Source organism: Phascolarctos cinereus, unplaced genomic scaffold (genome assembly GCF_003287225.1).
Source record: "Phascolarctos cinereus isolate Bilbo 61053 unplaced genomic scaffold, phaCin_HiC Scaffold_1;HRSCAF=81, whole genome shotgun sequence".
In the NCBI taxonomy this organism is placed as follows: Eukaryota; Metazoa; Chordata; class Mammalia; order Diprotodontia; family Phascolarctidae; genus Phascolarctos; species Phascolarctos cinereus.
This window is the reverse complement of record NW_027555514.1, coordinates 76,731,004-76,875,182: the sequence shown is the minus strand read 5'-3', so window position 1 is coordinate 76,875,182 and position 144,179 is coordinate 76,731,004.

Sequence of the window (144,179 nt, the reverse complement as noted above, 5' to 3'; positions counted from 1 at the left end):
TCGATTAGCTTTAATTTGTTGGAGGTTGAACTTTTGTGTTAGCTGGACCTGGAAGTCTATTAGTTCATTATGAGAACTGTATTACTCAAGGCACTTCAAAGGCACATATTCAGATGTCCAGAATGTATGCATGCACACATATATGTGTGTGTGTGTGTGTGTGTATATATATATATATATATATATATATATATATATAAACACATATATATATATACAAATGTATGTATTCCTATAAGTATATGTATGTTTATATGTGTGTATGTGTGTGTGTATTTGTTGTTGCTCAGTCATTTCAGTCATATCTGACTCTTCATGACGCCATTTCAGGTTTTCTTGGCAAAGATACTGGAGTGGTTTGCCATTTCCTTCATTTTATAGATGAGGAAACTGAGGCAAAGAGGGTTAAGTGACTTGCCCAGGGTCACACAAAGGCCAGATTTAAACTCAGGAAATGAGACTCCCTGACTTCAAGCCTGGCCCTCTATATCCTCTGTGCCACCTAGCTGTATGTATATGTCTGTACAGACAGACAGACAGACACACACACACACACATACATATATGTATGTATGTATATACTCACATGTATATAGGTAGATATGTATTTATATGGGAACTTGGCTTCATATTCTCATACTTCAATACAGGAATGCTCATTTTTAAATTTCTCAACTTCTTTTCCTAAATGTTACAATCTTTTGCTTTTTATTTATAAGAAGAACCAAGAGAAAGACAATTTTTAGGGTTTTGTTTAAGTAATTACATGAGTAATGTTAACCTCTTCCTCCAGAAGCCAGAACATTATAGGTTCATTTCCCCTGGGTGTTGGTCAATTGATTGGTGTGATATCAGATAATCTCCTCTATAAATGAGGGTGAATTTTCACTTAGAAAAAACTTCCTCCCAAAATATTATAATGTTTGATGTAGCTGGAAGATTAGATTCTCTCTTCAGTGTCAAAACTAGAATGCCATTAGATTACCTTATTCTTAAAAACTTGGGGGTAGAATACAGAAAAGAGATTCTATGATACTCTTTAATAATAATAGTTCAATATTACTATAAAAAGTTAGGGTCTAGATCATTTGTAAAAGTTTCATTATCTTAGTAGATAAGAGAACAGCTGGTCTGCATGTCTTATATATTGTTTTTGAAGGTAATAATTAAATTGATCCTTCATCTTAACTTCTCCAGATTAAATAATCCCAACATCTTCAACCTTTTATTAGAGGATTTAGCCTTCAAGCCCTGCATTCCTTTGCTGTACTTTTGCATTTTCTCCATGTACCTTTTCAAGTGCCCTCCCCTTCCTTTCCCCTCCCAAAAAATAAATCCCTAAAAGATAGAACTGTCAATTTTAGATTGTTTGAAAACATCTCCATGTTCTCACCAGTAAGGATGCAGTAGAAGGAGGTGAAGATGGAGAATGGAGAGAGGAAATTTTAAGTGCATAATTATTTAGATCCATTTACATGACTCTGAATAAATTATCTATTTCAAAGTCAAATTTAGCTACATATTAACTTTTTAAGTTGTTATCCATGCCTTTTGATCTCTCCATTACATAGGTAATTAAAAAGAATTGCTTTTATAAAAGATTTACTACTAGTAAGCAGGAAGACTATCCCCTATTTTGTCTCATAATTCTGTAATTGTTCTAGTAGACTTTTCTTCAAGGCCTCATACAACTCACCATGAGTATAGCAATGCCCTGTCCTCAACAACATGTAATTAAAGAAGAGTCTAGCCTTAAAAGGAAAATATTGGAAATTAGTGGGAATAAGGTACAAGTAAAATTTGTCTCATTTTAACATATAGCAAACTACACCATACTGGGCTGAGAAGGGGACTCAAAGACCATTGCATTCACTAACAAGACATGAAGCTTTATAGGTTCCCAAATATTGTAGTTGGTGTTCCACTACCTAATAATTGTCTAAACTGTCTATTTAGGGAATAGGGTTGTTCTTAATAACACTGTAGTAGAGTGTAAAAAGAACCCTAGCACCAATAGTATTAGTGAGGTGATATCAACCATAATCTTCCATCATCTCTGTCCATAAGATTTTACAAATGACTTTACATTATATTCTAAAATAATGCCTTTTGCGTCCAACTCACTCTACTTGCCAAATACGTCAAATTTTGAAATGAGATAATTTTTAGGTCCTTTTGCTTTCTTCATTGTGGCAACAGATTTACATGGGTTAAATTTCTTACAAAATTGTTATAATCAGTGTCAATGTTGATTCCTGCATCTGTATCTCATTTTTAAGGTGAGTAACTTGTTTAAATAGTTCAGGATAGAGTTGTTTTTAATTGAATGATATGTTTTCTCATTTTTATTCAATCTTATTTTGCATAGCTAATTCAAAAATGAATATAAAATCAGTAATGAGATAATTCCTCCCTATGAAAGTATCATCAACTTCATACTATTTACATACCTAATTTGTGACATAAGATTATGTCTAATGCCTTCTAAATCTTTTCTTTTTTTAAGAAAATATTCATGATTTACAGTGTTGAGGGCTTTTAGTTAGTCTACAAGTCTTTGGCTTTTCTGACTTTTTACTACTGAATCATGATTTCCAATATTAAGGGGGAGACATCCTCACCTGTGCCCATCTTTGTATTGAAATAAATTATCATTAAAGTATATTTTATTTCAAATAACAGAGTATCAGACTATGTTAACAGATTACCCTTATTGTCCTCAAGCAGGGGTACTGGCTTTATTATTATTTGGACACCAAACCGAAGCTATGTAACTCACCATTTTTTTTTTACTATCTAATAATTTGTGTTTCTACCCTGTAAGATACTAGCATATAATTGAAGAAAGTTAAAATGAAATACCAGTTTAGAACTCATCAAGGAATAGGAATAATTGTTTTGTTGTGCCTGAAAATTGTCAGTTGAACATGACTTGCCCACAAGACAGTTAATTAAGAGGTGGAGCCAAGATGTCAGAGTAGAGAAAGTGTTCAGCCAAGTCCTCCGAGCATTCCCCTCCAAATAACTTTAAAATTATGCCCCAAATCAAATTTTGGTGTGGCAGAGCCAGCAAAAGTTCAGAATGAGAGATTCTTCCATCCCAAGACAACTCAGGAATTTGGAAAGAGAGATCTGTGACACAAGGGTGCATGTTGTTCCAGAGCCCACATGGATGAAATACCAGTGGTGGAACTACATAGTGACAACAGAAGCAGCAGCACCTTCAGAAGTTCCAAAGCTAGAGATGACAAGGGGATCTAATAACTGGTGAGAAAGATACTACAGTGAACCCCTATCCTAAAACTGGATGCAGGATCAGATGCTGTTAGGCAACTCCACTACCAATACTCACTTCTGGGTCATACGGCAAAGACAGAGAAGGGTACTTTCAGTCAAGAGGGAGTAGAAACCCTGAAGGGAAGTAAGTTTTACCTTGGGTCCTGAAGAATTAGGGACCCTGAAGAACAGTACTGATTGCAATCCAAAGGTACCCTTTCTGGGTAAGGACCAGAGTACAAACTAGGATAGCAGTGACTATACCTCTCCCTAGATCGCACCACCTTGGAAGCACTAAAAATTTTTAAATCCCAAGAACTAGTTCTGAAAACAGTGATTAAAAAAAAAGTCTGATGCTTGAGACAGTGCCCTTCCATGCCCCACAACAGAAATAGAGCAAACATTAACATAAAGTTCCAAATCAAGAAAAAAAAAAGGTAGAAAAGTGAGTCAACAACAACAGCAACAACAAAAGAACCTATCTCCAAAAAGCTATTATCGTCATTGGGAAGGTCAAGACATAAACTCAGAAGATAATGAAATCAAAACATCTACAAAATAAAGCCTCAAAGAAAAACTGAAGAAAAACTGAAAAAGCCCAAGAGTTCCTGGAAGCATTAAGAGACATTTTTAAAATTAAATCAGAGTGATAGAGAAAAAGTTAGACAAAGAAATACAAGCAAAGGGAGAAAATTATGAAGAGGCAATCAACAGCTTGGTAAAACAGGCACAAAAATGCTGAAGAAAATAATACCTTAAAAAACAGAATTGACCAAATGGGAAAAGAGGTACAAATATTTGCTAGTGAAAATAATTCCTTAAAAAATTGGCCAAAATGGGGGAAGAGAGGTACAAAAAAAGAGGTACAAAAGCTCACTGAAGTAAATAATCCCTTAAAAATTAGAATTGGACAAGTGTAATCTAATGACTCCACAAGACATCAAGAAACAATAAAACAAAGTCAAAGAATGGAAAAATAGAAGAAAATATGAAATATCTCACAGAAAAACAACTGACCTGGAAAACAGATCAAGAAAAGAAAGTTTAAAATTTATTAGATTACCCAAAAATCATGAACAAAGAAAGAGTCTAGACAACATATATCAAGAAATTGTCACAGAAAAAAATCCTGATATCCTTGAATCAGAGGGTAAAATAGAATTGAAAGAATCCACTGATCACCACCTGACAGAAATACAAAAATGAAAACTACCCGAACTATTACAGCCAAATTCCAAAACTCCTAGATCAAAGAGAAAATATTTCAGTAAGCCATAAAGAAACAATTCAAATTGTATAGCCACAGTCAATATCACACAAGATTTAGCAGCTACCACATACCATATTAGAATGTGATATAAAGGAAGGCAAAAGACTTGAGATTACAACCAAGAATAACTTACCCAGCAAAAATGAGTGTAATTCTTCAAGGGAAAAAAATGGACACATTGAAACAGAGGACTTTCAAGCACTCCTAATGAAAAGACCAGAGTTTAATAGAAAATCTGAATTTTAAGTACAAGGCTCAAGAGAAGCATAAAAAAGTAAATATGAAAGAGAAATCATAAGCACTCAATAAGTTTAAACTGTTTACCTTTTCTATATGAGAAAACGATACATGTATCTTCTAAGAACTTTATCATTACTAGTAAAGTTAGAAGGATTCTACATAGAAAGAGGGTATGGAATTCAGTTGATTATGTTGGGATGATATAAAAAATGAATAGGAAAGAAAAGGGAATCCTCTATGAGAAGGGGAAAGGGAGGGGAAGAATAGGGGAAATTATCTTCCACAAAAGAGGTGTTCAAGGAAGAACTTTTACAATAAAGGGAGAATTGGAGGGGGGCAGGCAGTGGGCAATGCCTGAACCTCACTCACGTCTAAATTGGTTCAAAGAGGGAAAATATATATAGATACATAGAAATCTATCTTACCTAACAGGGAAGTAGGAAGGGAAGAGAATAAGAGAAGGGGGGATGATAAAAGAGAAGGCAGATAAAAGAAGACAGTGGCAAGAAGCAAAACAGACCTTAGAGGAGGGACAAAATAAAAAGAGAAAGAGAAGGATAAACAGAAGAAAACAAGATAGAGGGAAATGGACAGTTAGTAATCATAATTATGAATGGGAATGGGATGAACTCACTAAAAGTGTCTGAGCCCTTGTAGTTTTTTTCTTCCTGAATAATTCTTTTATTTCAGTGACATGATATTCTTACATCTTGGAAGATCTCATGGTTTACATACCTGTCTGTAGGCATATGCACATATACATTATACCTATATATGATTATAGGTCACATTTCTATGTTTACATTTACATATATATAATAATAGGCCATATTTAATGTTTACATGTCAATTCATTAATAATAACCTTGTTAAGTTAGATAACACAAAATTTTAATACCTATTTTACAAAGAAGGAAACACGATCAGGCAGATAAAGCAATTTCCTCAGAGTCACACAGCTAATTAGTGTCAAAGCTGAAACTTAAAACTAGATATCCTGACTATAACATCAATGCTTAACAATATACCATATATAGTTTCCAAATTCTTGATTTGTTATTTATTTCACTAGAAGGGTATAAAATAGCAATAAAGCATGGATTCTTAATTTTTCTTGTGTCATGAATCTCTTTGGCAGTTTGTTGAAGCTTATGGCCCTCTTCTCAGAACAATATTTTTAAATGTATGAAGTTAAATACATAGGATTACAAAGGGAATCACTTATGTTCAGTGATCATTTTTAAGAACAAGTTTGTGGATGCCAGCAATAAAGGAAAAAACAAAAGCTTTTGCAAGATTTTGTTAATGGAATAACCAAAACATGCAAAGCATTCCATTCATATTTTGAAGAAATTTTATTAATACCTGGTTATGATCTCAGTGACTAGCACCCAATCAGTATTTAAGATCCATCAAGACTTTGATGTTTTATCATATTTTGACATGTACTCTCATTTGTTCCTCTTGAAACACTATGGAATCTTCATATTAAAAAATGCGTAGCCTGGATAATTCAAGAATCGCAAATAATGTTTTCCTTAAATTTATTAACTGCTCAAATAACTAAATGAGGTAGCTAAGCTAAGAGAATTCCTTACTATGCTGACAGATTATATTTTTTTATTATATAAATTTATTTATTTTTAGTTTTCAACATTCACTTCCACAAGTTTTTGAGTTCCAAATTTTCACCCCATCTCACCCCTCTCCCCATCCCAAGATGGCATGCATTCCAAATATCCCTTCCCCTAGTCTGTCCTCTCTTCTATTTCTCCCCCACTTCTCTTAACCCCTTCCCCTTCTATTTTCCTGTAGGGCAGGATAGACTTCTGTACCCCATTTCCTGTATTTCTCACTTCCCAGCAGCATGTGAAAACATTTTTTTTAAACATATGTTTTTAAAACTTTAGGTTTCAGATTTTCTTTCTTCCTCCCTCCCCAGCCACCCTCATTGAAAAGGCAAGCAACTCAATATAGGTTGTACGTGTGCAGTTATGCAAAACACGTCCATAGTAGACATGTTGTGAAAAACTAACTCTATTTCCCTTAATCCTATCCTGCCCTCCCATTTATTCTATTCTTTCTTTTGACTCTGGCTGACAGATTATCTTAATTTATCTCTGCGGCCAAACTCAAACTATGTCACTTTCTGTTTTCCTTGCTATCTAGAGCTGTGCTTCAGTCCTAGAAACCAGACTAGCTCATCACATTAAGGTAATGCCAAGAATTATGTTTGGAATCTACCAAACAGTAGGATATTCTTTTGTAAGTGAAAATGAACAGTTCAGTATCACTCCCCTGGAAGATAAAATTTGTGTGACCTGTGGCAAGATACTGTGATGGAGGATAGCCAAATATAAAGGATTTTTTAACCTGATGCAACCAGATATTTTAGGTCCTCATATATCCATACTCTGATCTGCAGTGTTTCTTATCTTTGTAACCTAATTCCATTTTCCTGCTCCATTTTCTTTACATCTTCTAGAATTTGCCCAATTAAGAAATTCAAATAGCTTCTAATTTTGGCATCCCTTCTAGGTTACTACCACCAATTTGCTGTGTATACTTCTCACTACATGCTGATGAACATGTTTCCAATTTCAACCTGGCTAGCACACTTGTGTTTAGCCACAGAAATATACTGTTAACATGAAGATTACCCTTCTATTCCTCTTCCTTTTCCCCAAGCCTTTCAGACTTTTTTGTAAACGTGGATCATAGAGATGTATGAAGAAGGGAGGCTATGGCACATGTTTCTGTGACAGATCATGAGTTTATATGCAAAATAATTCCCCCTAAAATGTGTGTCCTTAATAAGAACTAGATTTTTAGAATATGAGCAAGAATTGCTCATTATTTGTGCCCCTTGGTAGATGACTTTTTCATACTTCAAAGCATACCCCTGATGGCTATAAATGCCTTCTTTTTTGGCTACTATACTCTAGTCTCATTAATGCAAATGGGAGTTTCATGGCTCAAATCCTTTATACACCATGCAGAAAATTTTCCCTATTCTCCAAATCCCTGGTTAGTAGTTAGACAATTCCCCTTTGGTGTTCTCTTCAGCTTTGAATGTGCACACTTAACTTCCATTAATGTTAATGGAAGTTGCAGATGTAAACCAAAAGCAAATCTACTCTCTTCCCCCATGAGTTGGATTCTCAATCTAGTATCTTCATTCTAAATGGTTATTGGCTACTTGCCTATCACAGCCATTTTGTTTTCCAAGTTCCAAGAGATGTAACTCCTGCTCCCTGTAAGTCAAAGAAAGTGAGTGAAGGATGCTACCATAAAAGGGTTTTTATATAAGCAGCAATAACCACAGTACATGAAAGTGCTCAGAGTTTGTTCCTCACCACTGTTTCTTGTCATGGTGCACACATGGTCATAAAAGAAGAAAACGAGCAAGGCCTTCAGGATAATTTCTCAAGTTGTCACAGGAACTCTAAAGATTCATACAGTGCTACTGTTTATAAGCGGATGGTTCTATGATATTCAGACAGTGCCTTTTTTTTTCTTTTAAAAGACAAAAACATGTTTTAGATCACAAGTTTTAGAGCAAGGAAAGGCTTTAGAAACCATGTAGTCCAACTCCCCTTTGTACAGGTGACAAAACTGGAGGCTAGAAAATTGAAATGACTTGTTCAACATCACACAAGAAGAAATTAAGTGACTTGTCCCATACCACAATAGAACTAAGACTCTAGGATTTGAAAACAAGTTTTCTAACTTCACATCTAACATATTTATGACAAGTCTACACTGTGGAGCAAATCTTCAATTGTTCCAACCTTCTTCCATTCTTCTTCCAGGATTATGTCTCTTAATTTCTATTTAATTCCTTTCATGATCAAAACAGTTACATTCATGTTTTGTTGTTAGCATCAATGTTCTCTCCAAGACCAAAAATGATTAAAATCTAATATGTGTCTTGAAAATAATTTTAAATGTTAAACATTTGGATGACTCTATTAATTATATATGTATATATACATATATTCAAAGACACTCTCAATATACAAAGACACTCTCAAGGTCTCTCTGAAGAACTTTGGAATTGATTGTGATACATGGGAGACACTGGCAGAGAACTGCCCACCATGGCATGCCCCCACATCAAAGAAAGTGCTGTGCTCTGTGAGCAAAGAAAAATCAAAGTAGCTCAAAAGAAATACGAGATGCACAAATTTAGAGACATCTCCATTCCAAATGTCCATTTGTGGACAATTTGTGCCAAACCTGTGGTAGAGACTTCTGTGCTCATAATGGTCTGATCAGCCACAGTCGAACACACTGTACCTTGTCCCCAGCATAGTGTTGTCATTCTGGTCCTCTTCAAGCACAAAGAACCAACAACATATGTTCAAATCTGAAATGTACATATATTAGGGACAGAAGAGTTGTACCAGTCATGTAATTTCATTGTTGTAAGGAATTCTCTCAGAGAAAACTCCCTTTACAATAACAGATAAGCTTTTGTTTTTCAGTTGTGTCCAACATGTCCGATGACCCCATTTAGGGTTTCTTGGCAAAGATACTGAAGGGATTTGCCATTTTCTTCTCCAGCTCATTTTATGGGTGAGAAAACTGAGGCAAACAGGTTTAAGTGACTTTCCCAGGGTCACATAACTGTGAAGTGTTTGATAACAGATTTGAATTCAGGGAGATGAATCTTCCTGACTCTGCATCTGACACTCTATCCACTGTGCCACCTAGCTGCCTAACATATGAACTATTTCTCTGAAACTTACATGCCTAGAACACTGAAAGATAAAATACTTTGCCTAGGGTCACACAGACGGTAATCCCATGCTCCTTCTATAAACATCTTATGTCTAAAATAAGACGATTGTTGAACAACAAGCTAATGTCAACCATTAACTTAAGATATGGACAAATGTTCAACTTTGCCTTAAAACATTCCTTACCTATAGTGGTTTACCTTCCTCCAATACCCTCCCTGGCTATAAATAGGCCAGAATATGGTATAGGTGGCTAGGCTGAGCTGATTCCATTAGAGTGGCTAAGACTAGCAAGTTGGTTTTTTTCCTTTTTTTGAATGTACTTTCTTCTTAACTCTTTGTAGTCTAGATTCTAACCTCATCATTCAACTGAAATGGCTTTCTCCAAAAACACTAACGATTTTTTAATTTTCAAACCTAATTGCCTTTTATCACTCCTCATTTTTCTACATCCTCTCTGTGACCTTTGACACTGCCAGTAACCCTCTTCATCTTGATATTCTTTTCTCTCTAGGTTTTCAGGGCATCATTCTCTCTTGCTTCTTCTCCTATTTATCTGACCATTCCTCCTCTGACTCCTTTAGTAGATCTCTATCCACTTCAAGCCTAAAACAGTATGGGTTCCCCAAGGTTCTGTTCTGGTTTCATTTTTTTTTCACTTGGATATTTCATCAGTTCCTATGGTTTCAACTATAATCTCTATGCAGATGACTTTCAGATCTACTTGTCCATTCTTACATCTCCAACTGCCTTTTAGACATCTCAAATTGGATTCCAATAGATATTTCAAATTATATATGTCCAAAACTGAGGTCATTATCTTTCCCCTAAAAACCCTTCCCTCTTCCTAATTTCTCTATTACTGGTAAGGGTACCACCATCCTCCCAGTCACCCAGATTTATGACCTAGGTGTCATCCTTGACTCCTCACTTTTTCTTATCCCTCATATCCAATCACTGGTTATGTCCTGCTGTTTCAACCATCATAACAACTTTTAATATACTGACTTCTCTCTTCTGACACTGATACTACCCTGGTACAGGCCCTCATTACCTTACACCTGTGCTATTACAATAGCCTTCTGGTAGGTCCCTCTGCCTCAAGTCTTTTCCCATTCCATTTCAGCCTCCAACCAACTGTCGAACTAATTGTCCTAAAACATACACCATACCACTACTCCATTGAACAGTCTCCAATGGCTCCCATTTAGGAAGTTCTCATTCATTTACTGCATTCCCTCTGAGACTACCCCTAATTTATCTCATTTATACACACACACACACACACACACACACACACACATATATATATATATAGCTTACACATATACATAGTTTTGTATGTTGTCTTCCCACTCCACCCCCATCAGACTTTTAGCCCCTTAAAAGCAGAGAGTATGTTCTTTGTTTTTGGTGTTTCATTTTGTTTTATTGCCTTTTTCTGTAACCTCAGCACTTAGCACAATGCCTGGCACATAGTAAGTGCTCAATAAATTCTAATTGACTGACTGAAGTACAAAGAAGATTCAAAATAGTCAGAATATAAGGCAGGCTGACACACTAAGACCAAGATCAAAGGCTGGGTAATCGACAGAGGCCTCAAGCAGAGGCCAGGAAATGAGATAGCCCAGGATGGAAGTTTTCAAAGTGTTACACTTAAAGGGCCCTGAGACCCTTTCAGGGGATATCTGAAGTTATACCCGTATTTACAATAATACTAAGATGTTTAAATTTCTAGTATATAAAATATTGATAGGTATAACCTATATAAACAAAACTTTTGGGGGGGCCTTCAATATTTTTTAAAGTCATAAAGGGATCCTGAGACCAGAAGTTTAAGAACCCATGACTTAGTGAAAGGACTGTAGGTATTGGAGCAGGCACTACTGAGCACAACTTTTTATCCCAGATTAGAAATCTGAGAATAAAAAATCCTGGTATTATTATTAAAAAGTTCTTTCCCTCTGGGAAAACATGTTTGTTTAAATTTGTTTAAAACTATAATATCAATCAATAAGCATACATATTCAAGTCTCATTAAGTGAGTTTCATGGATAGTATGCTCCCTTGGACTTCGATTATATGAGGCCTCTGTTTAGCTGCAGTTCTATTTCATATTATGGTTTAAGAATTTAAGATTTTCTATTTTACTTCACTTTTTCATGATATGCTATTATAGTTGGCAGTAAAGACATTTTCATATTCTTGATTCTGTTATCACAAATGACCAACTCACAAATCATCCTCAAATTTTGCCATTTTATTATCTTTATTGTGCTATCCTATTGGTTTTTTTTTATATGCTATATCCAAGAGCCCCCAAAACCTGGTATATTTCATGTAAGATGACATCATTTAAGCATCACTTTTAAGTGACTAAGATTATTTGCCTCTGGCATTAGAATGCTACATAAATCTCTCTAGTTAAATCTAATGTATGAACAACCAGTTCAAATTCTATAAAACTGCAAAATGTCGTTTTGAAAGACAATACTTTGCCATAGACTACAGCTTCTCCCACTTCAGTGTTAACGTTCCAGTAAGAAGAGCCTGAATAAATCCCACAATTTTTTTATTGAGATGAGAAATTAGCGATTTCTAGTGTACATATGTGGAAATGTCAACTGAAGAGTTACTTTATGTGTCTTATATGCAGTTAACAAGTCAAGATACCATTTTAGGCTGAAATGTCATATGCTGGGGAAGTGAGATTTCGTAGCCCATTGCTATCCAGATAACATAAAGACTCAGAGGGACCACTTAGGTAAATCTAAATTGCAAGGGCCATAAATATAGAATCATGAAATACTCTGAATTGAAAGCCTGGAGGAAGAGATCATGTAATCTGGAATTAGGCTAGGGCAATGGAAGAGAACTAGTGAAAACAGGAAAATCTCAGTCAGAAAAATATTACCAAGTTTGAAAATATTGAACAGATTCCTATGAGTTATAAGATGCCCCCAATCCACGCCCAGTACTGCCACATCATGAGACTAGCCACCATCTTCAGCCATCTCATGACAAAAAATGGGAACAGTCTATTGGATTTTTGTTTTGTTTTGTTTCGTTTTGTTTTAATGTAGGAGTACATTGTGATTGCATAATAGAAGAAAGGGAGAAGAGGATATTTCCCAAAAGATTTGTGTGTGAGTTTATTTTTATAGAATGCATGTGCTCAGTAAAACTGATCCCTAACATCAGGACTTTCATCAGAACTACAGTCTCCGAGGTGTGGCTCTTCCCATTACCAGTGTACATGTCTTTTAGAGTTAGTGTGGTAGTGTGGTAGAGGTGGTGTGCTGTAGTAGATGAAGCACTAGTCTTTCTTTAAGAAGACCTGGGTTCACATCCTATATTGACAATTCCTAGCCACGTGCCTGGGGGCTATTTGCTTAACTTCTCCAGGCCTTGGTTCCCTCATCTGTAAAACCAGGATAACACAGTTGGTTGTGAAGTACAAATTAAATAAAATTCATAAAATATTTTGCAAATCTCAGAGCAATTATGATTTTTATCTTGTGAAATTCCTCATTGAAGTGTACTTGTCCTCATCTTGGTACTTTTTCTTACTATATTTCATCTTTGAATGGTGACCACAACTACCCACAACCTTTTATAATTTGTACAGGGGTAGGATAGCATTTCCATTTTGTTCCCAATTGTCTTCTGGATGCAACAAAGGAGGTGTTTTTTTTTTTTTTTTAGAAAATACTACTTGTTATTCATCTGAAGTACCAGTCCAATTCAACAGAATTTAGCAGCAGCCAGACCGACTTGGATGCAGATGGACTGGCTGTGATCCAAGATCTCGATGATCCTGTCTCGGCATCAGATAGCTCATATAGCATAAAGGTGATGCCAAAATGACTTCTTGAGAAACAAAATATATTGTCTGTGGTGGGACTAAATTTTATTGTCAAAAAATATATTGTTGAACTTAACAAAACATTTCAAATTTTGAATCCTTCTGTAGTAGGAGTATGTCTTCTTTAGGAGGTTTTAGAACACAGATTATATTGTCTTTTTTTTTATAAAAGTCTTAGATCTAGGTAGAAATGTGCTTATAATTTTCTCTTTTTTTTTCAGCCAAAGACAAGGTTTATTAGAACATCCGTCATATTGGGAAGACTCTAAAGGAGTCTGAACATTAGTGAGCTATTGGCTAATTTTAAGAATCTAAGCCATAATTTTCCAATAAAATATTATTTTATCATTTCATTTTCTCTCATCTTATAAGCACTAGCCCTTACTATGACCTCTACTCACTCCATACCATGACCTCTACTCACTTCATCCTTACCATGACCTCTACTTACTCCATCCCTCAATTCTTTCCCACACCGTCATCCCTGTACTAGCTACTGTCTCCTCCCTTCTCCATCTTGATCCCTTGGAGAACCAGTGCAATTCAACACTATACTTTCAAGTCTCTTCCCTTCTTTTCCAATCACCAATTATGTTCTACCAAGCCCCAACCTTGGATTGGCTCCTACTATCCACCATCTTTTTCCTATTCTCAAGTTTTCTGAATAGAACTTGAGAAAATCATGAAACTGTGATGACTAGGTCAACTACAAAGTTATGTTACTTGACTTTAACTGGGCATTCACTACTGAAAGGAAATCCTTCTATACTTCCTTAATCAACTAACTATCCCATTTATTACAGTGACTTTTTTAAACCTTCCTATGTCTCCTCAAGTCTCCTATGGTTCCCCCTGCTCCTCACCATCTCAGCTGAAACCACTGGAAACAAAGGAAGCCATTTCCCAAGAGCTCCCTCTTATATCATTCTCCTTATCCATATCACTCAGATGCCTTTCACCATTTTCTCCTCCTTCTCCCCTACCTCTCTGTGCTAATTTGTTAATCTCTCCCTTCTCTGAATCCATCTCTGTCACTCATTGTCAATTAATCATACTCTCCCTTCTCCTATTTTCACATACTGCTCCCTTCTACTGTTACTTAATGATTTCATATATATATTCCTTGTCCCAATCAAACTTTAGGCTTCTGGAAAGCAAGAATTATGTTTGTCTTTTTCCCCCAGAGTGTCTACCATAGAATGATGAAGATAGACTATACTTCATATAGAAAAAATTAATTCTATCTTCATTCAAAAGCTAATAATATACCTATTACTATATCCTTTTCCTAACCACTTATGCAACATATATGAAAATAGATATGCATACATAAACATTTACATATGTCACAATATGTTATTTGGCAATGGCATTTGCTACATCAACCACCACTTCTTGCTACTACCACACACCCATAGTTTTGGAGAATGTAAGAGAAAATGAAAAAGCTAATGGGCAGATGGCAACACACTTAGTGTCTGAACCCTCTGGTGGTGTCAATTCAACAATATTTTGACACAGAGCAGCTACTATATAAGTGTCAATTGTATTCAACTGAACTGAACTTCAAGTGACTATATGCGCATGTGACAGCTACATTATCTACACAAGCATGCATCTGGGGTTTCTCCAGATATACCCACGTGTTCCATAAGCCCTGTGGAGTGACCTGGGATCTGGGGTAGTCTCTGCAGAGCAGCCACTCTTTAACTTGCTTTCTTCCTCTTCTTCCCACCTGCTTTTCTATGTACTGCTAGAAGAAGGGGTGGTGTGAAAGGCTCATCTGGTGAATTCCCCTATGACTTCCCAGACTACCCACACAAGGCTTCTTCTCCTCTCCTAGTGGTGCTTCTTCTTGGCAGAATGCAACTCCTGTGGGGGTTAGGTGGAATGGCCACCCTCCTTCCTATTCTCAGGACACCTCACCCTCATCCTTACCCCAGCCAACCCCTTTCTGAGGTCTCTAGGCTACATCTGAATCAGAGAAAAATCAACTAGATGTTCTTTCTCCATGGATTCTTTTGATTGGTTGGTTTTCTCTCATTCAGCCTATGCTAAGTGGACCTTAGACTCCAGTTGGTGCAAGCAGGAAAGCTAAAAGAGTTATAGCTTTTACATTTTAGAAGGGTGGGCCTCAAGTAACCAGTCCTCAAACTCCATGACCCCCAGGCACTTGATGACAAATTGTGAGATTAAGGGTACAAGGTGTAGTTAAGAAGTGATTTATTCTAGCCAAGAAAATACTGCCAAAAAATGTTGTTCTGCAAGTAAGGGTAAGGTTTGAATTTGCAATGCCTGTATTTTTTAAGTAAAGTTCAATTGTACTTTTTTAATGTTCAGTTAAGTTTTAGTTTATTTTCTTTGATGAATAAAATATCTTTTATGACTGACTATTTAAAATATTTTACCTTTAAAAATTAAAAATAAAATTCCATTGGTGCATACCCTAATGAAATGTGCTGAGCACACCTACAAGTATCTTTAGCACAGGTTCTTAAATTGGGGTCTATATGAATTTTTTTCAATGTTTTGATAACTATATTCCTATGTAGTTTTTTTTCCTTTTGCAACCCTATGTATTTTATTTTAAAAATTAAAAACATCATTCTGAAAACAGATCCATAGACTTCACCAGATTGCCAAAAGGATCTATACAGACACAAAGAACCCCTGATTTATAGAGTTTAGGCAGTAAGGTTGACCTAAATGTCTCATCACTTAAAGGGCTATTTAGGATGCAGCTGCAGAATTCCTCCTCAAATTTTTGAGGCAATTGGAAAAAAAAAAAACTAGAAAGGAAAATTTCATGTTCTAAAGAAAAATATAAAAACCCAGACCCTGAAATTGTTGCCCAGAATAGAGCTGATTATTTCAAAGGAAGCTGAGAACAAAATGTAAAACAATGGTTCTGTTTAACTTTGGGAATTGGCTGCTATTCTACACTCATAATTGCTCTATGTAAGAACTTTCCTTGTATATCCTGTCTAAATACAGCACACATTGGAGTGGTACATAACTGCACCAGCTATGAATGGATACTTATGGTCCATCAGTTAAAGAATAAGCATTTCAAAATGTTTCTAAATACATAATTTTCTAGCTGGTAAATAATCCATGTTTTTGTATGTCCCTAAAATGATTTGCATAATCCATATTTTTAAAATACTGTAAATATGCATTTACATGATAAACTGTCATTAGACTATAATGTCAACTCATACATTTCTGTGAAGGATGTTTTCTTCTTTTCAAAAGAAAAAAAGCCTAACTTAAGAGAAACAAAGGAAATTTACATATTTTATTCCCTATTTATGCATTTTTAACTTAATCAACACATTTATTCTGTAATATAACTAGCTGATGACACCAGCAAGAGAGTGATCTTTCTTACCAATCAAAAATATATTCCATTTCACTCTTTTGAGATCCTCAATTAGAAGCCAATTTAATAACATTAAGCTTATTGCACAATCCAATAAACCACCTAGAGCCTTAATATTGAATGAGAGTCCAATCAGAAGGTAATGGTGCTAGTTTGACAGTAATACTGTATGTATTTATTCCTTTACCACAACTTTTCTGAGATTGTAGTTAATAGCATCTGCCTCACAGGGCTTTTGTAAGCATCAGATGAGATAACATGTGTGCAGTGCTTTGCAAACTTTACAGCATTATATAAGGACTATAGTAGGATCATGAACAACATACTATTGCTGCCCCTTATATGTACACTTATTTGTCTTCTCTAGAAAATAATAATAACATACCTAACATTTGTATAGTGCTTACTATGTGCTAGGTACAATGCTAAGTGTGTTATAATTATTATCTCAATTGATATTTAAACAACCTTGGGGAGTAGGTGTTATTATTATCATCCCTATTTTACACATGAGGAAACTGAGATAAACAGGGTTTCAGTGACTTGACCAGGGTTACACAGCTAGAAAGTGTCTGAGGCTGAATTTGAACTCAGGTCTTCCCTGACTCCAAGACCTTCACTCTATCTACAATGCCACCTAGCTGCCCCTGAAAATTAACTAAAATAGCATCAATAAGTAAATGTAGGCTCTTCAGTATATTCTGTTTAATATCTTTCCTTTTTTAAATAAATTAATCAGTAAAACATTTATTATATTATGGTTAATAATAATGGTAATAATAAAATACATAGTATTCATATAGTGCTTTGAGGTTTACAAAGCACTTTTCAAATACCTCATTTTATTCTCATAATAACTCTAGGATTTAGGGGCTAAAATATCCCCATTTTACACAGTAAGAAAAGAGATTAAGTGACTTATCCAGAGTCATACAGCCAGTAAGACTCTGAAGCCAGATTTCTCAAGTATTCTCAGGTTTTCTCAGGAACTCAGGTATTCCTGACTTTAGGTCCAGAGTTCTATCCACTGCACCATTTAGCTGCCTCAGGAACTATGTACCAGGCACTGTGCTAAGCACTGAGGGTCCAAAGAAAAAAAGAAACAGTCTCCATCCATGAGGGACATGGTAAAAAAAAATGATGAGACCAGAAGATGAGAGTTTTATAAATAAGTAGCTTTTTTTTTGAATCCTAATCATTTCTTATCAGATTGAGAATTTTGCATTGAGATTACTAAATTAAAGACATCCACATTGATTATGCAAATAAAACTTTTGAAAAAGAAACATGACATCTATTTTCTGAATTAAAAAAATAAATGATCCCAAAAGTGTGGCTCTAGAAGGTGAACAGATTCTTTCTTTGAAATATTTGGGTCTCCCAAGTGAGTAAGTTGGATTTCATTCCAACTATTTCAAGCCAATGAACTCAATCTCCCATTGTATCCTCATATCTAATAAATTTGGGATCTGTCAGATAGAGAAATTAAAGAATGATGCTGTGAAAATGACAAACAGGAAATTTTAAATGGATATTAGGGAACCAGTGCAACTTATTGAGAAGAAGCAGGGTGACACGGTCATATTAGTGTTTTAGGAGCATCACTTTGGAGCCTGTGCGGAAGATAAGATTAGAGATGACAGCTCTCTATTCTTTCTAGAATAGCTATCATGTTTTAAATTAATAGAACTTCCCATTAGGGGCCATTGTGGCGCTCATGGTTAGAACAGGGCCCAAGCATTAGGGCAAATTTTCCAAATAAATGGGTAGCTCTTCTTTAATGGTACTATATCTATTTCTGAAGTTCTCAGGTCCAGTTCCATGGTTCTTAGTCAGAATTCAATCATTTATTAGGGTGTGAGCCTAATACCTTTGCTGATGTTGTTGATGTTGTTTTTCCAAAAGAAAAAATGAAAGAAGGAAGGAAGGAAAGAAGAAAGGAAAGAAAGAAGGAAGGAAGGAAGGAGGGAGGGAGGAGGGAGGGAGGGGAGAAGGGAGAGAGAGAGGAAGGGAGGAAGGGAGGAAGGAAGGAAGGAAGGAAGGAAGGAAGGAAGGAAGGAAGGAAGGAAGGAAGGAAGGAAGGAAGGAAGGAAGGAAGGAAGGAAGGAAGGAAACTTCCTGCAAGAAATCTAGCCTAACATAGGGATTTTAGTTCATGATAAGAATAAGGCAGTTAGTGGCAAAGTGGATAGAACACTGGGCCTGGAGTCATGAAGACTTTTCATGAGTTCGAATCTGGCCTTCAAACACTAGCTGTGCAACCTTGAGCAAGTCACTTAACTCTCTTTGCCTTAGTTTTCTCATCTGTATAATGATCTGGAGAAGGAAATGGCAAACCACTCCACCAAACAATTTTGCCAAGAAAACCCCAAATAGGGTTGCAAAGAGTCAGGTAAGACTGAAAAATGACTGAACAATAATAAAAATTAGTGAGGTAAGCAGACCACAAGATGAGCAGTTTATAAATAAGCTTCCTTTTTTTCTGAGTACTCATCATTTTTCATTGGAATGAGTAGTTTTCAGTGAGGTCATCTAAATTAATAGCACATCCATATTGATTATGCAAATGAAAACATTTCAAGAACCTTTTGGAGAAGAAATATAGCATTTATTTACTGAATTTTTAAAAAGTAAATGATCACAGAAGTGTGTCTTTGGGTGAATAAATTGTTTCTTTAGAATATTCAGTCTCCCAAATGAGCAAATAAGCTAGATTCCATTCCAGCCATCTGGATATTGAAGACCAATGAGCTAAATCTCCCATTTAGTCCTAATATTTAATAAACTTCAGTTTTATCAGGTAGAGAAAGAAAAGGATGATGTGGTCTTTCATCACAATCCTTTTGCAATAGACTAGTACTAAATAATATTTAGACATAGAACACATAGACATAGAATTTAGACATAGGAACACAAAAAAGAATATGCCTAATTCCCAGGGATAGCCCCAATGGTACACCCAAAAGGCCTGGTATTTGTAGTTCTACATGATGGGCAGGTTAGTATAGGGGAGCCCTAGCATACTGAAAATACTGGCTCGTTCAGTTCTATCTAATTCCCATTGTGTAAACCAAGTCAAATTAACCAAAGAGGTTTGAATCTAATGATTCTCAGTCAGTGCTTGAAGTGAGGTTGAATGAAGTGAGGTGGCAAAAATATTGCATAAGCTTTTGTTCAGATAATTCAAAGCCATCCTGCTATGCTTGGAGATAAAGCATAACCACTTCCTTGCACGGTCTGATTTCAAGCACTGGCAATAGGGGCAAGTGCTTTATGTCATTTCAGCTACCAAGAAAACAACTTTGAGAAACACTCCTGTATCAACAGAGGGTTGCTGTTCTTAGGTTTTATTTGCTGTAGGGGCCTCTTTCGTCTGGGCAAACACCCAATAAATTTAAGAGTAAGAGGGAAAAACAAAGAAGGCATCTATGCGGTACAAGCTCTTCAAGCTTGTGTTCACTGAATTTTAGAGCATAATATGTATAATATAATAACATAATAATTATTATTATTATAGTATTTATATAGTATTTTATGGTTTGCAGAAAACTTTGCATACATTATCTCATTGGACCCTCATGGCTCTTAAGAAGTAAGTGGTAATATTATCCTCATTTTACAGTTGAAGAAACAGAGCAAGATTAAATGACTTGCCCAGAGTCCACATCTAGTGTCTGAAACAAGATCATATTTTGTAACTGACTCAGTAGTTCACTGCGCTCTGCCACCTCTCACCCTAATTTGGTAAATAAGGCCATATATAACCTATTCTATTCAGCATTTCTCTCATTTATGAAGGAATAGAAGGCATGCCAGTCAAATTTGCACATAACATGGAGTGGTACCGTCTACATGAAGCGTTTCTTAATCTGGTCCTGCCATCACTCTAACAGTTAGTGCTCGCCCTCTCAAAATTACCCTGCCTTTGTTTTTATGCATCTTCCAAGGAAGCCTGATTGATCTTGATTTATGAGTGGCAGATATTTTGTTGCAAAAGATTATGTAAGGAAACATATGTTCTCTTAAATCAACTGCTTTTTTATAATCCATAAACAATAAGGCAAACGAGGCCTTATATTTTCTAGATATTTCAGTGAATTGCAAAATGGTAAAACTGTGATCTACTGTTGAATATTCCTTGTGAAAGTCTTCTGGTTTCCTACTAATACTCTCCATTAAGGATGGCTAAATGCATAAAAAAGTTTTTTAAAACTTTATCTGTGTGTGTACATATAGAGAGATAGAAATACATACACATATGTACATATACATGGCCAAGGACTTAAGTCTTAATGTAATTTTAAGCTTTATAATCCTAGAACTAAGACTTCTGTGGTGATACACACACACGTGTGTATGTTTGTGTATGTATGCACGTAATGTCTAAATTCCAGAATTTCAATCCTAAACAACAATTTTTCAAGCTTTAAGAGAAAGTTATAAGCAAAAGGACAGTATCATTAGTTGTAGGAGCATCATGAATTAGCTACCATTCAATTCTCAGTAGAGACATGAAATTTCTTCTCACTGAATCTTTGAAAAATGACTTCTTGAAATGTTTTAAAATAGCTGAGTTCTACTTGTTTGCAACACAATGTGGTATAGAAGTAGAAATACATTGCCTCTCTGCAGTAAACAACTAGAGTTCAGATTTTGTGTCACTGCCCTTCAATTTCCACATCTATAAAATGGGAATAATCACTAAACTCTCTGCCTCCAGAGGTTATTGTGATATGATCCAATGAAATAATGTTTCTTGAACATAGTAAGTAATTTGCTGAATTGAATGTAAGGTGTTTTATGAAACATAATTGCTTTACAAACATAAGCTATTATTCTCCACAAGTCAAATACTTGATAATAGCATTATTTTCAAATATAATTCTTAGGGTTAAAAGTCCTCAATGAAGTTCTATACTTAAGTTTCAACAATGAATAAAAATCATTAATTTTATATGTAAAATGTTTTTGACTTGCGTGTCTGTATTCTTTCTACATTTCTTTTGAAGGGGCACATGATTTGTAACCTGAGCTGGGAAGATTGAAGAGGGATACCCAAAAGATTGTATATCCCAGAGTTAGGCAAGTTGATAATTAAAAGAAATAAAACTCAGTTCACTGAAAACTGTGAAAATCACATTTTAAAATTTTCCATTTCTTTACATTCACTTTTTGCAGTTTTATATTCATGACTGGCAAAATTTTAAAAGATCTTAATTGCATTTAACCCATAATCCCTACTACTGACACAATGGAAAGAGTGCTGTATTTCATTCAGCCTCACTTTGAACCATAGCTCTACTATTTACTACCTGTTGGGACCTCAGTTTCTTTATCTGAAAAATGAGGACACTGGACTAAATTATTTCTAATTTTCACTCGACCTCTATTATCCTCTCTCTCTCTCTCTCTCTCTCTCTCTCTCTCTCTCTCTCTCTCTCTCTCTCTCTCTCTCTCTCTTTCTCTCTGACTCTCACTCTCTATTGCTCTCTCCCCTTCTCCTCTTCCTCCTCCTTTTCTTCATTCTCTTCCTTTTCCTCTTCCCCTTTTTTCTCTTCCTCTTCTTCCTCTTCCTCTTGGGAGGAGGGGAGTTAGTCTCCCCCAATTTGCCATGTCGAAGAAGAGAGTGGACCAATAGATTACAATTCCACTAGAAGGCAACTAAAGGCAAATACAGACAAACACATAAGCAGATGGATACAGAAAGATGGCCACACCAACCAAAGAGGAAACATCTTGAGAAAGCATAGCCCTTGAATCAGAGCAGAGTTCTAGAAAGGACTTCCAGTAAACACAACCTGTGAGTCTCTGGTGTTGCCATAAATATTTCCTATATAGTTGGGTCACTATTATTGTGCACTACGTTTAAGCCCATTCTTCCTATGGAATCAGTGCATATGTTGGGGAGAGTTGGTGTTAGCCCTTTGGGAAGATGTTTTGTACCATTTCTTCTGTCTATGCTGTCTTAGTAAGTTACCCTTTCTAGAATCTAAAGGAAGCCTGTCTGACTGACATTACTAGCAAACACAAGGTAATCCTGAAAGACAATATTAAAAACCCCAGAGTGACCTCTAAAACTCTGAGACTCATAATAGTCCCACCCTCGGGAAATCTAGACAGCAATTTGAGTGGGAGTTGAGGTAGTAGCTCCAGAGAGGCTCATTAACACTGATCTCAGTAGTCTAAAGGTAGAAGAGCTCTAATTCAGAGGTTTTCTAGCCAAATCATTACATTTCTTGGGTTGGAAGGCAATTTTTTCTCCTCTTCCTCTTCTTTCTTTCTTTCTTTCTTTCATTCTTTCGTTTTCCCTTTCCATCATCCCCTCTTTCTTTCCTCTCTCCCTCTCACCTCGCCATAGTGAAAAACCACTTGGCCATGCTATTAGACACTCTAGACCAGAATCAGACAAGGCATTCAGAAGATACAGTTGAAGATAAACACATATAAACATGGACATGGATGGGTACAGAAAGTTAGCCACTTGAGGGAGGAAATAGCTCCCAGGAGTGTGACCTTGAGCCAGAAAAGAATGCCAGCTATGGACCCACAAAAAAACTTCCAGTAACCAAAGCCTGTGAGTTTACCTTTTGGGCACATGTACTCTCTGCATGGATAGCCTAATCTCTCATGGACTTGTATAGAATTGTTGAACAGTGTGCTTCAGACTTTTTGAGAGATGTTTTATACTAACTCCTCTTAATACATTAGTTTAGCAAATATCCTTTATATACATGTGCACAGAATTGAGAAATTTCAAGATGAGTTAGTAACCAACTAAAACCTTCTCAGTGCCTTCATAATGCTAATATTTCTCCGACAGTATATGTATCCTCCTCTATTTTTCTCCTTTTCCTTTTGTCCAGATTTCAATCAATTAAAAACCTGATTCTCAACCAAATAAAAATTCTGAAAATTGAAAAACTCATGCTGATATAGCTAACTCTATGGTATCAACTTTATCTTCATTCTAGGGGTTACATGTATTTACTTTTAAATGTTCTACTCAGACTTTGCTAAAATGCAGTCATATCGGAAGGAAGCTCCTCTGAACTCAATACTACAGGGAAAAAAAGCCCAATAACTTCTCTGCGGGTTATTTTATAACTTCAGTGGGATCCTTTATCAGAAAAAAAAACCTCAAATGATATGTCTCAGTATGTTAATACTTTTTCTACTGACACTTTTAAAAGGGAAGGATAACTATAGTATTTTGTCTGAATAAAAAATCCTAGGAAAAGATGAAATCTTTCAAATAAAGATTGTGGTCTCCCTAAACCTTTTCAGCTCTTCGTCAATACTAGTGATGGCTCTCTGTTCTATAGGAAAAGAACATTGCAGTGAAGGTATTTTTGAGGTCTTAGAATAATTTTTGTCAGTGTAAGAGATTTCATACCTAGTAACTACATAAAACTTCTGTAAAGAAATTCTTATAAATTTGCTAGCTATCTTAATAACATTTTTCTAGTCATAAATGCAAATAAAGTTAAGATGTTCATGTGTAACCATTGCTATTGCCTCCACTTGTGTCTAATTCTCATACCTCAAGAGACTGGCACCACTCACAGGTTCTAGCCAGCCAAACTACTTTTATTATGGGACCACAGAAAAAATTGTGTATCTCTTGTCCAAAGTTCCAAGGCACTCATCACCGGAACCAAATGATGGATTTTATTTTGCTAAAAAACTCATAAAGCTAGCCTACCAAGATATTGAGGAGTTGATTAGAGGAGCATTCACACAAATCTTTTAAAGTTTCTGCACACCCCCCTACATATTTCCAAATATTTCTCCAAAATATACCTAGTATATATGTGTGTAGTCACATCTTAACAGCTGCTTTTTTTTAGAAATTCACTGATTTTATAGTAGTAATAGCTTATATAAATATAGCACTTTGCCATAAAGATGGCTTGCAAAACAATCCTCTCCGTTATCTCCTTTTACTTTACAAGAATCCTGTGACCTCCGTTTTGTCTCTAAATCTTATTATCTTAGGTCAAATCTCATCATATATCCTTCTCCTAATTTTTTAATACAAGAGTTACATGACTAGCAGGGATAGAATAGTTTACATGGGGGGGGGGGGAAATAGCACATGCAGGTGGCTTCTATTGTCCTCAGCTACCCCTTCTTAGAACAAGTAACATGCAATATGGATCTGAGTCTGGAGTTAGAGTAGGGGAAGCCAATAGTTACAGTAGCTTTCTCATAGAAATCATCTTCACATTACACAAAATAAGAGGCTATCATAGAATACGATTTAGGAAGCTCTGTCCTCAGCATGTTTTGTCTGTTAGTATAGTTAACTTGTCACAAGGTAGGGTTTGATGTTTGTTGGAGGAGGTGGGGTAGGAGTGAGTAGTATACTGGCAAATAACTGGGGTTTTTTTAAAGATATTTTCCTAAAAGGTGAAGTAAATCCCAATATACTAATTAAGTCTAAAGAAAGGGCTAGAAAAGTATGGTTAGGGGCAGCTAAATGACACAGTGGATAGAACACTGGGTTTGGAATCAGGAAGACTCATATTCATGAGTCCAAATCTTGCCTCAGACACTAGCTGTGTGACCCTAGGGAAGTCATTTAGTCCTGTTTGCTTCAGTTTCCTCATCTGTAAAATGAGCTGGAGAAGGAAATGGCAAACCACTCCAATATCTTTGCCAAGCAAACACCAAATGGAGGCATGAAGAGTTGGACATGACTGAAAAATGGCTGAACCACAACAAAGTATTTTTACTTTTGAGAAAGATCTTCTGAATCATAAGGGTGCTAGATGTCTGTTGTTTCTCTACCTACATGCCAAAACACAAAGATGTTATAACATGACACTGCATATAAGCTTAGCACCTGTCAGGAAACATGCATTCATTCAGTAATTATTAAATATCTATTGTAAGCGAAACACTACTACATGGCCAATCTTTGTCCCAAAGAGTGATGATAAATCATACTTTCCTTCTCCTGACAAAGAGGTAAGGGACTATGGCTAAGGAATGTCACATGTGCCATCACACATAAGTGCTGTATTGGTACATTGTGCTTAACTTTTTCTTTATTACAAGAGGGATTTTGGATGGAATACATTAGGAAATAGTTATCCAGTAAGCCATCAAAAAATTTATGTAAGTGATAAGGCAGGTATAGATATACCAAACCTAATAGCCTCAAACTGCTTACATTTTAATGAAAAGATAAGTACACAAAATAACATGATTATTACCATAAATGGTAAAAACTAAATAAAAACAAAAAATTTTAATATTCATAGAAGGGAGAGCTCACATTCAGATGAAGGGACAGTGAAAGAGACAGAATTTGAACTGGCCTAGAAAGAGTTTTAAGTGGCAAACTGAGACATTTGTATTTTATTCTAGAGGCAGTAGGGAACTACTGATTTTTTTTTTTTAGTATAGGGATAACATGATCAAACCTGTACTTTAGAAGCATAATTTTGGCAGAGGTATGGAGGATAGATAGAAAAAGGGAGAGAGTGGAAGTAGGGAGATAAATTAGGAAGTTACTACAGAAGTCCAAATGAGAGATGAAGAGGGCATAAACTGTGGTGACAATCTTGAGACTACAAAGGAGATAAGTAAAAAATATTGGGTAGATGTAATTGACAAGACATTGCAACTAATTAGATTAGTGGGTTGGGGTAAGAGAAAGAGAAGAGCCAGGGATGATTCTAAAATTTTGAAACTGGGAGAGAAAAGTTCCATATTGAAGGAGCAAAGACAGACAGAGTCCATGGCATAGAAGTAATAAGCCTGATAAATAAAGGATAGCAATGGATCTTCATCAGTAAGAATATTCCCAGAGCTCACACAAAAATCAGTGACTACAGATGTTTCCAAGAATTGGTACTTCAGGATTCTTTTTAACCAAGTTGACACATGAAGGCTTGGTAGCATAACTGGCTTTATGGATGTAGAACATTTGAAAAAATATCAGAGTCTGAAGACCTAGAGTCTAGAACTGATATTCACTAGCAGTGTATTCAAGTGATAAATAACCTATACAATCTACACAGTCATAAAAATAAATACCTTTTTTATTTTTTGAATTTTCCTTCTGACCATTTTTGGTCACAAGATTTATTTAGTTGTGTGCATATTTTTTAACATCAAGATTTCTTTTTTCTTTCTTTTTTTAATGTACGTTCTTGCAGAGCAAATAGGGAGGCTATCACAGCCCATTAAGCAAGCAGTTCAAGTTCAAGCCATAAAGTGAAGCATTTGAAGCACTCTCACTACAAAGTGGCAGTTGTTTTAATTTGCCTCTGATGTGCTTACACAACTGCATGTTTGGCACAGCTCTCTCATTGAGTTCCTCGTGAAATTGCCAAAAAACAATTAGTCAAGAATTGAGAGTAATTGTAACCAGTGGCATTTAAAGGGAAAGAAAAAAACAAACCACAAAAACAAAGCTATGCTACCCCACCAAGAGGAGGAAAAACAATGTAACTGACCAACATTGACGCATTAATACCTTACCTCAAGAAAAAAAATGGTGGCTGAAATATACTGGCTGTCACCCATGTATGGAAAGGAACTGATGCATCTTCATGTTATCTGTAGTTTGAGACTGTTTCTATATTGGAAGAGTTAACTTACAGACTATCCATTTCACCATTTTACTAATAGCACCATCAGAGAAGACAACTTCATCAGAACTTTTCAACCATTAAATTAACAAGCAACTCTTGGCTAAAGGTTGTTATTGAGCTTGATCAAAAGAAGTCTTCAGCAGAGGTATAATTTGGTGATTTTATTCCGTGGAATCTCCTGGGCCTTTGAGGCTATTTGATAATTCACAAAGGAGATCTGCAAAGGGAGTGGGAGGGGGCTAACAAAAGAATATTTGGTCCATTTTGGGTCACATTTTTAAATTAAAAAAATTTATATCAGAAAATAATTTATATTGCTGATGTTATATTTTTAAAGATCAAATGTCTACAAAACTGAAACGTCTACATGTGTGATCTTTTTATTCTTCCCTCTTTGATGAATTAAAAATGCACCCGAGGCAACAATGGCAAGCCTTTTTGTGAAAACAAAAATCTTTTAAAGAATTTTTCTTCTTATGGATGAAATTCAACCAGTTAGTTCTTCTACTGTGAGGTGTTAGATGTAGCTCTAGAAAGGACTTTAGAGGCTACATTTTCCTACTGTCTCCATTTTAAAGATGAGAAAAATGAGGCCCAGAAAAATTAAGTGATCTCTCCAAGGTAACCCATGTAATAAGTGACAGAACTGAGATTTAAACCCACATCCAGTGACACCAAGTTAAGGATTTTTCCCACTGCACCACATAGTACATAGACATGAAGGGTGTTCTTGGTACATGACTTAGCATATTAGAATATAAAATGTTAAACTTAATATGAGTTAATATAACTAAAGAATAGCCAAAATGATATAGAATACAATAAAATCAATTTATTAAATTATATTTTCAAGGGATATGCTGTATTTGTTTTGATGATCTGTTTTCTCATCAGGTATTAGAGGATGTTTGGCCTATTCCTATTTTGTAAGCTGGGGTTGAGCTGACTCAAAACACTGTGAATTAATGCTGAGTACATAGTAGGTGCCCAATAAAAATTTAATTAATTGATGGTTTATTTTTTTATCTAAATTGTACTCTGTACTTCCCATTATATACCCATCAATACAAAGTTGCTTCCTGAATTGACAAACCCAGAGGGAATGGAGGCAGCAGTTATAATGAGGATTGGATAATCAACCCTTTTAGCTCTCAGCAGATAGACACAGAACATTTTGAAAAATGGTTATAGATTGTTTCCAAGATCTCAAAATGGAATGACAAAATTTATGAATGAGAACATTAGAATTCCTGAAGATATTTAATTCCTGCTATAGCAAGAAAATATACAAACTGTTGCAATGTGATCTATATTGCTGGTAATTTCAACTTGGCCACATGACAACATGGATAGACAATATGTTCCTGTTTTGCACAAATGACTGTATTATGTCTCATTAAGGACTATAAATACCCATCAGTCTAATCACAAAAGTGCTGTTTCAATGTTCATATGGCTATTTAATCTAGACTATGATGACAAAGATGAATAACTTTATTATGTTAACCATTGCCTTCACTACACTGGAAAAGATAAATGGTCTGTAGTCTCCCTTCTGCTGCCTTAACTGAGGCATATCAGAGAGTTTCCTTATGTACTGTCTGAGGTTTCCTAAGATAACTGATACTAAACAATAATAGCTTTCCTTTTCTCATGCCATCCCTGTCACTCGTATCTAGCATTCCAGGCTAACAACCCCTCTATCCCACTGCCTTCCCCCAACTCATTTCAATCAAATTCAAGCCCACCTCTCTTTTTAGGTAGCAACTTAAGAATAACAACATAAAAATGAATGTTTGTAATTTGTCTATGTACAATATGACTCTTAATGACTTCTGCCTCATTTTCCCCCTACTTGAGCACCCACCCAGCAGAAGAGAGATGGGATCACAAAGAACCAAAGAATATTGTGCTGTTTTTCCCATGATTCCAATATAAACATATGCCATGTAATTTTAATTTGGCCTCATGACAGTTTGTATAAACATACATGAAGAGACAGAGAAAGAAAAAGAGAGGCATCAACAGAAATGGCAAGTCTAGGTGAGTCTCCTACTGGTAATTAACCTTTACATGCCACCTCTGATTTTTAATTTACCACCTTTAAGAAAAATGAATTTTGGGTCATCTGAATTGGAATAAATTGAGGGAAGGTGGTGGGATAAAGGGAATGTTGACTTGGAATTCCAGATATTAGTGACAGGAAGGAATAGCAGAAGCAACAGACTGGGAGAAAAGGATGAAGGGTTCTGATTAGATTAAAACCAGACTCAAACTTAAGATATGAATGGAATGTTTTTGAGCCAGGCTGTTGGTCCAGTACATAAATGGAGGATTTAGTTTGTGAAGACTGAGAAGTATCAGTTTAGTGGTAGAATAGATATTTCAACTTCTAATGACTTCTAATAAGGAGCAATATAAGCTCTGAAAATTAGAATGAGAACATAATAAGTTCTTCCTGAAATGTTTGCAGAGGTTATCTTACAAGGATGAGGCTGCCACCATCCACTTATTTTCTTAGGATCTGATATGACCCCTCACGTTGAATCTAAATACATAGAGGGGAAATGCAGCTTGATTTCCAAATTTCTCTACTTACTTCAATAATGACTGTGCTTATTTACATTTTTTTTTGAAATGCAAGTTTCTCAGTTTAATTAGGAAGACAACCTAAAGTACCAAGTAGAAGTTGGAAAGTTTTACATTTAGTTACTTCACTTCTAATATGAGTTCACCTGATTATGCTATTTGAGGATATGCACTACATCTACACTGATATGCTTCCAATTAATGAAATCAAAAGGTAGAGAAATTACAACTAAATGGAAGACGGATCACAGCTTCTCCTTGAAGAAAAACGTTTTGCCAGTGGAGTTGGGAAAATCAGTACCATACCTAGGTCTCCTCAGTCTCCTGACTATGCTTCATTATAACCATTTCCTGAAATAGCACCTTGTCACCACTGTTGTTTCATCTGAAACTGGGCATGTCCTGTTCTGATCATTGGGAGTCCACCGTACTGAGCTGACCTCAGACCTTTAGAAACAATTTACCCTAGCCAAATGCACCCTTTCCCAGCCACCACTTCTGTTTATGAGTTGTCTTCCCTGAGAGCAGGGACTGCCTGCTCTTTATGTTTGTATGCTGTGTTTGGTATAATGTCAGGAATCTATTAGTTATTAGTTAATACTTTTTAATTCATTATTTCATTGTTTTCCAAAGAAAATAAGAAACTCTATTGAGTAAAATGTTTGCTACTTCATATTGTAATACTCAAAATTAGCATAACCAGTCAACTAGAAAGAAAGTAGGTAAAACAAATTATTGACTCCAAAAACATGAGAAACAGACACAATGAAAGGCATTGATTCTGATCCCCCCTCCCATTTCTTTGAGGTATTTAACCAATACAAAAAAATCATGACATCATAGAAGGTAAAAAGAATTTTAAAAAATCTTCTCCTCCAGAAAATAATAGATTCCTTATCAATTAGAAGTCAAGGCATGGGACCAACTAGGTGGTGTGACAGATAGAGCACCGGCCCTGGATTCAGGAGGACCTGAGTTCAAATCCAGTCTCAGACATATAACACTTACTAGCTGTGTGGCCCTGGGCAAGTCATTTAACCCCATTGCCTAGCCCCCCAAAAAAAATTCAAGGCAGTCAAAAGCAATACCAGTTTAGAATACAAAGCAATACTGACTCACAATGCAGAAAAAAAGCAGTTAAAAGGGAAAAACAAAGAATTTAATGTAAGACATGCTAAATTCATAATCATGTTGAGAAAATTTATACATGGAACTAGAAAGGAGGACGACAAATAGATATGAAATGAAACAGATTTGTTAGTGTTTCAATAAAATTTTATTCTCACTAGTAATGATAGTAGAATGACCACCCTTGGACTCTATCACCTTGGCACCTATTGCAGGATGGCTATTCAGAGCACCTTAATAGTAGACAAGCACTATGTCAAACACTTCTAAGCTAAGTGGGATAATCAATTATTGCTACCTTTAAGCTTCACATGACAGTAAGATAATATATTTGGGCACTTAACACAGAAATAAAAGACTTCACATATTTAGGTATTCTTGGTTCCAGTTTTATTTGGTGATACCAGTGCACATATTCCAAAGATAGTTGATTCAAGTATTGTAAAAGTGAAACAGTGATTCCTTTGACTACCTAATGTGCCACAGGGCACATCAATGACACCACAAACACTTGACTGTGCAGAGCACTACAATTATGTTTTAATTGACTATTTGTGATCCTTTTAGCCTCCTTCTGTAAATTCCATCTCTGTTCCCTGCATTTCTATTTCTTCTTTGGATTTCCAAGCAGCGTAACTGGTAAGAAGATGATATTTTCTTCCATTTTATAAGCTAAAAGTTAACATCCTTTTACTGGCTTTTGTCTCTTTGCCCTGGAAACTTTTGTTTTTTTAACTGGTTATGGAGTTGCTTATGGGATCATCTCTAGGCCAATAGGATTTTGACAAAACTTTGCTTTTATGGATATATATTCTTTCTATATATCTATATTTATAGATATATTTTCTTTCAGGAAATGTCAGGAAAAATGCCAAGGAAGCAAAAGTTTTATAGATATTTCCACCTATATATGTCTTTTGCCTCAACTGGAGGATTCTCCTAAAAGATGATTTTTTCCCTTTATATCCACATTAGACATAGCAAAACTTTATTAACTTGTTCGCTTGAATAGGGTATGAAAGTAAATGTGTATATAAAATTCCCTTATGGGAGTCTTAGAATAGAAATGCTCAACTAAAGTTTCAGGTAAAATATTAAAACTTTCCATGACTTAGGGATGTTCTGACAGTCATCTCTAGACCTTAATCAGTCTCCTTTATATGATGAGAAGTATTATTCGAGAATGTGGCAATGAAACTAAGTTAGGAAACATCCCTAAGCTTTGATAAATACCTTCAGAAGAATCACAGCATGAAGTTTTAAAATGAACTCAGGAATAGTTTTCAGTGACAGAAGTATTAGTGGCTTTGAGAACTCTCAGCCCAGAGACAGTAAGGGGACTGGGCAACTTGTCAAAAAGAGATTACAGGGGGAGTGAGAGATGCAGAATTAGTAACAATAACTCCGAATGTTAATGGAATAAGCACACTCATAAAATGGAAGTAGATAGCATAATGCACTAAAAACTAATAACCAACATTTTATTGTTTATAAGAAATACACTTTAAAGACCCAAACATAGTTGAAATGAGGGGCTGGAGCAGAATCTATTATGTTTCAGTCGAAGTAAAAAAAAAAGGCAGGAGTAGCAATCATGATCTCAGAAAGCAAAATCAAAAATAGACAATTAAATAAGAAAAGCATGGAATTAAATCTTGCTTTAAAAAACCACTATAGGCAATGAAAAAATTAACATATGTACCAAATGGCATACCGTCCAAGTTCTTAAGGGAAAAGTTAAACAAGAAAAGAAAATAGATAATAAAATTATACGAGTGGGAGACCTCAACTTTCCCCTCTCCAAACTAGACAAATCTAACCACAAAATAAATAAGAAAAAAGTTAAAGAAGTGACTAGAATTTCAGAAAAGTTGATTATGATATAACTCTGGAGAAAAAGGAATAGGAGTTTGCCCAACAGTCAGTCCACCAATGCATGTTATCTTGGTTTGTTAATAAACTCTTTTTAAAATTTTTCCTTCCTGAGTTTTGCTTCTTTAATCAGGGAGAAGGCCTGAACATAGAATTTTCCTTCTAACAGTAAGTAAGCCAAGCCAGAAGACTTTTTTGAGTGTCCTTTACCCTTGTCTATCACTGAGAGTGAATCTGCTCCACCCTTACAGCTGGCACTCAGGCCTTTGCCTAATAGCAGATTGGTGCTCTCTGGCAGTTAGTCAATCATGAAATGGTCAGAAAATTTAACTCCCCAAAACTAAGGAAGGATAAAGGGAAAAAGGTCCCAAACCCAAACTGGTTCTTTCTCATTTGTGCATGAAAAAAGGAGAAATGCATGGAGAAAAGGGCAGTTGGTTTGTACAAATAACTACCCAACTCTAGGTTGCCCAGAAACAATAAGGATAAGGGGGTACTGAAACCAATATGGGATAAGCACAGAGTAAGCCTCCTGATGATTCCTCTTTAGTCAAGCTCTTAAAAACTTAGGATAAAGGGAAACTGCTAGAAAATACAAAAATATTAATTCCCCAGATTAACAACAGAGGAAATAGAATACTTAAATAACCCTATCTTAGAAAAATAAATTGAACAAGTCATCAATGAGCTACTTAAGAAAAATCTCAGGATCAGACAGATCTAAAAGTGAATTCTATCAAACAGGTAAGCAAAAATTAACCCAGTACTATATACTAATTTGAAAAAATAGGTAAAGAAAGACTCCTACCAAATCTCTTTTTTTGAACTAAACAGTATTTGGATACCTAAACCAAGGAGAGAAAAAGCAAAGAAAGAAAGCTAGGGGCCAATTTCCCTAATGAATATTGATGCAAAAATATAAAATAAAATACTAGAGAGGAGATTATAGCAATATAGCGCAAAGATCATGCATTATGACCAGGTGGTATTTATACCAGAAATGCAGTCCTGGTTCAGTATTAGGAAAACTATCAGCATAATTGACCATATCACTTGCAAAGCCAACAGAAATCATGTAATTATTTCAATAGATGCAAAAAGAGCCTCTAACAAAATACAGCACACATAAAAGGATAGGGATAAATGGAGCATTTCTTAAAATGAAAAGTAATGTTTATCTAAAACCAAAAGCAAGCATTATCTGCAACAGGAATAAACTAGAAGCTTTCCCAATCACATCAATTATAAAGCAAGAAGGTCCATTTTAACCAGCATTATTCAATATTCTATTAGAAATGCTAGCTATAGCAACAAGACAAGAAAAAGAAATTGAAGGAAAACAAATAGGCAATGAGAAAATTAAACTATCATTCTTTTCTGATGATATGATACTATGCTTAGAAAACATTAGAGAATCAACTAAAAAAACTAGTTGAAATAATTAACAACTTCAGCAAAGTTGTAGGATACAAAAATAAACCCATGTAAATCATCAGTATTTCTATACATTACCAACAAAATCCAGTATGAAGAGATATAAAGATTAATTCCATTTAAAATAACTGCAAACAATGTAAAATACTTGGGAGTTTGTATGCTAAGAAAAACCCAGGGACTATATGAACACAATTACAAAACATTTTTCACACAAATAAAGATGGATCTAAAAAACCGGTGAAATGTTAATTGCTAATAGGAAGGCTAAGCCAGTATAATAAAAATGACAATTCTACCTTAGTTAATTTACTTATTCAGTGTCATGCCATTCAAACTCCCAAAGAATTATTGTTTAGAGTTAGAAAAAATAACAACAAAATTTCAGATCTGGAATCACATTTCAGACTATGTTACAAAGTGGTAATCATGAAAAAATCTGGTACTGGCCAAGAAATAGAGGAGTAGATTAGTGGAATAAATTAGGTACACAATATACAGTAGTAAGAATCAAGTGTATTTGGGTAGCTAAGTGGTGCAGTAGATACAACCAAGAATCACCTACCCAGCAAAACTGAATATAATCCTTCAGGGGAAAATATGGATATTTAGTGAAATAGAGGACTTTCAAGCATTCTTGGTGAAAAGACTAGAGCTGAAGAGAAAATTTGACTTTCAAATACAAGACTCAAAAGAAGCATGAAGAGGTAAACAGGAAAAAGAAATCTTAAGGGACCATTTACAGTTCCCTGTGTACATTCCTACATGGAAAGATAATATTTGTAACTCATGAGACCTTTGTCAGTATTAGGGTAGTTGGAGAGGAAATAAATATGGATGGATGGATAGATAGATAGATAGATAGATAGATAGATAGATAGATAGATAGATAGATGGCACAGGATGAGTTGAAGATGAAGGGGTGATATCTAAAGAATAAAATTGAGGAATGAGAGAGGAATATACTGAGAGAAGGAGAAAGGGAGAGGTAGAATGGGGTAAATTATCTCACATGAAACACACAAGAAAAAGTTTTTATAGGGGGCAGCTAGGTGAAGCAGTGTATAGAGCACTGGTCCTGGAGTCAAGAGGACCTGAGTTCAAATCAGGTCTCATACCAGACACTTGCCACTTACTAGCTATGTGACCCTGTGCAGGTCATTTAACCCCCGCCTAGCCAAAAAAAAAAAAGCTTTTACAGTGGAAGGGAAGTGGGGGAAGGTGAGAGGGAATGAGGGAATCTTATTCTCATAGGATTTGGCTTAAGGAGGGAATAACATACACCTCAATTGGGTATAGAAATCCATCTTACCCTACAGGAAAATAGAGGGGAAGAGGAAAAGACAGGAGGGGGATGATAGAAGGGAGGGCAGATTGTGGGAGGGGGTAATCAGAAGCAAACACTTCTGAGGAGGGACAGGGTCAAAAGAGAGAATAGAATAAGTGGGGAGGGGGATAGGATGAAGGAAAATATAGTTAGTTTTTCACACATGACTACTATGGAGGTGTTTTGCATGACTAGACATGTATAATCTGTATCAAGTTGCTTGCCATCTCAATGAGGGTAGGTGGGGAGAGAGGAAGGGAGAGAATTTGGAACCCAAAGCTTTAAATGTTAAAAATTATTTTTACACGCAACTGGGAAATAAGATATACAGCCAATGGGGTATAGAAATCTATCCTCCCTACAGAAAACTAGAAGGGGAAGGGGATATGAGGGTGGGGTGACAGAAGGGAGGGCAGATTAGGGGAAGGGGTATTCAGAATTCATACCATCTAAGGGTGGAGGAGGAGCAAGATGGGGAGAAAACTTGGAACTCAAAATCTTGTGGAAATGAATGTTGAAAACTAAAAATTAATTAATTACAAAAAGAAAAATCAAAACTATCAACAGTCACATAAAAAATGTTCTTAATAACTATTGAATAGAGAAATACAAGTTAAAACAACACTGAGGTATCACCTCACACCTGTCAAATTGGCTAAAATAATAGACAAGAAAAATTATAAACGCTGGCTGAAGGGAATGTGGAAAAATAGGAACACTAATGCATTGTTAGTGAAGTTGTGAACTGGTAGAATCATTCTGTAGAACAATTTGTAGCTATGCTCACAAGGCTATAAAACTTTGCCTATCCTTTAACACTGCAATGCCATTAACTAGGTCTAAAGAGATCAATGAAAAGGGAAAAGGAAATATGTGTACAAAAAAATTAATAGCAACTCTTTTTGTTTTGGCAAAGAATTAGAAATTGAGGGGCTGCCCATCAAGTGGGGGATGGCTGAACAAGTTGTGGTATATGATTGTGATGAAATACTATTGTGCTATAAGAAATGAAGAGCAGAATGGTTTCAGAAAAGTCCAATTTTTATATGCAGATTTTTTAAAAATTATCTTCACAGTCAAAAAATTTAATGGAATAGAGAACATAAGATTTTATCTGTACCCATTTTTGTTAGTTATAATAAAGCATTTGATTTAATAAATAAAATACAATTTTGTGTAATAGTACACGATCCAAAGGGTTACAATTCAATCCCTCATATAATGCTTAGAACATAATAAACTCTTAATAGATGCTTCACAGATTCATTTATTTGTATCTTTGGAAACAACCACTTACCTTTATCATTTGAGAAGAATGCTCCCTGACAGAGTTGATGGAATAATATGCAAAATAAAATTCACGTTTGAACATGGTCAATATGGATTTTTGTTTTAATTGATTTTACTTTATTGCAATTTTTTTCATTCAATTGGGGTTTTCCCCTTTTTTTGAGGGAGGGGGTTGAAGGAAGACGACAGAGATAGGAAAATAAATACTTGACAATTGAAAGAACAAAATTTAATTTGGAAAATATGACTTGGGGCAGAGCCAAGATGATGGAATAAAAGCAGTGACTTGCTTGAGCTCTTCACCAAACCCCTCCAAATACCTGTAAAAAATGGCTCTAAACAAATTCTAAAGCAGAAGAACCCACAAAAAGACAGAGTGAAACAAATTGATTGGAAAGGTCTATTGCACCAGGCTGAGAGAGGAGTGCAGTTCAGCATGGGCTGCACAAAGAAAGACAGGGCCTCAGTGAACCTGGAGCAGGCCTCAGAGGGCTGAATCACAGGCAGCTATGGTGGTTTCCAGACCTCTAAACCCATAAATGCCAAAAACAGCTTAGAAGGTTAATGGGAAAAGTCTGTGAATGTAGTGAGAGAAAGAAGTTCAGTCCCAGCCCCAGTCCCAGAACACAGACCCAGGGCAGCGGCTGACTCTGGAACTTCTGGCCCACAGACTGAAGAGGAATCAGGTGTCTGATCGGAGGGGGATTGCAGGGATCTCTTTGCCAGTGCTGAGGCAGGAATCTCTTGCTTTGCCATGCATGGATCTGGGTCACAGCTCTGGGTGGTGGTCCTGGGGCAAGGAGGAGTGCTGGCATGGTGGAGCTTATAGTGGTGGTAGAGAGGAAATCCTCCTCACAGTTCCACAGCAGAAAAGAGTGCTTGTAATCATAGACCAGAGCACAGACCAAGAAAGGAGTAAACACCTCTCCCCTTATCATACCACCTTGGAAGAACTGAAAATTTACAGGTCCCTAGAAATATCTCTGAAAACAGCTGCACAAAACCCCTGAAGCTTGGGACAGTACATTCTCCACACTGGAAGCAGACCCCTACCTTAACAAAGAGTTTATAACTAAAATGATTAGCTGGGATCAACAGCAAACATCACGAAAAAAAGTCAGACCATAGAATCTTTCTATGGCGACAAAGAAGAACAAACCATACAACCAGAAGAAGATAATAAAGTCAAAACTCCTATCCAAAGTCTCCAAGAAGAATATGAATTGGTCCTAGGCCATGGAAGAGCTGAAAAAGGATTTTGGGAAGCAATAAAACTAGAGGAAAAACTGGGAAGAGAAATGAGAGTGATGCAAGAAAATCATGAAAAAGAAGTCAACAGCTTGCTAAAGAAGACCCCACAAAAAAAACTGAAGAAAATAACAACTTAAAAAATAGCCTAACACAAATGGCAAAAGAGGTCCAATAAGCCAATGAGGAAAAGAATGCCTTAAAAAGCAAAATTGGCCAAATAGAAAAGGAAATCCAAAAGCTTACTGAAGAAAACACTTCCTTAAAAATTAGAATAGAGCAATTGGAAGTTACTGACTTTATGAGAAATCAAGACATTGTAAAACAAATCCAAAAGAATGAAAAATTAGAAAACAATGTGAAATATCTCATTGGAAAAACAACTGACCTGGAAAATAGATCCAGGAGAGAGAATTTAAAAATTATTGGACTATCTGAAAGCCATGATCAAAAAAAGCTAGACACATCTTTCAAGAAATTATCAAGGAAAACTGCCCTGATATTTAGAACCAGAGGGCAAAATAGAAATTGAAAGAATCCACCAATCACCTCCTGAAAGAGATCCTCAAAAGAAAACTCCTAGGAATATTGTAAGCAAATCCCAGAGTTCCCAGGTCAAGGAGAAAATATTGCAAGCAGCCAGAAAGAAACAATTCAAGTACTGTGGAAACATAATCAGGATAGCACAAGAATTAGCAGCTTCTACATTAAGGGGACTGCAGGGCATGGAATATAACATTCCAGAGGGCAAAGGAGATAGGGTTACAACCAAGAATCACCTACCCAGCAAAACTGAGTATAATCCTTCAGGGGGAAAAGTGGATATTCAGTGAAATAGAGGACTTTCAAGCATTCTTGATGAAAAGACCAGGGCTGAATAGAAAATTTGACTTTCATATACAAGACTCAAGTGAAACATGAAGAGGTAAAAAGGAAATAGAAATCATAAGAGACTTATTAAGGATGAACTATTTACATTCCTGAATGGAAAGTTATATTTGTAATGCATAAGACCTTTGTCAGTATTAGGGTAGTTGGAGGGAAAAAATTATATGTATGTTTATAAATAGATAGATAAAGGCACAGGGTGAGTTGAAGATGAAGGGGTGATATCTGCAGAATAAAATTAAGGGATAAGAGAGGATTATACTGGAAGAAGGAAAAGGGGATAAGTAGAATGGAGTAAATTATCTCACATAAAACAGACAGTAAAAGCCTTTTACAGTGGAGGGGAAGTGGGGGGGAAAGTAAGAGGAAATGAGGGAATCTTATTCTCATAGGATTCGGCTTAAGTAGGAAATAACATACACACTCAATTGGGTATGGAAATCTATCTTACCCTACAGGAAAATGGGGGGGGAAGGGGACAAGAGAGCAGGGGAATAATAGAGTGGAGGGCAGCAAACACTTCTGAGGAGGGACAGGGTCAAAAGAGAGAATAGAGTAAATGGGGGGCAGTATAGGGTTAATGGAAATAGAGTTAGTTTTTCACAGCATGACTACTATGGAAGTGTTTTGCATAACTGTACATGTATAAACTGTATTGAGTTGTTTGCCTTTTCAATGAGGGTAGGTGGGGTGGGAGGAAGGGAGAAAATTTGGAATCCTACCTTTTAAAAATACATGCTAAGAAAAATTGTTTTCACATGCAACTGGGAAATAAGAAATACAGAAAATGTGGCATAGAAATATATCCTGCCCTACAGGAAAATACAAGGCAAAGGGATGAGAAGGGGGAGGGGAGATAGAAGGGAGGGCAGATTAGGGGAAGACAGATTAGGAATGCATGCCATTTTGGAGTGGGGGGAGGGTGAGATGCGAAGAAGATTGGGACCTCAAAATCTTGTGGAAGTGAATGTTGAAAACTAAAAATTAAAAAAAAATTAAACGTGACTTAATTATTCTGATTGCACACAAACACTTTCCTCGGTTCAAATTGCCTTAGTGAAAAAAATCTCTTATGAGAATAAATAGATTTCCACATCTATTAACTATTTCTTCAGATGTGTCTGGCTCTATTTTCCCAGAGAAATGGCTTTTTGGTATCTTGTTGACACTTCTTATCTCAACTGAAAAGTTTGTTTATTTATCTCATAGCTTCTATATTCATTAGGTACAGTTAGCACATTTAAGGTGTGTTTATGGAACCTGGCAAAGAGATAAACTGAGCCTATATTTGTTGTTTTGTCTCTGAGGCAAATTGTTGGATTTTACTAAATACCCTTTTAAAAATTATCAGATCTCTTAATAAGGATAATTAAATAACTTAATTACTGGTATAGTCAAAACAATGGCCATGTGGCAAACTCAGAACACAGGCAATTCTGAACAAGTGAACATTCTGGATACCTGAGAATTTAGCACTTTTAAATCCAAGATCATTTTGTTTTTGTTTTTGATTTTTACCAATGTTACCTTAACATGCTTTGGCACAGAAATCCTTTTAAAATATTTAACCACTCTTTGAACAGTTCAATTGACACAAACTTGGGACCTCCAATCTCTTACATGTGGGAATTTTGCCACTCCTCACAGAAACCTTTCTATGACATACAATTTTAGATCGCTGATACAGCTCAAACAGCTATACACTGTTACACTGACTCTCAACATAACTTACTCTTCTCTTAATGACACAGAGTTATCATGATGGGATTACTATCATGATGGATACTATCATGTAGGTATAACTACATGAATAGTGTAGGATAGGTGATATAGCTCAAGCGATGAACACAACTGACACTGACTTTTGACACACTTCATTTCTTCTATACATTCAACTTTTCTTTCAACAATTCAATCACAATACTCAGAGTCAACTTCAAATAAAAAATTTTTTTAAAAAACTAGAAAAAAGAATAAGTTAAAAATCCCCAGTTAAACACCAAATTGGAAATCCTGAAAATTAAAGGTGAGATTAACAAAACTGAATGTGAGAAATCATTGAATTAATAAACAAAACTAAGAGTTTTAATAAATAATCTAATGAAATAAATAAACCATTGGGTAAAATGATTTTTTTAGATAAAGAGAGGAGAAAATGAAATAACTAGCATCAAAAATTGAAAGGGTGAAGATGAAATTAAAACAATTTTAGGACTTATTTTGTCCAATTATATGCCAATATAATTAATAATTATTAATTTTAGCAAAGTAAGATGATATAAAGTAAACCCACATAAATCATTAGCATTCCTATAAATCATAAACAAAATCCTACAAGAAGAGATAGTAAGACATACTCCATGCAAAACCCAGGAACTATATGAACAAAATAATTTAAAAAAAAAACTTTTTATATCAATAAAAATCAGATTTAAATAATTGGAGAAATATTAATTGTGAGCAGGCAGGATCAACACAATAAAAACAATTTTACCCAAGTTGATTTACATATTTAATGCCATCCCAATTAAATTACAAAAAAATTATTTTATTGAGCTAGAAGAATAGAGGGTAAAGAATATCAAAAAAAACTAATAGGAAAAGGTAAGGGAAGGAGGTTTAGCATTAGCAGATCTTAAACTATATTATTAAGCAGTAATTATTGAAACTATCAGGTACTGGCTAAGAAATAGAAAGGCAGACCTGTGGGACAGAATAGACATACAATTCAAAGCAGAAAATGACTATTGTAACCTTGTGTTTGACAAGTATAAAGACTTAAGTTTGGGGAATAAAAATTCATTATTTGGTAAAAATAAATGGGGGGGGAAAGATAGAAAGCAGTCTGGCAAAAATTATGTATATACCAATATTTTATACTATTTATCAACATAGGGTCAAAATGAATACATGTCCTAGATATAAGGAGAAATATTACCAAAAAATCTGAAAAACATGGAACATGTTACATATCAGATTTATGGACAGGTGAACAATTTATGAATAAATAAGATATAGAGAGTAGTATGAGGTACAAAATGGATGATTTTTCATTACATTAAAATAAAAAGGATTTGTATAAACATAACAAATTTAGCCAATATCAGAAGGAATGAATAAAATTAGGGGGGCATTTATAAACAGTTTCTTGAATAAAGGCTTCATATCCCAAATATATAAAAAAACCCCATAAGAATATGAGTCATTCCCTAATTAATAAATGGTCAAAAGATATGAACAGGTAGTTTTTTAGAGGAAGAAATCAAAGGTACCCATAGTCACAAAATTCTCTAAACCATTATTGATTAGATAAATGCAAACCAAAACAACTCTAACATATCTGTATGATTAGCTAAAATGATAGAAGGGGAAAAAATGACAAGTGTTTTAGGGGATGTGGAAAAATTGGGAAACCAATGTACTATTGGTGGAACTGAACCGATCCAACAATTTTGGAGACCAATCTAAGATTATGCTTAGAGTTATAGAACTATGTATACTCTTTCACCCAGGTCTGTTTCCCAAGGTGATTGGGGAAAAGGAAAAGAGGCTATATGTTCTAAAATATTTACAGCAGCCCTTTGTGGTGGCTAAGAACAGGAAATAGAGGATGCCTGTTAATTGGAGAATGGTTGAATAAGTTATGGCATATGATTGTGATGTAATACTACTGTGCTATAAGAAATGATAAGCTGGTTGATTTTAGAAAAACATGGAAAGACTTGCATGAAATAATGAAGAGTAAAATGAGCAGAACCAAGACAACATTGTATATAATAATAGCAATACGGTTCAAAGAGTAAATGTGAATGACTAAGCTATTCTGAGTTATATGAATATTCAAATCAACTGCAAAGGACCTATGAAGGAAGGTGCTATCCAACTCCAGAGAAAGAACTTTATGTGGAACTATGTATTGTATAGTTTCACATATATGTCTGTGTCAAATGTTGGCCTTCTCTGATGCAGTGTTTGGGTGGGAGGGAGAAAAACAGCTTGGAACTCAAATGTAACAAAAAAAAATTTTTTTTAAATAAACATATGACAAAAACTACTGGGAAAATTGGAAAACAATATGGCAGAAACTAGGCATAGACCAAAATTTTATACCATATGCCAAAATAAAATCAGATTTGGGGATTTAGATATAAATGCTATTACTATAAGCAAACTAGGAAAGCAAGGAATAGTTTCCTTACCTGTCAGATTTATGGAGAACAGAAGAATTTACGACCAAACAAGAGATAGAGAACATTATGAAATGCAAAATGGATAATTTTGATTACATTCAATTGTGAAGTTTTTGCACAAACAAAGCCAATGCAACCAAGATTAGGATGCAAGCAAGCAGAAAACTGGGGAAAGAATTTTTGTAACCAGTGTCTCTGATAAAGGCCTCATTTCTAAAATATATAGAGAACTGAGTCAAATTTATAAGAACACAAATCATTCCTCAATTGATAAATGGTCAAAGGACATGAATAGGCAGTTTTCATATGAAGAAATTAAAACTATCTATAGTCATATGAAAAAATGCTCTAAATCACTATAGATTAGAGAAATGTAAATCAGAACGACTCCGAGGTACCCATATTACACCTATCAAATTGACTAACATGACAAAACAAGTAAATGATTAATGTTGGAGAAGATGTGGGAAAATTGGAACATTAATGCACTGTTGGTGAAGTTGTGAACTGATCCAACCATTTTGGAGAGCAATTTGGAACTATACCCAAAGGGCCACAAAAATGTGCATACCCTTTGACCCAGCAATATTACTTCCATGGCTGTATCCCAAAGAGATCATACAAATGGGAAAAGTACCTACATGTACAAAAATATTTGTAGCAGCTCTTTCTGTGGTGTCAAAAAACTGGAAATTGAGGGGATGCCCATCAAGTGGGGAATGGCTGAACAAGTTGTGGTATATGAATGTAACTGCAAGACTTACATGGACTGATGCTGGGTGCCAGGAGAATGTTGTACACAGAAACAGCCACACTGTGCAATGACTAACCTTTGATAGACGTAGCTTTTCTCAGCAATGCAAGGATCTAAGACATCTCCAAAAGTCTCATGATGGAAAATGATATCCACATCCAGAGAAAGAACTATGGAATTTGAAGGCAGATCAAAGCATACTATTTGCTCTTTTTTTTTTTCTTCTGTTTTGCTTTGTTTCTTCTTTCTTGTGGTTCCTCCTATCGGTTCTAATTCTTCTTTACATGATGATTAATGTGAAAATATGTTTAATAGGGAAGTATATGTACAGCCTACATCAGATTGTACATTGTCTTGGGGAAGGAAGCAAAGAGAAAGGGGGAGAGGATTTGGAACTCAAAAGCTTATGGAAGTGAATGTTGAAAACTAAAAACAAATTAATAAAATAAAAAAATAAAGATAAATTGGCTCCAGTATCCTTCTCAAGACTGAAGTGTGATTATTCCGCTCGTATTCTATATTCCAGTGAAACTGGTCTACCTAATATTCTTCATATTCAACATCCCATTTCCCATCTATCTCCATGACTTTTGTATAAGTTGCACCTAACACCTGAAATGCATTCCCTCTTCATCTCTACCTCTAAGAATTTCTAACGTCCTTTAGAGATCAGCTCATGCACCACCTTTTACATGAGGCCTTTGCTAATTCTCTATCTCCCACTCCCTGAAATCACCTTATATTTTCTTTGTGAATATTTTCTACTAACTTACATGTGTCCATTCCATTTTCTAGATAGAATGTATGTTCCTTTAGATCAGGAAATCTTTCATTTTTTTCTGTATGTTCCCAAGGACCAACTCAGTGACACAGTAAGGGCTTAATAAATGCCTAGTGACCAATTTAATTGATTGATTCATAACCAGTATAGTCCAGAATTCAGGAATCCAAGAACAAAGAAAAGGCTGCCAACTACATCTGTGATTTCACGTTTTGTTATGTTCTGCCTGAAAATTCCTTCATGACCCAGTAGAAATATAGATGATGACACTGGATGGAAATTTTTCACCTCCAGGTTATTATGAGTATAGTAACTTACATACATAATCCTCCTTTTTTCCTTTTCTGCTCATTTACTTTTCTTTCTAGCTTATTTAACTTTTGCCTTCCATGATCAGACTTGAAATATGCATAAATAATTGTTTTCTCTCCATCCCTCAAACTATCATACTCAACTAGCCCTATCAGTGTTGTGATATACACTCATATTCACAATGGATTTCAGCTCATCTCCCTCACTAGCTTCAAGCTCATGTCCATCATATCCCTTCCCACATAACCATTTAATGTGCCATAAGCAATATCAGATCATGTCTAGGATTGCAGCAGTTTTCACATATCACTGTCAAGGCATTACTTACAATAGGATATGTCTCTCGTCCTCTGGCAGGAGCAGGGAGAAAACTCTATCACTTGATTCTTCATGACAGTGTCTACTACCATTACAAAGAACCTAGAATACCTGCTGTTAAATCCCTCACCAAAATCCTACCCCTGTGCCTTGCTGGTCACATAACTTAAACCCAATCTATTTCCAGGTTGTTATTTCCTCCCCCCTCCACCTCCAAATTACATCTTTTTATTTAATCAAATCACTGAAAATGTATTGCACATTTTCCTGTGCTATGTTCATTTCCCAGAGTTTGTTCATCTTTTTTTTCCATTGTTTGCAAATGTAAATCTTCTTATATCTATTTTACTTTTCTACCTCCTATACTGAAAGCATTTTGGTCCAACTGAATCAAGGGACCTGGATTCTAATGTTAGTTTTGCCACAGATTAGTTACATGATATGTGACCATGAGCTACTTACTAAACCTCCTTACATCTAGGTTTCCTCATGAGTAAAACGAAAGGCCATAGACTAGATGACCTTTAAGGTCATCCAATTCTAATATCAGAAGCAGAATGATAAGGTGCTTATATAATAAGTCAGAAGATCACACACACACACACACACACACACACACACACACACACACACATACACACACATACCCAAACCTATATATGTAAATAAATATCTGTGTATATACATATAATAGGAGAACTAGTTCAAATATCTGTTCTGTCACTTACAATCTGTATAACTGCAGGCAATACATATAACTTGCCAGAGCCACAGTTTTCTTAACTGGGGAAAATAAGACAAACATTATGGGAAAGTAAATCACCATTGCAAAGCACCATATACATGTAACTGTTAATGCTTTTTAAAAAATCACAAGTCATTTGTAGAAATAACACCCCCTCCCCACTCAAGATTGAATCATTCCTTTTAACAAGGAAAACGTATTAAACAACAACACCTAATAAAGTGAACAATCTAACAATGTGCAAAGGATTCTACCCTACCACACCCCTACTTCTTTACTGTGAGGATGGAAATACGCTTCTTTATTTTCTGGGCCCATTTGTGGACTGTCATTTGTTCAGCATTTGGATTTTTAGCAAGCTTTTTATTTATATTATTGCAGTCATTGTCAGTGGCATGCAAAGAGTATGTACCAGGTGCAACAGCAAGCCGACCCATTATCTGTGCACACCTGCAGTCAATGTTATATTCTTCTTTAGCTTTCCCGGATTGCAATCTGCATCAGTTCACACAAATCTCCCTGTTTCTCTGGTAGTCTTCATTTCTTTTTTTTTTCTTTTTTTTCTTTTCATTTTTAGGCAATTGGGGTTAAGTGACTTGCCTAGAGTCACACAGCTAGTAAGTCAAGTGTTTGGTCTGAGGCCTGATTTGAACTCAGGTCCTCCTGTCTTCAGGGCCAGGCATATTGCCTCCAGAAGGACTGGGTTTCGTTTATGAGATCACCTAGATAGTATGAACTAAAATGTGGGAGCAAAAATTACTTTTATCAAAGCTAAGAGATTCATATTTCCAGCAACCGGAGGAAGCCCCTGAAAAGACCCTGCAAATCTTCTGGCATCACTAGTTTGATCTAGTTAAAGTCTTCAATGAGCTAGTTAGAATAATCTCTTTTATTCAAAGATCCCTTAGGTATGCAACCCAGAGAGTCCCTAAACAGGTCTGTTGACAAGGGTTAAACTTGGATAACCAATATTGTATATAAAGAGTTCTGCTGACCAGGTTCAGGCAGAAGTCCTTACGTTAGTGAAAGCAAGTTAACCCTTGCCTTTTAATAAAAAGTCACCTGAAAATTCCCTCTCCTACGGGGTATAAGCCCAGTAACAGGATCATTTTTGGTCCAAAGGATGGTTGAGTTCCTTTTCTTCTATAATTCCAATCAATATCAAGAATGAATAGACAAATTCATAACTAAACCAAAGAAATATCCAGACTCCCCTGGCCTTCCCAACACTGACAATTCCCATTTTTGCTATTGTTGCTAATTCCTAGGTATAAGGAGAAATAGTGTCATTTTTAATTTGCATTTCTTTTCCTATCAGTGATTTGAAATGTGTTTTTAAAGGTCCAATTTAGTTTACAATTTTTGTTGTGAAAAATCTTCCGTCCTTTGATCATTTAACTATTGTAAAATGGTGCTTGGTCATATATTTGTGTTATGCATCTAGGATATCAGACTATTATTTTTGATGTTTGATTCAGACATCTTCCCCACCAAAGACTTATTCTTCTTATTTCATCTATATTAATTTTATTTATATAAAAGCTTTTTAAATTTTTAAGTAAAATAAAATCCTATTTTTGTATCCTTTTATTATCATCTCTATCCATTGCTTGGTTAAGAATTCTCCTCCTAGCCACAATTGTGAAAAGTACCACCTTCTTTTTTTCCTTTAATTGATTTATGATGTGATTTTATAAGCTATTATTATTAATAAAGTTCTATAATTGTTTCCTTCTAAGAGAAGGTGGGAGGGCAGACTATGGATATGAGGAATGTGACCTTGACTAAATCACTTAATTTAGTTGACCTTCAATTTCCTCATTCCTAAAGTGGAAACAGTAATACCTGTATTATCTACTTTATAGGTTATTATGAGGATCAAGTGAAATAATGTATGTAATGCACTTTGTAACCTTAAAATGCTAAATAAATATAAGCTTTAGTTATTATTATATTCATTATGATGATGAATATAATTATTATAATAATCAGCTGCCATCAGTGTTCCTACCTATCATGACAAGGTCAAGAAAAAGACCATAGCATAAAAATTCCCATTTGCTTATTAGTGAGGTCAGCCATACACACTGCCTCTGCAAACCAGTGCTTTGGAAATTATGAAGCACCATATGAATGCTTCTAGGTCTAGGTTGAAAACATCCTAGTAGGAAGATAGTACTAGGTACCAGTGTACCAAATGGTGAAGCCAACTCAAAGGAATTGGGCTTACCTTGCAGCTTTCATACAATCCTATGATATCATATCTGAAAGGAACCTTAGGGGCCATCTAATCCAACCCCACCCTCCAATCATCAACACTGAGAAGCTGTCATAAGCAAATTTCAGGATCTATAAAGGAAGACCCACTATCTCCCAAAGCAGTCTAATTCCACTTAAGAACAAATCTACTTGTAAGAAAGATTTTCCTTCTTTCAAGACTAACTCTGCCTCTCTGCAGCTAACTCCTACTCCTTGCACTTATGCTCAACTCACCATGGTCAAAGCAGAACAAGTTCAATCATTTCCCCAGGATAAAATTTCAAATATTTTGAGACTGTTGTCATGTCTCATTTGGAGCTTCTCTTTTCCAAGCTAATCATTCAAAGTTCTTTCTGTAAGCATGGGGCTTAATTATCTCAATCAAAGGCCCCTCCCCTTATACTTAGTGTGGTTGTGGTTTGTCCATGACCTCAGGGAGATGATGCCATAGTTTGCAATTGAATTTGATTTGAGTGAGGGAGGGCTGTCCAAAGTCACCAGCCTCACTTTCTCCTCCAGAGCCATCTGGGTCCAGTGGCCAGATACAGATCAGGATGACTAGAGATGGCCCAGGATGCAGTGGGAGACCTTGGCCTTCTTAAGCTAAGGTCTTTTCAAGTTCTCACTTTGAGTGAGGCAATGCCCATTCAGTCAATTTAAGAGTGAATCAAGGGATGGCCCCTTTAATGAAAGAAGGAAAGAAAGAAAGAAAGAAAGAAAGAAAGAAAGAAAGAAAGAAAGAAAGAAAGAAAGAAAGAAAGAAAGAAAGAAAGAAAGAAAGAAAGAAAGAAAGAAAGAAAGAAAGAAAGAAAGAAAAGAAAGAAGAAGAAAGAAAGGAAGGAAGAAAGGAAGGAAGGAAGGAAGGAAGGAAGAAGGAAGGAAGGAAGGAAGGAAGGAAGGAAGGAAGGAAGGAAGGAAGAAAGGAAGAAAGGAAGAAAGGAAGAAAGGAAGAAGGAAGAAAGGAAGAAAGGAAGAAAGAAAGAAAGAAAGAAAGAAAGAAAGAAAGAAAGAAAGAAAGAAAGAAAGAAAGAAAGAAAGAAAGAAAGAAAGAAAGAAAGAAAGAAAGAAAGAAAGAAAGAAAGAAAGAAAGAAAGAAAGAAAGAAATCAAACTGGGAGGGGAAGACCCTCAGGGTTGCTGGCCAAAAAAGAAACAGTTGGTTGGATAACTCAACTGTTGATTCATATCAAGTTTGCTGTCCATTAAAATACCAAGGTTGTCTTCACATGAACCATTTTCTAACTATTATTCCGTATCCTGTACTTGTGTATTTGAATTTTTTGACTTAAAATATACACTTACATTTATCCCCATTATATGTCACTCATCAAAATGGATTCAGGTCACTGGTTTAGAATGTCAAGACCTTTTTGATTCTTGATTCTTCTGTCTAGTGTGTTTGTTATTCTTTCCAGATTTGTGTCACCTATAAGTCTGATAAGTGGGACATACAGGCCTCTATCCAAATCATTGACAAAAATTTTGAAAAGAACAAGATCCAAGTAGAGCTTCTTTGGGAATGCTATGAGAGAACTTCTTCTAGGTTAAATATTAACCCTTTAATCGCCACTCTTTGCATCCTGGCCTTCAAAAAGCTTCAAATCTACATAATTTTCACGTAGCTTGCATCTTACCATCTTGTCCAAAGGAGGGTATCTAGAATGATGAATGTCATTTAGTCAAAGATATTCAAGGATAAGTTGAAAAAATTGGGCATTTTAACCATGAGAAAAGTAGGTTCATGAGAGAGCTCAGAGTGGTCTTCAATCATATGAAGGACTGTCATGTGAAGGATTAGACTTATTCAACTCCACAGTACCAAACTAGAACCAATTAGTAAAATTTGCAAACAGGGCAATTTAAGGGTTGATGTCAGGAAAAACTTCCTGACAATTAGAACTGTCCAAAAGTGGAATGGGTTGTCTACATAGGCAGTGGAGTTCTTTAAGCAGTACCAGATGATCATTTGTTGGATATGCTATGATGGGGATGATGGGAGTATAAGCATTGGACCAGAATTGAGTTTCTCTCCAGCTCTCAAATTGTGTGACTCCCTGAGAGATTACTTTTGTCAATATTTCTTTCACAACTGCCCTTGTTTCTGTTCTCCTTCCACAGGTCATGTCTGGAAGTGGTACCCTCTTACAATGAGGAGAAATGTGTCATAGTGGATTGAAGTTCTGGACCTGGGTTCAAATCCTCTCTATGACCACTGGCAAGTCACTTAAATCTATTTGAGTTTAGGCAGCTCTCTAACACTACAATTCATATGCCAATCATAATTTTTAGCTGTGCCAGTAAAGAGTTCCCAAAGCTGTTGAGATTAGTAGTCTTTGATGTACTGACACAGGTGTGTGACATGATTCATAGCAGTTTTTAGACCCATCCTTTCAGACACCCTCTTGGTAGACCATATCATTTGGCTGATGCCACCATAAATATAATTCATTCATGACTATTTTTATGTGATATTTTACTTCCTGGAATGACTTCTCTGTCTCTTGCTGTTCATTTTTTGGGGGGATGATTCATCCGTTATTTAGGTCTATCATGCAGAGGGATATCATCATCTGTTTCTCTATCAGTAGAATGTTCTTCATCTTGTGAATCCCAACTATCCAGGAACCCCATGTCTCATGGCATTAAATTTGGCTTCAAAAGGCAGGTTTCTCTTTTAACTTCCAGTATGATAATCTGATTACTTCAGTGTGATCATCGGTGTTATAAAATGCCAAGATGTGAACACCCTAAGGATCTGTGATTTTGGAGTATTCTGAGGATCTGGAGACTCCCAATGTAGGAACTCCCTCTATCAGCACAGATCACAATTTGCCCACAGATTAATAAACCAGAGAATCGTAAGTTGAGGGTTGGAATGGACCTCAGAGATCAGTCAGTTCAACCTCCTCATTTTACACATTAGAAAACTGAGATCCTATGAGGTTAAAAGCAAGAGTGGGAAATGAACCGAAGCCATTTAACACCAAATTCAATGTCCCTTCCACTATATCCCACTTCCCTTAAGTAAATCTGTGGAAGTTGCATAATGAATACAGAGATTAAGTGGCTTGCTCAGGGTAGCACTACCAGTAGTTGTCCAAAGGAAGATTTTATTTGAAGTCTCCATCAGTTTAAGGTTTAAATTTAGCAAAGCTCTTTACAAGCACTGTCTCATTTAATCCTCCTGATAACCCTGTAAAGTAAGTGTTATAATTGCTATTATTCCTTTTTACAGATGAGGAAACTCAAGCTCAGAGAGGTTGAATGCAAAGATTAGGACAGTGCCTGGAACAGAGTAGGCAATTAATAAATGTTTGATGACTGAGTAAAAGTCAGACAGCCAATAAGTGTCAGCATTTGAACTTAATCCTTCTTGAATAAGCTCTGTACTCTTTCCAACATACCACACTGGTTATAATCTATAGACTGTATTTTTAACTTAACTTGTGTTTAAAGCAATGACCTTGACTTTTACCTGCTTCATGAACTACAACATATAATGTTGGTACAGCAGAGTACCTTCTTAGAGAATACTTAGAGCTATGCCATTCTAAATGTAACCAAAAAACTTGAAGACATTAAAAATTGATGTGGATGTCAAGAACTTCCCAAACCCAATGACAATTTCACTAATGTCTTCTCAATGCCTTGATCAAAACCTTGAGACAACACCAATTCCACTTGAACCAAAAATTCTTATTTTACTCTCTAGGTTTGGATGATTTTCCTCACCCTGAGAATAACTGAGCTGCCTTTGAGTTAAACACAGTTGCGATATCAAAACCATATGTTTTTCGCTACCCTTTTCTGTTACCCTGGATTCAAGTGAAAAATTCTGAGACATGAATCATGGCGCTTGTTTAGGAAGCACTAGTTTTGACTAGTGATCTAATCACAGCTTCCTCTAATCCACAAGAGAAAGAAGAGGTTAATTGCTCAATGAGTATTCAATTTTAAAGAAATCAAAATGAATCCATCAAATTAGTTTAGTAACCTTAGAAGCTAGAGGATACCATAGTTTGGGCTATTTATTTCCTTTTGTTTTCCTTTCTTTCTGTTATTTATTCTTCTGGCAATAACTAAGAGTCCTGACCAAAGCAAGGACTAATGACTGTTGAAAACTTTGGCCAAGGTCTGTAGTTTACTCTTGTAAATGAAAAGAAGCAACATCATTCAAAGAATAAAAGTGATCAGGGCAGCCTATGATAAACCAAATAGTTAACTTGTTATTGTTTTTTCTCCACTCCACACAGAGATCAGTTTAATCTATTTAATATGCTTTGCTGTTTCTATAATCTATTCATCTAGTGTCAACATGAGACAATGACAGATGACATCCATTATTGACCTATAAACAAATACTTATTTGTAGCTGTCTATTTGAATGGCACTGGGCACTGAAACAATGAAGGATGATACAAAGGAGAACACACAGTACCAGAGGACCTCAAGCAGCTTACAATCTAATTGGGACAACAAGATAAAACACATGCAAAGTTGAAAACAATAGAAGAGATAAACAGTAGTTCAATAGGAAAGATAACACAAGGCTGTACATGATTAATTGCCAGATAAATGATAGAGACAATAAGTGCTTTAGGAGTTTAGAAAGGGGGTTATGATGTTTGACTCATCCATAGTAATGTTTGCTAAATATCGCAATCAATCATCCAGATGTCCATGTGCTAAGCAAAGCTGTGTTTTACTCTGAAACATACTGCTATATAATGTGACATTGTTTTAGTCAAGGATTTTCACCTTGAATTAAGTACCTCAAATCCATTGTTGTGGGGTTTCTAATCCTAATAATTCATTCTCCAAAGAAAAGAAACTACTGGCTTTACCAGTTTTGCTATGAATTTTGATATGCATAAATAAAGGTTTTGGGGTTTATCCCAGTAATTAGTATAGTAATTAAGAAGGAGGACAAGTATAGTTTTTTTTAATTAAAATTTTACTGGAAAAATTATTTCAGTTATTTCTTTAAACATTGTAAGCAGAATTATGGGAGAAATGATCACAGAAGAAATTTTTTAAAATTATTAACTTGTTCAAGCTATCCCTTCATTACGGGCTCTTTAAATGTTGCTGCATTTGTGCATTTCAAATCAATATTTACTTCTGCTTACATTTCAGAAGGGCCACTAAGCTGGATCTTTTTCCCCCTTGCCTGTGGATCACTGCTGCAAGACGAATTCAGCAACTGATATAAAGGATGTGATGAATCAGGGCTAGAGCTAGGAATTTTTGCACACGGGACAGGAGATGATGGCAGGATTCGTTTGAAGTACATCCTGGGGAGAAGATGCCCACCTCTAAAACACCATGAACATGTTGTACTGCCACAATTGATAGGGAAAGGTGGACAGAGAACAAGACTACAGGAAAAGAAAGTGAACACAGAAATTTCTGTGGTCCTATAGGAAAACAGAGAATGCCCCAAGACAAGTCTGCCACTGTGAGTAGGACTAAGTTGGGAGGAAACATACTCCAGGAAGAGACAGGGCTGCCAATTCTGCTACCAGGGATGAAACCAGTCAAGAGAAAATGTCTGTACTTGGAGCAAAGCCAAGGTTGCTCTAATCTGGTTATGCTTTCATAATGAATTTTAGCCCAGTGATGCTTTTAAAATCATATCTCATTGCTATAAAGCAAGGTTAATTCAAGGTTAACTTTGATTTTTCCTTACTATCTGTATTTTTTCCAAATTTCATTATTATTAGCAGCAGCAACAAATATTTGTTGAGTGACTATTATGAATAAGGCACTGTGTTAGGTGCCATGAATACACAGAGATATAATATACTGTGGTCCCTGACCCCCAGATGAATATAATATAGGGGAGAAGGAAAGGAAAGAAGAATTAATTAGATGCCAAATATATGTCAGCCACTATGCTAAGCACTTTACAAATAAAATCTTAGCTGTTCCCTATGAGGTAGCTGTTATTGTGATCCTCATTTTACAGTTGAGAAACTAAGGCAGGCCAAGGTTAATAACTTGCCCAGGGTCACACAGCTAATAATTGTCAAAGGCTGGATTTAAATTCAGCTCTTCTAGATTCAAGGCTGAGTGCTCTATTCACTGAGCCAACTAGCTGTCTAATGTAATGAGAAAGACAGAAGATAGACATAAGAAAATAAATAATAATGCGAGGCAATATATACTTATTAATCAATAAGTATTTAATAACTTCTACTATTTACCAGAGGCAACTGGTGGTACAGGGGATAGGGTTCAGGCAGATCTGAGTTCAAATTCAACTTCAGATGCTTAATAGTGTGACCTTGGACAAATCACTTCCCCTTTGTTTGCCTCAATTTTTTCACCTGTGCGTGGGGGTAACAATAGTACCGACGTCCCAGTATTGCTGTGAGTATCAAAAGAGATAATATTTTTTAAAGCACTTGGCATGGGGCCTGGTACATAGTAGGCACTGTAGAAATGCTTATCCTTTTCCCCTAGGCATTATGCTAGGTGAAAATAAAACAATCCCTTCTCTCAGTTAGTTGATATTCTAGCAAGCGAGAAAACAATAAGTATATATAAAATAAATACAAAGTTTGCTTTCAGGAGTTTTGGGGTTTTTTTGGGGGGGATTGGTTCTAAGCTCCAAGTGAGTGATAGAGACAACAAGTTCTATGGACAGTCAGAAGATGAAGTCATTGTGGCTGGGGTGATCTGAAAAGATTTTGTAGAAGAGAATGGGGCCTGAGCTGCACTTTGGAGGAAGGACGCCTTAATGGGAGAGGAGGAAGGAAAGCATTCCAAGGAAGGAGGATTATTTCATTTCATTTACTGACTCCTACTGAGTTTATCAAACAGATTTAATGTTTTTTTAAAGCAGTTCTTTCGAGTCTTGATCAGTTGGGAGTCAACATTCACAAGCCATCAATGGAAGAGATATCCAAGGATTCGTTTTTCTCCCAGCTTTTTAAAGCATGCTTCTGGTTTTTGTTTTTTGTTTTATTTTCTCAGAAAGACCTCCTGTTGTGAAGGATATCTAATGTCAATCTTTTCACTCTAGTGGCAGTTTCATTTTCATTGGGATGCTAGACCAGTCCAACTCCAATATACAGTAAGTTTTCTGTATAATAAAAACCCAGCAGGAGAACTAAAAGAAAATCAATGAGGTACTTGCAGTTCTTTCCACATTGAGTAAAAATCCTTTGGCTAATGGCCATAATCACAGCCTGTGAAACCTGTTGGTGTTTATAGTTTGTGATACCAGGGCTAGGAGAGGGCATCCTTACTCTTTTTCCTTCTCTTGATGGCTGACAATTCTATTTTTTCTACTGCAAAGTCCACAATTTGACTGATGGTGTCCTCTACTTTGCTTTTTCTCTATACTACCAACTCTTTTCCATTTAGTACATATCCTGCTACCCCCACCAGCTTAGGTTTTGGTAAAGGATACAGATTTTTTTCCTCTTGCCCCAATATCTGAAAATCTAGAAAGAAGAAATATGCCTATTCTTGCTCCTTCTCACTGCTACTTTCACAACATCCCATTGATATCATCACATCCACCCTTGAATCTTTCCCTAGCCTATCACCTCTGCTTTGACCTCACATTCTTCCCTCAGTCTTCACCCTGTGGTTGACCAGTTCTACTATGCACTATCCTCTACCCCGTCTGATCTTTACTAATACTTCACCATACCCTAACCCTAATCACCATCATCATCATCATCAACAGTAGAGGCCTTCTCTGCCTCTACTTGCATACCATGGGACACTTCTAGAGAAAGTCACAAAACTCTGTCAAGTCAAATACAAGTTTATACTATTTAATCTCAGTTGAGTTCTCATTGCTAAAAAAAAAAAATAAATCAATATTTTTTTCTTTCCCAGACTATCATATTCCTTGAGGAAGATTTTTCAAGCCTTCTATTTTTTTCATCCAGCTCCCTATACCACATCTTCTTCCTCCTATCAGCATATAACCTTGCCTCGTACTTTATTAAAAATTAGAGGCTCCCCACCCTAAGTGCTTTGCCTTGTTCCTTATTCCATACTTCAGAAACCTTCCACGTGATTATATATTCTCCCCATTCCTTCTCCACACTAGAAACAAACCTTCCACTTGTGTCTTATATCCCATCACCTCTCACCTCTTCCAGGAATCTGCCCTTTCAATCATCCCTTTTCACTTGATAATCTTCAATTTCTCCTTATCTACTCTGTTGCCTACAAATATTCCTACACTTGTTCCCACCTTGAACCTTCTATCACTTTTCAAGCTATCTCATCTTTCTTATTCCTTTCACAACCAAACTCCTAAAAACAATCTATACACTTTGTCACTTTCCACTCATTTTTCAACCCCTGGACATTCACTACTTTCTTCAAGATTACAAATTATTTTATAACAGCAAAATCAAGTGGTCTCTTCTCAAACCTAATATAACCTCACCTCTTCTTATGCTTCTTATGCTGTTGTCCATTATTCCTTCCTGGATCTTCCTGGATTCTCCATCTCTTTGCTTCCATAGGATAGCTTTTTTCTGTTTTTCCTCCTACATGTCTGTTGCTTCTCAATTTCCTTTTGCTGATTAATTATCTCCCTCCCACTAAGCATTGGTGTACCCCAAGGCTCTGCCCTGGGTCTTATTCTCTTCTCTCTATATGCTGTCTCCCTTAGTGTTCTTAAATTATTGAGATTAAATTATAATATGAATTAAATTACCATCGGTATACACACACACACACACACACACACATATATATATATATATTATATATATATATGCATATATATATAGATAAAATTCCAAAATCAATATATCTAGCCCTAATCTTTCTCAAATTCTCTTTAATATCATCAGCAGCAGCAGCCTGCTAAACACCTTCACTTGAATGTTCCTTTGGCATCTCAAGCTCAAGTTCCTTTGGCATGTCCAAAATTAAAATCATTATCTTCTTTCATTTAATCTCCTCCTAATTTCCTTATTTCTGTCAAGGGTATGACCATCCATCCTGTCAACCAAGTTCAAAACTTTGGAATTACTCTTAAATCTTCACTCCCCTTAAAATCCTCCCCCATATCCACTCATTTGAGAAGTATAGTTGATCACATTTCAACATTACCTGTACCATTCATTCTCTTTTTATCCCCCTAGCGCATGCCTTCATCACCTCTCATTTTTCTAATTGGTGTCTCTGCTACGACTCTCTCTCCTTTTGAATCCAGCCTCTATACAGATGTCCAATTAATATTCAAGATATAAATCTGATCCTGTCCCCTCCTCTCAATAACTTTTAGGGACTAATTTTTACAATAGGATAAGATAGAAACTCACTGGCCTGCCTGGCATGCAGTCCTCTAGTCTTTCTACTTGCCTTTCCAGACATTTCATATTTTCCGTATTTGTACAGTTTAAGTTCTAACCAAAATCACCTGTTGATTTGACCCTGAACTCAGTATTGCATCTCCTGCCTCTGTGGCTTTGCATGGACTGTCCTCCAGGCCTACAATGTACTCTTGCTTCACCTTCTCCCTTTAGAACTCCCAGCTTCCTTCAAGGATCAACCCACATGCTACTTATGAAAAGAAAGCTTTCCTTATCCCTATTCTGCCCCCTCATTAAATTATGTAATATTAACGTATCTGAGATATTATTTGTAAAGCTCTTTGCAAACCTTAAAAGTGCATCATCATCATCATCTTCATCATCACCTTCATCATTTTCATATTATTATCTCCCCAGGAGATAATAAACTCCATTAAGGGAGTACCTATGTCCTTTTAGCTTCATACCTCTAGTGCTTAGAATAGTATTTTGCATATAAAAAGCATTTGACATATGCTTGTTGAGTTGAATTTAGAACAGTCTCCACTCATTTCCAATGGAGTATAATATCTGTTACATCCTAACAAGCTGGAAAAACATCAAGCATGGGCGATGTGACAAACTGCAGACCTATCATCTGAGAAATACCCTGGCTAAGTTCAAGGGATACATCACCTGCTCATTCACAGGTAGATGATTCTTTTTTGACTCGTCACCTCTGAAGCTCTGTCTTTTAAGTCATGTGATCCAAGATTGAGATTTAGAGATGGAAGGAATTGAAGGGGCCATTTAGTCAAACCCGGCCATTTTCAGATGAGAACACTAAGCCTCAGAAAGGTGAAGGTCATAGAGGTATTAAATGCCAGTGCTGGGATTCAAGTCCATATCATCTGATTCTATATCCATTGCCTCTTGACTTCTACAGGAATATCCGTACCAACAAAAACATGACTCTTTAAAGTAGTAAGTATGTTGAAACAAAACAACTGAATTATTAAAAACAGAGGAATGTATTTCAGATATAAGAATCCAGGTTTGCACAAAATTTTTTGTCTGCTGAGCGTTAAGAGCATCCTAAGGGAAATGTGTGCTGTATGAGCAATGGTCGATGGGTCAAAAAGAGTTGGATGTGACCGAACCACTAAGCAGTAACAGCAATGACAATAACAATGGAAATGTAACATCCTCCTTTCTGAGCAGACTCCAGTTACTCTCAATCCACAGTGTGCCCTTATTCTCACAATGTTGCTGCACCTAAGCATAGAACCCGGCATGCTAATCTGAAATTTCCATTAATTTCCTCATTTGAGCCATTAAATGACAACCTCTTCACTTTTGTTTACAAGATCTTCTCTGTTGTGGTTCAGTCATTTTTTCAGTTGTGACTGACTCGTCATGACCCCATTTGGAGTTTTCTTAGCAAAGAAACTGAAGTGGTTTGCCATTTCCTTCTCCAACTCATTTTTTGCAGGTGAGGAACTGAGGCAAACAGGGTTAGGTGACTTGCCCAGGGTCACACAGCTAGTAAATATTTGAGGCCAGATTTGAACTCAGTTCTTCACTAATCCAGGCCCAGTGTTCTATCCACTGTGCCACCTAGATGCCCCACAAGATCTTCTAAGAGGTCACAAAAATGGTTGAGTTTTGTCTTCTGTCTCTTGGATATCTGCCTTCTGTTGAAATACAGAAATGGCCAGAAGTTAGAGGTATGGATACCCTTCCCATGGGATCATTAAGAGACAAAAATCCCACAAGATATCCCATCTACCTTAAGAAAATTATTTTGTCACCTTTTCAAACAGTAGACTGAATTCCCTAAACACTAATCTATATTATCATATTTAGTGAAAAAGGCAACAATATATTTGTTTGATAACTAAATTTTTTAAGTCCTATTAAATTCACATTTGCATTTTTAGCAATTCCTCTTTGTAATTCAATGTATTGATGAAAAAGTAGTTTCTGTCTGTTGAGAGAAATGGAACTACAAGTCTGGCTTGTGTTTGTTTCTGTTTCTTAATGCTTTGTACTTTTACATTATTCATGTACCTAGAGGCTCTGTGTGATGGCCACATTTTTATAAATCCCCCAAATAAATACATAATAGCCTGCTCAGAAAAGCTACTTTGGTTTACCCAAGAATTTGGCTGCTGGTGTCTGATAAGTCCCATTCACCTGTGCAAGCTAAAATACATTCAATTTCAATGTCACTGAGTATGCTGTAAATGATAAAAATAAAAATAAGAGCTCCAATAGTCATGAAATCTTAGAATTGCTGTTAGAAGGGCCCTCAGAGGTCATCTAGTCCAAAACCACACAGAGCATAAATTACATCTATAACATCCCTGGCATGTTTATCCAACACCACTTGAAGACCTCCAGTGATGAAGACCTCAGGACACCCAGAGGCAACACATGTCATTTAGGGGCAGCTATAGTGTTTAAGAAGTTTTCCTTTATAAGGAGTCAAAATATTTTATCCTGCAATATTCAATCATTGACCCTAGTTGTTTCCTCAGGACAAAATTCATTTAATCCCTCTTGTGAGATACTTGAAGATAGTAATAACACCTTCTCCAGGCTAAATATTACTAATACCTACAAACTGTCCTTACAAGACAACCACAGAATTTTATCAATGTACCTCTTAAAATGTGTCATGAAGAAGTAGATAGTACATGAGACATAATCTTACCAGGGTAGAATACTATAAGCCTATTCCCTCCCTCTATACACAAAATTACTGGCTTGTTGAGTGCCATGCTATCAGAGGTATGCTGAAAAATGTTTAAGAACCAGCTGTGGGGGCATGGTGGAGGGAGTGTATGTAGGACATATGTTTATGTTTAATCTTCATTATTAACATATTCTTCATCACTTTCAAGTGTAACCAATCAACAAACAAAGCAATTTCCAAGGTATAAATGCTCACACAGAAAATTTAACAACCAGCCCTGATGAGCTTGTTCAAGTCGGCATAAGTATACCCCTACACATAATTCATACTGAGTTTGTTCTCCAAGAAATCATCCAGTTCTTGATTTGTTTTCATTTTAACTGCTTTCTAACCATGTCTCCTCTGTTCCATACTTGTATTGTTGAAGTTGGGGGGATGGGGGGTATTATTTCTTACTATTAAACTTCATCTTATTCAATTCAGTCCATCTTTACAAGCTATTGACTCCTTTTTGGTTAATTATTTTACCTAATGTATTAACTATCCCTCTCAGCTTCATCATCCACAAATTTGTACACCACCCATCAACAATCAAATTTGTATCCACCAAAAATGACCAACACTTATCTGCTTATAAACACCAAAAGAACAAATATGTTTCTGTGGAATATGTATTTATGTGTATGTGTATATACATACTCAGACACACACATGTATACATAGTACACACACACATACTCGCTCACTCTCAGTCACTCTGGATTAAGTTTAATTTTCCCAAATGGACAATTAAGAGGTTAGAGTCTCTCAAAAAAAAAAAAGAAGTTAGACTCTCCAGCCCTAAAATCTTATGACTGCTCTATGAAATAATTATACTATGAGAAAGAATGTAGTGTCACAAGTGACATATAAGGCAAACCCCCATGGCTGTTGATTGTGAAGATATCTTTGATCTCTGACAACACAGAAATACCTCTGGAAGAGAGAGTGACTAACCCGAAATCTTAGCAGTCCTTAATACATTAGTATGAATGAGTTCACCTGTTCTTTTGGAGGGACAAATGAAAATATAGGGAAGAAAGAGCAAGAATGAAGGTTCCAAGAGGATGCCCATAAATTGCTGTAGATGGATGTAAGGGAATATTATTGCACCATAAGTAATAATAAAAGGGCCTGTTGAAGAGAAACATGGGAATATTTCCATGAACTGATGCAGAGTGAAGTAAGAACAATTTATTCAACAGCAACAACATTGTAAAGAAAAATGATTTTGTAAAACTTAGGTACTCTGATCAATGCAATGGCCAATCACATTTCAACAGTACTTATGATGAAACAAATTACCTACCTCCTAAAAAAGAGGTGATATGCTGAAATACACAAAAGACATTTTCAAACATGGTTAATGGGTGCATTGTTTTTGCATGTATACATGTAATTGTCACAAGAGTTATGCTCCTCTTTTTTTTAAACTGGGGGGTTAGTAGGAGAGAGGCACTAATGTTGCCAAAGGAGAAAAAAAGAGTAAATACACCAAAGAGAGCAGAAGAAAGTTGAAAAGGAATCACAAACAAGCAAGATGGCCTTGAAAAAAAACATGGCTAATTTATTATATAATTCTAAGAAAAAGAGAGACTGCATGTGAGAGATTTGAAGATACATATGCAATTACCTTTTTCCTGTTCTACTCTGTATATAGAAATGCTTTTTTGATTTTGTTAAATGCAGAATTATTTAAAATACATATTTTTTCAAAGAAATGGGGAAAAAGAAGGGAAAAGAAGAATAAAGAGAGGTAGGAAAGAAGACAAGGAGGAAGAAAGGAAGGAAAAGAGCAATAAAATGCAGGACTTGAAAAAGCACTGATAGGTACAAGGTTGGTGTAACCATGATATATAATATATAACTTTATTCGGTCAAAATTATCTCTTCTGAAGTTGTAGTCTATATATAGATTTCTGACTAGGCCATAATTGACAAGGTGAAGCTACTTGTTGTAAAATCTCTATTATCAGTTGAGTAGTATCTTCATTATCAGTTAGCCCTAATGTCAGCCTTTGAATCAATGAAGTGGTGATACTAACTATGACTTGGGCTATATTTATAATAAAGATGCATTGGTATATGAAGGCACAATGAATGGCAAGGAACATGATGTATTGATCACATTTTGAAAGATTTTTATATTTCTGGGACATGTAAATTCAAAGATCTCAAATCTTCATTAGAATGGCTGAGACAACCCCACAAGGTAGTCAAAACAAACATGAACTATTGACAGCAAAGCACCCTTCTATTCCCCAAAGCTCTACTATTGAAGGAAAGAAGACTTTTCCCTGAATTATTCATGGAGGTTTAAAATATATTAGATGATGGTATTATATCATCAGATTATCATATGAATATATTAAATTAGCTCCTCTTTTCACTTTGTGTAGATATGTTCTAAGAATGTCCTTCAACACTCCACGAAATTGTTTCACTAGAGCAGCAATATCTGTCAACTGACGGTGACTGGAGTTCTAATTCTACTGAATTGTTGTGCTAACAGTGTAATGAATTTCTCGTTTGCAATGATTCACAGAACATTAAGAGATGTCTCTCCTTCACAGTATATGTATATACACAATCTAAGTCATACCTAATATCACAAATCTCAGAATAGGGTACTCATTGCAGAATATCATTCTCTCTAAGCCCACTTAGTTTTCACAGTTGACTTTGTGTCCTTTAATAGCAAGGACACATCTTCATTACAGTTGAGGAGCTTCATGAGGGTCTCAGCTTGACTCCATTGTTCTCTCAGTCCCAATACATCAAGGAGAAGACTTTAGGGTTCTGGATTTCTCAGTTCTTTCCCACCCAGCTTTCTTCAATTCATGTGGTACATTCATTTTATGTGAACTTCCTTTCCTTTATCATGGAATGTATTAAACTTTCCCTTAGTTTCACTTTGGCTCAAGATCAATATTTCGACTAAATTCATATCTTTGATATATAGCATTTCACTGGCAGAGAGTATAAGAAGCTATATATTATTTTGCTCTTAAGAAAAATGGGAATCTGATCTGGAGATTACCCGCTAAGCAGTTGTGAGGATTTATTTGAATTCCCCTAAGAACCTGTTAGTGTATAATTTGTTGCATAGGATTTATGACCCTCCCAAGAGATTTCATTCACTGCATAGGAACATTTACCTGACATGTCAAAGATGTGCTACTGTGCCTGGTATTGCTGTCTATTCACTGAGGAGTTGCCTTGGCCTTCCAATGGAGATTTGAGATCTTTGAATTTACCTGTTCCAGGTAGATCTTTCCAAGTAAGATCACTATATCACATTCCCTAATGTTGATTGTGCTGTCATATAACAATGCATCTTTATTAAATATACACACACACACACACACACACACACACACCACGCAATCTAAGTCATACCTAATATCACAAATCTCAGAATAGGGTACTCATTGGAGAATATCATTCTCTCTAAGCCCACTTAGTTTTCATAAACCACCTTTTAGATTCTCACACAGATTATTTAACACCACCAAGAATACAATGCTCAAAATATTCCATTTGAAGCAAATTCAATACTTCTTATAATGTTTTCAGATAAAAGAAAATTTGGGGATCTCTATAAATGTTTCTCAATAAAAAATTGATAGTATATATATCTTTAAGTAGGCTGAAGTATGATAAAACCTCATTAATCCAGACTCCAGTAATCTGGAATTCATAAACTTTATGACAAGAGATGCATCAAAGTTGACCTTTTTGGGGGAAAAAATTGAATAAGAGGCTTGCTAAATCAATTAAAAATAATCTCTAAGAGAGAAAAAAAATACTTAAGAGAAAGCAACTAAGTAACAAGCCCTACTCCAATAACAAATGATTCTTTTCTGTTCATAGAAGTGTAAAATAAAGTTGCTAGAACGGACCCAAAACATCACCTTGTCCAATGCTGTTTTCTTAAACCATGTGTTCACATGTTCATAGATTGGCTACGTTTTTCTCCCTGGTTAGGCTAACTCACACTAATTTTCACTGTGTTGATTGGTTCATTCATCAGTGATTGTAGTTTTGTTTTTACATTTATATTTTTCCAATTCAACAATATTTCTTAGGTACTTTCCATGTGCAACTCAGCATGTTTGACCATACACATAAAAACAGAAAACAGGGGCAGCGAGGTGGCGCAGTGGATAGAGCACTGGCCCTGAAGTCAGGAGGACCCGAGTTCAAATCTGGCCTCAGACCAAACATTTACTAGCTGTGTGACCATGGGCAAGTCACTTAACCCCAATTGCCTACAAAAAAAAAAAAGCAGAAAACAACAATCCAGTCCTGGACCTCAATACATCACATATGGAATTCAATATTATACAAGGCAGGAGGTGGTAAGACCACAGGCAATATCCAAGGTATAATTTTAACAAAAATTTAAGGAGGGAAAGATGACTTTCTGTTGGCACCTTTTCCCTAATTAATAACACACATATATGTGTGTGTGTATACACATATATATGTGTATACATATATATGTATACATACACACACACACGCACATGTATATTTAATTAAAACTAAAATGAGAGAGCAAGTCTGTCATAGAAAATACAGGACCAGTTTTAATGTCAGGAAGACTTGGATTTGTCTTGCCTCTGACACATACTAGTCGTGTGACTATGGTTAAGTTACTTCAGTGCTCCAAGAAGCTCTCTAAGACTGTAAGTTAGAAAGGAGTTGCCACTCCCTGATGGTAGATAGAGCTCCTGATATGGAAGGCAGGCTAGAAATGTAGGTGGGGCTAAAAATATAGTTTTTAATTTTTTAAAGGTTATAATACCCATTTGAGTGTTATGATATTTTCTTCTCCCAGTCTTGTCCCTAACTTGCTGGATTTCAGAACCCTTGGCAAGACCTGCTCTTCTTTCACTGAAAACTCCCTAATGGAGCTTCCATTTGGTGAAAAGGCCCAGGAGAGCCTGCCTTCACTGACCTAATGTAAACTGCTTGAGGGCAGAGACTGTACTTTTTGCTTATGTTTGTATCCTCATTGCTTAGTATAGTGCTCAGCACATAGTACATACTTAACAAATGCTGGTGTCCTTCCCTCCTTTTCTACCCACTGTGATTATTGCAGATATCTTGGAGTACTGCAAATTCAAGATTGAGAATCAGTGGGCTCCAAAATTTTGGATGGGGGGGGCAGAGCCAAGATGGCGGAGTGAAAGTAGTGACTTGCTTGAGCTCTCCCCCAAATCCCTCTAAATACTCATTAAAAATGGCTCTAAACAAATTCTGAAGCAACAGAGCCCACAGAAAGACAGAGTGAAACAAATTTCCAGCCCAAGACGACCTGGATGATTGATCAGAAAGGTGTATCGCGCTAGGCAGGGAGTACAGCGCAGTGTGGGCGCGCAGGCCGCAGCAAACCTGGAGCAGGCCTCAGAGGACTGAATCGCGGGCAGCTGTGGAGGTTTCCAGACTCCTCAATCCACCAATGCCAAAGACAACTTAGAAGGTCAGTGGGAAAAGTCTGTTTCTGTCGGTGGTCAGAGAGGAAGGCGGGTTTCAGCTCCATTCCCAAGAGCCGGCTGGGGGGGCAGCTGCTTCCGAGCTTGGCCCACAGACTGAGGGGAATCCAGTGGCTGATCAGAGAGGGACTGCAGGGATCTCTTTGCCAGTGCTGAGGCAGGAATCTCTTGCTTTGCCCTGTGTGGATCTGGGTCACAGTTCTGGGCGGCAGTGCTGGGGTGAGGAGGAGCGCTGGCATGGTGGAGCTTGTAGTGGCTGTGGAGAGGAACCCCTCCTCACAGTTACAGGACAGAAAGGAATACTTGTGGTCACAGGCCAGGAAAGGAGTAAACACCTCACCCCTTATCATACCACCTTGGAAGAACTGAAAATTTACAGGTCCCTACAAGTATCTCTGAAAACAGCTACACAAACCCCTGAAGCTTGGGACAGTACACTCTCCACATTGGAAGCAGACTCTTACCTTAACAAAGAGTTTAAAACTCAAGTAATTGGCTGGGATCATGAGCAAGCAGCGCAAAAAGAGTCAGACTATATTATCTTACTTTGGTGAAAAAGAAGATCAAAATATACAACCAGAAGAAGACAACAAATCAAAGCTCCTACATCCAAAGCCTCCAAGAAAAATATGAATCAGTCCCAGGCCTTGGAAGAGCTCAAAAGGGATTTTGAGAAGCAAGTAAGGGAAGTAGAGGAAAAACTGGGAAGAGAAATGAGAGTGATGCAAGAAAATCATGAAAAACAAGTCAACAGCTTGCTAAAGGAGACCCAAAAAAATACTGAAGAAAATAACACCTTAAAAAACAGCCTAACCCAAATGGCAAAAGAGGTCCAAAAAGCCAATGAGGAGAAAAATGCCCTAAAAAAAAAATTGGCCAAATGGAAAAGGAAGTCCAAAAGATTACTGAAGAAAATACTTCCTTAAAAATTAGAATAGAGCAATTGGAAGAGTGACTTTATGAGAAATCAAGACACTGTAAAACAAATCCAAAAGAATGAAAAATTAGAAAACAATGTGAAATATCTCATTGGAAAAACAACTGACCTGGAAAATAGATCCAGGAGAGAGAATTTAAAAATTATTGGACTATCTGAAAGCCATGATCAAAAAAAGAGCCTAGACATCATCTTTCAAGAAATTATCAAGGAAAACTGCCCTGATTTTAGAACCAGAGGGCAAAATAGAAATTGAAAGAATCCACAGATCTCCTCCTGAAAGAGATCCCCAAAGGAAAACTCCTAGGAATATTGTAGCCAAATTCCAGAGTTCCCAGGTCAAGGAGAAAATATTACAAGCTGCCAGAAGGAAACAATTCAAGTACTATGGAAACACAATCAGGATAATACAAGATTTAGCAGCTTCTACATTAAAGGACTGCAGGGCATGGAATATAATATTCCGGATCACCTACCCAGCAAAACTGAGTATAATCCTTCAGGGGAAAAAATGGTCATTCAGTGAAATAGAGGACTTTCAAGCATTCCTGATGAAAAGACCAGAGCTAAACAGAAAATTTGACTTTCAAATATAGGACTCCAGTGGAACATGAAGAGGTAAACAGGAAAGAGAAATCATAAGAGACTTATTAAGATTGAACTGTTTACATTCCTGCATGGAAAGATATTTGTAACTCATGAGAACTTTGTCAGTATTAGGGTAGTTGAAGGAAAAAAATTGTATGTATGTATATATAGATAGATGGATAGAGGGCACAGGGTGAGTTGAAGATTAAGGGGTCATATCTGGAGAATAAAATTAAGGGATGAGAGAGGATGATACTGAGAAGAAAGGGAGAGGTAGAATGGGGTAAATTATCTCACAAAAAAAAAACAGAAAAAAAGTCTCTCACAGTGGAGGGGAAACAGGGGAAGGTGAGAGGGAATGAGGGAATCTTATTCTCATAGGATTTGGCTTAAGGAGGGAATAACATACACATTCAATTGGGTATGGAAATCTGTCTTACCCTACAGGAAAATAGAGGGAGAAGGGGACAAGAGAGCAGGGTGATAGAGAGAGGCAGATTGGAAAGGGTAATCAGAAGAAATACTTCTGAGGAGGGACAGGGTCAAAAGAAAGAATAAATAAATGGGAGGGCAGGATAGGATTAAGGGAAATAGAGTTAGTTTTTCACAACATGTCTACTAAGGAAGTGTTTTGCATAACTGCACATGTACAACCTACATTGAGTTGCTTGCCTTTTCAGTGAGGGTGGATGGGGAGGGAGGAAGGGAGAAAATTTGGAACTCAAAGTTTTAAAAACACATGTTTTAAAAACAAATGTTTTCACATGCAACTGGGAAATAAGAAATACAGGAAATGGGGGTACAGAAGTCTATCCTGCTCTACAGGAAAATAGAAGGGGAAGGGGAGAAGAGAAGGGAGGGGGGAGAGATGGAAGAGAAGGCAGACCAGGGGAAGGAGTATTCAGAATGCATGCCATCTTGGGGTGGGGGGAGAGGTGAGAATTTGGAACTCAAAAATTTGTGGAAGTGAATATTGAAAACTAAAAATAAATAAATTTATATTAGAAAGTAAAAAAAAAATAAAGAAAAAAATTTTGGATGCTCTCAGAAGTAGCAAAATTGTAGGGTTTTTTTTTTTAACAAATACAATTGAAAAATTTCCACTTATTCCAACTGAACTGACCTTTCATAGAAGCCTTTCAAATCAATGAAGTTTTGCTGTAGCTTTCTCCACCACCACTACCCCCCATCCCCTACCCCTTCTATGTGCTCCTTTCATATTCCCTCCCTGGTGAAATCCTTCCTTAAAGGACCAGTTCAGAAACGACTTTCTCTAGGAACCACATTCCTCCCTTCATTCACTTCAGTTAAAAGTGTCAAAGGGGATGATCAGGGGAGTTCCTGATCAATTTGAAGAGTTCCCCAATCTGAGGAGATTACACTGGGGCTACCTTCTAGTGTAGGAACAGCCATCACTCTTTGTGGTATATAAAAGTGAGAAAGTAGCCCTTTGCCTATTCTTCCACAATGCACTGGGTTGGAAGTGGGTAAGAGAAGAGCATTTGATTGTGACTTATGGAAGAAGAACATGACAGTGGGAAATATGCTTTTTTTTAATGTAGCCTCAGAGAACAAACCTGAAGGGCAATTCTCCCATATTAACAGATGGTAACACCTGGGGCAATGAGAGGTTTCCTGGTTTCCAGCAAAAGCAAGTATGTGTATGTACTTAGCCCAAGTTAAGAGTCCCAGCATTGCAAGGAGTTTCATGGGTCTGATTTCAAAGGTTTAGAAACTAGATCTTCTAGAGAGATGCATCACTGCTCCTTGGAAAAGGCAAGGGAACAAGCATTTATTAAACACCTAAGACTTGTCCGTCATTAAGCTAAGTGCTTTACAATGTTATTTCATTTGATCCTCATAACAGTACTGTGAGATAGGTGCTATTATTATCCCCATTTTATAGTTGTTAAAACTGAGACAGAGATTTTTCAGCCTTGCCTAAGGTCACACAACCGTGAAGTGTCTGAGGCTAGATTTGAACTCCTGACTTCAGGCCCAGGGCTCTATTCACTGTGTCACTTAACTGACTATTTGCAACCATGGATGAAGCACTTTAGGGTTTACAAATGGGTTTACAAATTGCTTTACAAATATTATCTCATTTGATCCCCACAACAACTCTAGGAGGTAGATGTTATTAATATCCCCATTTTGCAGCTAAGGAAACTGAGTCAGGCAGAGGTTAAATGACCTGCCCAAGGTCATATTTTAGTAAGAGTAGATTTGAAGAGAGAGTGAAGAAGGAGATTTGAAGAAGGAGAACTGGATTTGAACTCAGGTCTTCCTGACTCAAGTCCTGTACTCTGTAGTATAAGGAAAAAACAGTCCACATTGTCTAACAACCTACTTGAAGAGACAAAAGCCAAAGAGTTAGCAGGTCTGATAGAAGGGAGAATAGCCACTTAGGGTATTTATCTTCTGAGGGGAGTGTTGCTAGAAGTCGGGAATGGATGACCCTTTGTAGGAGAGGGATTTCATCAGAATGTAATTATATCAAATTATAAATTTGATAAATTATTTCAAATTAAAAATTTGATATACAAATTATATCAACCCCAAGTCTGGCTCCTTTCCTGAGCTACATGAGTGCTCTATATTTTTCTGTATTTGTTCATAGGCTCCTTTAAGAGTTGGTCTTTTTTGAATTTTCTCTGGGGTGAAACAAAGGCTGTTCCATACCCAATATGATTTAGTACCTTCAGCTCCTATCCTGGAGTTAGGAACTCTGTCCCCAGATAAGGAAACAGATACCATGAGTCTATGTAGTGACTTCCTGGAGTGTTCTAGGTGACAGCAAAAACCAGAAAAAGACACTGTCCATCTTGTATTAAAGCCCCTAAGATTAAGCCCAATTCCTGTGAGCTCGGAGTCTTATGGCACAGGCAGGTGACAGCGCATCAGTTACAAAATTATTCTTTTCCTTCTTAAATTTTGTTATGATGCTTTGTCTAAAAAGTAGAGTTTAAGAATATGTTTTTAAGAGGAAAAAATAGGACTTGACTTCAGCACCTTCCCTCATTTCAGAGTAAGGAGAGAATTTTCCACGTGTCTGGAGGATAGGAGGAGACTTTACGTCTATGAGATTTCAAAAGAAGAATGAGAACATAAATCTAATTTCATGTCCAAATTCTGTTGCTGACGTATTTTCTAAGAATGCTTTGAGACAATTTATGTTTCATTGGGAGGCTTTGGCCAAGATAAAATAGCTTTTTTAGCTAACCCTAAATATTCACTTTTATTTTACCAGTTAACTTCAAGAAACATTGCCTGAGCACAGTACAAGGTGTTGTTCTAGATTCTGGGTATTTAAAGTGAAAAACTAAAACAATCCTTTCCCTTCAGGAGCTTGTAATATAGCTGAGGCAAGGGGAGAAGAGATGGCAATTAATCATATTAAAAAATTACAAAACAAATTAGAAATAACTAAACATACAAGAAGTCAACAGAGTAGCGTGAGGAATCTGGGGAGGCAGAGAAGGGTCCTTCCTTTCTGGTGGTGTGGGGATGAGATGCAGAAGGGGTTAGGTTTCATGGAGGTTACATACTTGAGCTGACCTTTGAGGAAACAAAGTATGTCAGTAGATGGATGTGATGGTGTATACCAAGCCACGGTGGCTGAAGAGGGTAGGACATAATTAGAGGATAGTTTAATTAGCAGACAAAATATGGGAAGGGAGAAAATTACTTTAAAATCTTGGAGCTTTTTTAAGATTACTTCTGATGCTTCCACCTGCCTCTATTGTCATTTATTTCTCCCTACCCTCTATTCCTTGCATGCAAAAATCTCACAAGTTTCTAACCCTTATAATTTAAAGCATGCCTTGTTTCAAAGAGAGATGGCAAGATGGAAAATGTATGAGTTAGCCCAGAGGTAACTTACTCTGAATTCTGTTTCTGCTCAGTCCTTGTGCTAATGTAAATGGTGAGAGATGACTCATTTTAAATATTCTTTCCCCCACGTGCTGCCCCGTTACCCTAATGCCTGGAAGTAACATTTCTGTTGTAATATTTCAGCCTCTGTGTCTCAGGAGTGAAACACTACAAATTATATTTTGTGATAGAATTTAGGATTATGGCCAGTGAGGATAATGGAGAGGAGGAAATGGAAAGTGGGAACCAGATCTAAAATTCTCATCATGCATATGCTTATACTCAGGAACATTAATTTGGAAAAATATCATTTTTCCCATGGGGATCTTATAAAGAAGCCAGCTGCAATCCAAAGAGCTCTTAAGTAGAAATACAAAATAATTATGACCAGGCTTCAATGGGAGGAAAACATGGTATGGTATGTGGAAGCCTAATCCCTGTTGGATCTCTGAAGAATGAGAAGCTGCTATGGATGTTGAGGCCAGGGGTTTCAGAAAAGGGAAATCAGAATGTGAACTGTGCCTTTGAAATGATGCTAAAACTTAATACAATATTGAATTAACAATGTAATTGCTATCCAAGGCTTCTAGCTACAGATTTTTCCTAGCATGGATCAAATTATTAGTTAAAATTGAAACGAGGTTAGGTAACTCATAATTTCTGTGATTTGTAAGAAAAGAGCAATATGGATTATTTAGCTTTATACATGGAGTAGGCATTCATTCAGTCAGTCAGTCAATATGTTCAACAAACATTTATAATGCAAAGTAACATGCTAGCTTCTGAGAATATAAAAATTAAGGAAATGAAACAATCCCTGCACTCAAGGAGATTATCCTATTTGAGGCCAAGCATGAGCAGTGATATAACACATACAAAGCTAAAAATAATAATGAGATAGGTTGTGATGAGTGCAAAATAGGATTTAGAAAAAGTGTTCTAGAAATATTTAAGGGAAAGAAAAGTCTAGCTAAAAGGGCTGAGAAACTACTCAACACAAGTATGCTAAACTATGAAATGAGAGGATTCTGAAAGGCTGAGATGAAAAAGGATCTCAACAATCAATGTTTGTTGAAAGATCCTTTGTTTCAATTGTACCTGAGCTTGTAATAATTTGCCATTTACCTACCTGTTTATATTTCAGAGGTCATTGCAGAGAACAGAGAGATCCTAAAGGCAACAGAACTGCCTCTATACCAACTACCACGGATCACACTAGTAGTACTAGTAGTAACAACAAGAAAAGTCCAGGTGTAACCATTGTACCTTCTAATTTCATTTGAAGTTGTGAAAGGATGAGTATGCCAATCAAACTATAAAGAGTATACATATGTGAACAAAGTTCAGTGTTATAACCAAATAAAACATATAACAGTTCATTTGACATCTATTTAATGATTTGCATGATAATTCTCAATATACAGAATCTGAGTTTGAAGAGACCTCAGTTCTAGTCTAAAACATAGCGAAACAAGAGTCTCTTCTACTGAACAAATGACAATCCAACCTTTGTTTGAAGGCTTGCAATGGAGAGAGGTGGCGATGAGAGGGGTCTCTAAGGAAGCCCTTTCTATTTTTATATAACCAAACCATACCAAGTCAAGCACTTCTGGAGTAAACTGGAAAGAAAGGAGCAAAGACACGGGCAGCACATGATTCCACTTCGATGGTCCTCTAAAATTCTATGGCTCTGTAACCCAGGGAGAACCAAGTGGCAAGGTCATAATGTTTTTCTAGTAGAAGATGTCTACAGCCTAGGATGTAGAAGCCACATGACACAGTACAAAAAGTGCTGAATTTACCATTAGAGACCTGGGCTTCAAGGAACATTGGGATTCTAGGAGATAAAATGGAACTGAGACCCAAAAAGAGATAATAAGGATTGGAAGAAAAACTTGAAAATTTTATCAAGATACCAGCCAGCCCTGCCCCCAATTCTGGTTGGACAAATCCTTTAAGGAGCATTTTCCTATGGATAGGGTCTGCCCTGTTCTAAATGGTTTTGTTATTACCTGACTTCCTGCAGGGGCCTGAAACAATCTCTCTCTCAAGGTCCCTTCTAGTTCTATGATTCTTCTATATCGTCCATGTAAGATTAAAAAGAATAGGAAGGATTAGCACTACATATGTTCTTTTTTTCTACAGCAACCCTTTGAGAGAGAGAAATCAGAGATAGCAGTCTTTGGTCAAGTTGTCCAGACACAGGAAGGAAAATAGTTCCAAGGCATGGCACTCTTTATAGACATGCTTAGATTAAAAATGAGCTTAGATTAAAAGCTCATTACACACTTCACATTTTTAACTTGAAAGGGTTTTCTTCAGAATACAGAATAAAATGGCTTTACTTTATCTATCAATGCCCACTGCCTTCACTGAAGTCCTATTTCAATGCTTCAGAGTGTGAGGATGAATCTGGGTTTTTGAAGGCTCTAGCAGCAAAGTATAATTTCTGGCTGGCTCTTCCATAGTAGGAAGAATTCAAGGATGGATTAACACTTCCTGAGTAACCTAAGTTTTGAGTATTTCCTCATCAGGGACTTGACCACCAAGAGATGATTTTGTTTTTGACCATAATAACTTATTATACTATCTACTAGAGTGTCTAAAAAGACTAAAAATTTACCATTAAAGAGGTAAGGGGTAAGACCACTAAGTAAAACTAGCATTACCTAGTCAAGCCTCATGACTCAAGTCTCAGAATCTCCCAAGCAGCTAGAGGGGTCATAAGGGACCCAGGGGGAGTAGTAAATAGTGGTTTAGGTGTTATGTATATATTTTAGCTCAAAGGCATCTCAGTGTATTTCAAGGGGAAGAACATAATTTAAAATATGGAGGGGAGAATGGGGAAAGGAATAAGCATTTATTAAGTGCCTAATATCTATAATAATAATGTCAGCCATTGTGCTAATACTATCTCATCTGATCCTCACAACTCTGCAAGGTAGATGGTAGTGTTATTATTCCCATTTTTTAGTTGAAGAGACTGAGGCAGAGAGAGGGCATGTGCCTTGTCCAGGGTCACACAACTAGCAAGTGTCTGAGGTCATTTTTGAACTCAGGTCTTCCTGACTCCACAGCCAGGGCTCCATCCACTGAGCCACCTGACTGCCTCTGGGGGAGTGATTATCCATACAAATGAAATCAGAGATCGTCTGAAGTGCTGAAAGTAAGAACAAACCAGCAATCATGAAGCAATAAGGTACCATCACACTATACTGCTGGGAATATTGAAAAGTTAATTCTGACATAGAAGGTTGAATTCTTCTGATAGAAGAAGCAACAATATTCAGATCCAAAAATCATCTTAGAGTTGCTGCTACATTAATGGCAGCTTTTGCTCAGCTAGTAGATAAGGAACCACAGGGACAGGAAACTTGTTTTGATAAATTACCAGGCCAGGAGTCAGAAAGATGTGGATTCAAGTGCTAGGTGGCTAGATTCAAGTGCTATAATTCATAGAGAGCAAGGCTTATAGTCAGGAAGACTTGAGTTCAAATCCAGCCTCAGACACTTACTAGCTCTGTGACTCTGGGCACTTAAGCCTGTTTGCCTCAGTGTCCTCATCTGTCAAATGAGCTGGAGAAGGAATTAGCAAACCAAGAAAACCTCAAATGGGGTCATGAAGAATCAGACACAGCTGAAACAACTGAATAACAACCTTTTACTTACTGATTTCCTATCCTTCTCCTTAGGTCTCTGAATCTGCTTCCTTATTTGAAAAATAAAACTAACAATTCAGTTACAGGATTGTTATAGGGATCAAATGATGCAAAATAAATTAAAACCTTTTGTAAATAAATTGTAAAGTACTACAGTGTAAGGTGTGGCCTTATCACTAGTGTTATTTTGAGAATTAAAACTACTCTTCCCCATTCAGATTTCTAATTCAAATCCACTGGAAATATCCAAATTATTTTTAATCTTCATTCTCCCCCAAAACTATATAAAACTATAAAATGGAACTACCAAAGAGACTAGTACTTTTCCAGATATTTTTGATAAAAGACAGGTCGGCCACTAATTCCCTTTAGAGAGCTAGAAGGCACAGTAAATACAGTGCTGGGCATGGAATTAAGAATATCTGAGCTTAAATCTGTCCTCAGGTATTTACTAGCTGTGTGACCCCAAGCAAGTTACATAAATGCTGCTTGCCTCAGTTTCTTCAATTATAAAAAGAGGGTAATACTAGCACCTACCTCCCAGGGTTGTTGGGAGAATTCAATGGGATTATCTGTAAATCATCTGACACGTATTGTTGTTATTTAGTCATCTCAGTTGTGTCTGACTCTTTGTGACCTCATTTGGGTTTTCTTGGCAATAACTGGAATGATTTGCCATTTCCTTCTCCAGCTCATTTTATAGGTGAGGAAACTGAGGCAAACAGGGTTAAGTGACTTGCTCAGGGTCACACAGCTAGTAAGAGTCTGAGGCCATATTTGAACTCAGATGTTCCTGACTCCAGGCCCAGCACTTGACCCACTGTACCACCTACCTGCCCACAGTGCATATCTGCCATAGTGGGCACTCAATGCTTCCTTCCTTCCTTTAGGAAATACTTGAGCTCAAACATCACCTTTGACTCTGACTAGTTTTGTAAGCTAGGTAAATCTCAATTCCTCTGAGCCCCATAAAAAAGGAATACCACACATAGACACAAAATACTTTTCTCATAGGATTGTTGTGAGGATCAGATAAGAAAACGTATGTAAAGCATGCTGCAATGTTTAAAGTGCAGGTAAATTTCAGTTATTATTATTATTATGAATTACTTGAAGAGACCTCAGAGTGCATCTATCCCAACCTGTATCTACAGAAGAATCCCGTCTACATAACGCTCAACAAGTTAGTCGGACACTATTCATAGACGCCTCCACTGTGGGAGAATCTGCTGCCTCCGGAGGCAGCCGATTCCACTTCTGGATGGTTTCAGTCATTAGGAAGACTTCTCCTTAAGGATAAACTGAAACCTGTCTCTTGCTTGTTTTCTTGCCCTCTAGGGCCAAGTAGAATAGGTCTAAATCCACTTTCAAGTGAGAGCCATTTCTACTTTAAGCCTCCTCCTCCTCTTGAAGGTAATCATCACAAGATCCTTCAATCAATCCTCACATAGCTTGACTATGAGGCAAGCCTTCACCATGCTGGTTGCCTTCCTCTAGACAGTCCTCAGAGTACTCCAGAAGTGGTCTATGCAGGTCAGAAGACAACAGGCCTCTCATGTTGCTAGTTCTGCAACCCTCTCTGAATGAAGTCTGCCATCACATTATCTAGCTCATCTGACTGTCATTGGTAATAGGAAGAGTAACCACAATTCTTTTAAATTACTTGCAACATCCTTTCATTTACATAGTTACCTACATTATTTCTATTGTTGTAGTACCATCATTGATGGTACTAAGAGTGGTGGATTCAAATCATGGGAGTGTTATACTAGCAATGGTTCATTCAGCAACTTGCAATTTCTTCTGTTCATAACTAGAAAATTGCTGATAAGCAAAAAGCATGCAAGCCCTGGAGTTCTGTTTGCTCAAGCAGCTGGGCTAAATGATTTTAAGTAACGTGTTGACGAGCATAGATTACCCTACGGAAATAAGGCAAACTAAAATATCTCAAAGAATACAATGATTAACACAAGTGTCTATGTACACAAAAAGGGAAAACAGAATTACTTAAAAGACTATATATTTATGTTAATGAGAAGTAAACTCTCTTAATGGATAGAATCATTGCCTCAGATTCAGGAAGATCTGGTTTTAAGTCCTGCCTCTGAAATACTGGGTGCATGATCTTAGTCAAAAACATTTAACCTGTTATGGCCCAATGATGCCCTTAAAAAAAAAAAAAGAAGAAGTTTGGAAAAGAAGGCCATCTGTTTCAAGGAAGATCAATCCAGTTTGGGATGTGTTGAACTTAAAGGTTATTAATACAAAAGGTAGAGGAGTGGTTAGCAAATTCCCCAAGACTCCAGATGGATGCAAGAAACTTTCCTCTTTCCAAGAAAAGGAGGAAATTTCAAGTGGGAGATTATGCTAAATGCCATATAGAAGTCACAGAAAATGACTAAGATTGTAAACTAGTAGAGTTTCTCCACAGAGTTCCCTACGTTAATAATAGCAAAAATCTAGGTTTTTTTTTAATGTGAAACTCAATGTATTTGATTTGCAATAACATTATACACTACTAAAGGACCTTATTTATAGGCAGAATATTCATATCGACATAGTCATTTAGGCTCATCATTTTGGATTCATCTTTGAATTATTCCTTTATTTCTACTTTCAAATAATCAAGTCTTCCTTTGAAACATGTATTTAAAAAAATCAATGACATTTCAAAGCAAGAGCCAACTATCTGAACATAGGCGATGAAGGCATGATTCAAAGATGAATTCAAAATGATGAGTCTAAGTGACTGTGTTAAAAGGAACACCACTAGCTCCCATCCCTATAGCACTCTCAGACTAATAAAGTACTTTTCCACACAACCCTATAGGTAGGGATTGTGAGTAGCCCTATTTTATAGATGAGGAAACTGAGGTTCGGGACACAAAGTAACTTTTCCAAGGTCACACAACTACTGAATATCAGAGGCAAGACTTGAATCTAAGTACTCTGATTTCTGTGCTCTTTCCAGTATACCATGTTGCCTTTAAAAAGGGGAAATTCAGAGCAGAATGTTGGGGGGAAGATGAATTCAGTTTGGGATGTGTTGAACTTTGGGGATAGCAAGACCTCTAAGTAGAAATGCTCAATAAGTCATCAGAAACATAGAATTAGAATGGCAGTGAGAAATCAGAGGTAGAAATAGAAATTTAGAAACCACCCACATAGATGAGATAGATAGATAAAACCTCTATCAGTTTTCTAAGACATAGGGTACAAAGGAAAAAAAGGAAGCCAAGAACTGAAGTTTGGAGTGTGTCCACAAGTTGCAAGTAGAAAGATAGACAAAGAAGGAATGGTTAGGGAATCCCCCTAGATTTTAGATAGTTGAAAGGAACTTTCATTTCTCCAAGAAAAAGAGTAAGTTTCAATCAGGAGATTGTGTCAAATTCCATGCTGAAGTCACAGAGAATGAGGACTGAAAACAAAAAAGGCCATTAGACTGCCAAGATGGTTACAATGGTGAACTATCTCTTTGCTTCCAGTCTCTTCTTTTACCTACTCATAGGTCTAAAATTAATCTTAACATTTTCACCATGTCATTCTCCTAGTCCTCAATTTTTTTCCTTCTCTCCACCCACATATATATGTGTATGTGTGTGTATATATATATATGTATGTATGTATATGTACATATACACATAGTCTTTCCTCTAAGATAATCTTCCATTTATACTGCATATAACTTGTACATACAATTATTTGTAAGTTGTTTCCCCCATTATTAGAATGTGAGTTTCTTGAGGGCATTTTTATATATTTTTTCCTTTACATTCCCAGCATTTTGCACAGAGCCTATTACACAGTAAGTGCTTAACAAACACTTAGTGACTGACTAATTAATATGGCATAATATTCAGAAGCAATCAACTTCTCTGATAAAATAGTATAAAGAACAACTTTGTTTTCTTCACCTTCCCAGTGCCTAACATATTTCCTTGCATACAGTAGATGTTCAATCAGTGTTTATTGGATTGTCTTCAATATACCGGCCAAGCCAATCTAATGCTTGCTGATAAGCCACCTTTCATATAAGACCAAAGGCAAACTTCTCATTCTGATATTCAAGGTCTTCCTTGATGTTGAACATAGCCCTTCTTTTCCTGATTCATTTTGTTTCATAGTATTCTACAACACAAATCAGCATTTACAGGCAATCCAATCTCTTTAGAGTTCCTCCAACATGCTATATTCATTCCTTTCATTTCATTTTACACTTACTCAGATCTTACTGAAACGTTCCTTGCTTGCTCCAGTTCCCAGTGATCTCTCTCTCTCTCTCTCTCTCTCTCTCTCTCTCTCTCTCTCTCTCTCTCTCTCTCTCTCCTTCCTCACAATTCCTACAGTTCCTACTCTCTATAATACTTATTTGGAGGTTTAGTTAAGTGGGTATGTAGAATTATAGAATTTAGAAGGAAGGGATCTTTGAGATCATCTAGTCTTACTTCCTCATTTTAACTATGAGTAAAATAAGACCTAGATAAATGAAGTGACTTGCAAATGTCACATAGGTAATAAATCACAGAGCTAAAATTCAAACCCCAGCCCTCTGACTCCAAGTCCAGGTACAAGACTGCAAATTCAACATCTACAACTCTGCTTGGTCTCAACTTCAAAGAACAAGATGCCTCTGTGCCAGATGCCTCCAAGGTCCCCCTACCCCTTTTCCAACTTCTTGTGTGTTGTCTTCCCCCATTAGATTGTAAGCTCTTTGATGGCAGGGACTATCTGTCTTATTTGTACTCCTGGCACTTAGCCTAGTGCTTGGTACATCATAGGTGCTCAATCAACGTTTTTACTTGAAGTGAATATTCTCTCACCCTTATATTTCACATAGCACCTAGCAAATGAAAGTAGTAGGCTTCCAAGAGACACTTCTTGAACTGAAGTTTTAAAAACCTGTGAGGAAGAGATCTATTCAACTCTACCACCACCACCACCACCACCACCCCAAAAAATCCCCAAGAGAATAATGAATTATAACTTTTATTGTGAAATGAATCCATCTGGATTTAACATCTAATCTGCACACTTGTTAATTAGTTATAAAGAATTCTTACCCCAGAATATCCTCACACCATAGTAAAGTCATTCTAAATTTCCTGATGGGTATAAATATACTTCATAAGATGGATATGGGTCATATTAGTGGTTCCAAGGTCCAGGTCAAAAGAGAAGTGGATGAAGAGTGGTGACAGGAATGATCAGAAGTCAGTACCTCTGAGCATGCTCATGACATTTTAATCATATTTATTCTTCCATTTACCTGCAAAGCTTCAATTTTATCACTAGTTAACTCAAAATGAACTATTTGGCTCATACAATTCGTTTGAGAAGGTGGCCAAAACACATAAATGCATACAGGTAAAACAAAAATCTATGAAAAATACAGGTCTTAGTCTTACTTCCTGAGACAAGTATTAATATTTGGGGAAAATGCTTAGAGATCCTTGGAAGAAACACTGTATACCTACTATTACTGCCACGAATACATCTCCTTCTAAAAAATAGATTCCATTACTAAAGAAATAGCTGAGAGAAGGAACTCAAAGACACAGGTTATATTTTCTGCTTGGGCTTTGAACAGGCATTTGATAAAGTATCATATAGAAGGCTCACATGAAAGCCAGGATTTATGAATTGAAGAAAAAAGGAAGTCACTTGAAAATGAGGTAGAGAGGAGAGCAAAGAGATATGATTAGTCATTCTGACAGACAGTCAAAAAATAGTACTCAGCATAAGGAGAACACTGCCCTGTCCCACAGGAATTAGTTTTGAGAATACTTCTTTCTCTTTCTCTCTCTTACTTATGCACATCTGGGGGCCCCTAATCCTTAATTGGTGAGAAACTAAATTTGATTTCTTCAAAGTCTTATGAACATCAAGGTTGTGTACAGTTTGGGTTAAGGTGGAGAGCGCTCATTGAAGAAAGTGTAAGTCATTGATGGTGAAGGGGGAGGAGAGAAAGAGATGCCAGCTGTGGCCCACTCCCCTCTGGGCCTCCTTGAAAAGCAAAAGAATAGTCAGATGTTAGCAACAAGCTGAGGAGGCTACCGTATTATGTTGCAAGCTGACTGAGTACAGAAGCACAAAGGATTGTTTTTTCACCAAACCTATGACTTCATTGGTAGAGGGAATTCCTAGGTGAGGAAATTACCTCTACCAATGTAGTTCAATTCCTTACATACAACTTAGAATCTTACAGAGTTACCTGAGACCTGAGGCACACAGAGGCTACTTGACTTTCCCAAGGTCACATAGAAAGTCTTGAAAAAGAGGCAGAAGAGAATACTCAGGCAATAATCACCGCTCGGGTACTTTCTAAAATCTGGGTGCTAAATGAGTCACATAATAACAAATAATAAACAAATTCATCATTCAGTGTTAATTTCTAAACTCTTCTAGTCAAAACATGAAATTGAAGACTGAAAGAGAGTAATGTGGTCAGTAAAAAGATTTTTTATCATAAATGGAGATAAGAAGTAGGAGGAGTGGTATATAATCAAGGAAAATTTGTAATTAGAATACAGCAGTTATTAGTAAAAGCTCAATGAATGGTTATGATCTCTTCCATTCTAGCCCACCTCCTCCCTACCCCTAGCAACCCTAACTCTACCTCACCACATAGTATCTTTCAAATAGTATATGTGTATATATATATATATATATATATATATATATATATGTATATATATGTAATATGAATAGCATATATACATAAGAACATATAAGAGTAGCACTTGTTTATAGCACATCAAAGACATTGAATTATGTAGCATCTAAGATTTGAAATGCATCTTAAATATCACTTAATACAATCCTGCTACAAGTCTTTTCCCACTCTAGTCTATCAACCATTCAGTGGTCAAAGTGATCTTCCTAAAACATAGGTCTGACCATGTCATCTCACCCCCTACTCAATAAATTCCAATGGCTCCCTATAACCTCTTCTAGAAAAACATCTAAAATTTGTGCCTTTTCTCTTTCTTTCTATCATTCTATTCTTAACTTTCTGCAGTCTGGCTTCTGGCCTCATCATTTGCTGTTACCAATAATCTCTTAATTGCCAAATCTAAAGGGTTTGGTTTTTTTTTTTAAATCATCATTCTTAATGGCCTCTCTGTCAAAAACTCCCTTATTGGATTTTCTTCCAGGCAAGACACATTAAACAAACGTGTTCCCCAAGGTTCTGTCCTGGGCCCTCTTCTCTTCTCTTATATTATTTCGCTTAGTGGTCTCATCAGCTCCCATAAATTTGTTTATCTTTCTGCAGATGATTCTCCAATATCTTCATCCAGTCATAACCTTTCACCTTACCTTCACTCTTGCATCTCCAGTGGTGCACCTGTATGATGTCCGATAGACAACTTCAACTCAACACATCCAAAATTGAACTCCAAAGGTAATATCACCTGTCCAACCACCTAGCGTTGCAACCTAGGCATCATCTTCAATTCCTCACTCTTAGTCCCCATACTAAACAAATGTTTCTTGACTTTCTTCATTTCTTTAACTTAAGTACAGAACTTTTAATTCTTGAGCTTAGGTACAGGAATTAGATTTGTGGCTGCCAAATTTTATAGATTTGGCTTAATGTTCCAGTCCTTGAAGATCCTACAAAACTCTTATGAATAAATGGAGTTATTCCATTTAATTTCCAGACTGATCTGTACATTATATGAGAATGCGTTGTATGTCTCCATCTACCTAACATAAAATGAGAAGGGCAAAGACAAATCCTTATGGCATACCATGATTCCATTGATGTATCCCTTCAGGGTCAATATTCTTTGGGTACAGTCATTTCATAAGGTAGGAATCTAACTAAATATATTGCTGTCTAGCCCATCTTTCTCTGTCTTTCCCATAAAGACATCATTTAAGAATCTTTTGAATTTTTTGTTGAATTCATACCCAAGGACACCCTGATATTGAGCAGATATAAAGCAGACTAGGCTGATTCTTGGGTGACAGACATACAAGTATAATCACCAGAACCATCTTTGAAGCCTTTCCAGGTTGGTAAGATCTACCAGAATTTGAAGCCTACTGACATTGTATTCAAGAATTCAGGGTCACCTCCCCACCATTGATGACTTATCAAATGAGGGTTTTGGCAGAAAGACAATCATATAAGAAGATATATTCTGAAAAGATTCTGAATTTCTCAATCAGTAGAAAATAGCAATGAGTGAAAGAATTCCAGGTAGTAAGACTACCATAAGCAAAGTCATGGAGGCTAAAATAAAAAAGCTATATCCCAGAATAGGAAGGACCCTGAAGTGGCTGCAGTATAATATCTCTTTTTCAGAAATGAAGAAAATAATTTGTACAGTTTAGACAAAGCAATATTGAGAAAAGCTTTGGGTGCTAAGGTATAATTTGTGTTCTGTTCTGAGGACTGGGCTTTCAAGTGTTTTTACTAGGTCTTAAGCAGGTCAGCAAGGAAAGCAATTACAAGGTAAGCACCTAAAGCATGTTGAATTCACTCTCTATTAATCAGATGTTTAAAATGCTAACAGTACTCTGGATACAAATTTCCCAGTTTGCAAGATGGCAAAGTTTTTACTCTATATGTAGAAATAGAATCACTGTATTCAAATTCAATTCCTTCAAATTACCATGCCAAAAAAAGAGAAGAAACTTTTGATAAGAAAACTTTGGAGAGTCGTGGCTTATTCTTCACCCTCTCCCCTTTGATATGAGACTTTAAAAATAGCTTCCACTTTAGCTTTTATATGAACTGGATAAGAACATACGACAATAGTGAAGTAATTTGGGGGCCAATTTTCTTTAAATACTTCTTTGGGGAGATATTGAACCCTTTTGATATTTGGAAGCTTCAGGATTCAGGACTCTGAAGAAAAGCTGCATAAATTGAGGAATTCTGACTATAAGACTTGGCCTAATAGCTACTTGATCTTGACTTCTCAATGGATCTCACTGTTCTGACTGATTGGGACCCTCTCAGTGAGATCCCATATTACCATGGCACTATTCAAAACTGCCTCAGTTCAGAGAGTGTCTGCATTTCCTTTATTAAACCCCGTTGTTAGAGCTGGATAATTTGGCTGTAGGAATCAGTGGGAGCAGATGTTCAAGTCACAAGCTGAAAAAATTTTCTTAATATTCTTTTAAATGTCTCACCTGCCTATTCAGCCGTTGGTGGGTGGGGGAGAAAGTGAGAATCATGGGGAAGTTCCATTCCCCTATCCTAACTCTCAAGCCATCCTTATGCCTCAATTAAAATGAACCTGGTTTGTTACAAGAAACTAAAGTTATCCTTAATAAAAAAAAAATCCTGCCAAAGCAAGAGTTGATAGAAATACTTTCTCTGTTGGAGGAGACAGCATAGTTGAAATAGAAAGGCTTCTGAATTTGGAGTCAGTAAACCATGGTTCAAATAATGATTCTACCATTAACTACCCATGTGACTTTGGACAAATCATATGCCTTTCTGGGCTATGTGGATGAGAATCCATTTTATTGTCTTCAAAGACTGAGCAGTTAATTTCATCACCAGATCCCAGGCATTGAAGTGTGACATATGCGTCTGCTTATTATAATCAAACTAGTCTTTACCCACAACATATGGGCATGATATAGACTACAATGGCAGTTTATCTATATGTGTTAACAACAGGCATTGTGTGATGAGGAGAATGAAGACATTTTGAATGCAGATGATAGATGTCGAGCTCACGGCACAAAGATAAAACCAGTGTCGTTGGAAAAGAAAAGGTACAAATGAGACATAAATCAAGTTAGGAGTTAATGCTGTATGCCAATGTAAGATTTTAGAGGCAAGTTTGAATCATCTCCCATCCCTTCTCAATCCAGAACCATAAGTCGTAAGTATGTGTGGCAATTGTTTCTTTTATACTACTTCATATTGTTGAGTGACTTCCTAAGGTTATTATCATATAGGATCTGACAACTCCTGAGTCACAGTTTTTGTGGAAAAGTGAGGGAGCTTGTTTACGTTGCCCTCTCATATTTGCTTCCTCCCTCCTTGCACCTACAAGGTGCCCGACAGGTGTCCCTATGGTGGGAATACTCTATGCTTTTTCCATGCTGTTTCCAGACTCCAAGGGGCAGAGTGGCAGATTTTGAAGGGAAAAAACTTCCAAACAGAACTCTCTAAAATGGAATGGGCGACCTCACAGGGTGGTGAGTTCCCCAGAACTGAGGGGTCTTCAAGCAGAGATTGGATGAATGCTAATTGGAAATTTTATAGAGAGAATTCCTTCTTAGCAACTGGTTGGATTCATGGTCTCTGCTGTCCATTCTGACCTTGAGCTTCCATGATTTTAACAGATTTAGCAGCTTCTGAATGAATTCTTTTAAAAATGCACATTTCTATCCTAACTAAATATATGCTTAGAGGGATCTGAAACAGAAGCATTGTAAGATTCTCAGCATAAGGGAGACATGCAAGAACAAAGATTAGGCCTTTGGGTTCTAAGCATAAGCAATTTTTACCAGTCCAGTAAATGTCTTTTAGGCCTCTGAAGCTACTAAAGTGAAATTCTTTTTAAATATTGAAATTAGTGCATCATTCTACAACTTGCAATCCCCACTTACCCCCCTTTTTAAATGTCCTGTGTTGCTAAATGTGCAGAATTTGTATAATTTGTGCTTGCTTCTCAAAACCAATTGTTAGTAAGTGCTTGGAACCCTTTTTTGAGAGGCATCATTGTCATAAAATCACATGGCCTTAATGTAAAATGTTAACAAAATCCATATCAAGAATGTTAAGGTCTTTAAGTGAAATTAGATGTCTATTTTTTAAGAATATTATAGAGGAGATTCATACTTAAAGTAGGACACTGAACCACATGAGATTTGAGGTACGTGAAGTCTGTAATTCAATTCAGCAATCATTTATTAAGTAGCTACTATGTTCAGGTTGAGGAGCAGAATGGATAGCACCAGGCCTTCACTCAGGAAGACTTCCTGAGTTCAAATCTGGCCTCAGACACTTACTAGCCATGTGACCCTGGGCAAGTCACTTAACTCTGTTTGCCTCAGTTTCCTCATCTGTAAAATGGGCCGGAAAAGGAAACAGCAAACCACTCCAGTATCTTTGCCAAGAAAACCCAAAATGGGTTCATGAAGAGTCAGACATGATTGAAATATGAACAACAACAAATGTGCAAGTCACTATGCTGGGTGTTGAGAGTACAAAGACAATACCGAAATAGTGCCTGTCCTCAAGGAGCTTATATTCCACTAGGGGGAATGCTACATATGCGCAGATAGATAAATTTAGAGTATATATTAAGTAATGAAAGACAATTTCAATATGGAAAGAGGACTAAGACGTGTGGAGAAATAGGAAAGGTGTTATATGGAAAGGGGCTGAGCTTTGAAAGAGGCTAGAGATGCTAAGAGATGGAGGTAAAAAGAAGCAGTATGTTCGAGACTTCGGAAACAGCTTGTGCAATGCTGTGGAGATATGAGACAGAATACTATGTTATCCCAAGTGTCCACACCGGTAGTTTTGGATTACCCCAATTTAGAAAGTTAATTGTGTGTCAGCTATGTTCAATGTGATAACTCAACAAACATTTAGAATGGGCCTACTGTGTGATTATAAGGTATTTATCTCATTAAAACTGTCAACACATCAAAAAGACAAATTAAGAATAAACACAGCAATTCATCATAATGCCAATGAGGACTTAGAGAATTTAGATTTTATTTGTTCAGTAAACAACTAAGTTTAGAACAGAAGGTCAGCATAGACAGCTTATAAATGTACTGTTCATCAAGAAAGAGCCGCCAGTTATTTGAATTTAGCAAAAATTGGGAAAATCAGAGTCAAAGAATAACAGAGTTTCAGAATGAGAGAATGAGGGGCTGTATATCATGGTGGACAACATGAAGGAGTCAAATCCAGGAACACCTGAATGCAGATCTTGTTCATAAGTCTCATTCACTCTGTGACTGTGAGTAACTCACTGCAATTCTGAGTCTCAGCTAGCTCTCTAGGATTATAAAGTCACGGATGGTTTGCAGTCTGTATGGGTGAAGAGAGAGTGACCATATGGACACAACTGGGCACCTAGCAATTTCCTACCTCTCCTTGGACTATTCATTTTTTATAAAAGCAAGTCTACTAAAAGGGTTTGGGGTCGGGGAGGGAGTAAACATTCAGATATTTCCTACTATTTGCCAAGTATTGAGCTAAGTACTTTACATATAGTATGTCATTTGATACTCACAACAAACCTGCAAAGAAGTTGCTGTTATTATTCCCATTTTACAGATGAGTAAACTGAAGCAGACAAAGGTGAAGTGACTTGGCCAGGTCGCACAGCTAAGGAGTGTCTGAGGCCAGATTTGATCTCAGGTCTTCCTGACTTCAGGCCTAGCTCTCTTTCCACTGAATCTCTGTCCTACGCTAACTCTAAATAATACATAATAAGAAGGTATTTGGCATTGAGTACATAATATCTACTTTAGAGGTTTAATAACAATCACGGAGAAGTAAAATTCCTAGCAACCATCATCTATTATACTTTTAGATTTAGTAATCACAGACCATCTCCCAGGGCATTCTCGGTAGGGTGTTACATAAATTACCTTATTTTCACTAATAATCCCGTACAAATATGAAACTAGATTGCTGACGCAGCTCTAAAACCACCCAAGGGTTTCTCAAATATGAAGGGAAAATATATTTTTTAATTATGCTATCTTTCTTCTAAAGATATAATGAAGAATTCAAGATTATAATGACCTTTTAGATGAAAGCATTATGTGAACAGCCATTGGAAGTAGCCTGGTGGACAGAGTCCTGAACCTGATCTTAGGACAATCTGGAGTCATCTCACCACTAACACTTCCTACCTGTATGACCATAGAAAAGTCATTTAAACTGTCTGAATGCCAGTTTCCATATCAAGAAAATGGAGATAACAATGCCCACAGCAGCTGTATTCCAGAAGGCTCCAATTGCAAAAATGAAATTACCATATAAATGTCAGAAGTAGTAGGATAGGGCTATGGATAGGGATAGGACCTGGATCCATAATCTCTATGACATAGGAAACTGCCTCTCCCCATGCAAGATAGCACTTTCTCTTCAACTTAAAGTCTTAGGGAGCTTCCCAGAGAAGTTAAGTGACTTCTCCAAGGTCACAGATATAATATATTACAGAGGTAAGACCTAAACCCAAGTGTCCTGGTTCCAAGCAATGGTAACTATTAACTCACTATGCCAGTCTCGTCTTCAAATAGCATTTATGATTTTGATTGTGATTATGGACTGGGAAAATTCTATTTAAACAAAAGATATTTGTTCAGGGCCTGGTACATGCAGCTAAGGACAGATTTTTATACACTGTATATTAAAGGATTTTTTTCTATTTCTTTAATAACTTCAGTCAGGCACTAATCAACATTTTACAAACACTTGCTGTGTGGATAGCATCTGCTGAGCACTATAGGAGGCAGCAAAAGTGAAGTGAAAATATGACACTTCCTCAAGGGACTTAGACCCTAAAAAGGAGGCAAAACATATATATGTGAATAACATTAACACTTGCATTTGTGTAGAACAAATTACATAGATTTATAAATATTATACCTAGAAGAAAACTGAGATGTGATCTGATAACGTTCCTTCATTTTCACATCATTTCGTCTCATATTTTGGGTTACAGCCAAGACCCAGGTTGGAGAACTTACAAAGAATTGATCCCCAGGATGCTAATGCAAGTTTTACTACTAAAAGTAAAAAACAAAAGTACACCACACACACACACACACACACACACACACACACACACACACACACACACACACACTCCATATGGCAACACAGTCAGAGAATCGGTCACGTAGAGCCAGGTTCACTCACATGTGTACAAGGGAGGTGTGTACAAGGACAAGATTTCATTGAAAGTGTACACTCAAGAGTAGGATCTGAGCAAGGAACTTTTATACCTTAAAGATGAGCTTGGTACCAGATATGGCAGAGGACATTCCTAATCAAACACAGGTGTGATGGGGAAATTCCTCAGATTGGTTTCTGATTCTTGACTTATGGGAGGGAGTTTCCTAATTGGGACCAAAAATAGGTGAGGGTCTGAATTCATAATCAGGCAGAGAAGAAATGAGTGTCAGGGTATAACTACTGCAGTTAGCTGGGAGCTTTGTCCAATTAAGAGCTATAATCATTTATACTTTTGACATAGGGTCAGAATGAATCAGGACAATGGAAAAGTACAGGTTGATTGTCATTACTTATATATTTATGGCCATTAGGACCACTTAGCCTAAATGACCCCATATTAAAGTCCTATAACTTATAACTACAATATGCAACAATAGATTTCAAAATACATAATTATCACAATTTTCATGATAAGGAAACTGAAGCCTAGAAGAAATAAAATGCCTACTAAATCAAAGCACATAGTAGTTAATGGCCAAGCTACCATGAGTACTAACGTCTTCTGAATCACGCCAAGTGTCTTTCTCCTATATCTGTACTTTGCCAGAAAGGTTTAATCATCAAATACTTCCTAAAGAAAGGCTAAATTTGCCCCTTATTACAACTTGTGGGATATCAAATATTAGAACTGTGAGAGAATTGATTTAATTCAATGCTCTTATTTTCCAGAGATGAGTAAATGATTGCCAGAGAGATTGAGTAATTTGTTCAATGCTGGTAGCCACTGGCAGTATCTGGATTAAAATCCAGGGCTCCAGACTTCCAGATTAGTTCTCTTTTCATTGTAAAACACTGCCCAATTTACATAATAAACTCTCATGCAGCATACATTGTTTCATACCTTGGTTGGAAAATAAAAACTTAATATTGTCTTCTGGTCACAAGAACTTTTAGAGACAATAAAATTCAAATTTTGGCATGGACATAATTCACTTCAAAGAAAATCCAATATATGAAATCTACATTTGCAAAAAAAGATTACTAAAATTTTAAGTTTTATCTACAAAAGATTTGTAGAAGGATTTCTGTAATTAGCAAATTCCTCTCACTTATTTTTCAACTTCTGGAAGTTAAATATGCAAAGTTATGGACAGGATTGTGAGAGTGAAATCTCAGAAGAGTTTATCTGCCCATTATCTCCCTAAAAATAGCCATAGAAGTCCCTCAAAGAAGCATAACTACCAGAAATCTATGAAAGAAAATTATTTTTAAACAATTTTAAGTGCTCAAAAATGATGAAAGAAAAGTTCTGACATAATTTTTAAAAATTATATTGAAGAAGTTGAAGAAAGGTCACCAAAAGAAAAAAAAAACCATAGGAGAGGATTCTGGGAAGATATGGCAGAGTAGGTCAGAAAATTTCAACCTCTCAAGATTTTCCTCCACAAAAGAGATAAAATAACACTTTTGAGTGAACATAGAGAGGTGAAAATAAATAAGAGTAGGGGCAGAACAGAAGTCCTCCTGGGATAATCAGAGATCTGAAGAAAGAGCCCAGGATGACATTGCTTCCCAGTGAAGAGTAAACACCTCCAGGCTAACGACCTCTTGAACAGCAAGCTATAAACCCAGGGGTTAGCTGGTTTGGGAGGCTGCCTTGGTCCCAGCCACAGGAACTTTTACCCTTGAGACAGTGAAGGCAGTTGGGCATCTGACCTGGGGAAGATCAACGAACCTCTGCTGATGAGGAACGCTACACTCAGCTGTGCTGGCCTGCGTAGTCTCAGGGGATGAGAAGGAACCAGAGCAAGTTCAGCGAGTGCAGAAGCAGTAGGGAGGGGACACGGCTGCCTATGGACACTCACAGGAGGATAGAGGTTTTGGTTCAAGTTCAAGGTCAGAGGGAACAACTGAAGAGGATCACAGGCCAAAGGCACCATATCCCGTACTCCAGAACCAGAAGTGATTATAAAAACTATACTATTACCAAAAAAAAGAAAGAAAGAAAAAGAAAGAAAAGGAAGGAAGGAAGGAAGGAAGGAAGGAAGGAAGGAAGAAAGAAAGAAAGAAAGAAAGAAAGAAAGAAAGAAAGAAAGAAAGGAAAGGAAGGAAGGAAGGAAGGAAGGAAGGAAGGAAGGAAGGAAGGAAGGAAGGAAGGAAGGAAGGAAGGAAGGAAGGAAGGAAGGAAGGAAGGAAGAAAGAAAGAAAGAAAGAAAGAAAGAAAGAAAGAAAGAAAGAAAGAAAGAAAGAAAGAAAGAAAGAAAGAAAGAAAGAAAGAAAGAAAGAAAGATTCACAGGCAAAGGTGAAAGAAATCAACCATAGAGAACTATTATGGGCATAGAAAAGACTTTGGATCACCTTCAGAGGAGGATACTGAAGCAAAGAAACCCTTTTATACCCCAAAGAATAATGTCAAATGGTCACCTGCCCAAAAGAATTCATCTAAGAACTTAAAAAGACTTTAAAAATCAAATGAGACCCTGGGCAAGTCACTTAACCCCACTGCCTAACCAAAAAAACAAAAACAAAAACAAAAAATCAAATGAGAGATTGAGGAAAAACTAAAAAGAAAAATAAGAATAATCCAAGAAAAACAAGATTACAAAAATGTAAAGGTAAAACCTATGTCTAAGATTGTTATTAGTAATTAGGTACTCATAAGAAAGATTGGGGTAGACCTGAGTATGATATGACTTCAAATAGTAAAACCATTCAAGAACAGCTAAAAGAGTAATTTTCTTATACAAATGAGGTGCAATACAGAGGAATTAGATGGGGAAGGAGGGCTATTAGTTATGGAAACCTACTTTCATTGGGAATGGGTTCAAGATAGGAAAATACATATACATCTAGAAGAGTATAAAAGTCTTCTAAATTTAGAAAGAAATTAAACTATAAGGGGATAGGGAGGGAGAACAGGATAAAGGAGGGACCTTTAGAGGGGAGGGTGAAGGACTAGGTCAAAAGGTTGATACAAAAGGGTGTTTATATTTAGGGGAATGGAGGATAAGGGAAGTATTGCTGGAGGAGGGGGTAGGTTAAGTAACAAGAAGGCAAGGTAGCAGGTAGAAATAAAGTAGAGAAGTTAAGGAAAATAAGAGATATGCACAAACAAAGACAAAGATTAGGAGTAGACTTTCTTAAAGTATATGTTTGTGCATGTGTGTGTGTATATATACATGTATATATACACACATATGTATATATGTGTATATGTATATGTTCATGTATATATCAATATCTATATATAAATATATCCATCCTTAATTGTAGCCTCAGGGTGTGGGAAAGGGGGGAAGAAGGGAGGAAAAAAGAACAAAGTAAAAAGTGTACAGCAGATAACAAAAGAAAACCTACAAGGGAGCAAAGAAAAGATGGACAGCTTTCAACATAACGTGCAGTATTTAATATATAGGCTTTTTTGAAATGAAAAGCTATTACTATATATTGTAAATCCTCTCCTATGTTCTGATGTACATATGACATGATTTTTTAATTTTCTCATGCTATATTTAATTTTATGATATTTCTTTTTCTTTTCTTATTATGTATTTGTCTAAAATTAAAAAAAGAAGAAAAAAGAAAAAACATGGTAGAACAATACCAATAGCAAGACCAGGTCAAAAACTAGGATTTTTTGAAATTACAATAAAATAGATCATGGCAATGCTAAATAAATTTAAGTGAAAGAATGTAATTAATTAAAAAAAATTACAAGATTAAATTAACTGAGTATGACTAAGGAGTATTAGGATAAGATGGTGACGAAATCACTAGCTTTGAAATAGCCATAAAAAAAATTAAATAAATCAATAGTTTCAATGAAAAAAGAATTATTTTTCTAGAGAATAGAATAGTGGGGACCACAGAGGAAGTAGAAAAACAAGATCAAGAAATTATTCACTAGAGTACTGGAAACAACAAATAATCATTGTAAACAGAAATATTTTTCTAAAGCATAGAACAGCAGAAACCACACAGGAAGCAGAAAAACAAGCACAGGATATTACTCAATGCTGCCTTGCAAACATCAAAAACAAATGAAATAGATCTGGAGAAAAAATAAAATTATTATTAGAATTCCAAAAGGCTAAAATAATCTGACCACTATACTGAACTAAAGAGCAGCTGGGATAGAGTGGATAAAGCTGCAGGCCTGGAATCAGAAAGACTCATCTTCCTAAGTTCAACTATGGGATCAGATACTAGCTGTGTGACCCTGGCCAAGTCACTTAACCCATTTGCCCTAGTTTCTCATCTGTAAAATGACATAGAGAAGGAAATGACAAACCAATTCAGTATCTTTGTCAAGAAACCCCCAAATTGGGGTAGCTAGGTGGCACAGTGAATAGAACACCGGTCCTGGAGTCAGGAGGACCCGAGTTCAAATGTGGTCTCAGACCAGACACTTGACACTAGCTGTGTGACCCTGGACAAGTCACTTAGCCCTGATTGCCTTACCAAAGAAAGAAAGAAAGAAGAGAGAAAGAAGGAAGGAAAACCCCAAATGGGGTCACGAAGAGTCATACAAGACTGAAAAATGACTGAACAACAACAAATATTGAATTAAACATACATATGTGTGTGTATATATATATATATATGTATATGTGTAAACATATATACATACATATATGTGTATATAAATATCCATCCATATACATATGAACATTTCACAGGACTGAACATTTATAACCTTGAATATAAATGGATTGAATTCCCCTGTAACACTTTAAAGGATTATTGAATATATTAAAACACACTATTAAATAATATGTTGCCTATAGGGAACATATCCTATACAGCTCCAGGTTTTAGGTTCATAACTGCCTCTTGGGTTTGGCTTCAAGAACCCCTAGTTTTAACCACTGGACTATCTTTTGTTTGTTTATGATTCTCATTACCCTGCTGTTGAGGACTAATGAACAATAGTTTTCGAAACAGTTATGAAGAATTCAGTCCAGAATCAGCTGATCTTTTAAATTTAATGTCAGCTTCTCTCCTGAGATAATACAGTTCAGAACTAATTTTGACAGCCCCACTTGGAATTGCCAACATCTACAATGTCTTCTACTTCTGCCCATCAAGTACTTTCATTTCCCTTCTTCATAACTTCATCTGATCTTAAATCAAGAGGAAGTTAGGTGAAGACACCTCTCCCACTTCCAAGATTAGTGTCTTATACTACTATAATATTTCACTTTTAACTACCATATGTATGTATAAGCATTACTATTCTTTTATTATCTTATATACTTGTATACATTTGTATAAACAACAGAACCATGTTATGATGGTACCCACTTTGAAAATATGTATAATTATGTAGACTTGAAAGAAACAGGTCTGTGGATGTCATTCCCTGCATGTGTGAGTAAATTTTTATCTATGTAATTAACAGAATGCCATCTTATGAGGTATATGTTCTAATTACAAACTGAATCACACTCAGGGAACCTGCAGCCTCGAGGCTACATATGGCCCTCTAGGTCCTCAAGTGTGGCCCTTTGACTGAATCCAACCTTCACAGAACAAATCCCCTTAATAAAAGGATTTGTTATGAAAAACTTGGAGTTAGTCAAAAGGCCATACCTGAGGACCCAGAAGAAGGTTCTCCACTCCTGAATAGATTCTCCATATTAGCAGAATGTTACAAGTCTCCAGGTCTTTTTTTTTTGCCTCAAGATTCAAAGATTTACAAAGAAACCAAGGAAATACAGAAAGAAAAGAATCTATAATGACATTACCAAATAGCATTTTGACTAGCATTCGTCTATCATGTCACAATGCTAGGGATCATAGCAATCAAGAAGGGGTTGGACTAGATATTCTCTAGAGTTCCTCCTAACTTTAAGATTCTATGTTTCTATAAACAGAAGCTAATTACCTGTCTTGTAGCACTCCCAATTGTCAGAAGGAAGCAATGCCTTGCAATTTGCACCACTTCTTGTTTCCCTAATCCACATTAGGTGGATTGTTATGTTAGGTTTTGTGTTACTAAACTGAAAATTTCATTCTCCCTTTCTGGACCTGTTAGTCAGTCATCAATGTTGAGAAGAAAAACCCCTACCCTTATTCAACAGAATCACTCCACCACTTCCATGCTGAGTTTTTCCTTCAGTAAATGACAGCTCCTATTTACAGGACCTTTCACTGCAGCCCTTTCTTTTAACTCCCTGGGTGGCACATCACTTAGGATGAAAGCATATCACCCCACTACTGACTCCTGTACATCAGGGTCATCCATCTATTGCTTTTGTTTTCCATCTATAAAAGTGGAAACCTCATGCTTCTGCACCACAGCTTATCTCTAGCAATCACTTTTTCCTTTCATTTTGCACATAATTGATGGGTTTTAGTTCATAAACAACTCACAATTGCAGTCAGGGTCTCAGTCTTTATATGTATCATGGTCACTGTCATATTCAATTCAACATCTATTAAAATGTTTGCTAAGGGTTTGGGGATACAAACACAAATAAGGAACTTACATTGTCCTGATGAGGATATGGGATTAATGATAATGATGATAACAATAATAGCATGTATATAACACTTTAAAGTTTGCAAAGCACTCACGAATATTATCCCTTTTTATCCTCATGGCTACCCCCGTTTATATGGAAGAAACTGAGACAGGCAGAGGTTTTGTGACATGCCAAGAGTCACAGAGCCAGTAAATGTCTGACATTGGATTTGAATTCAGGTCTTCTTGACTAGGTCCAGTGCTCTATTCACTGCACCCCCTATTTTCCTCAAAGAAGTAACTATAAGATAATTTGAGGAGGGAGAGAGAAACTAAGGGGAACATGAAAAGTTTTTCCTAATTAGTGGCACTTGAGTTGTATCTTTAAGGAAGCAAAAGCCTCTTCTCCTAAGAGGCAGAGGTGAGGGAAGGATTTCATTGTAGACATGGGCACTTGCTACGTAAAGTCACAAATGTGGGAGAAAGAAGTCCGACGAATAGCAAGTCGGCCAGATTGACTGGAATGTAGAGTGTGTGAAATGGGGAGGAATATGAAATACTCTTGGAAAGGCAGGCCACAGCCAGATTGCAAAGGGGTTTCCATGGCTTGTTGAGGAATTTGCAAAATCAGAAGATGATTTTGGTAGCTATGTGGAAAACACTATTAAGGTGCTATAGGCACTAAATTCTCTCTGTACCCTTGCTGGCTTTTGTCTGGCCCTTAGACAGTAGGCGTAGCAGAATCTTAAGCAGTGAAGGAGATGACTGTTTCAATCCCTAGACGTGGATTTCTATTTGTGAAGGAGTTTGTAGGACAGGTCACCCCTTACTTCATCACAATTTAAGAAGGAAAATAATGAGACTTGCTGCAACAAAGACTGTCATTTTACAATTTGGTCATTTGCAGCTTTTCCCCCACGTACCTTTCTAATGTGACCATGCCACGACATTGGTTACATTCTTCTCCCAGAAGCTAGGTCTGGTGTCATGCAAGCTCATATCAAACGTTAGGTTGTTTTGTGTCAGAATCTAGCTACAAAGAGTTATCCAAGGAGGGAACAGAGAAGCAATGTGGTGACACTCTACAACTAGGAAAAGAAAGTCTTACCCTGGGATTTGTGAACTTTTTAAACAATATATTTGGGTGACAATTTCAATGTGATTGCTTTTTTGGTAATCCTATAAATTTCATTTTATTTTATGTATTATACAAATATTGTTCTGAGAAGGAATCCAAAACTTTTACTAGATTCCCAATAGAGTCCATATCACACAAAGTTTAAGGACTCCTGCTCTAGATAAATAGATGCTGTAGCCAAGATGACAATTGTCAAATCATTGACTCTGACAGCTATGATTAATGAATCCCCTCACTAAAATTTAAATAACCCTGAGATGAATAACTTATTAGGCAATGAGCAGTATTAATATCCAGAATTCAACTTGTAAAATTCAGCAACTTAGCACTGTACCTTCTTGTCTTTACCCTTAAATCTTCCTCTGAGCACATTTGTTCTCAATAACTTCTATGTTATAAGTAGTCTTGTCAATTTCCACTCTGGCATTATTGATACTCACTACTTCCTCCTGGTCTGAAAGTTTGCAGGTCTCTCGCCTGTCCCTGTGAGTACTCAGACTTCTCTTTTGTTACTCCTCCCTCAGGATCCAGCACCAAATACTAGGGCACCCTAACAAAGGAGACAGCCAAAGGTAAAAATATGACATAGGACCAAGTGACATTAGGCAACCTCTACTGTTCCTTCCAAGAAGCACGAATTAATAGATTCAAAGAATTAGATGTGATTATGTAGGCTAAACCATGCCTGAACAAAAATTATCTCTGCAACGTACCCAAGAAGTAATTGTTCAATTTTTGCCCTAAGACCTCCAGATGGGAATAACCCACTACCTCCAGAGGCAGAATATTCCAATGAAATAAACTAAATGTTGGAAAATTGTTTCTTACAATAAGCCTAATTTTGCCTCATTCGCTAAATTTCCACCAATTATTCCTAGCTCTTCCCTCTGTGGTTAAACAAAATGAACCTAGTCCTTCTTCCAGGAGATAGCACCTCAAATGCTGAAAGACAGCTCTCATTTTCTTAAGTCTTCTCTTCTCCTGGTTCCTCACTGCCATCTTTTGACCTAATCGCTGATGCCTCAGTTCCAGAGCCTTCATGCTACCCCCTAGGCTACCCAGGGCCTCTCTACTGAGGCACCCACCAAGAGAAGCTAAGTAGCTTATCCAATGTCACAAAGTAATTTCTGGCATGTCCATGACTCAGGTCTCAATCAGCCCAATGTTCTTTCTACTATATTTTGAGAGAGCCAGAAAAGCTTTTATACAGATGTCTTCTGCTCACACCTTCCACCCAAACAAAATGTACCACATCTTATATACCTTTTCTCCCTGTAGAACATGATTTAAAGCACGCCAAGAAATCTCTCCAAAAATGTCTTCACCACTGTTTTACCAGTGCCACAAATTCCACTACTAAAAAATCCATTTCTTAATAGGAGAAATTTTTATTTTTCTATTAAAATGCAAATACCCTTGGAAATGTGAAGATGTTAAGCCATCAAAAGTTATTAATACCTTAGTGCTAACCTTCTATCCTATTCCAATTTCCCCACAGGGGACAAAGGCTGTGTCTAAATTTCCTCCAAATGTGGGTAACCATGTCCCCAGCTCCACACAGGCATCCAATATATAATTGGGATATTGGATATTGGATTTGGAATAGCTTTTATTTTATCCCACAGAGAATGCATGAGGATCCACAGGAGTCTATAAGACAATATAGAAAAAATAAAGCATTCATAGAAAGCCTTAGACTATCTCCAGAAGGGCGTAACCCATATTTAGGGGTTTCTAAAGAATCGCCTCCCTTCCCGTCAAACCTGTATTGTCCAAGCGAGTCACAGCAACATCAGGAAGGGTGGACAAGGTTCAGATCTCCTTGCACTATCCCCATGATTTGGCTGCAGGTCTTTTGGTTCCGAGTAATCCTCTTTTAGAAGTATCTTTCCTTCTCTAAAAAGCATGTGCTGTTAAGGAAATCTTCTTCTGGAGACTTGTGACTAAATAGATCACTTGAACTTGAGGTTACCCATAGTACAATACCCCAAACTAATGCTGTTCAGGAAACCTCACTTCTTTGACAAGAAGGCTGGATTTTAAAGTCATACTGCCCCCTCGACATCACAGGAGATTAGGATTCCAGAGCATTGTTCTTGAAATAAAAATTCCCCCCCAACTCCATTTCACAGAAGATTAGGAATCCAGAACATTAATCTTAAATGCCCCCTTTCAAGATACATCCCTTACTTGTACTTACGAGTACAAGGCATTTTTTCTCCCACCACCACAGCTTCTGCTGTAAATCCTCATTACGACTAGAGGGGAAAAAGAGATAGGAATTCTCTTCCCCTACACACACACACACACACACACACACACACACACACACACACACACACTGCATTTTGGCATGGAATTGCAAGGGTTAGACAAAGCCTGGGGAAAAATACCAAGCTGATGTCTCAGATCAGTTATTTACCACTGAGGAAAGCCTAACTTCTGAAAAGAGGTTCCCTTGACTCTGAGTTGTCAGTAATCTTGGAGGCAGTTCCAGTCACTTTATAATCAATCAGAGGAGTCCTAGGAGTTGTCTAGAAGGATTGGGGACCCGAGTCTATCTTTATCCCCTTCAGACAAAGATCTCTCTAATCTCATGAAGTTGATTGAGGAACCTGTAAAGTCCATCAGGGGCTCCCTAACCAATTTTTCCTTGTAGGTAAAAGACACATTCCCTGCCTTCAGGAGATTTGCAATCTGAGAGAAAAAAAAGGAATTATCTAAAGAGGTAAAGAAAAATAAAAGGTAATATTTGCTAAGTGCAAAATGAGTGACTCAATAAATATCATAAGAGGTCCCGAAGGAGAAATCATATATGAAACAATTTTAAATTTTTATAAACATTTTATTACTTCTACTTTTAGTCTTGGGGATTTTATATAGTTTTGTTCTATAGGATGTTTCTTCAATTATTAAATTATTACCCTGATTTTGAAGCTCTAATTGTTATTCCTTAGTATTTGTCTAGAATTTATATGGGCAGCTAGGTAGTACAGTGGATAGAGCACTGAGCCTGAAGTCAGGAAGGCTCATCTTCCTGAGTTCAAATGTAGCTATGTGACCCTGGGCAAGTCACCTAACTCCATTTAACCTCAGTTTCCTCATCTGTAAAGTGAACTAGGGAAGGAAATGGCAAACCAATCAAGTATCTTTGCCAAGAAAACCCCAAATGGGGTCATGAAGAGGTGGACACAACTGAAAAATAACTCAACAACAACAAAGAATTTGTACTCTGGCAATGTTGTTATAGCCTCACCAAAACAATCAACCATGTCTTTGTGTCACTTAACAGATTAGCAGACACATATAGCTATCTTTACTAACAGACAGATAGAATTATCATGTGAGAACTTGATTATTACACTGATAAATGTCATGTTATTTTTCCATAGTGCTTTTGTATTCATGAAGTGTTTGATTTTATTTTTTGTCCTAAGAAAGCTTGAAGGACCTCTTAATTTTTTTTGCAGCATACTGCGCAGGGAAAGATCTACATAGCTCTCCATTACTTTGATCAAAGAAAGACATATCTCATTCTAATACTTCTATGTGTGTGTGTTGTGTGGGTACACACATATGATCACAAAGGCCAATTGAATAAGCAAAAAGCAATGGTGGTCATTCACACCTTCCCTGAATTTCATCATTAGCCAAAATCAAGCTCTACTTTTTATATGATTTCTAAATAATAGACCTACAATGTCTACAAATAATTTATATTAATTATTTACCTCATGTCATTGTGAGCACTGCCTTCCCTAGTCAAAGCTGACATACAGTGAGATGGGTAGATGGATGGATGGATAGGTGAATGAAGAGGAGGAGTACTTTTTATCTCCTAATCTCTGGCTGGATAATTATTAATGGTGAAAAGGAAACATCACAAAACTAGAAGGAATTGCTTTCAAACACCAGCGTGTCATAGTGAAAAGATCGTTGGACTTAAAATTAAAGTGCCTAGATTCAAATCTCTGCTCTGCTACTTAATACCACTTTGACTTCAGACGAGTCACTTTGCTGACCTAAAGCTTATTTTTCTCACCTACAAAATGAGGGGATTGGACTAGATGACCTCTAAAGTCCCTTCTAACACTAGATTTGTGATCCAATGATCCTAATGCTGCTATCAAACAAAAAAAGAGGTAGATGTAAGGGCGTGCCTCAAAGATGCTCAGAACTTTAGGCTGGGTTTATCTCTTTATGAAAAGCCGAGGAATGGGATAAAGCAGATAGAAGAGAAAATGACCTTTCCCTCATATTTGGTGTACTCTTCCTGAGCTTTTTACTACTCACTCCTCCATATGGGAAACTGGAAGAGATTTTAGATTTGAAAACTAGGAAATCCTGAACTTTAGAGCTGTTTATAGCAGAAGCTATAAAAACTAATGGGGACTAATTCCAGTGGGAACAGTTCTATGGCCTCACCAGAAGATATCAGTGTTCAGGAAGGATTAGGTGCCCCTCCACGCTGGACCTGGCCATACATGTTCCCTACATATCTGCCTCTTCCATGTAGTCCATATATGTACCCCCTCTTTCCACTGATGCTAAGTGCATTTGTAAGAAAATATACCCAGGATATATGGGAGAAACCGGTTGCTCCTTTTCTTACTATGCTATTTCATTGAAGCCTTTGCTTTAAATTAAACACATCCCCTGGCATACTATTAAAGGGAAATACATTACTGGGTCTCAATAACTACAGTTTTAGTGGAATGATGCCACATAGTACCTTGAACCTGGACTAGTTACTTACAGGGTACCCCAACTACAAGTTAGGGGGTGTTGAAGGGCATTACTATACACACACACACACACACACACACACACACATATATATGTATGTATGTGTGTATATATATATATAATATATGTGTGTGTGTGTGTGTGTGTGTGTGTGTGTGTATGGATATATATGTATATATAGCCTTTGAGAAGTAATGAGGTAGGGGCAACTAGGTGCCAAAGTGGATAGAGCATTGGCCCTGAAGTCAGGAGGACCTAAGTTCAAATCCAGCCTCAGACCAAACATTTGACACTTACTAGCTGTGTGACCCTGGGCAAGTCACTTAACCCCAATTGCCTAAAAAGAGAGAGAGAGAGAAGTAATTAGGTAAGTGCTCGTATACTTAAATTTTAGAGACCTGGACAATGGTTTCTTGTCCTGGTTTTGTTACTGATTCAATGTGTCCTTTCAAGGCAATGACCAACTTTTTAAATACTGTGAAATAATTGTGATTGCCCTTCCATGCTTCCTGATTACTCATGATTAAAAAATAAGATGGATACTGAGGATAAAAGGACTGTTCCATTGACTCCACAGCCACTAGGTGTGACAGATATACCCATTCATTCTCGACTTCTTCTGTTCCTCACCTCAGTAAAGATAAAGCAGTCATTTCTTAAATTCTTCTTTCTCCTTAAGGTTCTGCCTCCCAGGAATCAGCATTTCCCAAATGCTACCTCTTTTGTTCTTCCCTTTATACATGTGTCTTGTACAAGGTCAGTGAAGGAAGATTTTTACCTTGAAATAGAGATTAAAGCCTCCAGCCAGAGTCATAAACCTTGGTTATTTCCTTACAACCTGTAGGAATTAGCCTCAATGGATCTTAAGGAGAAGAAAAAAAAGTACTGAGAGCTGTTTCAGTACTTTTCTACTTAGTCTCTCTGGGATATAAAAACCTCTTCCCTGAAGGGGGCTCTCAGTCACTCAGCACTTAAGGTATTGGTCCTGACTGCCACCACAAATTCCCAGTTACATATTGATGGAACCCACCATGCCCTGAGTAATTGGGAACTTGGGAGCTATACTACAGCATAGCTGTTGAGCCTCCAATCTAAAGTCCCAAATGGTTCTACTCACTAATGAAGGCACTGTCAGCATGCCTATTAGTGCCTTTGTATCCCTGCAACAAACCTCAGCTCATTCTGTAACAGTAAGTGGCTCGTGCCGTTCCTTCTCCTTCCTCTTAATTCTAACCTGAGCACAGAGTGGCTAGCACGTCAGTTAAATACAGCTACCATCTGTAGTAATAAGTCACTTGTGTATAATGCCTTGTTTATCTCACAAAAACTCCATAAGGTAGGTAGTGCAGGTGTTATTATCCCTGTTCTTATGATAAGTCAGTCTGTCAGCCCAGAAGCATTTATTAAGCACTTATTATGTGCTAGTTACTGTGTTATGTACTAGGGATGCAAAAAAAGGCCAAAAAAAAATCTGTCCCTGCCTTTGAGTGCAAGGAGCTCATTCTAATGGAAAAAACAAAATGCAAATAACCATGTATATACAAGTGTACATGGTATAGATGGAAGGGAATCTCAGAGAGAAGTCAAAAAGTGAAATGGAACTGGGGAGGCTAAGCTGCAGAAGCCGAGATTTGATAGATCCTTGAAATCCAAGGAAAACAGTCAGCAGAGGTGTGTATAGGGAGAGCAGTCCAGGAATGGAAGCCCGCCAGCACAAATACAGGGAGTGGTAAACTGGGATGTTGTAGATAAGGAGAATTAAGTAGATCAATGTCCTCAGATCCCAGAGTACAAAGAGAAGAATAAAGTGAAAGAAAACTGGAAAGATAGGAAGAGGCCAGGTTGTGTTAGGGCTTTAAATGCTAAGCAGAGAAGGTGATATTTGATCTTGAGATAATAGGAAACCACTGCACAGGGAGATGACATGGTCAGACCTGTGCTTTAGGAAAATTACTTGGGTAGCTGAATTGAAGATGGGTTTCACTGGAGAGAGACCTGAGGCAGGTGAACAAATTAGAAGGCTACTAGAATCATCCAGACAAGAGATGATGAGGGCCTGAATTAGGGTGGTGGCCAAGGAGATGTTTACGAAGGAGGTTGTGAAGGTAGAAATAACAAGATTAGAAAATAGATTAGATATGTATATGTGAGTGAGAAGTCCAAAATGACCGTGAGCCAAGGTGACCAGGAGGATAGCGGTACTCATCTAATATGAGATGTCTAAAAGGCAATTAGTGATGTAGGACTGGTGCTCAGGAGAGTGACCTGGGCTGCCTGTATAAATCTAGGAATCATCTGCATGGAGGCCATCTACATTGAGCCCATGGGAACTGATGAGGTTCCCCAAATGAGAGAATATAAAGGGAAAAGAGAAGGGGGTCCAGGACAAAGTTGTGAGATGCCCACAGACAGTGGGAATGATGTGGATGAAGAAATGAGACTAGAGAATCCAAGCTACCTGCCCTAAATTACACAGCTAGTAAGCCTCCTAGCTGGAACTTTCACCCAGGATTCCAGTAAGAGCCATGCTTCAAAAGAGAGGGATACCTTGAAGGAAGCTCTGAAGCAATAGCCTACACTGACAAGGAAGAAGAGAATCAGATACAGGCACTCCTCCAGTCATAGGCAGAACGGTGCTTTGTACAGAATATTAGATTTGGAGTCAGAAAGCTTCGGTTCAAATTTAACTATTTTCTCTCTGAATTATAACCTTGGGTTACATTTGGTCTTAGTTTTATCTATAAAATGAGCTGGCTTGATGAGATGACACATGAAGACCTCTAGAGGGGGTTGGCCTGTTTCACCAGCATGGTGAAGCCTCTAATTCTTAACACATTATTGTTGTTTGTCCTTCATTTCTAAAGGGATCAATGACATTATTGGTGATTGTCTTGACTGGTGGATGAATTAGAATTAAGTAAGGCAGAGTTGCCCAAAGTCATCAGCCTCACTCTCTCTTCCACAGTCATGGAAATCCAGTGGCAAGACAAATGTCAGGATGTCTGGCAATGGCCTGGGATGTGGTGGATGATCTTGGTGCCTTCAATGTCTAACCAAACTCTAAACACTCCACAGTACCCGCTTTAACCACCTTTATGGCTATTGGACCAAATTGTTCTCATTCGCCCATTCTAATGGGGAAGTCTTCATATGTTTGTGGTAGATCTCCCTAATTCATTGATGGGTTATGTAACACAAATTCAAATTTCTCGATATTGAGTTCATTGTTTACATATACACATATAACTAATCATAATGCCCCTATCTGTGGAATTATCTGAGTGAATTTCTGCAATTGGCATCCAATAAGAATCAAATAATTTTAGACATGGAAAAGACCTTAGATATCATACCAGCTCATCATTTTATAAATGAGGCAATTGAAACCAATGGAGATTAAATCATTGTTACAAAGCTAGTTTGAAGTAAAGCCAAAATTAGTTCCCAGGTCTCCTGACTCCCAGTTTAGTGTTTTTTCCATTATAACACATTTTCCTTTCTATTTCTAGGATTTAAGAAAGTGATCCAGTTGATGGGTGCTAAGCCTGTAGAAGAGAAGATTCAGGGGAGACAAGAGAACTGTATTAATGTAACTGAAGGACTGCTGTGTGGAAGGATTAGACTTTTGTGTTTGGTCCCAGCAAGTCAAGCTGGGAGTAATGACAAAAATATGAAGACCGATTTGTCATCAATTAAAGATAAATGTGCTGCAGCCTTGTGGAAAGAAAACTGGCCTTAGAACCAGGAAGATATGGATTCAGGTCCTGTCTCTTATACATACTGGCTGTGTAACTCAGCAAATCACTTAACCTCTGGGTACTTTAGGCAACTCTAAGACCATAAGTTGCAGGGAGCATGCTGACCTGCATTCATGGAGGGAGTTTACTTACCAGGTAGTTAACTATAGCAGTAAAATCACAGTTCCAGTCCAGATCCAGTAATCAAAATTACACAAAAATATAAAAGGCTACCTTGGGAGGTAGAGGGATTCACTTCATTATAATGCAAGCTCTGGCTAAATAATCACCTGCCAAGAATGTTGCAGAATAAGGGTTGGACTTGACATGCTTTGAGGTCTTTTTAAGTGCTAATATTCTATGATTCTGCAAGATCAGATTTATAAACACAAAGCTTATTTTTAACTAAGCATATAGCAGTAGGCACAAGTAGCCTCATCTACAAGTAGGGAAAGGGGAGATCATGCATTCCTCCACATTTGCTCTGGCCTAGGCCTCTGCTTGGGCATTCTTTACTGATACTCATTGATTCTAGTATGTGTAGATCTATTTTCCTACTAAGTGCTATGTAGACAGAATAGGTAGGTTAAGGGCCCGTCAACCAGTTACTCCATGGATACTAACCTTTCCCAAACTTTCCTTCTTCTTCTAGGCTGCCTGAGGCAGACACTGATACCACATGTCTCATGACACCAATCCCCTGCAGAAAATCTGCTCAAGACCTCCCTATGCTGCTCTGCTCAAAAAATTAAAAATAGATACCATTATTATGTCAGCCAGATCAGTAAAGAAAAGAATTTTGACTCCGTTTAGAGGTCAAAGGCAAATCAAGAAACCATTTAAAGTCTGATTCCATTACTTCATCATCAGGATCATCTCTATACCCTCAGAGAAAACCTGATGAGAACCCTACTGCTTAATGCATTGCAGTGGCATACCTGAATCACTTTCCTAAATCCTGGAAATAGAAAGGAAAATGTGGCATAATGGAAAAAGCACTAAACTAGGAGTCAGGAGACCTGGGAATTAAGCTTGGCTTTACTTCAAACCAGCTTTGTAACAGTGATTTAATCTCCATAGGTTTCAATTGCCTCATTTGTAAAATGATGAGCTGGTATGATATCTAAGGCCTTTTCCATGTCTCACATTAATTGATTCCTATTGAATGCCAATATTAGAGATTCAATCAGATAGGGGTATTATGATTAGTTATGTGTATATATGTAAACAACGAACTCAATGTCGAGAAATTTGAATTTGTGTTATGTAACTTGGGGAAATCATTCAATATAGAGAATAACAACTCATTCTACATAATTTGCCATTCCCCTATGCCACGTGTCCTATCAGATCAATTTCCCTATCACTTAATAAACAAACTCTACCATCTAGATATCATCGAGGTGAGATAAAAGGATTATATTTCTAGGATGACCAGAGCAGGAGTGAGCTCACTGGCAGAATCAGAACTCCTGCGTGGAGTTCAGTATCTCTAAAGGGTCTTGTATGACCATTGCATAGGAAGACTGCATCAATGGTATGGATGGAGGACAGCCCCAAGATTAAAGAGTAATGAGGGTGTCTGTCAGGGTTTGGTACAATGACAAAAGTAAGCATGGAGATGACCATAACCAAAAGAATTAAACAGGGTCAGAAGGAAGCCAGGCTGGGAGGTGCATTTAAGGCTGCTGCTGTTGCTCAGTCATGTCTGTGTTTTCTGACCCCATTTGGGGTTTTCTTGGCACAGATTCTGAAGTGGCTTGCCACTTCCTTCTCCAGTTCATTTTACAGCTGAGGAAATTGAGGCAAGCAGGGTTAAGTGACTTGCCCAGGGTCACACAGCCAGTACGTGTCTGAGGTCAGACTTGAACTCCTTGCATATAATGCTTCTTTACAACCACTATTATCAGAATAGTAGAATTACAGGGATCATTCCTTATGGAAAGCATTTTAGCTGTTAGAGTTTTGCTGGTTCTTCCACAAGTCTGATCTCATCCTCTTTTCCCCAGGAGCAGTTTGGGAAGTAAGCTCCTCTAAAATTTTTACCACTTAGACAGCCACATTTCTTTCTCTGCAACAGGAATGAGGGAGTCGAAGTCTTCTTTGCCAGCAGCCTTGGTGTTAACTGCATGTGAAAACCTTCCTTTTGGTCTGTGCTCTCTACTTCTTATGCATTGCCAACATCTCAGCAGATAGGTGGCATAGTAGATAGAGGGCCAGGCCTGGAGTCAGGAAGTCACGAGTGCCAATCTGGCCTCAGATACTTACTACTTGTTTGACCCTGGGCAAGCCATTTAACCTGTGTTTGCCTCTGGAGAGAGAAATGGCAAACCAGTGCAGTTTGTATATATATATATATATATATATATATATATATATATATATACACACACACACACACACACACACACACACACACACACACACACCATCATTCCAATCTGGAGAGTAGTCCCACTTAAAGCCAGTTTTTTTTTTTAATTACCCTGTAAAAATTCATCTTACTCACATAAATCTTGTGCAAAGGCTTCATTTCTCCGTCTCTGCTGTGGACACCAGGTTACCATGTAGCAACTTATTTGGACAGGCATTTGCTGCCAAATGAAGGGGTTGAAATGAGTGGAGAAACTAATCAAGTCTCCTTATTTTCAACTCCTCAAACTCAGAAAATCCTCATTCCAATTCTTTCAGTGAGTAGCTCTAATTTAATATTTCACTGGTTATATGTGTTTAGATCATTTTATCTTGCCTTACTATTCATTTCTAGCCTGATTATGTTTTATTTCAATGTTGTTCCTTGCCCAAGTCTGTTGATATGATGGGACAATAAATATCAAGCCTTGGTTAACCCCATATTTTGTGATATTTGACCTATGTGGAGGCAAGCGAGTCAGTGATTGGTAAATTACCATAGAAACTCCCCACGACTAGAACCAGAAAGTCTGAAGGTTCAGAGTTGGTGGGACCTGATGGCGTAAATTACTAACACAGGAAGTCTCCTGTACTTACCCCTTTACATTTCATAGCTCTGCTCAATCAAAGAATGATGCTACCTTATTTGAAAACCTGTATTTAACTCCCTGTCACTTTTCTATCCACCTGTCTAACAATTTCTGTTGATGCTGAATCTGTTCAAACAGAGGAAGCCAGGAGCATTTCTGAAGTAAGGATACAGCAGAGGTACCACCTGAATTTTACATTACCCAAAGCTACTTTAAGGATCCCATGGTATCTAAAAATGGGAATTGTCTGTTCTGCATTTGAAATTGTTTTCTCTGCTGTATTTTCTCTCTGCATTAGTCTAAATCCTACTGTTGATTTCTAAAATCCACTAGTTTCTACAACCTCTTAAGAAATAGCATCTTAAAAAGAGTTTGATTCAATAAAATTCTGCCATCCTATGTAAAATAGTGAAGAAAGGGTTGAAAGAAAAATCAATCAATATTCGATTTCAAAAGTGATCTTACAAATTAAAGCAACTGTGATGTCCATCACATATCTACCATACTGTAAAGATAACCAAAAAAAGGGAAACCATAACTGTTGAAGGGTTGTGAGAGGACAGACATTCTAATTCACTGTTGGTGGAGACTTTCCAGCCATTTCTGAAAATGAACCTGAAACCACATCCATAAAGTCATTAAACTATTCATACTTTTGACCCAATGATACCACTATGAGGTATATACCCAAACAGATAAAAGAAGGAAAATATTCATATGTATGAAAATATCCATGGCAACACTTTGCTGCAGCAAAGAACCAGAAAGTAAGATTATACTCTATCAATTAGGGTATGCCTGAACAAAATACGATAAATTGATGCAATATATTACTTATCTGTAACAAATAACAGAGGGGATAGATTCAGAGAAAACTGGGATGATTTGTGTGAACTGATACAACACGAAGTGAGCAGAACCAAGTGGACAATTTCTATGATAACTTTAAAAATATAACGAAAAACAATTTCAAAAAACTTAAATATATTATATAATAATACAATATGTAATGTAATAAACAACTATGATTCCAGAGGACTGATGATAAAGCTGCTCCCTACCTCTTGACAGAAAATCATTCATTATAAGGACACAATGAGATATACATTTTTGCATGTGGCCAATAAATGGGTCTGTTTTCCTAGACTATACTCACTTGTAGTAAGAAAGATTGATTTCTATTTTTCCCAGTTTGTGGACAGGGGGAAGACTGGGGAGAGAGAGGGAGGATAGTGATAGTGATGATGTGAATGTAAGGGAAAATGAACTACATTTGGAGTCAAAAGATTTGAGTTTAAACTGTGGCTCTGTAACTTACTTAACTGTATTATCTCTAGTGAGTCCTTTATGCTCCCTAGGGGCAGATTTCTTCATCTCAACCCAACATGAGCATCTTGACATATGTCCAGCTATGACTCCCTCCTCTCTGACAGAAACAGTGACCCTCCAGACCCAAATCTCCAGAAATCATGTACCTCTCCCCACTGTTCATCCATAAAGCTTTAAGATTCTATCCTGGCAATGAACTAGGAGAGTGAGACTAAATGTTTAATAACCAGCTCTCCACACAGGACACATTTTTAAATTTAATTAGCATTGTTATCATTTTCTACATTCTTAAGTCTACATTCTACATTTTCTACTTTCTGAAGTCTATTCAATCAACAAAACAATAAATCAAGCCCTGATTTGTAATATTTGCACATTTCTGGGGTATAAATGCTGACAATGAAAATTTGACTATCAGCAACAATTACAAGCTGGTGCACGTACTAGCATGCCCCTGCAGTGAACTACACTGATTGGTGGGTAACTGAATGAATACTAACTTCAACCCCAGCCCCAGACCATGCTTCACAACCCAACCAATTTTCCACCAGGACACCTGTATATCTTGTCATTGATACTGCTACCACGGTCATACCTTCCCTCCCTCCAATGCCCCATCTACAACCACAGTAATGGAGTAATCCAATATGGAGTAATCAAATCAGTTTTACTATTGATACTGCAAAGGACGTAACAATCTACTGCCTTAAGGTACCACTCATAGCTCCTTGTGATGGCCTCTACCCAAATTCCTTTCTGTTAGCACCACTTCTCTATGTTATCCTCTCCAAAGTTCCTTGAGGACAGGGACTATTTCCCTTTTGTATTTGAATCTCCAGAGCCTAGCACATGGTAGGTGCTGAATAAATGCTTGTTGATCTATAAATAAGAAATTGTACTATATACTCTCTAAGGTCCCTCGCAGCCCTAGACTGTATGTGTCATGTGTATAGACATATACATTTTGTAGCCAGGAGGAACCTTGGCTACATCTATGTTGACCCCTTCATTATATAGATGAGGAAACCACGGTCAGTGCAGGAAAACGACTTGTCCAAAGCCACATAAGATATTAAACAGCCGAGGCAGAGATGGAGTAAATGTCCTCTAACTGCTAGTTGTAGGGATGTTTTCATTAATAGTACAGGCAGCTAGTTAGTATAGTGGGCAGGGTGCTAATCCTAGAGTCAGAAAGACGAGTTCAAATCTGGTCTCGGATACTTACTGAATGCATGACTTGTTCAAGTCTCTTGATTTCTGTCAGCCTCAGTTTCCTCATCTTGGTATTATCCTAAATAGCTTTAATTGCTATTCTTTTTTTCCTTTTTTGAAGTGAATAATTCAGCACTCCAACAATATTATAAGCTTATTGAGGGCAGAAATCTTTCTGATAGCCCTGTTGTACCTACGAGACAGCTAGAAGAGAATTAGGTACTCAAAAAATAACTATGAGATTTAGAGAAAGGGGCACAGCTAGAACAATGAACTAGGGGAATTAAAACAACTGCCCTAAAGATAATCTAACTAATTACTATCTATAAAAAGGGGAGGGAATAGAATTAATACATATCAAAGTCAATAAGAAATCAAAAACATTTAAGGAAAGAGGAAATTGAGAAATAAAATGGACATCAGATTACATAACAAACAAGAGGAAGAAAAGAAAAAGAAGATTGTGGGTTTAAGTTTAAAATACATTTTTAATCTTTTTTCTATTTCTTTAGTCTAAAAATCAATAAAACAATAAATCAAGACTTGATCTGAAGTATTAGGCCATTTTTGAGACATAAATGCTCATACTAAAAATTTAACAATCAGCTCCATCTCCAAGCAGATTGCATTATACCCATGCATTTAACTATCCAGATTGATGACTTAATGAAGATGTCTTTGATTCAGCTCACTCTATCAAATCAACCCTAGACCATGCTTCACATCCCAAGCATGAATCCACCAGGAATTGTGAGCAGAAATATTTCAGTTACTCTTTTGATGATGTTTTCCCCCCTGAAACATGAATTAATGGTATCATTGAAAAATTAGGTGATGAATAGCTCAGTAACATGGGAAAGATTTAACAAGATATTTTCTTTTCATTTTTAAAAGAAATTCATTATTTGTGTGTTTCTTTAAAATCTATTTTTTTATTTAAAAACCTTGGAAGATAATGATTCAATCTATGCAGAAACAATGTGTTATCATTAGAATGTCAGAGAAAGGTTTTCAGATCAAAAGCACATGATAAAATCCTATTACATAGAATTCAGCAAGAATGTATTAGGTTGCTATTGTATGCACAACTCTGGACTAGGGGCAAAAGAGACACAGTTTAAATAAGGTATGGTCCTTGCTTTCATGGAGCTGGAAGTAATGTAGGGAGATATTGTATGTATACAGAATTATAATACAAAATAATACATGACAAATATATCAGAGAGGAACAAAACAAATTGTCACATGAGGTACAATGAAGAAATATCATCTCTTAGATACAGTATGACTTCATGGTGAACATAACATTTGACTTGTAATTTAAAAGGCAGGGGGGAATATATGACGTAAAAAGGAGAAGGAGGTGCATCCCATCCACAGGGAACAGTCTAAGAAAAGAAATTGAAGACCACCACATGTTCAGAAGGAAGCCCATTGTCTAGTTTTGTTAAAATGTTGAGGATAGGAAAAGGATTAATATGAGAAAAGGTTGAAACGGTAGGGTGGTATCACACTGTGGAAAGCCTTGCATGCCAGGAGAAGAAATTATATGCTTGGTCCAGCAGACAATAAGGAGACTCTTCAAAACTTTCATTCATCTTTTCTGATTGCCAAAAATATTTTTGGTAATTTCATTTAGCATTTAATAAATGTTTATTGACTAGAGAAATCAACATAAAAAGAAGCATTGGAGATAAAATACTGAATAACAATTTGTATAGAAGGAAAGATAGCCCTCCAAATATCATGTCTTATCCTATAGAACAGCAACAGATCAAAGTTTCAAAGTAAGCATTCATTACGCTTCTTACTCACTCAGCAAACATGTATCACAGTTTTCTCAGTCTATATTCGGTAAATGAGTGAATGCTCTGAAACTTTTCTACCATGTATGCCACCAATCTGAACTCCATCTCAGTAATTAGCTTGATACCATAAAGACATATATATCTTGGGTTCAAATTCTTTTTTTTTTTTTGGCACATTCATATCACATAACATGCTTACCAGGTCCCTGGTACAGAGCCTAGAAGATGATAAAAATCTGCCAAGAAAATGTTTATCTACATAGAACAGGCAAAAGAAAGCTTTGTCAATTTCCCAGGAATGGTTTAATCGGGTGCCTTTGAATATGTGGGAGAGAAGAAAGTAAGCCTAATAAACATGCCGTGCTTAAAATGTCTTTGTAATAGTTCAATATGTTTCCCTTTTTTGCCTTGCTTTTCCTTCAGCCTTTGAAAGCCTCCATTTGAAGCTCCATGATGTCTGAACTTTCTCTGCACTCAGTACACATTCAGAAAAGGAAAAAAAAAGAGCATCCTGGCCATTGCGATCCTGCTTTTCTTTTTGACTTAAGAGATAAGACTCTGCAGAGGCTGTCATGTGGTTGAATTTAAGAAGACATGCAACACAGAAGCACCTGACTTGCAGCTTTTAGTAAGGCTCGTATTATTTGTATGATAATATGATGATGCCAGACACACACGCAAGCGCACACAAACACACACACACACATTCCCTCGCACACACGCTGCAAAGCAGAAGAGAGCTTCACTTCCAACAGTGAGCTGTAGTAAGTACATACAATAACATAAAAGGAAAGAGATAAATTTCACTTTTATGAATTGTTGCTTTTTCTGAATTGAAGACTACGAAGCTTAAGATATATTCAAAATTGGGATTTGCCTTTTTTCCCTCAATAAAATTTTAGTTCCTTTACAGAAAAAAAAAACTTACTCTAGCATTTTTTTATTTGAACATGTGATTTATCTGCATGGGGAACTCTGTGTGGAAATTCCTTCCATTAATGCAGATCAACAATCTGTCACTTAAGAGTATAACAGAATTGAGAGCTGAAATGGACATCAGCAACCAACCCCATTTTCAGACAGCTCATTGTTAGGGAGTCTTTCCTGACATTAAGCTGAAATTTCTTTCTTTGCATATAAGTTCCACCTGTCACTCTTGGTTCTATTCATTGGAGCCAAATATAACAAGTTTGATCCCTCTTCTAAATAGTTCCTCAGATGTTTGAAGACACCTATAATATCTGAGTCTTCTCTTCCTCTGGCTAATTATCCCCAGTTCTTTCCATCAATCCTCATATGACATGATTACAGGGTCCTTACCATCCTGATTGCTCACCGCTGGACACTACAGATTATTCATGTCCATCTTAAACTATGGCATCCCAAAGGGAAGGGGAGAAGCATGTATTAAGTGTCTACTATGTGCCAGGCACATTGTATAAATGTTATCTCAATTGATCCTCACAATGACTATTATCCCCATTTTACAGGTGAGGAAACTGAGGCAGACAACAATTAAGTGACTTTCCCAAGGTCACCCAGCTAGCAAGTGGCTGAGGTTGGATTTAAACTCAAGCCTTCCTAAAACCAGGCCCAGGGCTCTTATGCATTGTGCCCATAGATGCCCCTGAATGTAATACTACTGGTATGATCTAACCAGGGCATAGTACAATGGGACTATTGCCTACTTTCTCCTGGAAACTTCTACTGATACAGCCTAGTATCAGAATAAGATATATGTCTGTGTGTGTGTGTGTGTGTGTGTGTGTGTGTGTGTGTGTGTGTGTGGCTGCAAAACTGCTGACTCACATTCAGCTTACAGTCTTTTAAAACTCATGATCTTACTCAGGCAAATTATTGTTTAATCAAGTCTCCCCAATTCTGCATTTGCAAAGTCTCTATCACTTACAGTTTTAGAGAGCTATCTGTAGGCACTGAGACGTTAAGTAACTTTCCCATAGCAACATAGCTGGTTCTGTTAAAGTCAGTAGCTAAATTCAGTTCTTCCTGACTTTAAGATTTGCCCTCTATCTACTATACCTATTGCATCTATACTCTTCACATTTTAAACAGACTTTCAGCAAAAATATGTACCTGGTTCATCATTAATTCCTTAATTATTGTTATTATTTTAAATGCTATTCATGGGCTCCATATGTGATTAAGAAAATATATTCCAGGCTCCTTTATTTATTTATTCATTAATGGAATACTTCCACCAAGTTCTGAATATTCAATTGTTTTCAGTTCTTCTAGAAAAGCCTAAAAGAGAAGGTTTTACAACATTCCATATTACTCAGAGCTCTTGTCCAGAAAGGATAAGGTAACAATCGGATGAGGTGTTATGATTTCCTAATATCTAGTCTAATTAGCTATGCAGCCTTGAGTAAATTTTTAACTCCTCTTCCCTTAGTTTCTTCAATAAAAAGAACTATACAATTAAGGAGTCCTTCCTTTCTTACATAAAGTTTGTTTGCTGGAGGGGAGAAGGACCTTACATAGGGATCAAGGAGAAGAGTTATACTTACAAAATTTTTATTGCGGTATTGATTTCACCTCTGCAATATCTCCCGAATACATCCCCTTCTCCCTCTGACACTGCTACCGCTCTAGTGCAAGCCCTCATCACCTCCCACCTTGATTACAGCAACAGGCTGCTGCTGGGTCTGCCTGCCTCAAGCTTTTCCTCACTTCAATCCATCCTCCATTCAGCCACAAGTGATTTTCCTAAAACACAAGTCTGATTATGTTACCCCCTACTCAATAAACTCCAGTAGCTTCCTACTGCCTCCAAGAGCAAATATAAAATGCTTTGTTTGGCACTCCTTCATAACCTAGCCCCTTCCTACCTTTCCAGTCTTCTTACATCTTACTGCCCAACATTTTCTCTTTGATTCAGCAACACTGGCCTCCTGGCTATTCCATGAACAGGACTCCATCTCTTGGTTCACCATCCTCCACTCAAATTATTGACCTACCTAGTTTCTTTTAAGTCCCAACTAAAATGCCACCCCCTACAGGAAGCCTTCCCAACCTCTCTTTAATTCTAGTGTCTTCCCTCTATTATTTACTATTTATCCTACATATAGCTTCCTTTTTATACATTTGCTTGCATGTTGTAAGCTTGCGGAGGGCAAGGACTGTCTTTTGCCTCTTTTTTAGGCCCAGCATTTAGCACAGCACCTGGCACGTAGTAAGCACTTACTAAATGTTTAATGAGTTGAAATATTAAATTGATTTTTTTTATTGTAGCAAAGAACTTGAAACTAAGGAGTTGAGGAATGGCTAAAAGAAATGGGCTACATGAATATAATGCAATACTATTGTGCCATAAGAAATGATACGGGAGATGAATTCAGAGAAATCTGGGAAGACATATATAAACTGATGTAGAGTGAAGTCAGCAAAACCTCAATAATAATAAATACAATAACTACAATATTACAAGGAAAAATAGCATGGATCTGCATGTGATATGTAAGGTCTTTTCTTGCTTTAAAATTGTATAATTAAAATAATATTTGTGCTTACTGGCTTTTGGGGAGGCCGAACTACGATTTTATTAGTGTAAAGAATTCCTTCACTCAAAGCTCAGCAACTTATCTTTAACATAGAATTCTAGAGAATTTTGTCCCATATGAGACTTTAAGTGACTGTTGCTCATGGTCCTACAGTCAGCATGGGTCAGAGGTATAACTTGAACCCAAGTCTTCCTGACTCAAAGCTCAACCCTCTATCACATTTACCAAAATGACAGGAATAAGATAAATATTACTCTTGCTTTTTCTTTTCTCTTTAAAACTGGTAGAATTTGTTTTTCAAAATATCTTGATGAAGTCAGATGACATTAAAGAAACCATCAGGTTGAGAACAAAAGAGTCAATGCATGCATGTTCTGACTTCGCTCGTCAATAGAAATTCATTGGTTGATGGCCCTGAGAAATCAGAAAAAGCAATTGTGCACACTTGCTACCATTTGTCCTACAAAGCCCTTAAATTGAGAAAGTTGATGAGACACAGCTTTCTAGTATCTTTGACGTAAATAACCATCTGAATAAGCTAGGCTAAATGTGTTCTGAATACTTCTCTTTGTCATTGCAATTTTTTCTTTGATTTATGATGCCTTTTGATACATTCTGCATCAATTCACAAATCACATCCTGAAACAACATTTACTGGGAAATGACAAATTTATGAGATTCTATCCTAGGCAAAAAATGACTCAACTGACAATGTAAAATTTACAAGCCACTGTATATCTTAATAACATTACATTTTTCTTGTTGCATGACAGTCTTCTTACAAAGAGTTCAAGTGCTTTTTGAAACTTTGAAATATTTACTATTATGGCCTAAATTAAAATATTATTGAGTCCAGCTCCTTTATTTTATAGGTGAAAAACTTGAGGTCAGAAGGGTGGCACAGATCCAGACTGTAGAGGGCATTAAATGCCAGTCTGAGAAGTTTGTATTTTTTCTTATGGACATAGGGAGCTATTGAAGGATTTGAGGGCAGGGGAGTATCATGGAATCCATATTAATATGGATAAAAGTTAAAAATCAAAATTTTAACATATTATGAAAGGTGAGGACCATGATACTAATGTCCATTCCAAACATGCTCTCTGGCTCAGAAAGTAGTTTTCAATAGTCAAGAATGATGGATTAGAAATACCCCTCTACTCTCTAGTCCTCTAATCCCCTGCTACAAAATACAAAAACTATGTCACTATGTGATTCATAGGATCATACCCCTACGTACAGCTGGAAGGGACCTTTCAGGCCATCCAGTCCAATGACCTCATTTTAGGGACAAAACATTTCTGCAATTTGCCCATAATCACACAGCTAGTAAGTACGTAAGGTGCCATCTGAACACAACTCTTCCTAACTCCAAGACCGCAACAATATCCACTATTTTGAAATAGTGAATATAAAATCCAATATTTTGAATGTTAATTACTAACTCTTCTTCATCTCACAAATCTAAGCTAGAAATCCCAAGGACCTGATTCATTAGACACAGACACGTTTCTGTCTTACCCCAACTTACTCTAGGATATTATTTCCCCTAACATTATTTTACATTTCTATGATGTTTACAATATGTAGACTACAACCATGTTATTAATTCTCCTTACAGCCCTATTAAGTAGAATTATTTGATCAAGAATTATTTGGATAAGCAGTCACTGTCATTCATTCTACAAGCATTTCATGGTTGCCTACCTGTGGAAGGCACCATGCTGAATCTTAGTACAGGTCTATGAAATAATGAAGAACAAGAAAGGAAATGTGAGAGTATGTATTGTCATTTTTCAATTTTCTATTACTTTGTCCTTTTTTGCCCACTCATTAGACACGATCTAGAAATACACAAAGATAGAAGAAAGAAATAGCCAGGACAAGCAGAAAAGGAAGAGCTCACCAGGAATCTACTGTTGGATAATAGTAGCCCATGAGTTAACTTTAAATAACATTGCCCTTGAATAGAGGTATCAAACACATGACCCGCATGTAGCCTACAACACTTCCAAGTAAGGCTTGAACCAGATTAAAATGTAGTTGGAAAATATTTAACAAAATAGGTTTTTCTTTAAAAAACACAATAAAATATAAACAACATTACTTTTAAAATTGAATCAATATATAGCCTGCAAGGATCCTTATGTGTTTAGTGACCCCTGCTTCTATTTGAGTTTGACTCTACCACTCTGGAACACTCTCTTGCCTCCAACTTGGGCTGTGTTTTTGTCAACCCAGGGAATAAACTAACTAAAGACAATCATATATTTTTTAAATTTTGTTCTCTCTGCCTGGCATCAATGCTGACCAAGTAGGAGGATTAGTGGTGAAAGCAGTGCTTACTAGGCACAGTTGCCTCTCCCATCCTGGGCCCTATACTTTTTCTGCCTTCCCTTTCTACAATGACCTCCAGAACCCTCCTTTATTGTTAATGAACTAACCTTAGAGTCTAAAGACCTGGGTGCAAATCCCAGATCTCCTTGGCAAATCATTTATCCTCTCTGGTCTTCAGTTTCATCATCTATAAAATGAGGATAACTTTGGAAGATGACTTCAGAGATCCTTTTCAACACCTAATCAAGATTTAGTGGTAGGGCGGGGCAGTTCCAGTTCCCTGTGGCCACCATACAACTCTCTGTTTTCACTTTCATCTCACACAGGAAGGTGTATCACCACCTGGGCCTGGGTTTGGGCTCTGAATCCCGCATCCAACTACTGCAAAACCTGATGATGGGGCTAGCATGCTATGAGAACATCAAGGCTCCCAGAGTCATCAAAATGCACAGCTATGCTGAGCTTCTCATTGACTATATGAAGCTGGGAGACACCGAGGAGAAGGTAATGAGGATGGCTGACTTCAGGCTAGTGGAGAAGGACCTGATCCCAAAGCTATTCCAGACACTCACTTCAGCAACCAAAATGGGGATGACCGAAGGATATTTCAGATCCCAAACCATGAGAACCTGGACCCAGCCAAAATGGCAGTGATTGAATACGAGGGGAGCCCCCTCCATCCGCTAGTGCTGCCACATCAGGGCAACAATCACACATCCCCCAGTCAGGTTCTCCAGAACCTGAACCAGAGACCCCTAGGATTCACTGCATTAAGATCCCAAGAGTGTCATTCAGAATAGCATAGCCCAGAAGACTGGATTCATGTTGGGGTGTAGACCCCGGAACAGAGCAAGAGATAAATGTGCATATTGTGAGCCAGTTCATTGTGATCTTAACGCTCTTTTCACATTCCTTCTCTCTGGTTTCTACCTTCAAAAAAAAAAAGTAAAAAGTAAAAACAACTCAAAATAACAACAACTAGACCTGGGATTTTATTGATTAAAGGAAATTCTTAATGAGAAAACGCCCTCTAAATATGTTGTCTCCTATTCTTTAAATTAAAATTTTCTAAAATCAACATTAAAATGCTATTGAGTCTACATATAAATATGTCCATGCTTAATCGTAGCTTTCTGCAGAGAGGGAGGGAGAAGAAGGGGGGCAGGGAAAACCAAAGTAAAAAGTGCACGGCAGAGAACAAAAGAAAATTACAAGGAATCAAAGAAAAGATGGACACATCTTTGTGCTCTCAGCACAATGCATAGTATTTATTATATAGGCTTTCTTGAAATGGACATTTATTGCTGTGTATTTTGAATCCTCTCACATCGTGCTGTGCATGTGACAGTGCTTTTTTTCTTTTCTTATATTATTGTACTTTTAGTATTTCAATTTGTTTCTTTTTTCTTTTCTTATTTTTATATTTAAGTTTAAAATAAAAAAATTTCCAAATTTAAAAAAATAATAAAAATACTATTGAAAACCTTATTTCACCTGACTCCCCTTCCTGCACTCCACCTTACTGCTAAACTGGGCTACTGTTCCCTGAACTGGGTGCTACCTCCCTGTATTCAGACCAGTCATTTTTATTGCAAGGAAGATAATCCCTCGCAGCTCCACATTTTATACCCTTTCATGTCTTTCAAGGCCCAGCTCAGATGTCACCTCCTCTATGAGACCTTCACTGATCCTGCAGACTGAAAACGTTCTCTCCACTCTCAAATTTTACAGAGCAATTTAAACTAAGCTCTCCTCTATTCTCATCACATTATATCTTGTATGTTTGTCTGTGTACAAATCATATCTGTACCATCCCCTTCCCATGCTCTAGTCGAATGTAAACTCTTGAGTGTAGGGATCATACTATTTTTTATCTATCTTTTATCTATCTTTTTATCACCAATAGTAAATGCTATGGGGTGCATGAATGTTTGCATGATTATTATACTAAACTCAACTGAATTTAACTAAATAGATTCATTATGTTGGTTCTTCTTAACTTCTAATAAAATGCCATAGATGAAAGAAATGTTAGCCATTTCTAATAATTGTATTATGTTTACCACAATTTCTTAAGAGAAAGTTGTGTGATATATGAATAAATGTTTTTAAAGTACTATGTTAATATTTCAATGATAATATAGTTTGGAAAGAAAATCTCTGGTAGCCAGAACCCTGACATCTAAAAGATAGATAAGAAAGGACCCATGCAGAGGACATAATCCTCTGAGAAAGCAAAATTTCTAGCTTCTTCTGTCTTCATATCTGCTATACATCAGACTAGAAATCACATATTCTGGCTTTTATTACTATAAGAACATTCAATCATATTCCATTTCTGGGACTTATCTCACTCGCTTAAACTTGGCGACCTTATTTATTTGGGAAGGGGAAGTACAGCAAAACCTCATCCCTTCATACTCCATTGACTTAAAATTGGTGGCAATTCAAAGGAGCTTGGGCTGAAGTTTGGCTTGCTATAGCAAAATCTTTTTTCTTAGCCCAAAGAAACAGTGTAAATACACGTTGGAGATGAAGTCTAAGGCAGTTAAGAAGGATGCATCCCTACAATTTTTGCTCATGGCGAAAACCATCAGTTGTACATAATTGATAAACTCCACATAAATCAACCTCACGTATTTATTATAATCATGTCCCTAATATCTTCTGCTGGGTATAACTTTGTAAATCTTCTTTGAATTACTATATGTACTGAAAGTAATAAAACTATACTTTTCTAAGCTCTGTCTGTCAGAGTTACTTTCTTGACACCAAGGGCTTACACACATTTTGGGTCCCCTCTGGTTCATTGCCCTTACTCAATTGATCTAGGAGCTTCAGTATGTGACACTAACTCTAGGGTAGTATATCACAAGCTCTGTTTATAAACATACGGACTCAAAATATTCGAAACATGATCATTTTCTTTTACAAAACAATGCAAACAGAAAGGCATCACATGTGAGACAACAGAAAAAACCTCTCCCATTCCCCAGTGACCACGTTCTCCCTTAGAAACTTCTGTAGTCTCTATGAATTTCAGTAGTACCCTAGGATAGATTTGAGTCAAGAGAAGTTGGGGCGTACTCCCCAGCATCAAAGCTCCTTTGCATAGCTCCTCTTCTAAATGGGATTACTTAACGACAACAGCTCCTGCCTGCTACTCTCAGTAGATATTATTGGTTGCTACTCCCTGTTAAGGTCACTGCCAGCTATCATTCCATTGCAGTTCTCTTCAACTCCCAGAAGGTGTTCATCACTAGCGCTGTTTTGCAGAGTGATCCATGTGGCACACTCTCATACAACAAGAGAGCACTTGACAATCTCCCCTGGGGACCAGCTTTCTAACACAGAACTATAAAGGGATGAGTATGTGTGCTTATGCACTTATGTGTGTGTGTTGATAGCTCTAAAAAAACCACACAATAGGCTTCTAGAGGGTTGGAGAAACTCCTCTTGTTTGTATTGCTGGAGCAAGTCTCTGACTCAAATCTCTTCCTTCTTTTATTTATTTCCTATTAATCCTGCATTTACCTACTGTATCCTGTATTCTTGCTTTGTATTTATATGTTTATAGGTTGTCCTTCCTAGTGATGTAAACTCCTTGAGGGCAGGGACTGTCTTTTGCTTCTTTTTGTTTCCCCAGCATTTAACATGGTGCTTGGCACATAGTAAGCACTTAATACATGTTTATTGAATTGAATTGAATCGAATCACTGGTGCTTGCCTTCTCTCTCCCCAGAGAGACACTGAGTTGACGCACCTCTTGCTCAGTAAGCAACTTCTATTGAGCCTTGTGGTTGGTGGGATATCTCCTTTGTTGTTTCTGGCTTGGGTTATTCACATTGCCTACAGATTTTTCTTGATGCATCTAGCAAAAGGGGCAATGGTACCAGCTTCTCCTGACATGATATCTGGATATTGGGAGGAAGAAAATATGTATAATCCCTGTTGATTTGTTTTAATGATACAAAATGAAGGCTCTTCACTAATTATAGAATCAAAGAAACTTAGAAGTGGAAAGAATCTGAGAAGCTGTCTAATCTAATCCATGCCTGACTTCTATGACATCCTCAACAAGTAATTTCCCAGTCTTTGCTTAAAGACTTCTGGGTAGAGGGGATGTGAGACTTTTTACCTCCTCATTCAGCCCATTCAACTTTCAGATAGCTCTAATTTAGAGGCAGATTTTTTACATGAAACCTACATTTGTCTCTGCATCTTCTTTCTTCCCATTGCTCCTATCTCTGTCCTCTGGAGCCAAATAGAACCAGTCAACACGTGAGGTCTTCGATATTTGAAGGGAGCTAACAAAATCTTCCCTTCCTCAGGCCAACACCTCCAATTCCTCAAGTGGCATAATCTTCAGATCTTTTGGTATCTTAAGTGCCCTCATCTGCACCGTTTCCAGCTTATTGATGTCCTCTAAACCTACAATCTCTCACATTCACTCACAATCAAGAAGGAATACCATCGCTAGCAGAAAGTTCAGTAGCAAATTAAAAGTCAGGTAGATGAGAGAGAAATTGGTTCTTTTTCCAGTGGTGAAAAAAACAGCTGAGCTGAACTACCAAAGTGATGAGAGTAGAAGGGTGTGGAATGTAGAATAAATTAATTTCTGCCCCTGACAGCATGTTAAAAGGATGTGAGGTCAGTGCCAAATTCAGTAGCAAATATCACTGCCTCTTCTTGCCACTACCCTCACCTACTATTGAAAACAGGACAAACTTCCAGGCCATTAGGAATTTGCCTAAGGGGAAACTGTACTACTTACACCTTGGCACAGCAAATAGGGTACTAATGAGTTCAATGTCCTGGGCTTGATCTCTGATTTCCACTCTTTGCACTATATACAGACTACAAACCCAAGCCAAACACAGGTATTGAACATGTGATGGTGCTTGTTAGGAGGGCTAGGTGACAGCATGTGCACATATTAGCATAAATCCATCGCAGCTACTGAAAAGAGAATTCCAAAGCATTCAACCTAGTGACAGTGGGAGGATAGTTTCATGTTCATACGCAAGAGACAACATTATTATTATGGTAACTCAAATACTCTACTATTATCTCCTTAACAAAAAGCAATAGCAAGACTGAACTGAGGAAAAATTCCAATCTTTTTTCCTCAAGTAGGCTATATTTGGGGAGTGGGCATAAGCAGCTGCAATAGAATATGTATTCTTAAGCAGCAAGGGAAACATGTACCAAATATTTTCTCCACTACCATTGGAAGTGAAAGCCCTAAGAAATTAGCATTTTCCCTTTCAAAGCACTTATTTGACTGCAGCAATATTTCCATGAACTGACCTGAATACTTTATGATAAGAAACATATGAACTTTTAGATGGCTGAAATGGAATAGTAAAGGCCAAATGTGCTGTGAATTTTCACTGAGATCTTATCCTGTAGGAGGTTTGGTCAATAACAAGGAAGTTATTTAAAGTGCTTAGAGTAAAACGGCAAAATAAATACAGTGCAATACTACATTTCCTAAGCCTGCAGGTCCAATCAGAAGATGAAAAGCAAATCATAATTAGCAAATAGTACAATACAAAAATAAATGTTTAGAGAAGACCCATAGGACAGCAAGGTAGGCAACTAATAGAAGTAGTTACACTGTATTCCCTCTAGGGACACTAGAGCATCTAGGAGTAGGTAGCTGTTATTTGCCAGGGAAATACAAAGCTGGCATGCCAGTGAACATGTCTTGGGGGATTTCAGTTCAGGACCTTCTGAATGAAATGGAGTTATGCCACCATTGTATCACTGTATAAAAAAAATATTAAAGTCCCATAGTTACATGAAGGCTTTCCTCTATCTTTTCATTCCCTGGCAGTTTCACAGGTGTCTTCTACATTACATCTATATTACTAGTGCTGGCAAAATTATCTTGGCTTCCTTAGCCCTGGACGTAAGTAATTTTATTGAAGGGATGTGGATTATTATGAAAACAAATCTTTTTTTGTTGAAAAAATTGCTATCCTACTCAATTATTTACTGAGCTAAAGAAAACACTTTTTCACACACCCTACTCAAAGTTCATAGGGCAAAGAGGGAGAAAGAGAAAGGAGAGGAACGATAACAAAAAAGAACCTTCTAATAAATTTACCACGAGAAAATTTTCTAGAGAAAAAAGCATACAAAATAGAATATCTTCAGAATTATTATGTAACTCAGTAAAGAGTGTTTCAAGACAGTAACAACTATAGAGAATGCTTTTGGGAAGTCCAAGTCCTTTTACCAACCTTACTGAGTCTAACCTTAAGCTAAAATTTGGCTATTTCCTTCTTGTCATTTAAAATAAGAGAGCTGCACATTAAGGAAAGTGAGTTGTACTCCAACGAAAATAAAAAAGAAAATGAGATGAACTATAAGATGTGTGTAAAAGATCACGCCTAGGCTCATCTTTCTAAGGGAGCTTCAGAGGAACACACTGGTATGTGGTAGGCAGTGAAATGGCCTGTGGATTACCACCTCTGTGCTATGTGAAGAGCTGAAATTTCTCCTGGCTGTCAGTGTATTCAGCTGTTTCACTTGTTCTATTTTGATTGATGGTACAATACTCTAGCCTCTTACTATATAACAAAAAACTTTTCTTTTTACTCTGAATTACAGTTATCAAACTTCATATTGTTTGCTATAAGCACTTTTTGGTCCAACTGTTCTTTGTTATCTTGTACTTTTTTCAGACTGGTAAAGTGCACATCTTAAAAATGCTGTATTGAAGTTGGTAGATTACACAGTACAAAGGACCTCTTTTGGAAATTCAGCTCGTTCTAAGCCCATAAAGAGGTTAAGAACCGTGACAAAATATCCACTGAGGACCTTTTAGAAATGCCTTCCAAGTACTGTGTTAACAGGTCTCTGGTTTTGTTGTTGTTGCTGCTGCTGCTGTTTTTGATAATAAATTTAGAGATTTTTGCCTTTGCTCATGCTGAACCCCTTTTCCTAGAACTGTGTTATCCTTCTTCTTTGCCTATTTTTCAAGTTCCAATTCCAGTCTTCCCTTCCAGCCTTCTAGATAATCCAGACCACACTGGGTCTTCATTGACTTCTGAATAATTGTAGCATTCCTGAGTCTCTACCACACAAGTTTTGTCCTTAATTATGCATGGTCTCATATTGTTTTCTTTTTTATAGTTAATTATTCTCTCCCAAAAGAGATCATAAGCTTCTTAAGAGCTGGTATTATAATTTATGTTACTTTCACATCCAATGCAACGTGTAGTACTGTGCTAAGAACACAGTAAGAGTTCAGTAAATATTTGCTGAATAAATTCTGAATTTTCATTTTATTGGAGGAAGCCATCTTTGCATAGCCCTCTCCATAAGTGCCCAAATTTTTCAGGTACAGTCTATCATTCAGCACTTAAAAAACATTTAAAAAATTCCCAAATTGGTAGCATTTAAAATATTTCTACATACCATGGAAAAACTAACCCAACTAGTAGTACCATGGTGGTGATAGACAGGAAATGGGTAAGTAGACTTTAAAGAAAAAAATAATGAAATCCATTTTTTTCATTGAGTTTATTATAAAGGTCAATAGGATAACCTAATGGGGAGACTGATAGTGAAGAATGCCAGTTTGTTAAGGGTCATCCACAAACACAAGGAGAAGCAAATCATATTTACAGATGAGGTACCCAAGAGAGTATATATAGAGAGAAAAATGCAGAAAAACAAAGGAAAATTTCTGAGGTTCTTCCATTTTTAAATAAGGGTAGGGAAAGAGACCAGGACCAGCAGCATCAGATGTCTCTTTACCTTAAATTCATTACCAGGGGAGTGCAACCAGAGCTTGTATCATAAGGGCAACTAATGGAATTCCCCAACTAAGTGAAGGCTACTTAAGTAGTCTTTTAACCTTTAAAAGCTTTCCAAAAACTGCTGTGTAGTCAGAGAATGTAAAGAATTCCAAGTTGTTGCAGTTGTGTATGCAGTGAACAAGGGTCAAACCTGCCCTCTTTGTATCTAATATTTCAAAGTATCCTATTATGTGTAATGAAAGGAAACGTGAAATAATAAATAAAGTCTTGGAATCAGAATGACTTAGGTTCAAGCCCCATCTCTGGAATATATTGGCCATATGATCCTGGGTAAGGTCCCCGGACCTTTAAGAGCCACCAAACAGCTAATTAATTGCAGGCAGTCGCTGATCGGCAATAGTACATTGGTAGTGGGGGTTTCCTTATCAGGAGTTCTCCACACCAATAAAATTATAAGTCCAGATACTTCTTGGATACATAAGACTCAATGTTATATTGAGTTACACCTGGCTGCAGCCAAGACCCTGGCTCTCATTGAGGATGGCCAAACTGCATGAACCATCCTCCTGCTAAAGAGTTGAAACCTGGGAAGTATAACCACGGAGACCTTTGTGAAATATATAAAGCCAAGGCTTACAAACCTGAATCACATCTTCATTTTGCTAGAGACAGGCTAAGTGACCAAGATAAAAGATGGAAATGATGTGAGGACCTGGAAAGTAACAGACAAAACAGGAAGCATCAACATATCTGTTCAGGGATGACATTAACAACCCAATCCAGCCTGAGCATGTTATTCAGTTCACTAAGGGGTAAGTTTCATTTGACCAGCTATAAGAATGATCTTCAGAAGACTGAACAATTTCATATGCTTTTTTTCTCAGATCCCCAACTTCAGTGAGCCAGATCCTGAGAACAGTACCCAAAAGCTTTCCCCAGTGAAATGGTACAAAATTATAGCACCTCTTCAACACCCCATTTTCTAGCTGGTTTTCCTGCAGTCCCTTCAACCTCTGAGAATCAGAATTGGGACAGTTTAACCACCTCCATTAGCCCTGACAGTTCTCTTCATATACCTCATGCCCCCCCTTACTCTGATGGAAGCCTAATTACTTGGAGTCAGCCTATACATATTCATACTGGCCTCTCCACCAGGAACATATTATCTGTGGGAGCCAGCTGCGTGTATGACAGTTTTAGCCCCAAACTTTCTGAGGTGATGTATAGGAGACAGTCATCTCCCCCATTATTTCTCAAACTGATCACCCCTGCTCAAGTAAGAGTAATTTATCTCCTCTCCTTTATTCTGGGTGCTCCAAACCTCCTGATGATTAAGAAACCCAGTTCCAATCAGCAAGCCATTAATTCAGTCATGGGTTTCTCAATGACCATTTCTCTGACAAAGATGTGTCAGAAATATGATGGAAAATTCTGCTGCCCCACCTCCTCACTTCTATTTACTACAGATATCCCTTTCGGAGACTAAGGAACCATTGAATTGCCTCACTGTGCACCTGTTACTTCTGCCATGGAATTTCAAATGAACAAAATACTGTATGTATGAGACAGTCTTTATTCTCATTTTGGCAAAATACAGACCAAGGAAAACTTTAAAAAAAAAAAAACAGAAAACATCTTTGAAAAACAGATTTACTTACAAAAGCATTCAGCCAGTGATTATAATGGGGAGGGGAAGAAAAACAAAGTAAAGAATTTCAAAGTAAAAATTATATTTCCTTTCCCCCACCCCACACCCACCTCCCACCCCCTGGCCAAGGTCTTATGGCTACAGGCTATAGAAGTGGTCTGATTCTTAAGCATGTTCTGAGCACCCTCTTATGGAAACATTATGTATAACATAACTTTTATTCCCAAATTTAAGAGATTCCAGAGAAGGCACAAGAAATTCTATGACACAATGTTGGTTTCCAAAACTCTTGACAAGTCTCACACTAGTGTTACATTGGAATGGAACATATATTTAGAGTTAGGACAATGGCTCCTGGGCGAGGAATAATGAGTGAGGTTACAATGAGGAACCATGTTTAGTTGTTGTCAAGCAGGAAATTAAGCACAAAAACCCCAGAAGGGACCTCACTGGCCATTTCATCCAATATGAAAACTTCGTTCCTGTACCCAGTACCTGACACTGGTCATCTAACCAAACTTAAAGATCTCAAATGAAGGGAAAATTAACGTCTCACGAGGCAGTGGCTCTGCTTTAGGATAGCTCTAATTGTGTGGACTTTTTTCTTTCTGTATAGTTTAAAGCTGCTTCTCTTTGCAACTTTCACCCACTGCTACCATTTTTCTCCCTTTCTAGAGCCAAGCAGAACAAGTCTATGCTTCATCAATCCAATAACTTTTCATATATTTGAAGACAGCTAATCAATGTGGAGGCATGGCTGCCTCCCAAAATAAAGTGAAATTCTCTCTCTTCTCTAAAACCAAATCATTTTGATTTGTGAAGAAAAAGAAGTAGAAAAGTTGCCAACTTTTAATTATCAAGACCTAGCTGATTTGTTTGTTCACTGAGAAATTATGAATCATTAAAATCCAATGGCAGTATAGGTCAAAATTACAGAATCTCAAGAGGTTTTCTGAATATGAAAGTTCCTCAGAAGATTAGCTTTAATCATGGCAACTCTTAAGATTTAAATGTATAAATTGTGGAAACAGATTGGCCCTCACTTCTTTTCCGTTTCTCCTTGACTCATGAAGCACTTGTGAATTAACCTTCACTGCTAATTGACAGATCATTTAAAAGTATTTTACATCTTAATGTTTTTAAGATGAGAATAGTCAAACTCTGACTAACAAGGTACAGCCATCTGCAATGTTTGGTAAGGCTTTAAAGAGAGTCGTCCTTGCCACTTCTTCAATGTTTGAGATATTTGTCTACTACCTCAAGGCAGGGGAGCCTAGACCAGATGACCTCTCTAGGTGCTTTTGATTTACAATTCTATTACTTTCTGGGGCTTCGGTTGCCCTCTGTCTTAGAACACTAGGGAAATGTGAAATCTACTATAGCTCCCAAACATGAGAAAAATAACTCACTCAGGTTGGCAAAGAAAAGAAAAAAGAAAAAAGAAAAAAAGAAAATGACAAATACTACAGGAGCTACAGAAAAACAGGCATGTTAAGGCATTGTTCTCAAGCTGTGAGTTGTTTCAGCCATACTGCATATCATTTGGAACTTTGCCCCAAAAATTACTAAATTGGGTATACCCTTTACCCAGCAATACCTCTACTAGGCAATTCAGAACTATGACCCCAAGGTTATTAAACAGTGCAAACCCTTTAACCCAGTGAAACTAGGCCTGTACCCCCAAAACAAAAAGAAAATGAAGCCCTATGTACAAAAATATTTGTAGCAGTTTTTTTTTTGTAGTGGCAAAGTACTGAAAAATAAAGGGAATTCAATCAACCTGGAAATGACTGAGGAAATTATGGCATATGAATGTAATGGAATAAAATTGTGCTCAAAAAAAAAAAAGGGATGGATTCAGAGAAACCTGGGAAGATTTATATGAACTGATGCAGAGAGAAGTGAGCAGAACCAGGAGGACAAGTAATACCATTGCAAAGACAAACAACTTTGAAAGATGTAAGAAGCAATGACCACCCATAAGAGGATAATGATTTGTGCTACCTATCTCCTCGTAGAGAGGTGATGGATGCAAAATAAGACAAACATTTTTGGACATGGAAAATATGAATTGCTTTTATTAACTACACATATGTTACAATAGTGGGGGGTTTGCAACTCTTTTCTTTCTTTTTTTTTCTTTTTTATTGTGGGTAGGTGGAAGGAGAGAAAATGATTGTGTATTTGAAAAAACAAAAGAATTATTTTTCAAAAGGACTCCTAGGTTGCTTATAAAAGCACAAGTTTATGAAAGAGCTACACTTAGGTCATGGAAGACTTTTACAGAAAATATTTTCCCCACATTAATTTTTCATCACGTCTTTTCCAACATATGAATATTAATGTTGTTGACAGGGTCCTTCTAGATATAAGAATGCTAGTGATGTGTGTCCTATCTACTAATCAATCTGTCAATAAGAAGCTGTTGAATACCTACTCTATGCCAGGCACTGTGCAAGGTACTAAAGGTACAAAGACAAAAATGAAATAGTCCATGCCCTCAGGGAGCTTACCTTCTACAGCAGGTCTCAATATGTACTTAGGAATTATATATGATACAGATATAAAATAAATACTAACCCACATTTTTGCTGATATTAGAAATAAAATTAGGGGCAGCTAAGTGGTGTAGTGTATACAGCACTGGCCCTGGATTCAGGAAGACCTGAATTCAAATCCGGCCTCAGACACATAAAAACACTTACTAGCTATGTAACCCTGGGAAAGTCACTTAACCCCATTGCCTAGCAAAAAAAAAAAAAGAAAGAAAGAAAGAAAACTAAGACTCTATCTGTATAACAGCAGAATAACTGCTCCATCGAATCAAACAATCTAAGTGATAGAGGGAATCAAAGTGGATTCATTAGTGCTGTATAGGTTGTTTTTATTTGTCTTAATTTTTTTTTTTTGCTTTTAAACTGATGCACTGGTGTCATGAATCCACAGGCTATAGATTGATGCTTTGCACTAGTTGAAACTGAAGGTGAACCCTTAAACATGCCCTACCTCCCAAGTTCTCCTCTCCTTCTGAAAGTATTCTATGATATTTTGTCTCACAGCTTTGATTAAAACCAGGGCTTTCAGGGGAAAGACTTCAGCTCTCACCAGAGCTCCTCTTTCCTGCAGTAATTTGCACAGATTGTATTTAAAGGTTTTTCTAATTGCACAGGTGCAGAAAACAAAAGTGGTTAGTGGGTGTTATTTGTGCTGTCACAGAACACCAATAAGTTATAAACAGTTACTGAGTTAGATTCATTCTCCCTGTTTCAGATCTTCTTTATCAATGGCTATCACCAAGCCCAGGTAACAGTCCAATGAGGTCTGCGTGAGGATGGCAGAATGTTGTCTCAACGTTCTTTAAAAAGATATTATCCCTAACTTTCCATCTCTGGCGGAAATCATTTTCAGAGTCCCAATATTGAGCATCCCAGTTTGACGAGTCATGATAGTACATCAGATCATGTCGCAACAATTCTCTGGAGTTTCTTCAGTTTTCCTAACGGGAATGAAATACATCCTACGTTCTGGTAGGCCTGATTACCATGGGAAAGAGAATTTAGAAACCTTAGGATTTCATGTACAGGTAGTAAATATTTGTACAGAAAATTCAAACCTGTAAATTAATAGTGAGTTTGCATATGAAGTCCAGTCAGAACAGTTTAATAGGCCTATTTCAGCACCTGCAAACAATGAACATGCATGTTCAAATGCTAGCTTTAGAATTGGAGGAAACAGCTTCCAATCCTGACTGCTGCTTCTGGATGTACGAAGTTGAGCAGGTTAACTTAAACTCCCCGGGCCTCAGTTTCCTCAGTTGTTGATCAAGCATTTTTTTAATAATATTTTCTTTTTCCCCAATTGCAAAGTAAAAACAATTTTAAAATTTTTTTAAGTTTTGAGTTCCAAATTCTATCTCTCCCTCCCCTCCCTCTCCCCTGAGAAAGTAAGCAATCCTATATAGATTATATATGTGCAATCATATAAAACATTACCTTATTCATTTTGTACAAGAAGATGACTTAAAAAGAAAGAAAATGAAAAATAGTATGCTTTAGTCTGTATTCCAATAATAGTTCTTTCCCTGGAGGTGGATAGAAATGTTTCATCAAGAGTCCTTTGGGATTGTCTTAAACCATTGTTAAGACCATAGCTAAGTCAGTTCTTCATTGTACAATATTGCTGTTACATGTACAATGTTCTTCTGGTTCTGCTCATTTCACTCTTCATCAGTTCATATAAGTCTTTCCAGGTTTTTCTAAAATCAGCCTGCTTGTTATTTCTTATAGCACAATAATATTCCATGACAATCGTTCAGCCATTGCTCAGCCATTCCCCAATTGACAGGCATCCTCTCAATTTCCAATTCTTTGCCACCACAAACAGCTGCTAGAAATATTTTTGTACAAATAGATCTTTTTCCATTTTCTTAATCTTTTGAGATACAAACCTAGCAGTGGTATATTGGTAGATCAAAGAGTATGAACAATTTTATAGCCCTTTGGGCGTAGTTCCAAACTACTCTCCAGAATGGTTAGATCAGATCATAACTCTACCAACAGTGTTTTAGTGTCCCAGTTTTCCCACATACCCTCCAATATTTATCATTTTCCTTTTTTGTCATATTAGTCAATGTGATAGGTATGAAGTGGTACCTCAACGTTGTTTCAATTTGCGTTAGATTAGAGAGATAATCAATATTGATTTAGAACACTTTCATATGACTGTATTAGTTTTGATTTCTTTGTCTGAAAACTGTCTATTCATATCCTTTGACCATTTTTCAATTGAGGAATGATCTGTGTTCTTATAAATTTGACTCAGTTCTCTATATGTTTGAGAAATGTGGCTTTTATCAGAGATACTTGTTGCAAATTTTTCCCAGTTTTCTGCCTGCCTTCTAATTTTGGTTGCATTGCTTTTGTCTGTGCAAAGACTTTTAAATTTTATGTATCTATTTTACATTTCATAATGCTCTCTATATCGTCTTTGGTCCTAATTCTTCCTTTAGCCATAGATCTGACATGTAAACTATTCCATGCTCTCTTAATTTGCTTATGGTATCACCCTTTATGTGCAAGTCATGTGCCCATTTTGACTTTATCTTGATATACACTGCAAGATATTGGTCTCTACCTAGTTTCTGCCATACTGTTTTCTAGTTTTCTCAGCAGTTTTTGTCAAATAATGAATATTTGTTCCAAAAGCTTGGATCTTTGGGTTTACCAAACACTAGATTACTGTGGTCATTCACTATAACGTATTGTACACCTAATCTATTCCACTAATCCACCACTCTATTTCTTAGTCAATACCAGATTTTTTTTTAATAATTATTGCTTTATAATATAATTTGAAATCTAGTATGGATAGATGAACAAACATTATTTGTGTTTGCTATGATATCAGGCTTAGAACTATGAAAATGTGCTTAGAGCTGAGACTACAAATACAAATAGAAAGACAATCTTTGCCCTCAAGGCTGAAAAGAGAGAGGGTAGTGGGGATGAGGAGAAAGACAAAAATACTCAGAGGAGGGTAAGAGAGAGAAATTCAGTCAGGGAAACAACCTGGAGAAGAATGAGCCACAGCTAACCAGGGTACCCCTCCCTAAATGCGGGTTCTGGGAGGAGCCATCCAACCAGAAATAAGGGTCACAGGGAACAAGGGTATTCCCAATCTATGAATTCTTGGGCCAGAGGGAGCCACAGCTGGGGCACTAGAGAAGTCCAGTGTGCATCCTGGAGAAGAATGTTTGTTCATCTATAAAATGAGGAAATTCACCTGGGTGACCTCTAAGATCTAACCCTAAAGCCATGGTCTTCCAACAGGCTCAGAAGTTTTAGCACTAGTAGGAAGCTTAGAGGAGATTATTTACCAAAACTCACTCAATGTATAGAGAAAAAACTGGTTTAAAAAAGAGGTTTGATAACAAAATCATGCAATAAATAATCAAAACTGGGCTATGAATCCAGGTCTTGACTCCAAGTCCAGGGTCATTTCCATGACACCATGCTGCAACCACATGAACCTAAGATTTATGAGTTAGAGCTTTCTTTATTTTATAGGCAGCTAATCTCTTAGAAGTGATTCTTCAAATTGAGGAGAAAGAATATTGAAACAGTAGCTTTGGGTGTGACTGCTCAAAGTGGAAGTTCCATCAAATAGGAATAAGAGAATAACCTATCTTAAACCTGAACATGGTTTTGAGGTAACATTTAGTCCAACCCCATCCTATTTTCTTAAGAAAATTTCAGCAAAGCTGGAATCAACAGGTAAACATCAACATAAGCTGCTAGGTAGGCTATCAAAATAACATCTGATTGGACATGATAAACATTGAGTATGGATGAAAATCAAAAAGGAAAGAAAGGAAAATTCTTTGAATTACAATGTTCTCTGAGAAACTAGCACCAAAACTTAACTCAATCAAAAATCAAGATATTTGATCTCTGTCAGGAAACAATCACCCTAAAATTCATGCCTAGAGGAAAAAAATTCACAGAAAAGAATCCCCAGAGGGGACTATTTTATATGGAAGTTATATATACCTCTTGTTTACCGGCTGAAATTAGAGCATCATATTTGCAATGGTAAAATAAATGACAGTTTAAGAAAAGATAAAACTTTCCAGAAAACAGCTAAGGAGAAATCTAACTTCTTTTCTTGGAAGAGAAGTGGAGGGCTACTAAGGCAGAATATTACCAGCACTCTCTGATATAGATACTGCATCATGTGTTTTTGCTTAATTATGTTTCTTTGTCACCTAACATTGAGGCACTACTGCTGGGCCCATAGGGTCCACTTCCTGCACCCACTCCTTCTTCTGTACCCAAGGATGCTGTTTGATTAGATTCACTCATGGGGAGTCTAGTTTCTGGTAAGAGGGGACTCCCTTTTCTCACATTCCCTGGCTCATTAATTCCCCCACTGGCAGCTCAGAGAAAAATTTCTTGAGATTTAGGCTACGGCTTTTTCTAGGTCTCCTTAAAGAAGGAAGTAAGAGAGATATTCAAAGGCACAACATGAATCAGGTGTGGTGCAAGCAATTTATTCCTATACACCTAAGAAAAACCAAACACAGGACGCACACGTGCATATTAACAGAATACCTACTTCAGGCAGGAAACTCTAATAAAGCTATTGTTAAACTGTGCTAGCAGGCTAATACTTAAGTTTTATCAGAAGATAAACCAATTAGCAGACAAGCTAAGTATTTTACATTCTACCACATCTCTGCCCTATCACTGTACTCCAAAGTTAAACCATGGCTGAACCTGATACTCAGTAAAGTCCACAGACAACCAACCACCCCTGCTGCTGCCACAATCAATTGTTCCAGTGGACACAACCACCACTGACCATGTAGATCTCTGGATCTTGGCAAGTCATTAGGTCACTCACAGGCCTTGGTGTATCCACATGAAAGTTGCAGCTCTGTCGCCTACCCGAAAAAGAAAACACAAAGAAGCGACCTAAATCCCTCTGCAAGTTTGTCTGGGTAAGAAATAGGATTTAGCTGCCATGCACTCACAGCCACATGGAGGCCAGTTTGGGAACCCTACACAATTTGTGGCTGGAAAGGAAAACAGTACAGATCAATTCCATTTGTTCATCCTCTGAGCCATCATATCCTCTGGCTCAGCAGCCAATTAGGGGACTCTTCATCTCATAGTGCAAAGTCCTCAGGGATGAGTCAAATACAGTGGGCAGCCAAACCTAAAGATCCTGTATGGTTGACTGGAAACTGTAAGACCCCTTGATATTGCTCTTTTCAGGAGTTCTTAATCTAGGTAGAATCTGTAAACTTTTTAAAATTGTTGATAATTGTATTTCAATATTTCCTTCTTAATCCTATGTATTTTATTTTTCGCATATAAATATTCTTCTGAGAATTGGTCCATAGGCTTCACCAGACTGACAAAAAAATCCATGACACACAAATGGTTAGGAATCCCTGCTCTATGGGAGCAGGGGATACAGATTATGTTATAGATATGTAGAAGGGTTCAATTCAAAGGCAGGAATGGCTTTTCTTTCTCCTTCAAAAAGATTTAAACAGTACTGTAGAGACAAAAGGCTTTGATGTTTTTCCTTTCTTAAAGCTTATACATAAAACCAAAGAAATGTTCCCTTAGCTAGTTTAGGTCTAAGAGCGTAATACCCTTTAATTCAGGTCTGTAGAATGAATACATGATAACTCAAATTAGTAATGAGGATCACAGTTAAATTGAAGGAAGGTTTCTATAAAATTAAGATCATTTTGCTTTGTATCCAAATTGTTCTTGGAGTCTTTGAAGCCCCAAATCTGATGTACAATAGAGCATACAAATCAGGACATAAAATTGACTACCATCCATGCATTGCCATCCTCCCAGCTGGGGAAAGAAGCTCAGAAAAACTGCAAAGAGCATAAACGGTGACAAGCAAATTTCATTCTTAGAATTTTTTCAGTATGACTAATAGAAGACATTTATTGCTCATCTAGGTAAAGCAATTTATTTTCTTTTTGTTTTGTAGGTATGATTTTTAACCTGTCTAAGAATGCTTTCATTGGTTGTTTTTTAAGGAGATAGAGACTGATGCACTCCCATCAGAATAAATTGGAGTTTCACATTTTGGAAGCACCGAATTAAATTTAGCTCCTGAGCCCCTCTGTACTTTCCAAGTACCCTCAAAATAAAATTAGCCTAAACATAATTATGTTACAGAAACTGACTAGAAATTTTTAAAAAGTACCCCCACCTGCCCCCTCAATGGAAATGTTTGCCAGAGAAAAAGTCATTAGGATGCATTTCAATAATGTAAAACAATGGATTAATTACACATGTACATGTGCAAGGTCCATTTAAATGGCCTGCCTAATGTTCTCCAGGAAGCAATTGACAGTAGTTTAGGGATCTGAATTGGTATTTACTGGCATAAATTTCCAGCTGTGAAACCCTTTTGTTCAGGCTTCTTTCTTTTATGTCGTGGTGGCTCATTGATTTAAATGCATCTTCATGGGGTTTGCTTCCTTAAAATATGAAATATCTTTAAGAGGGTCCATTTCTTAAAGGACAGTATCTGGTCAAAGTGAATGTGTTGGTTCATTTTCTGTTTTTTGGTGTACAAGAGAATATTTCCATATTTACATAAAGATTCATATACATTTTCATTAATAGAAAATGGTATTTTTTTAAAGTGTTGAAGGGAGTGAGAAGAAGAGGAAAAAAATTCCAGATGCCTTAGTATAATACTGAGGAGCAACTTGAAAAGACAGGACAAAATGTCTTCTTGTCAAGCGTAAATGGAGATCTCACAAATTAGCCAGAGAAAATCATCCCTGTTCTGTATGAGATTTCACTTGGAACGCTGGGCCCATTTATGGTTACCTTATTATACAGAGGCTATAGAAATGGAGATAGTACAATCACAATGAGACAGGGACTCAGGGAGATTTCAGCTGGTAGAGAGAAACTAACTTCCAGTCCTTTGAGAAGGGAAAAGAAAGGAAATTAAAATGCTATCTCATTGAAAGAATAAAGGGATAACATATACAATAGCAAGAAAGACCCCAAAGGTACTTTGAAAATTACTGAAGAGAGAAAGGGAAAAACTCAAATACTTAAAAAAAAAAAAAGACAAGATATATTGTATATTAGGGTATATTAGAGAAAAATGCATGGGAATATAAGAATACACTTTACAATGTATCAATGAATGTGAACTCTAAAATACTGTTTTAGGGAAAATTTTAAAGCTAAATTTTAAATTAATCTTCCATTCACTAATTTGAGATGTATCAATTTCCCTCATTAATTAACAAGAAAATTCTTAAGAGTATACTGATTACTCAATTAGAAAATAATCTGTAAAAGTCACATATGAATATGAATGTCTTACCACTTGGGGGTTTGGGGCAGCTAGGGGGCACAGTGGATAGAGGGCTAGACCTGGAGTCAGGAGGACTCATCTTCCTGAGTTCAAATCCAACTTTAGACATTTACCAGCTATGTGACCTTAGGCAAGTCACTTAACCCTCTTTGGCTCAGTTTCCTCATCTGTAAAATGAGCTGGAGATGGAAATAACAAACCACTCCAATATCTTTGCCAAGAAAACCCAAAATGAGGTCATGAAGAGTTGGATATGACTGAAAAACAACCAACACTACCAAAAATATAGGCAATTGTCACACTCAAAATGTCTTCTGTAACGTAGAATTGAGGATACTTTAAAAGTGAATTAAAGGAATTATAGCTAAAATATTTTTTCAGTTGACATACATTCCATTGTTCCAAGTCAGCTTATTAAGTACCTAGTATGTGCCAGGTACTGTGCTAAGTACTTGGGATAAAAAAAATGGCAAAAGATAATCCTTTCTCTCAAGGAGCTCACAATTGGAGAAAACATGCAAACAAATGTGTACAAACAAGTTGTATACAGGATTAATTGGAAATGATCAACAGAGGGAAGGCACTAAAATTAAGGGGAATCAGGAAGCACTTCCTGTAAAAGGTAGGATTTTAGCTGGGACTTGAAGGACAGCAGAGAATCTAGGAGGTACAAATGAGGAAGGAGAGAATTCAAAACATGGGAGATAGCCATTGAAAGTGCCCAGAGTTGGGAGATACAGGGTCGTGTTTAAAGAGAAACTAGGAAGTTAGTATCACTGGATTATGTGGTAGGAGGGATAGGTATCACATGCTGAAAGACTGGTAATGGGGGTGGGGAAGATTATGAAAAAAAAATCCAAATAGAGGATTTTGTATTTTGTCCTAATGGTGATAAAGAGCCACGGGGAGTTTGTTGAGTAGGGAGGTGACACAGTCAGACTAACTTCAACAGGTAAGTGGAGGATGAACTAGAGTTAGAAGAAATTCGTGGCAAGGAGACCATCCTGTAGGTTACTGCAGTAGAATAGACATGAGGTGGTAGCAGTGTTAGAAGAGAGAAAGGAGTATATATGAGAGATGTTATGAAGGTAAAATAACAGACCTTGGCAATTGATTGGATATGGGAGCAAGGAGAGAGACAGAGACAGAGAGAGAAATCAAGAATGACACCTATGTTGTGAGCCTGGGTAACCAGGGGGGATGGTAATACTCTCAACAGTAATGGGGAGATTAGTAAGAGGGGAGGGTTTGGGATTAAAAAATATAATAATAAGTTCAGTTTTGGACATGTTAAGTTTACTCTAGTCTAAGATATCCAGAGACAAGTGGAATGACTATGGGTTAGCCTAGAATAGCTTTTACCTAAGAAAGTCCTTTTGTCCTTGACCTAACCCATTTTTCAAAAGACACAAGTCAAGGAAGGGTAGACAGGTGGATAAGCAAAAAGCATTTCTTAAGAACTCACTGTGTGCTAGGCATTGTGCTAAACACTAGGGATATAAATACAGGTAAAAAGAAAAATGACCTTCGAGGAACTTATATTCAAATGGCAGGGGGGAGGGAGGAAGACCAAAGAGGGATCTAAAATGGGAGGGAGAAGGATGGTGACAAATTTTGGAGAGAATCAGAAGTACAACTGTGGGGAGAGGATGAATATTTTTAGACTAAATAAATATTTGTTTCTTAATAGTTCTAGTTGAAATTAAAAGGTTTTAGTATGCTTCCACAAAAGAAAAAGCAACTCTGAATTCTTATTCTTCCTTACTTTCTTTCTCCCTCTCAATCTCCCTCCCTCCTTCTCTCTCTCTCTTCTCTCATTCTCTTGTTTTTCACCAAGTGAGCTACATATTGTACAAGAAAGAACCAATCAAGATCATCCTATTGGCATTTACATATTATTTTCAACAAATTAAATTCTGCTTACTTATTGATCTTGTATGTTCATGTTCCTAAATCTTTAGCATGAGGATATGCTGCTGTATCAGTAACACTGTGATGTTCTTTAGAAGCTATGCCCAAGTCTGATGCATCTTTTAATAATATCCTTCTCTTTCTGGTGGTTACTCAACAAGAAATATGATGATAACAAGTAATGTTTCTATAATACTTTACAATTTACAATTTACAAAATGTGATACAACAGCTTCATGAAGAAGTACAAGTATTATCATTATAGATTAGAAAACTGAGGTTTAACTTGCATTACAAAAAGTTGTCACACAATATTTCTCACTTGACAATCATATTGGTCACATATCTTCAACTTCCTACTAGAAAGTTTTACTTTGGTATCCTACAGTAATATGAAACTTCATGTATCCAAAACACTCTCCCCGTCCCCCAACCAAACAAGTTTTGTCTCCAACTTTCCAGTCTCTGTCAATGGCACAACCACTATCTCCATAATCCAGGATCAAAAATTAGGAATTATCTTTCCTTAATCCCTCTTCATTATTCCTCATATTCAGTCACTGACTAAATTTTGTTGATTTAACTTTCAAGTGCTTCTTGTATCATTCTTTTTTTATAGTGACATTACCATGATCTGAACACCTTTTCTCAACATCCCCAGCCTTGGTGACTGAAAAAACCCTATATGGTCTCTGATTCTAGCATTTTCATTATAATTTTCTCCATATATTGTAATCAGGCTAATCCACATTAAATATCACTTTCATTAGATCAAGTCTCTGTTCAAAAACCATCAGCGTTCTCTTTTTCCCCACACATGCAAACTAAACTCTTTCTGAATTTTAAGATCCAAACGTACCTATGCAAATATATTTACCTTATTTCCCAATGTATACTTGCCACTCTAACCCACTGGACTCTTCAACACTCCACAAATATGCCATGAGCATTTCCTAACTTCATGAATTTTGTCATGTATTTCCCTTTGCAAGGAATGCCCTCCACGAATCAAAATCCAATACATATCCAGATCCATCTATTCTATGAAACCTTTCCTGACCAACTCAATCCTCAATAATTTCTGTGGCCATAGGTGTTATTGTACAGAACTTATGGAACTAATTTCACAAGCTGGTACTTAATTATGTTTTCATGTCATTTACTATGTTTACATGTTAACTCTATCTCCCTAAGAATAGTATAAGATTCTGAGGACAGAAGTCATTACTTCATCTTTTGTATCTCCCACCATGCCCAGAACAGTACTGTGGGAATGGTAAATGATCAATCAATATGTCATTAATTAGTTGATGCAACAGCAACAGCTAAAGGATACACATGAAAGTTCCATAATAACTGGCTTATAAATCTATGATTGCTGAGGAATATCCATCAACTTTGATTCTTTTTTGACAAATACAGAATGGTCAGAAGTTTAATGTGTCTTCTTTCCAAAGTCCTATTGATATAGGCTGAGGGAGCAAAAGGGGGGCAAATGGTACTAAGTATGATGTAGTTTTTATACTACAATTTGATTTGTAGGATTCAATATATAAATTTTATACAAAGACCTATGAACTGATAGGTCTGCCACTAGCAATTTCTTTAGGTTCTCCAACTGCATTTGTAGCAAAAAAAAAAAATTGATATTTACATGATTGAGTACTTCCAATAGTATTACAATTTGCTAATTTTTAGATGAGCAATTCTAGGCAGATTACCAGTTAAATGTTTGTTCATACATATTAAAATTACATTCCCTGACATCATAACTCTGCCACCATCACTACAGAAGTAAAAAAGGGACAACAAAGAGCCATTTTGTATTTTCTTTGCTTCATGGTTTACCATAACCTGAGAAGTCATTACCTAGTGGCCAACCTGCTTATAGAAAAGTCTCTATATTTAGATAGAATAACATATTGACAGCACACATAGTGTATTTCTAGATCATACTCAAACACTTTCCAGAATGATAGAACCTACCAGAGCCTATGATCCACTAAGACAGCATAAGAGACAAACTTGCATAGAGGTCCTAGTAGACCTATCCAAAAAGGGAAATGAAGTTAATCTGGTATGATCTCAATGAGCTTATGCCAAATCTTAATGAGGGCTCCTAATGCTCACAGACTATTCTTTTAATATACTTTCGTAGAATTTTTTTCCAGTAACCAAAATTGTTTCCTAAGCCGTAGTTAACAGACTTTGCGATACAAAATGAGCATATTTGTTCACTTCCTGACCTGCAGCTCCACTCACATTCTTTACAAGACTTTGTTGTTGCTCTTCAGTTATTCAGTCACTCTTTGTGACCCCATAGACTACAGGCATACCATGCCTCCACTATCTCCTGAGGTCTGTCCAAGCTCGTGTTCATTGCTTTCATGACACTATCAATCTCATTACTTTTTTCCTTTGCCTTCAATCTTTCCCAATTAGGGTTTTTTCCAATGAGTCCCATCTTCTCATTATGCAGCCAAAGTATTTAAGTTTCAGCTTCAGTATTTGACCTTTCAGTGAGTAGCCTAAATTAATTTCTTTAACTATTGGCTGATTTGATCTCCTTGCTGTCCAAGGGACTCTCGAAAGTCTCCTCCAGCACCACAATTCAAAAGTGTTGATTCTGTGGTATTCAGTTTTCATTATAGTCCAACTCTCATAGCCAACTGGAAGACCACAGCTTTGACAATATGAAATTTGATTAGCAAGGTGATATCTACTTTTTAATATGTTGTCCAGATTTGCCATACCTTTCTTTCCAAGAAGTAAGCATCTTCTAATTTCATGACTGCAGTAACCCAACAATATAAAATCTGATGCTGCTTCCACTTCTCCATTTGCCAGGAAGCGATGGACCAATTACCAAGGTCTTGGCTATTTTGACATTATGCCTCAAGACAGCTTTTCACTCTCTTTTTTCACTCTTAATTCTTCTTCATTTTCTGCCATCAAAATGGTATCATTGGCATATCTGAGATCATTGGGTGACAATATACAGCCTTCTTACACTCCTTTTCCAATCTTAAACTAATCAGCTGTTCATGTTCGGTTCCAACTGTTGCTTCTTGACTCACATATAGTTCCTCAGGGGACAAGTAAGATGATCTGGTACTCCCATCTCTTTGAGAACTTGACACATTTTGTTGTAATCCACACAGTCATAGGATTTAGTTTTCAATGAAGAAGAACTAGATATCTTTTTTTTTTTGGAACTCCCTTACTTTCTCCATAATCTAGTGAATTTTTGCAACTTAGCCTCTGGTTTCTCTGCTTATGAAAACCAGCCTGCTTTTCTAGTAATTCTCAGATCACATATTGCTGAAGCCTAATTTGCAGAATCTTAAGTATAACCTTGCTGCCACGTGGAATAAGTCTGAATTTTGCCATAATAAGCACATGATCTGAGCCTCAGTCAGCTTTAGAACTTGTTTTAACTGACTGTATACAGTTTCTCCACCTTTACCTGCAAAGTATACAATCAATCTGATTTCAATACTGACCATCTGGTGATGTCCATGTGTAGAGTCTCTGCCCCGCTTCATTTTGAACTCCGAGGCCAAACGTGACTTTTATTCCAATTAATCTTTTGATTTCCACCTTTAACATTCCAATCTCACAGTAAATGTAAATAGTAACTGTTTCTCTTTTGGCCAGCAACTCTGAGGGACTTCCCCTCCCAGTTTAATTTTTTTTTTTTTATTAAAGGGGCCATCCCTTGACTCACTTCTTAAAGAGGCTTATTGACTGAATGGGCTTTGCCTCACTCAAAGTGAGAACCTGGAAAGACCTTAGTTTAAAAGGGCCAAGGTCTCTCACTGTATCCTCAGCCATTTCTAGTCATCCTGATCAACATCTGGCCACATCTAGATGGCTCTGGGGAAGAAAGTGAGGCTGGTGACTTTGTACAGCCCTCCCTCTCTCAAATCAAAGTCAATCACAAGTTATATCATCATTTTCCTGATGTCATGGTCCTCTTCAAGAACAAAGGACAAACCACAACCCCTGTGATAAATGTAACATATCTTTTTCAGTATTGTTTCTAGAAGATATTGTAGGTTTTCATGAAACTAATCAACTTTGCGCTCCATCATCAGCGATTGGAGCACAGACTTGTATTACTGTGATGTTAAATGGTTTGCCTGGGATTCAAATGGATATCATTCTGTAATTTTTTAGATTATACTCCAGTACTGATTTTCTCACCCTTTTATTGCCTATGAGGGTTACTCCATTTCTTCTAAAGGATTCATGCATGCCGCAGTAGTATTTGTAGTGATCATCTGAATTAAATTCACCCATTCCCATCCATTTAAATTCACTGCCCTCCAATATATTAATGTTTAATCCAGTTTACCTTGGTTCATAGATCTAACATTCCAGGTTCCTATGCAATATTGATCTTTACAGCATTGGATTTTCCTTTCATCCACAGCCAAACTTCCTTTTGGCTTTGGCCCAATGGCTTCATTAGTACTGGAGCTACTTGTAGCTGTCCTCTGCTCTTCCCCAGAAGCATGTTCAAACACCTTCAGAAGGTCATATCCAGTGTCATATCTTTTATCATTGTAATACCATCCATAGAGTTTTCTTGGCAAAGATACTGGAGTGGTCTGCCATTTTCTTCCCTAGACAAGGGAAGGTTCACCTTTTGTCAGAACTCTCCATTGCAGCCATTCCATTTTAGGTAACCCT